The sequence below is a fragment of the Tachyglossus aculeatus genome, chromosome 22 (genome assembly GCF_015852505.1).
Source record: "Tachyglossus aculeatus isolate mTacAcu1 chromosome 22, mTacAcu1.pri, whole genome shotgun sequence".
NCBI classification, from domain to species: Eukaryota; Metazoa; Chordata; class Mammalia; order Monotremata; family Tachyglossidae; genus Tachyglossus; species Tachyglossus aculeatus.
In genome coordinates, this window is record NC_052087.1 from 50,016,896 (window position 1) to 50,138,791 (window position 121,896).

The 121,896-nt window shown below is 52.1% G+C and overlaps 5 protein-coding genes across 5 annotated transcripts in view; 2 read left to right on the top strand and 3 right to left on the bottom strand.

Moving 5' to 3' along the window:
• CD248 (CD248 molecule) overlaps window positions 1-6,437 on the top strand; it is a 15,736-nt gene extending 9,299 nt beyond the window's left edge. Inside the window, exons 2-3 of the mRNA XM_038765363.1 lie at window positions 4,001-5,640; window positions 5,689-6,437. Coding sequence (XP_038621291.1) covers window positions 4,001-5,640; window positions 5,689-5,991 — 1,943 coding nt within the window. The 3' untranslated portion in view covers window positions 5,992-6,437. The remainder of the gene's footprint in view (window positions 1-4,000; window positions 5,641-5,688) is intronic.
• Window positions 6,438-28,769: 22,332 nt separating this feature from the next.
• TMEM151A (transmembrane protein 151A) lies at window positions 28,770-38,431 on the bottom strand. The gene is given in 3 exon segments (XM_038764769.1): window positions 28,770-29,034; window positions 29,036-30,184; window positions 38,270-38,431. Coding segments are annotated over 3 exon segments (1,392 nt in total). The 5' UTR covers window positions 38,345-38,431; the 3' UTR covers window positions 28,770-28,866.
• An 8,362-nt stretch (window positions 38,432-46,793) lies between these two features.
• On the top strand, window positions 46,794-70,910 carry YIF1A (Yip1 interacting factor homolog A, membrane trafficking protein). Its single transcript, XM_038764559.1, has 8 exons — window positions 46,794-46,907; window positions 50,508-50,719; window positions 53,590-53,694; window positions 56,555-56,633; window positions 57,901-57,958; window positions 58,209-58,364; window positions 63,572-63,665; window positions 70,700-70,910. The coding sequence occupies exons 1-8, from the start codon at window positions 46,877-46,879 to the stop codon at window positions 70,844-70,846; spliced, it is 882 nt and encodes a 293-aa protein (XP_038620487.1). The 5' UTR covers window positions 46,794-46,876; the 3' UTR covers window positions 70,847-70,910.
• Window positions 70,911-74,312: 3,402 nt separating this feature from the next.
• CNIH2 (cornichon family AMPA receptor auxiliary protein 2) lies at window positions 74,313-87,701 on the bottom strand. The gene is made up of 6 exons (XM_038764712.1): window positions 87,520-87,701; window positions 78,916-78,984; window positions 77,468-77,515; window positions 76,797-76,909; window positions 75,068-75,211; window positions 74,313-74,970 (listed from the first exon to the last, which is right to left on the bottom strand). Exons 1-6 carry the CDS (start codon window positions 87,598-87,600, stop codon window positions 74,943-74,945), a joined length of 483 nt encoding a protein of 160 aa, XP_038620640.1. The 5' UTR covers window positions 87,601-87,701; the 3' UTR covers window positions 74,313-74,942.
• A 6,396-nt stretch (window positions 87,702-94,097) lies between these two features.
• RAB1B (RAB1B, member RAS oncogene family) lies at window positions 94,098-119,425 on the bottom strand. Its single transcript, XM_038764355.1, has 6 exons — window positions 119,112-119,425; window positions 99,240-99,312; window positions 98,119-98,214; window positions 97,922-98,017; window positions 94,398-94,529; window positions 94,098-94,296 (listed from the first exon to the last, which is right to left on the bottom strand). The coding sequence occupies exons 1-6, from the start codon at window positions 119,123-119,125 to the stop codon at window positions 94,102-94,104; spliced, it is 606 nt and encodes a 201-aa protein (XP_038620283.1). The 5' UTR covers window positions 119,126-119,425; the 3' UTR covers window positions 94,098-94,101.
• Between the last annotated feature and the right edge of the window lie 2,471 nt (window positions 119,426-121,896).

A 121,896-nucleotide genomic window follows, 5' to 3' on the forward strand; every position in this document is an offset into this window, starting at 1 on the left:
CTCCAGATGGGAATGGGAAGGGAAAGTGGAGGAAAAAAGATGAGACTGAGCATTTAGGTCCGTATCTGTCATTTGTTTATTTCTATTAATGTCTGTCTCCCCCTCTAGACTGTAGGTTCATTGTGCGCCGGGAACGTGTCTGTTTATTGCTTTTTCGTACTTTCCCAGGCACTTAGTACAGTGCTCCAGACACAGTAAGCGCTCAATAAACATGACTGAACGAATGAATTGGAAGGAGGAGGGAGGAAGTAGAGGAGGAGGAAGAGGGAGAGAAGGAGGAGGAAGAGGAGGTGATCTGTACCCAAAGAAATGTGCTAGCTCAGCTGTTTTCTGCTCCAGGCTAGATCTAGAAATTCATCAGCAGAAACCCCTTTCCCTGAGCCCCCCCTGCCCCTTCCCAAGAGAGCCCCCTTTCCAAGCCCCACCCAGAGCTCTCCCCTCTCCCAAGGTCAGGCCCCTGGCCTCACTCCCCTGCCAGTCAATAGGTCAATCCTATTTATTAAGCGCTTACTGTGCGCAGAGCTCTATCCTAAGACTTGGGAGAGGACAGTACAACAGTGTATCAGACACCTTCCCTTTGTGGGCACCTTCCAGTGGGCGAATCTCCCTGCGTCTGCCCCTCCCCGGGTGTGACGCTCTCTCTATGTGTGTGCTTCTCCCTGTCTGCATAACCCTGAACAAGAAGAAGAAGAAGACGAAGAAGAATGGCATTTGTTAAGCGCTTACTATGTGCAAAGCACTGTTCTAAGCTCTGGGGAGGATACAAGGTGATCAGGTTGTCCCACGTGGGGCTCACAATCTTCATCCCCATTTTACAGAGGAGGTAACTGAGGCCCAGAGAAGTGAAGTGACTTGCCCAAGGTCACACAGCTGACAAGTGGCGGAGCTGGGATTTGAACCCCCGACCTCTGATTCCCAAGCCCGTGCTCTTTCCACTGAGCCATGCTGCTTCTCTTAATAATAATAATAATGGTATTTGTTAAGCACTTACTATATGCCAGGCACTGTACTAGGCGCTGAACATATCTCCGCAGGAAGTCTGCCCATCTCTGGGTCTCTCTGGAGGTACCGGTGGGCTCCTGCATTCCTGGATGCATATCTGGGGGGGCCTGGAAGTGTTTCTGGGTGACCCCGATTGGGCATGGCTGCCATGGCTATTATTAAGCGCTTAGTACAGTGCTCTGCACACAGTAAGTGCTCAATAAATATGATTGATTGATTGATTGAAGGCAAAGCTCCCACTGGGAGCCCCCTTTCTCTCCTTCCCAGCTCCCCAGAGGTCCTGGGATAGTCTAGATAGTAGCCTAGCCATTGGGCCCTTTTGGGAGCTTGGGAAGCTCGACATAACAGTGCTTTGCACATAGTAAGTGCTTAATAAATGCCATCATTATTATTATTAGTGGGTAGACATGTTCCCTGCCCACGATGACCCTACAGTCTAGAGGGGTGGTCTTGAGCTCTCAGAATGTGGGCTGGGAGACCCTCTGTCCTAGGGTTTGCAGGGTGAGGGCAGGCAGTGGACGGTTTCTGGTTCTATCTCCAGGCTGGGCACCCCAACTCTCCCTCCCTGGCACAGTTGGCACGACCATGTATAATAATAATAATAATAATGGCATTTATTATGTGCAAAGCACTGTTCTAAGCGCTGGGGAGGTTACAAGGTGATCAGTTTGTACCATGTGGGGCTTACAGTCTTCATCCCCATTTTACAGATGAGGCCCAGATAAGTTAAGTGACTTGCCCAAAGTCACACAGCTGACAAGTGGCAGAGCCAGGATTTGAACCCATGACCTCTGACTCCAAAGCCCGGGCTCTTTCCACTGAGCCACGGGGGCGCATCTATGGGTCTGCACGCTATCCATTCGGGTCTCTGAGCATGGGTGTGTCTCGGTGTGGACACATCTGTCTTGTGAATGCACTCTTGGGTGCCTGTAGCTATGGTTGCGTGTTTGTTGCCGTGGGCCGTTGTAGACGTGTGTTCTGATGACTCCTTCTAGACTGTGAACCCCTTGTTGGGTAGGGACTGTCTCTGTTGCCGAATTGTACTTTCCAAGCGCTTAGTCCAGTGCTCTGCACACAGTAAGCACTCAGTAAATACGATTGAATGGATGAGTCTGTGAATCCCTGAGGGTGTCGGTCTGCGTGGACTCACTCACAGAGGCTTAAGGCGCTCTCTTCCCCTCTGCTTCCCCCTCTCGTTTTCTGCCTGTCCCTCTATCTCCCCTTCTTTATCTCTCCCCCGCCTCACTATCCCCCTCCCCACATCCCAGCCCCGTGCCCTAGTCAAGGAGCCACGAGCGGCATTTCCTGTTCGGGGGCTTTTCTCTCCCCCCTTCCCCTCTCTCTCTCTCCGAATCCAAGTTCCCCGGAGCCAGTTTGCACTGTGTCTAATCCAGGGCCCGGGAATGGGAGTGGGAGTGGGAGAGGGGGGTGGGGGCGGGGGCTCAGCCTCATTGTCGGTTGTTGTGTGTTGGTGCGTCCGTGTGAGCAATGTCTCCGAGACCCTCGTGTTCCGCCCCACCCTGGCCTGGGGGGGAAGCTTCTAACAAATTTTCCAGCCTCTCTCTCTCCTTCCTCCAGCCCCACCTCCGCCTTCCCTATTTCTCTCTTTCCGTCCCTTTCCCTATCCCCGCTCCCTCTCTCCTCTCCTCTCCTCTCTCTCTCTCTCTCTCTCTCTCTCTCTCTCTCTCTCTCTTTCCCTTGCCCTGATCCTCTTCTCTCCCTCTCTCTCTCCCACCTTTTCTTCCCTCTCCTACCAACATCTTCTTTCAGTGTGTGTATGTGTGTGTGTGTGTGTGTGTGTGTGTGCCTGCCTCTCTCTCCCTTCTCTCCTTCCCCTCTTCCCACCCACCCATTCTCTCTCCCGCCCCTCCACTCTCCCTCAAAACTCCCCTCTCTGTCACTGGCTTTCTCTCTCTCCCTTCTCTCCTTTCCCTCTTCCCACCCACTTATTCTCTCTCCCTTCCCTCCTCTCTCCCTCACGCCTCCCCCTCTGATTCTGTGTCTCTCCCTTCTCTCCTTCCCGTCTCCCCACCCACCCATTCCCTCTCGCCTCCCCTCTCTGTCTCTGCGCCTCTGTGTCTCTCTCCCTTCCCTTCTCCCCACCGTCCCATCCTCTCTCCCTTCCCTTCTCCCCACCACCCCATCCTCTCTCCCGCCTCTCCACTCTCCGCTCTCCTCTCTCCCTTCTCTCCTTTCCCTCTTCCCACCCACCCATCCCCTCTCCGGCTCTGTCTCTACTTCTCTGTGTCTCTCCCTTCTCCCCTTTCCCTCTCCCCACCCACCCACCCATCCTCTCTCCTGCCCCTCTCCTCTCCCTCTCCCCTCCCCTCTCTGTCTCTGCACCTCTGTGTCTCTCCCTTCTCCCCGTTCCCTCTCCCCACCCACCCATCCTCTCTCCCACCCCTCTCCCCCTCTGTCTCTGCCTCTCTGTGTCCCTTCTCTCCTTTCCCTCTCCTCACCCACCCATCCTCTCTCCCTCACCCCCGCCTCTGTCCCTGCACCTCTGTGTCCCTCCCTTCTCCCCTTTCCCCCTCCCCACCCACCCACCCATCCTCTCTCCCACCCCTCTCCCTCTCTGCCTCTGCATCTCTGTGTCCCTTCTCTCCTTTCCCTCTATCCCACCCACCCATCCTCTCTCCCACCCCTGGGCTCTCCCTGGCGTGTCTCCCCCTCCTCCCCTTCCCCCCTTCCCCCCTTCTCTCTCTCTCTCTCTCTCTCACACACACACACACACACACACAAACACACACAAAACACACACACACACACACACACACAAGCCGTCTCTCCGTCTCTCTCCCTGTCTCTGTCTCTCCCTCCCATCCCTCCCAGCCCGTTTCCTGCTCCTCGGTCCCCGGGGACCCCCGGGGAGGGGTGAGTTGGCGGGCCCCCCATCCTCGTCCTTACAAGGGTAGGACCCCCGGGCGGAGGGGGTGGGGGGAAAGAGCCCGGGCCCCGCCCCTCCTGGCGCCCCCCTCCCCTAGTCCCCTCCCCCCAGTGAAGAGCGGGCGGCGGGGCCCGGGCCCGGGCCAGAGGGGAGCAGGACCGGCGGCGGGAGGCCGGCGGCGGGAGCCGGGCCGGGGGATGGGGGCCGGCGCGGGAAGGGCCGGGCCGGGCTCGCGGCTGCAGCTGCTGCCCGCCCTGCTGGTCTGGGCGACCCTGGGCCCGTCCCTGGGCCAGCCCCCCGGCGAGGAGGCCCGGGCCTCCTGCGGGCCCGACAGCTGCTACGTGGCCTTCTTCCGACGCCGCGGCTTCCTGGACGCCTGGCTGGGCTGCCGGGACCTGGGGGGCAACCTGGCCACGCTGAAGACCCCCGAGGTGGCCCGGCGGGTGGCCCGGCTGCTGCTGTCCCCGCCAACGCCGCCTCGGGGGCCGGGGGGCCCGGACGAGGGGCCCCCGAGGCTGGTGTGGATCGGCCTCCAGCGCCAGCCGCGCCAGTGCCACCCGCAGCGGCCTCTCCGGGGCTTCACCTGGGCCACGGGCGACCAGGACACGGCCTTCACTAACTGGGCCGAGCCCCGGCCCGTGCCCGGGCCTTGTCCGGCCCCGCGCTGCGTGGCCATGGAGGCGACGGGCGAGGGCCACTGGCTGGAGGGCTCCTGCACCCTGCCCGTGGACGGCTACCTCTGCCAATTTGGCTTCAAAGGGGCCTGCCCAGCCCTGGCTCCCGAGCCCGGCCAGGGCGGCCCGGCCGTCTACACCACTCCCTTCGACCTGGTGACCTCTGACCTCGACTGGCTGCCTTTCGGCTCGGTGGCCGACGTGCCCTGCCTGGCGGGCGGCCGGGTGTCCCTCCTGTGCGCCCAGGGGCCCGAGGCCGTGGCCTGGTCCCGCCAGGGCCCCCTGTGCCCACCGGCCGGACCCCCAGGCGGCTGCGGCCTGGACAACGGGGGCTGCGAGCAGGACTGCCTGGAGGGGCCCCCCGGCCAACCACCCCGCTGCCGCTGCGCCGACGGCTACCGGCTGGACGTCGACGGCCGCAGCTGCCTGGACGCCTGCTCCGAGGCCCCCTGCGAGCAGCAGTGCGAGTCGGGCTCGGGCTCGGGGCCCGGCTACTCCTGCCACTGCCGCCTGGGCTTCCGGACGGCCGACGAGGACCCCCACCGCTGCCTGGACATCGACGAGTGCCGCATCGCGGGGGTCTGCCAGCAGATGTGCGTCAACTACGTGGGCGGCTTCGAGTGCTACTGCCGCGAAGGCCACGAGCTGGAGGCCGACGGGGTCAGCTGCAGGCCCTTGGGGCCCGCCGCCGGAGGAGCAGGAGGAGGCCCACCGGGAGGAGGAGAGGAAGGAGAGCATCCCGGAGAGGAAGGAGGGCATCCTGGAGGAGGAGCGAACCCAGACCACATCCGCCCCGATGACACCGGAGGCACGCTCTGGGACGCTTTCGCCCAGGCCTGGACCGACAGCCCCGGGCCTCTCTGGCTGGACCCCCCGACCCGACGGCCCCCTTGGCCCCCGCTCTTCGGGCCCCCCACGGTCCGGTGGGACCCTTGGGTCCCCTCTGTCCACCGCCCGCCGCCTCCCACCACCCACACCCCACCGGGGGTCACCTCCCAGCCCCCACGGCCTCAAACCTCCCTCCCGCCAGACCCCTCCCCGAGCGGCGGTGGCGGCGGCCCTGTCTCCCCCTACGGGCCCCCCGCCTCCCCCCAGGCCCACCCCCAGCTCCCCGCCCCTCCCCAGCCCCCCACCCGCATCCCGGACCCCTCACCGCCACCCCCCACCGCCCTGGGGGTGGACGGGCCACCGGGCCGGAGCCGCAGAGATGACCGCTGGCTGCTCGCGGCCCTGCTGGTGCCCGCCTGCGTCTTCCTGGTCATCCTGCTGGCCCTGGGCATCGTCTACTGCGCCCGCTGCGGCCCCCGCGCCCACAGCAAGAGCGTCACCGACTGTTACCACTGGATCACAAACTCGGGGGGCAAGGGGGACCCCGAACCCAAAGGGATCCGGCCCCCGGGAGGTGCCACCTGCAGAACCAGCGTGTGAGGGCGAGGTGTTGGGGGGGGGTCGCGGCCTCGGGCGGACACACAGACAGACAGAAAGACTGCCAGCCCTCGAAACTGCACCCCGGGACCCCCACCCCTGGCCAAGCCAAACCAAACCGCCGCATCCTGTCGGGAGCCCAGGTGTCCCGGACGGCTGGTCCCAGCTCTCCTCCTCCCGGGGCTCCGCTCCCCTCCCTGTCCCCAACCCCAGGTGGGGGGACACCCCCCCCCCCCGCCCTGCACTCTAACCACTAGACTTACTCTGCCGGGGATCAGGGGAGCAGAACCCGGGTGTCCCCTCCCCTCCCTCCAGCTCTCTTGCCCCCCACCCAAAAGGGCTTCCCCTCGAAGGGGCCTGCGCCCAGGACTGCAGCGGGGGTGGGATGGGGATGTTTTCTCTGGCTCTGTGCCTCAGGATTTTCTCCAATAAACGGGGTGATAGCCTCACCCAGAGCCCTGTGGGCCCACTCTGCTTCCAGGGGGAGGGGCTAGGAATATCCCCCCCCCCCCCACCAACACCTACACAAACACATACACACGCGCGAATGGGCGCTCTCAAGGCTCCTTGGAAGATTTCAGTGAATGACCCTTGACCCCGAGGGTGGGCACGGAGGTGGGGGAGACTCTGGAGGAGATGGACCCGGGGCGGATGGAATGTTTGGAAAAAGAAAATGAATTGGCCGGGCTCCTCGAAAGCACCAAGCCCCCGGGAAACCGGGTCTCTGCTTTTGGAAACCAGTCCGAGTTGAACTCATGGGTCCCCAAAGACCCCGGTAGAGAGGATGGAGGAGGAGGATCGAGGGTGACGGTGGTGATGGCTGGCGTAACCCCAATCTTCAGGGGGCCAGCTAGCTGGGGGCAGGGGGGAGGGGGTGTCGAGAAGGCTCAAATGGGGACGTAGAGGTTGGCGGCCTCAATCCGATGCCAGAGAGCCGGCTGGGCGGAACCGGTCCTGAAGGTTAATTCCCGCTAAGTGTGTGGATTCAATGCCAGCATGATTGCGATGGAGAGAGGGTCGCTCTGGGAGCAATAATAATAATAACGATGGTATTTGTTAAGCGCTTACTATGTGCCAAGCACCGTTCTAAGCACCGGGATAGACCCAGGGTAATCAGGTTGTCCCACGTGGGGCTCACAGGCTTAGTTCCCATTATATAAATGAGGTAACTCAGGCACAGAGAAGTTAAGTGACTTGCCGAAGGTCACACATCAGACAAGTGGCAGAGGCGGCATTCATTCATTCATTCATTCATTCATTCAATCCTATTTTATTGAGCGCTTACTGTGTGCAGAGCACTGGACCAATCGCTTGGGAAGTACAAGTTGGCAACATATAAGACGGTTGCTACCCAAAAACGGGCTCACAGGCTAGAAAGGGGAGACGGGCAACAAAACAAAACACGTCGATGGGTGTCAAAATCATCAGAACAAATAGAACTAAGGCTATATGCACATCATTAACAAAATAAATAGAATAGTAAATACGTACAAGTAAAATAAATAGAGTGATAAATCTGTACAGATATATGCAAGTGCTGTGGGGAGGGGAAGGAAGTAGAGCGGGGGGATGGGGAGGAGGAGAGGGAAAAGGGGGCTCATTCATTCAATCGTATTTGTTGAGGGCTTACTGTGTGCAGAGCACTGTACTAAGCGCCTGGGAAGTACAAGTTGATCCACATTGAACCCTCCCGCCCTTCAGGCCCCGGGGACCCAGAGACGGGGGCAGGCTGGGCCCCGGGGGGTCGCGGCGCTCAGGGGCGAGGGGCGAGCCTGAGGAGTGGGTATTTATGGAGCGCTTACTGGGTGCGCAGCACTGGACTAAGCGCTTGGAAAAGTACAATTCGGCAACAGATACAGTCCCTATCCAACAACGGGCTCACAGTTTAGAAGGGGAAGACAGATAACAAAACAATAACATTAACAGCAACAAAATAGATGGAATTATAGATATATAGACACAACACAGCGCTTAGAACGGTGCTTTGCACATAGTAAGCGCTTAATAAATGTCATCACCATTATTATTAAAATAAATAGAATAATCAATTTGTACAAATATACACAAGTGTTGGGCGGGGAAGGGGAAAGAGCAGAGGGAGGGAGTCGGGGCGATGGGGAGGGGAGGAGGAGCAGAGGAAAAAGGGGGCTCAGTCTGGGAAGGCTTCCTGGAGGAGGTGAGTTCTCAGTAGGGCTTTGAAGGGCTTGTACTTCCCAAGCGCTTAGTACAGTGCTCTGCATACAGTAAGCGCTCAATAAATACGGTTGATTGATTGATTTGAAGGGGGGAAGAGAGCTAGTTTGGCGGATGTGAGGAGGGAGGGTATTCCTGAGCCGGGTCCGGGGGGGCGGGGACCCCAAGACCGGGGCCTGTTTGGGGGCGGGGGGCTCTCCACTGCCGAGCCCTGTCCGTCCGGCGGGCAGGAGACAAAGGGGGAAACTGAGGCACCGAGCGGCGTCTGCCTTGGGAAAGGACCCGGAGGGGCAAAGCCGGGATGATAGCGCCCCGGGCCCTCCGTCTCCAGGTGCCCCGGGGTACAGTCCGTCTTCCTGAGGCTGGGGCCGGAGGAGGGGGCCGGGAGAGTAAAGAAGCAGCGTGGTTCAGTGGAAAGAGCCCGGGCTCGGGAGTCAGAGGTCGTGGGTTCTAATCCCACCTCCGTCACTTAGCTGTGTGAACTTGGGCAAGTCACTGAACTTCTCTGGGCCTCAGTGACCTCATCTGTAAAATGGGGATGAAGACTGTGAGCCCCACGTGGGGCTTCCTCTTTCTTTCTCCTCTTCCTCCTCCTCTTCTTCTTCCTCTTGTTCCTTTTTCTCTTCCTCCTCCTCTTCCTATTCCTTTTCCTCCTCCTTCTTCTCCTCCTCTTCTTCCTCCTCCTTCTCCTCCTCCTCCTCTTCCTTTTCCTCCTCCTTCCCAGCGCTTAGAACAGTGCTTGCAACATAGGAAGTGCTTAACAAATACCATAATTATTATTATTAGAGAGAAGGGGACGTAGGGAGAAAGACGACCTGGGTTCCCTCCGCCCCTGTCATTAAGCATTCATTCATTCAATAGTATTTATTGAGCACTTACCGCGTGCAGAACACTGTACTAAGCGCTTGGGAAGTACAGTTGGCAACATATAGAGACGGTCCCTACCCAACAGCAGGCTCACAGTCTAGCTCACAGCCCCCTGCCCCCTGCCCCCCTCCCACCAGGGCGGGCAAGAAGATTCACACCCGCAAAACACCCCCCTCGGACCTTAAGATTCGGGGTCCGAAATCCCCGTTAACCCACTTGCTCCCAATCGGGCCGGAAAGCCTTTCTCGTGGTGGGGGAGGGAGAAGGGGGAGGAGGAGGAGGAGGAGGAGGAGGAGGAGAAGAAGATTCATTCATTCATTCAATCGTATTTACTGAGCACTTACTGTGTGCAGAGCACTGTACTAAGGTTTTGGGCAGTACATGTTGGCAACATATAAAGACGGTCCCTACCCAAGATGAGAAGGAAGAGGAAGAGTAAAAGAAAGAGGAAGAGGGGAAGGAGGAGGAAAAGGAATAGGAAGAGCAGGAGGGAGAGAAAAAGGAGAAAGAGGAAGAAGAAGGAGAAAGAGGAAGAGGAGAAGGAAAAAAGAAGGAAGAGGAGGAGGAGAAGGAGGAGGAGGAGGAAGGGTGAAGGAGGAGGAGGAAGAGGGGAAGGAGGAGGAAAAGGAAGAGGAGGAAGAGGAGGAGGAGGAGGAGGAAGAGGAGGAGAAGGAGGAGGAAAAAGAATAAGAAGAGGAGGAGGAAGAGAAAAAGGAAAAAGAGGAAGGAGAAGAGGAGGAGGAAGAGGAGAAGGAAAGAGGAAGGAAGAGGAGGAAGAGAAGGAGGAGGAGGAAGAGGGGAAGAAGGAGGAGGAAAAGGAAGAGGAGGAGGTGAAGGAGGAAGAGGAGGAAGAAGAGGAGGAGGAGAAGGAGGAGGAAGAGGAGGAGGAGAAGAAGGAGGAGGAAGAAGAGGAGGAGAAGAAGGAGGAGGAAGAAGAGGAGGAGAAGAAGGAGGAGGAAAAGGAATAGGAAGAAGAGGAGGAGGAGAAGGAGGAGGAAGAAGAGGAGGAGAAGAAGGAGGAGGGAAAGGAATAGAAGAAGAGGAGGAGGAGAAGGAGGAGGAAGAAGAGGAAGAGAAGAAGGAGGAGGAAAAGGAATAGGAAGAGAGAGAAAAAGGAGAAAGAGGAAGAAGAAGAGGAGGAAGAGGAGAAAGAAAGAAGAAGGAACAGGAGGAGAAGGAGGAGCAGGAGGAGGAGGAGGAAGAGGGGAAGGAAAGAAGAAGGAAGAGGGGAAGGAAGAGGAGAAGGAAGAGGAGGAGGAGAAGGAGGGAGAAAGGGAGCTGGAAAGGCGGTGGAGGGGCCCCCAAGGAGAGGCAGCCCCCCTCCTGGGCCGTGTCCTCCCCCGCGCTCCCCGCCCCTTCGCCCGGCTCCTCGGTCGCCGTTCCCGGACTAACTCAAACCAGGCGGGCCGGGCAGACCCGGACCCAAACCCCCCGGGGGCCCCCCGGCGGACCCCCCCCCGCCCGGGGCCGAGGAGCTGGGGCTGAGGCCGGGAGGCCGAGAGGAGGGGACGCCCAGAGAGCGGGGGGCTCCGGGGGGCCCACGGGGGGATGGGGGGCCCACGGGGGGGGGGGACACGGCCCGGGGGAGGGGGGGGGGACCGCAGGGGACCGCAGGGGACGGGACGGGACCTCAGGGGAGGGGCCCGGCCGCCGGGGCGCGGGGAGGACGAGCCGAGCCGGCCCGAGGGAGGGAAGGGGTTAACGGGCTGCAGCCTGAGCCCGCGGGGGGGGGACGGGGGACGGGGGACGGGGGGAGGACAGGGGAGGAGGGGGGAGGGGGGCCGGGGGGGAGAAGAGGAGAGGATTCTAGACTGTAAGCCCACTGATGGGTAGGGGCCGTCTCTAGATGTTGCCAGCTTGGACTTCCCGAGCGCTTAGTCCAGTGCTCTGCGCACAGTGAGCGCTCAATAAATACGATTGAATGAATGAATGAATGGGGGAGGGGGTCCGGGGGGAGAAGAGGAGAGGGTGGGGGCGGGGGTCAGGGGGAAGGGGAGGGGAGGATGGGGGAGGGGGCCCGGGGGGGAGAAGAGGAGAGGATTCTAGACTGTAAGCCCACTGTTGGGTAGGGGCCGTCTCTAGATGTTGCCAACTTGGACTTCCCAAGCGCTTAGTCCAGTGCTCGGCACACAGTAAGCGCTCAATCAATACGCTTGAATGAATGAATGAATGAATGGGGGCGGGGGTCTGGGGGGGGGAGGGGAGGGTGGGGGCGGGGGTCCGGGGGAAGGGGAGGGGAGGATGGGGGAGCGGGTCTGGGGGGGAAGAGGGGAGGATGGGGGAGGGGGTCCGGGCGAGGAAAGGAGAGGCTGGGGGCGGGGGTCCGAGGAAAGGAGGATGGAGGCCCGGCGGGAGGGGAAGCGGGGGGTCCGGGGGGAGGGGATGCGGGGGCCGGGGGCCGGGGGCCGGGGCCGGCTCTTTGTCATGCCCTAATGAGCTCCAGATGGGGAGCTGCGTGCGGCCCGGGATGGCCCACTCCCCCCCGCCCGACCCCCGGGCCCCCGGGCCCACCCCCGGCCCACCCCCCGACCTCTAGGACGGCCCATTCCCAGACCCCCGGGGCCCCCGACCCCCGGCCCCTCCACCCGGGCCGCCCCACGGCTCCCTAAGCCCCCCGCCCCGGGATCCCCCGGCCGCTGGGACCCGGGACCCCCGGCTCCACAGCGAGCCCGGCGTCGTCGAATTCATTCAATCGGATTGATTGAGCGCTTACTGTGTGCAGAGCACTGGACTAAGCGCTTGGGAAGGACAAGTCGGCAACATCTAGAGACGGTCCCTACCCAGCAACGGGCTCACAGTCGAATCCCCCGGCACGCACACACACACACACGGGAATCTTTTCTTTTTTTAATGGTACTTGTTAAGCGCTTATTGTGTGTCAAACCCTGTAGATGCAAGGTAATCAGGTGGATCGCAATCCCTGCCCCACCTGGGGTTCACAGTCTAAACAAACAGGAGGGAGTGGGATTCAGTCATTCAATCGTATTTATTGAGCGCTTACTGTGTGCAGAGCACTGGACTAAGCGCTTGGGAAGGACAAGTGTGGTGCTACTGCCCGGATTATCTTTGTCCAGAAACGCTCTGGGCATATTACTCCCCTCCTCAAAAATCTCCAGTGGCTACCAATCTGCGCAACAGGCAGAAACTCCTCTCCCTGGGCCTGTATATATATACAGGTGCTGTGGGGAGGGGAAGGAGGTAAGGCGGGGGGATGGGGAGGAGGAGGGGGGAGAGGAAGGAGGGGGCTCAGCCTGGGAAGGCCTCCTGGAGGAGGTGAGCTCTCAGTAGGGCTTTGAAGGGAGAGACGTGATGGACTCAGGATTAGAACCCTGATCCTCTGATTCCCAGGGCCAGGGTCTTTCCAGTAAGCCCACGCTGCTCACCTTATCTTGCATCTTCACGCTTAGATCAGTGCTTCACATATAGTAAGCACTTAACTATCATTATTTGCAAAGCTCTGGGCCCACCATCTCTGAGATTCATTCAGTGTTCTCATTCCATCGAATTTATTGAGCGCTTACTATGTGCAGAGCACTTTTCAAAGCGCTTGGGAGAGTACAATACAGCAATACAACAGAGAAGCAGCATGGCTCAGTGGAAAGAGCCCGGGCTTTGGCGTCAGAGGTCATGGGTTCAAATCCCGGCTCCGCCAATTGTCAGCTGTGTGACTTCGGGCAAGCCACTTCACTTCTCTGTGCCTCTGTTACCTCATCTGTAAAATGGGGATGAAGACTGTGAGCCCCACGTGGGACAACCTGATCACCTTGTATCCTTCCCAGTGCTTAAAACAGTGCTTTGCACATAGTAAGCACTTTACAAATGCCAAAATTATTATTATTATTATTAACAAGCAGCGTGGCTCAGTGGAAAGAGCACGGGCTTTGGAGTCAGAGGTCATGGGTTCAAATCCCGGCTCTGCCAATTGTCAGCTGTGTGACTTTGGGCAAGTCACTTCACTTCTCTGTGCCTCAGTGACCTCATCTGTACAAAATGGGGATTAAGACTGTGAGCCCTCTCTTGGGACAACCTGATCACCTTGTATCCTCCCCAGCGCTTAAAACAGTGCTTTGCACATAGTAAGCGCTTAACAAATGCAATCATTATTATTATTATGAATAAACAGAGACATTCCCTGCTTACTGTTTGGAAGGGGAGACTAACATGAATATAAATTAACACATGACAGAAATGGACATAAGTGCTGAGGGGCTGGAGGGAGCGGTGAATGAAGGGAGCGAGTCAGGGCGATGCATAGAGGGAGAAGAGGAAAGGAGGGCTTAGTCAGGGAAGGCCTCTTGGAGGAGATGGGCCTTTAATAAGGCTTTGAAGGGAGAGAGAGTCATTGTTGAGTACGAGGAGGGGAGAGTGTTCCAGGCCAGCGATAGGAAGTGGGCGAGATAGACGATATCGAGGCACAGACAGAAGGTTGGCATTAATCAAGCAAAAACTCCTCACTCCTTCAAGACTCTCCATCACCTCGCCCCCTCCTACCTCACCTCCCTTCTGTTCTTCTCCAGCCCAGCCCGCACCCTCCGCTCCTCTGCCGCCGCTCACCTCCTCACTGGGGCCTCGTTCTCCCCTGTCCCACGGTCGATCCCCGGCTCACATCCTCCCCCTGGCCTGGAATGCCCTCCCTCCACACATCTGCCAAGCTAGCTCTCTTCCTCCCTTCAAAGCCCTACTGAGAGCTCACCTCCTCCAGGAGGCCTTCCCAGACTGAGCCAAGCGCTTAGTACAGTGCTCTGCACACAGTAAGCCCTCAATAAATACGATTGAATGAATGAGCCCCCTTTTTCCTCTCCTCCTCCCCATCCCCCCGCCCTACCTCCTTCCCCTCCCCACAGTACTTGCATATATTTGTACAGATTTATCACTCTATTTATTTTACTTGTACGTATTTACTATTCTATTTATTTTCTTAATGATGTGCCTATAGCTTTAATTCTATTTGTTCTGACGATTTTGACACCCGTCTACATGTTTTGTTTTGTTTCCATCTCCCCCTTCTAGACTGTGAGCCCATTGTTGGGTAGGGACTGTCTCTATATGTTGCCGACTTGTACTTCCCAAGCGCTTAGTCCAGTGCTCTGCACACAGTAAGTGCTCAATAAATACGATTGAATGAACAAACGAGGGGCAAAGTGTGCCAACTGGGTTGTAGTAGGAGAGTAGCAAGGCTCGGTAGGAGAGGGCAATGGTCTGGAGGGCTTTGAAGCCGATGGTAAGGAGTTTCTGTTTGATGCGGAGATGATTGGGCAAACCCCTGGAGATTCTTGAGGAGTGGGGAAACATGGACTGAACTCTTTTGTAGAAAAATGATCCAGGCAGCAGAGTGAAGTACGGACTGGAATGGGGGAGAGACAGAAGGCAGGAAGGTCAGCAAGGAGGCTGATCCGGTAACCAAGTTGGGATTCATTCATTCAATCGGATTTATTGAGTGCTTATTGTGTGCAGAGCACTGTACTAAGTGCTTGGGAAGTACAAGTTGGCAACATATAGAGACGGTCCCTACCCAACAATAGGCTCACAGTCTAGAAGGGGGAGACAGACAACAAAACAAAACATGTGGACAGGTGTCAAGTCGTCAGAACAAATAGAATTAAAGCTAGATGCACATCATTAACCAAATAAATAGAATGGTAAATATGTACAAGTAAAATAGAGTAATAAATCTGTACAAACATGGAATTGACAGCATATAGTGGTGGACTGAATATATGTGTCGAAGGAGATCCGCTAGGTCTGGGATTATCTGCCCCTCCTCCCTCACGCCCTCCCCCACCCATCCCAGAATGGACTTGAATTTTAGGGATTCCATTCATTCATTCAATTCGTTCATTCAATCGCATTTATTGAGCGCTTACTGTGTGCAGAGCACTGAGCGCTTGGGAGAGTACAATATAATAATAAACAGACACATTCCCTGCCCACAGTGAGCTTACAGTCTAGAGGCGGAGACAGACATGAATACAAATAAATGAATGACAGATCTGTACATAAGTGCTGTGGGGCTGGAAGTGGAGGGGGGGAATAAAGGGAACAAGTCAAAGTGATGCAGAAGGGAGTGGGAAAAGAGGAAAGGGTTGGGGGCTTTGTCAGGGAAGGCTTCTTGGAGGAGATGGGCCTTCATTAAGGCTCTGAAGGAGGGGAGAGTCATTGTCTGTGGGATATGAGGAGGAAGGGTATTTCAGACCAAAGGCAGGCTGTAGATGAGGGTTCAGCGGAGAGATGGATGAGATGGAGGCACAGTGAGAAGGTTGGCACTCGAGGAGCGAAGTGTGCACACTGGATTTGTAGTAGGAGAGTAGCGAGGTGAGATCATAATTTGGTGACGGCTTGGATGTGAGGGGTGAACGAGAGAGTGGAGTCGAGGATGGCACCAAGGTTGCGGGCTTGTGAGACGGGAAGGATGGTAGTGCCGTCAACAGAGATGTCCCCTCCCTGTTGTCTGCAACACCCTCATCATCATCAACGGCAGGATTTACTGAGCACCTACTCTGTGTAGAGCACTATACTGAGCCCTTGGGGTCGTATAATGCAGGTAGAATCAATCAATCAATCAAACGTATTTATTGAACGCTTACTGTGTGCAGAGCACTGTACTAAGCGCTTGGGAAGTACAAGTTGGCAACATATAGAGACGGTCCCTACTCAACAGTGGGCTCACAGTCTAAAAGGGGGAGACAGAGAACAAAACCAAACATACTAACAAAATAAAATAAATAGAATAGATATGTACAAGTAAGATAAATAAATAAATAAATAAATAGTGGAAAGAGCCCGTGTTTAGGAATCAGAGGTCGTGGGTTCAAATCCCGCATCCGCCACTTAAGAATAATAATAATAATAATAATAATAATAATAATAATAATAATAATAATAATAATAATGGCATTTATTAAGCACTTACTATGTGCAAAGCACCGCCCTAAGCACTGGGGTAGATACGAGATAATCAGGTTGTCCCACATGGGGCTCACAGTCTCAATCCCCATTTTCCAGGTGAGGTAACTGAGGCATAGAGAAGATAAGTGACTTGTCCAAAGTCACACAGCCGACAAGAGGCGGAGCCAGGATTAGAACCCACAACCTCCGACTCCCAAGCCCAGGCTCTTTCCACTGAGGCACGCTGCTTCTCATTTAATGGGGATCTCATTCCCATTTTACTGATGAGTAAATCGAGGGCCGGAGAAGTTGAGCAACTCTCCCAAGGTCCCACAGATGAGGTCACTGAAGCACAGAGAAGTGAAGTGGCTTGCTCAAGGTCACACAGCAGACTAGTGGCGGAGCCGGAATTAGAACCCACATCCTCCGACTCCCAGGCCTGTGCTCTTTCCACTAAGCCACACTGCTTCTCACAGCATATTGTACATATTTATTACTCTATTTATTTATTTATTCATTTATTTATTTTACTTGTAGAAGACACCGTTACTGCCTTTGGGTATCTTACAATTCAATAAGGTAGACAGGCAGATCCAGATAATGAGAATGAGGTTACCAATGAAGTCTCAAGCCCAAAAACCTGAAAAAATATTAATTATAATGATAATAGTTAGGTGGCATTATTCGCTCCTTTTCATCCTGTTCCTGCTGGGGCATGGAGTGCCGTGACAAAGTCAGCGGGCAGGGGCTCAGCATACTGCAAAGTGCACTGAGAGTTCACCTCATCCAGGAGGCCTTCCCAGACTGAGCCCCCTCCTTCCTCTCCCCCCCACCTTACCTCCTTCCCCTCCCCACAGCACCTGTATATATGTTTGTACAGATTTATTATTCTATTTATTTTACTTGTACATATTTACTATTCTATTTATTTTATTTTGTTAATATGTTTTGTTGTCTGTCTCCCCCTTCTAGACTGTGAGCCCGCTGTTGGGACCGTCTCTATATGTTGCCAACTTGTACTTCCCAAGCGCTTAGTACAGTGCTCTGCACACAGTAAGCACACAATAAATATGATTGAATGAATGAATGAATAATAATAATAATGATGGCATTTATAATAATAGCATTTATGAAGCGCTTACTATGTGCAAAGCACTGTTCTAAGCACTGGGGAGGATACAAAGCGATCAGGTTGTTCCACGGGGGGCTCACAATCTTAATCCCCATTTTACAGTTGAGATGAGGTAGGAGGAGGCAAAGCGATTGAGTGCTTTGAATCAATCAATCGTATTTATTGAGCGCTTACTATGTGCAGAGCACTGTACTAAGCGCTTGGGAAGTACAATTGGCAACATATAGAGACAGTCCCTACCCAACAGTGGGCTCACAGTCTAAAAGGGGGAGACAGAGAACAAAACCAAACATACTAACAAAATAAAATAGATATGTACAAGTAAAATAAATAGAGTAATAAATATGTACAAACATATATACATATATACAGGTGCTGTGGGGAAGGGAAGGAGGTAAGATGGGGGGATGGAGAGGGGGACGAGGGGGAGAGGAAGGGAGGGGCTCAGTCTGGGAAGGCCTCATGGAGGAGGTGAGCTCTCAGCAGGGCCTTGAAGTCGACGGCAAGGAGTTTCCGTTGGATGCGGAGATGACTGGGCAAACCCCTGGAGGTTCCTGAGTGGGGAAACATAGACTGAACTCTTTCATAGAAAAATGATCCAGGCAGCAGAGTGAAGTATGGACTGGAATGGGGGAGAGACAGGAGGCAGGGAGGTCAGCAAGGAGGCTGAATCAGTAATCAAGGCTGGGTAGAATAAGTGACCAGGAGGCTGAAACAGTGAGCCCGCTGTTGGGTAGGGACCGTCTCTCTATGTTGCCAACTTGTACTTCCCAAGCGCTTAGTACAGTGCTCTGCACACAGTAAGCGCTCAATAAATATGATTGATTGAATGAATGAATGAATAATCAAGGCGGAGGTAGGCTAAGTGATTGTATTAACGCGGTAGCCGTTTGGATGGAGAGGAAAGGACGGATTTTAGCCACGTGGTGAAGGTGGAATCGACAGGATTTAGTGATGAGTTGAATATGTGGGTGGACTGAGATCTGCTAGGTCTGGGATTAGCTACCCCTCTTTCCCCACCCGGGAAGGGCCTGGGGTTTTAGGGATCGGGAGGTGGTACACTGGCCCCCCCTCCCCCTGGGACCCTGCGTCCGAAAGAAAGAATCAATCAATCAATCAATCAATCAATCAATCGTATTTATTGAGCGCTTACTATGTGCAGAGCACTGTACTAAGCGCTTGGGAAGTACAAATTGGCATCACATAGAGACAGTCCCTACCCAACAGTGGGCTCACAGTCTAAAAGGGGGAGACAGAGAACAGAAGCAGCGTGCCTCAGTGGAAGGAGCCCGGGCTTTGGAGTCAGAGGTCATGGGCTCAAATCCCGGCTCCGCCAATTGTCAGCTGGGTGACTTTGGGCAAATCACTTCACTTCTCTGGGCCTCAGTTCCCTCATCTGTCAAATGGGGATTAAGACTGTGAGCCCCACCTGGGACAACCTGATCACCTTGTATCTCCCCCAGTGCTTGGCACGTAGTAAGTGCTTAACAAATACTATCTTGGCTCCACCAATTGTCAGCTGTGTGACTTTGGGCAAGTCACTTCACTTCTCTGTGCCTTTTACCTCATCTGTAAAATGGGGATGAAGACTGTGAGCTCCCCGTGGGACAACCTGATCACCCTGTAACCTCCTCAGAGCTTAGAACAGTGCTTTGCACATAGGAAGCGCTTAATAAATGCCATTATTTATTATTATTATTATCCACAGGGACAACGCGCACATTTTGTTAATATGTTTTGTTTTGTTCTCTGTCTCCCCCTTCTAGACTGTGAGCCCACTGTTGGGTAGGGACCATCTCTATATGTTGCCAACTTGTCCTTCCCAAGCGCTTAGTCCAGTGCTCTGCACACAGTAAGCGCTCAATAAATACGATTGATTGATTGATTGATGAATGAACATGCAGCTTCGTCGGGGCTTTGGGGAGGGGGGATTCATTAATTAATTCATTCATTCAATCGTATTTATTTATTGAGAAGCAGCGTGGCTCAATGGAAAGAGCCCGGGCTTTGGAGTCAGAGGTCATGGGTTCAAATCCCGGCTCTGCCACTTGTCAGCTGTGTGACTTTAGGGGGAGACAGACGTTAAGGAAAATTACAGATATATACACAAATGTTGTGTTCCAATAAGATTATAAATTTCTTGTGGGCAGGAACAGACTGAGCCCCCTCCTTCTTCTCCCCCTCCTCCCCCTCCCCTTCCCCACCCCGTCTTACCTCCTTCCCCTCCCCACAACACATATATATATGTTTGTACATATTTATTACTCTATTTTACTTCTACATATTTATTCTATTTATTTTATTCTGTTACTATGTTCTGTTTTGTTGTCCGTCTCCCCCTTCTAGACTGTGAGCCCGCTGTTGGGTCGGGACCATCTCTATATGTTGCCAACTAGGACTTCCCAAGCGCTTACTCTAGTGCTCTGCACATAGTAAGCGCTCAATAAATACGACTGAATGAATGACTGAAAGTCACTTCACTTCTCTGGGGCTTAGTTCCCTCATCTGGAAAATGGGGATGAAGACTGTGAGCCCCCCGTGGGGCAATCTGATCACCTTGTATCTCCCCCAGCGCTTAGAACAGTGCTTTGCACATAGTAAGCGCTTAATAAATATTATTATTATTATTATTATTATTGTTATTATTTATTGAGCGCTTACTGTGTGCAGAGCACTGGACTTGCCTCGGTCTCTGGCGCCACCTGCTGCCCACCGCCCCAACGTGCACCCAGCGCCTCGACCCCCCCCCCCACTTCAATCAATCAATCAATCAATCGTATTAATTGAGCGCTTACTGTGTGCAGAGCACTGTACTAAGCGCTTGGGAAGTAAAAGTTGGCGACATATAGTATCTCTCCCCCTCGTCCCCCTCTCCATCCCCCCATCTTACCTCCTTCCCTTCCCCACAGCACCTGTATATATGTATATATGTTTGTACAGATTTATTACTCTATTTATTTATTTATTTTACTTGTACCTATCTATTCTATTGATTTTATTTTGTTAGTATGTTGGGTTTTGTTCTCTGTCTCCCCCTTTTAGACTGTGAGCCCACTGTTGGGTAGGGACTGTCTTTATATGTTGCCAATTTGTACTTCCCAAGCGCTTAGTACAGTGCTCCGCACACAGTAAGCGCTCAATAAATACGATTGATTGATTGATTTATATGTTGCCAACTTGTACTTCCCAAGCGCTTAGTACAGTGCTCTGCACACAGTAAGTGCTCAATAAATACGATTGATTGATTGATTGATTATGTCTGACAGCAGACCCCAGCCTGGTCAGCTCAGGCCAAGGAAGTACCTGGAGGGACATCTGGGACTGGAGGGCCGGATATGGGTTTGAAATCAGTCCCCCTCTTAATTAATTATACTACTACTACTAATAATAATAATAATGGCATTTATTAAGCGCTTACTAGGTGCACAGCACTGTTCTAAGCGCTGGGGAGGTTACAAGGTGATGTGACCCCACCGTGGGACAACCTGATGACCTTGTAAGCTCCCCAGCGCTTAGAACAGTGCTCTGCAGTGCACAGTGCACAGGGGGAACAGTGCTTCCCCCTTCTAGACTGTGAGCCCACTGTTGGGTAGGGACCGTCTCTATATGTTGCCAACTTGTACTTCCCAGGCGCTTAGTACAGTGCTCTGCACACAGTAAGCGCTCAATAAATATGATTGATTGATTGATTGATTGATCTGCACATAGTAACTGCTTAATAAATGCTATCATTATTATTATTATCAGGTTGTCCCACGGGGGGCTCGCAGTCTTCATCCCCATTTTCCAGATGAGGGAACTGAGGCTACAGAGAAGTGAAGTGACTTGCCCAAAGTCACCCAGCTGACAATTGACAGAGAAAAAGCATGGCTCAGTGGAAAGAGCCCGGGCTTGGGAGTCAGAGGTCATGGGTTCAAATCCCGGTTCTGCCACTTGTCAGCTGGGTGACTTTGGGCAAGTCACTTTGCTTCTCTGGGCCTCAGTTCCCTCATCTGGAAAATGGGGATGAAGACTGTGAGGCCCCCGTGGGACAGCCTCATCACCTTGTAACCACCCCAGCGCTTAGAACATTGCTTTGCATATAGTAAGCGCTTAATAAATGCCACCATCATTATTATTATTATTAATAATTGGCAGAGGTGGGATTTGAACCCCTGACTTTTGACTCCAAAGCCCGTGCTCTTTCCACTGAGCCACGCTGCTTCTCTCAATACTAATAATAATACTGGTACTTATTGTCTGCTGTGTGACCTTGGGCAAGGCACTTAACTTCTCTGTGCCTGAGCTGCCTCATCTGTAAAGTGAGCCCCATGTGGGACAGGGACAGTGTCCAACCTGATTAGGTTGTATCCACCCCAGCGCCTAGAACAGTGCTTGACACATAGTAGGTGCTTAACAAATACAGCTATTATCATTATTATTATGCGCTTACTCTTTGCCTGACACTGTTCTAAGCGCCGTTGCAGATACAAGATATTCGGGCTGGACACAGTCCCCCTCCCACATGGCGCTCACAGTCTTAGTCCCCATTTTACAGACGTGGGAACTGAGGCACAGAGAAGGTAAGTGACTTGCCAAGGTCACCCAGCAGACGAGTGCTGAAGCCGGGGTTAGAAGCCAGGTCCTTCTGATTTCCACGCCATCGCTCTATTCATTCAATCGTATTTATTGAGCGCTTACTGTGTGCAGAGCACTGTACTAAGCGTTTGGGAAGTACAAGTTGGCAACATAATCTACTACTCTAGTAGGCCACGCTGCTTCAATCAATCAATCAATCAATCAGTGGTACTTATTGAGTGCCTATTGTGTGCAGAGCAATCAATCGATGGTAGTTATTGAGCGTTTATGTGCTCAGACCACTTTGGGACAGTCTCTACCCTGAAGGAGTTTATAGTCTAGCGAAGGAGAGGGACATTAAAAGGAATTACAGCTGGGGAAAGCAATCGAGTGAAATAATAATTCATTCATTCAATTGTATTTATTGAGCGCTTACTGTGTGCAGAGCACTGTAGTAAGCGCCTGGGAAGTACAAGTTGGCAACATATAGAGACGGTCCCTACCCAACAATGGGCTCACAGTCTAGAAGAAAAGGTGACCAGGTGATCCCACGGGGGGGCCCACAGTCTTAATCCCCATTTTGCAGATGAGGTAACTTGAGGCACAGAGAAGCGAAGTGACTTGCCCAAAGTCACACAGCTGACAATTGGCGGAGCCGGGATTTTAACGATGGTATTTGTTAAGCCCACTGTTGGGTAGGGACTGTCTCTATATGTTGCCAACTTGTACTTCCCAAGCACTTAGTACAGTGCTCTGCACTCAGTAAGTGCTCAATAAATACGATTGATTGATTGATGATTGATTGATTAAGCGCTTATTATGCATGTAAAGATATGTACATAAGTGCTTGGGAGGTTGGGTACCCACTCCCTCACTCAGTAGGATCTCTCCGACCTGTGGTCTCGTTGGAATCAGAGATCTCGGCAGCCACCAGCCCCTGGCAGAGACTGATTCATAATAATAATAATAATAGTAATAACGGCATTTATTAAACGCTTACTATGTGCAAAGCACTGTTCTAAATGCTGGAGAGGTTACAAGGTAATCAGGTTGTCCCATGAGGGGCTGACAGTCTTCATCCCCATTTTCCAGATGAGGGAACTGAGGCACAGAGAAGTGAAGTGACTTGCCCAAAGGAGGTTCCTCTCCCTCCTTCCCCAGGGACAATTGAAGCAGTGTGGCTCAGTGGAAAGAGCACGGGCTGTGGAGTTAGAGGTCATGGGTTCAAATTCTGGCTCCGCCATTTGTCAGCTGTGTGACTTTGGGCAAATCACTTCACTTCTCTGGGCCTCAGTTCCCTCATCTGTAAATTGGGGATTAATACTGTGAGCCCTACGTGGGACAACCTGATCACCTTGTAACCTCCCCAGTGCTTAGAACAGTGTCTAGCACATAGTAAGCGCTTAATAAATGCCATCATTATTATTATCCCAGGGGGAGTCCTACAGGACAAGGGCTGAGAAGCAGCGTGGCCTAGTGGCTAGAGCCCCGGCCTGGGCATCCGAAGGACCTGGGTTCTAATCCTGGCTCCTCCACTTGTCTGTTGGGTAACCTTGGCCTGGTCACTTTAAAAGAGCTCGGGCTTGGGAGTCAAAGGTCATGGGCTCTCTGCCACTTAGCTGTGTGACTTTGGGCAAGTCACTTAACTTCTCTGTGCCTCAGTTCCCTCATCTGGAAAATGGGGATTAAGACTGTGAGCCCCATGTGGGACACGCTGATTACCTTATATCCCCCCCAGTGCTTAGAACAGTGCTTGGCACATAGTAAGCACTTAATAAATCCCATCATTATTATTATTATCTGATTCTCAGTTCCCTCATGCATTCATTCATTCATTCAATCGTATTTACTGAGCGCTTACTGTGTGCAGAGCACTGTATTAAGCGCTTGGGAAGTACAAGGTGGCAACATATAGAGACAGTCATCTGTAGAATGGGGATTAAGGCTGTGGGACAGGGACTGGAGCCCACCGTTGGGTAGGGACCGTCTCTATATGTTGCCAACTTGTACTTCCCAAGCGCTTAGTACAGTGCTCTGCACACAGTAAGCGCTCAATAAATATGATCGATTGATTGATTGACTGGCTCCAACCTGATAGGCTTAGTACAGTGCGTGGCATATAGTAAGCACTTTAAAAATGCCTTAAAAAACCACCCCTCCCACCAGCATCCTCAATTTTTTCTTTTTTAATGTTATTTGTCACTTACTATGTATCAAACACTTTTCTAAACTCTGGGGTAGTTACAAATTAATTAGAATGGACAGATCGTCTCTCGTGCATGGAGTTTAGGGCTCGGAGTTCGGGACATGGAGTTCACAGGCTAAGCAGGAGGGAGAACAGGAGAACTAAGGCCCAGGGAAGTGAAGTGACTTGCCCAAGGGCACACAGAGAGCAATTGGCAGAGCAGGATTAGAACCCAGGTCCTCCAACTCCCAGGCCTGTGATCTTTCCATTAGGCCACACTGTTTCTCTGGAATTGGCTCCTTCCTAGGAGAGGGATGGTGACTCGAAGTAGGTCCCCATTTTCCTCCCCTCCCGGGCACCCCAGGCCACTTCCCATCCAGCGCTTAGACCAGTGCTTTGCACATAGTAAGCGCTTAACAAATGTTATTATTATTATTATTATGACTCAGGAGCAATGGGGTGGGGTCTCCAGGAGGCCTTCCCAGACTGAGCCCCTTCCTTCCTCTCCCCCTCATCCCCCCTCCATCCGCCCCATCTTGCCTCCTTCCCTTCCCCACAGCACCTGTATATATGTATATATGTTTGTACATATTTATTACTCTATTTATTTATTTATTTTACTTGTACATATCTATCCTATTTATTTTATTTTATTTTGTTAGTATGTTTGGTTTTATTCTCTGTCTCCCCCTTTTAGACTGTGAGCTCACTGTTGGGTAGGGACTGTCTCTATATGTTGCCAATTTGTACTTCCCAAGCACTTAGTACAGTGCTCTGCACATAGTAAGCGCTCAATAAATACGATTGATTGATTGATTGCTTGAGGGGGTGGGGCCCAAGCCTGATGTCCTGGAGAGATCGTCCAATCACCAGGCTCTGCTAATAATGCTAATTAATAATTGCAGTATCTGTGAAGCGCTTGCCGTGTGCCAGGCACTGTACTAAGCGCTGGGGTGGATACAAGCAAATTGGGTTGGACACAGTCCTTGTCCCACGTGGGGCTCATAGTGTTAGCCTTCATTTTACACTGAGGTCCAGAGAAGTGAAGCGATTTGCCCAAGGTCATACAGCAGAGAAGCGGTAGAGCCGGGATTAGAATCCGTGTCCTTCTGACACCCAGGCCTGGGCTCTATCCACGAAGCCATGCTGCTTCTCCCAGCAAACAGGATAATAATAATAATAATAATAATAATAATAATAATAATAATAATGGCGTTTGTTAAATAAATAATAATAATAATGGCATTTAGTAAGTGCTTACTATGTGCAAAGCACTGTTCTAAGCGCTGGGGAGGTTACAAAGTGATCAAGTTGTCCCACGTGGGGCTCAAAGTCTTTATCCCCATTTTACAGATGAGGTAACTGAGGCACAGAGAAGTGAAGTGACTTGCCCAAAGTCACACAGCTGACAATTGGCGGAGTCAGGATTTGAACCCATGACCTCTGACTCCAAAGCCCGGGCTCTTTCCACTGAGCCACGCTGCTTCTCTTAAGCGCTTACTATGTGCGAGGCACTGTTCTAAGCCCGGGGCGGGCGGGGGGGGGGGGGGGGTAAAAGGTGATCAGGATGTCCCACGTGGGGCTCCCAGTCTTAATCCCCATTTTACAGATGAGGGAACTGAGGCCCAGAGAAGTGAAGTGACTTGCCCAAAATCACACAGCTAAGCGGCAGAGTCATTCATTCAATCGTATTTATTGAGTGCTTACTGTGTGCAGAGCACTGTACTAAGCGCTTGGAAAGTACAAGCACTGGGGCAGAGCCAGGATTAGAACCCGTGACCTCTGGCTCCCAAGCCCGTGCTCTTTCCACTGAGCCACGCTGCTTCTCATGATGCTGGGGGTGCGGAGGAGGAGGGGTGGCCAAGAGCCTGGACCACTGATACCACCTTCCCTCCCGCCCAGCAGCGCCTTTCCTCTCCCCTCCCTCCTCCCAACGACTAGGGGTGCGGGAAGAACAGCTGTTCTGGAACCAAAGTTGACCCCTCTTCCCGCGGCCTTCCAGAATCCCGAATCCTGGAACTCCCGGCCCTGGCAGTGGGGAGAGGGGGAAGGGGCCTGTGGTCCTTATGGTGACAGCAGGCTCATCTTCCTCATCTTTCCCATGTTACATCACTCCTTTTGATGGATCTTGTTATTATTAATAATAATAGTAATAATGGTATTTGTTAAGCGCTTACTATGTGGTCGATAATAATAATGATAGTTGCATTTGTTAAGCGCTTACTATCAATCAATCAAATTTATTGAGCGCTTACTGTGTGCAGAGCACTGTACTAAGCGCTTGGGAAGTACAAGTTGGCAACATATAGAGACAGTCCCTACCCAACAGTGGGCTCACAAAGCACCATTCCAAGCACTGGGGGGGGATACAAGGCGATCAGGTTGTCCCACGTGGGGCTCACGGTCATCATCTCCATTTTACAGATGAGGGAACTGAGGCTCCGAGAAGTTAAGTGACTTGCCCAAGGTCACACAGCAGACGTGGCGGAGCCAGGATTCGAAAGCGCTTAGCATGTGTCAGGCACCGTACTAAGCACTGGGGTACGTACAAATGAATCAGGTTGGACACAGTCCCTGTCCCACTTAGGGCTCACGGTTTTAATCCCCATTTCTTTTTGCAGATGAGGCAACTGAAGCCCAGAGAAGTGAAGTGACTTGCCCAGGGTCACACAGCAGACAAATGGAAGAGCCGGGGTCAGAACCAGGTCCTTTTGGCTTCCTGGCCCAGTCTCTAGCCACCAAGCCAAGCCACTTCACTCCTCTCCCCTTCCCTGAGATGAGACCCCAACCAAGTCCCAGATCCTCCCGGTCACTGCCCTGGGGGGGCATCTCTGGAGTCCGAAGCTGCGGCCTCGTGTCTCCATTACTGGAAGCGTCTCTGGACCCCGCTTCTTAGATCAATCATTGATTCCAAATATCGATTCTTCCCTTTCAAGCCCTTCCCTGGCCGGCCTCTCAGGCTGCCCACAGAACCGTTCGTCCAAATGCAAGATCCCACCAGGGGCCGGTGGGAAGTCCTGCGAGGCCTAAACCTGGTCCTGGTTAATCCTCACCATCCTGGCCTCTCCCAGGGGTCCCCTCCAACCCGCTCCCGCCCCACTTGGATCCCACCTCCATCCTGCAGCCCCCCACCCCAACCCCCCTCCTTTTGAGCTCTGTCTTCTGCTGCCACCCACCAGCTTGAGTCGCAGCCAGCTCTGAGGCGGGGAGAGGTGGCAGCCAGATGGAACATACCAGCTGCCTTGGGAGCTGGGAAGAAATGGAGTGGGATTTCCGTTTCCTCGGAAGGGACGAACGGGATGGAGATGGCGCGGGAGACAGGAGGCAGGTCGCGGTTCACACTTTTTAATTTTGGTTATCTCTTTCCTGGGTCTCTCTTCCATTCCCAGCACGGCCCCCAAGTTGGGGGAGACTTCCCTGCCGCTGGATTCCTTCGGTCGGCCCCTCCACCTCCCCCGGGGGAGGCCAAAGTGAGGATCCAGGGACCCCTGAGTGGGAGGTTCTGGACCTAGGAGGGGAGCTAAGCCCAGACCGGTTGTTCTGTTGCCAAGTTGTCACTGGTCCCAGCAATCCCGTCCCCCCAGCTCCCTCCCAGGGATGCTAGGTCACATGCCCCAGAGGGCTGTGGGAAAGCCCCTATGGGGTCTTGGCTTCCTCTCAGGCTGACCTAGGGTAAGGGATACGGGGGGTGGGGAGCGGGGGTGAGGTGGGGAAGGGGTCCCTGAGTGAGGGGGAAGAGAAGGAACAGGGGGAGGTTGGGGTACGGAGCCGGAGGAGGCAGGCTGAGGTCCGGGAGTGGGTCTGCAGCCGCCAGGGAAGGAGAGGTGGAGGCGGAGTGCTTACTTGATGTGTATCCGGGCCCAGGGGAGGGGGTGGGAAGGGTGGGGAGGGGTCTCAGGGGCCAAGGCAGGGACAATTACGGGGAGTGGCTAGAGTTGGGGCGGGGGGGCTCCATGGGGCTGGGGCAGGGACAGATCCGGGGGGGTGGGGGGGTGTCCAGTAAATCCAATCGGAACAGGCCCCCATAACACTCCCTGTCCAAGGCCTCAGCCCGCCCGTGGCCCGAGGTCTGCATCTGCCTGTGGCCCAAGGTCTGCATCTGCCCGTGGCCCAAGGTCTCAGCCCATCGGTGGCCCAAGGTTTCAGACCGCCTGCGGCCCAAGGTCTAAGCCCGCCCGCGGCTCAAGGTCTAAGCCCGCCCACGGCCCAAGGTCTAAACTCTCCTGAGGCTCAAAGTCTGAGTCCGCCCACCGCCCAAGGTCTAAACTCTCCTGAGGCCCAAGGTCTGAGTCCACCTGCCGCCCAAGTTCTAAACTCTCCTGAGGCCCAAGGTCTGAGCCTGCCTGCCTCCCAAAGTCTAAACTCTCCTGAGGCCCAAGGTCTGAGCCCGACCACTGCCCAAGGCCTAAACTCTCCTGAGGCCCAAGGTCCGAGCCCGCTCGACGCCCAAGGTCAAAACTCTCCTGAGGCCCAAGGTCTGAGCCCGACCACCGCCCAAGGACTAAACTCTCCTGAGGCCCAAAGTCTGAGCCCGCCCGCGGCCCTAGGAGGGGGGATGTCACCTCGAGAACTGAGTGGGTCCGGCTCGAAGCTGGGGAATCCAGGCTGCCGGGCATTGGGGCAAGGGGGGCAGGAGGGCAGATTCTACAAGGCCTGGGAGGGGCGGGTGGCACCGAGTCAAGAGGTGCCTCTTCCGGGAGGCATCACGAGGAGCAAGCGGGACCCTCCCACCGCCCCCTCTTTTTGTGCTTCTCTAAAGATCTAAACCGAGGAAGGGGCTGCGCTTCAGTGGGGGGCGTCGGTGCTGAGACCCCCAAGGGGTGGGGGACCCCCGCCCATGGAGCGCCGAGGTGGAAGAGGACCCACTCCCGGGGTTGGTAGCCAGTCCTGGGGGCGGAGGAGGGGCTCTCATCCCCGATGGCAGGGTGGCACCGCTGTCCCCGCGGCTCAAGGGCGAGCCAGGCCCGTCCCGCCCCCAGCCCTTCGTCGTCCGCTCTCCCAGCCCTGTCCGGCTGGGGGAGGGTCTCTGGGGGGGGGGGGGTCCACCTCCTCGTCCTCCTCAGAAGGGTCCCTGGAGCCCCCCGTCCCCCCGGCACCCGGCGTCCCGGTGGACGATGAGCACCGGGAAGTCCAAGGCATCCTGGTAGGACGGGGGGCTCTCCAGGGGCCGGGCGTCCTCGGCCCTCCGGCCCAGGAGCCCCCCGCTCAGGCTGCGGAAGACCCGCGGGGGGGGCGGCGGCGACCCCGGCCGCGCCCAGGGAGAGGCGGCTGCGGCTGAAGGGCAGGCGGGAGCCCGGGGTCCGGGCGCGGGGCAGCGAGGTGCAGCTGGCGGAGCGACGGCAGCGACGGCAGCCCCTTAGGAAGGCGGCCGAGCCCGGGCCGCCCAGGAGCAGGGCCTCCGAGTAGCTGGGCACCAGCTGGCGGTTGGAGCGGATGTGCCACTCCAGCTCGGGGAAGTCCACCGTGGCCACCCGGGCCAGCGGCGGGTGGCCCGGGGGGCAGCCGGTCCCAAACAGCTTCTCCACGCGGTAGTGGACGTGAGCCGTGGCGCCGGCGGCCACGACGCGCAGCGGCCAGGACAGGGTGGCCGCCGAGGCCAGCCAGAAGACCCAGGCCCGGGCGTGCCAGGGTGGGTGGCGCGGGTCGGCGAAGACCAGGACGGACTCGCGGAAGTCCACGCCTTTCAGGTGCATCCCCTCGCGGGCCTCCAGGTAGTCGTCGAGGCCCTCGTGGGCACCGAAGAAGAGGGCCCGCTGGCCCAGGTAGGCCGCTTCGGCCTCGGCGCTGCCGAAGCTGAAGCCCTTGGTGAAGCGCAGACGGGTGGCCGGGTGGTCGGCCAGGCCGGCCAGCTCCTTGGACACGTCGCGGACCCCGTGGGCCGCGTAGTCGAACTCGGCCCGGGCCGTGCGGCTGTCGGCCCGCTCGTGGTAGACCTGGGTGGTGGTGTAAGCGTCGCCGTGGCGATAGCGGGTCACCTGGCGGGTCCGCCGCACGTAGTGGTAGCTTGTGGCCTGCCACCAGACGCACGGAGGGGCCCGCTGCAGCCGTCGGACGAGGGCCTCCACCGTGGCCGCGTCCGTACGCGGGGCCCGGGCCTGGCGCGCCTGGCAGTGCCAGCACTCGGCCAGGTACAGCAGGTACAGCAAGGAGGCGAAGGCCAGCGGGATGGACAGGTAGCCGTCCGAGCAGGGGCTGGCCGCGTAGGTGGGCGGCGGGCCCGCGGCCGGGGCCGGGGCCGGGGCCAGCCGGGGGACCCTGGCCAGCCGGCACCAGGCCACCACCGCCCCGCACGAGTGGATGAGCAGGGTGAGGAGGAGGCACTTCCAGTGGGACTCGCGGCACAGGGAAACGCCCAGCGACGGTTTCAGGGGTCGCTGCTGCGGGCGGGGAGGGGGCGAGGGGGGAGACGAGAGCCGGAGTCGGAAACAGAGACAGAGACAGAGAGACAGAGAGACAGAGAGAGAAGGGACCGGCCGTCAGGATGGACCAGACTGCGGGGCGGGGAGGCCTTTCCCCTTCTGGGCAGCGTGGCTCGGTGGAAAGAGCCCGGGCTTGGGAGTCAGAGGTCACGGCTCCGAATCCCGGCTCCACCAATTAATAATAATAATGATGGTATTTGTTAAGCGCCTAGACACTTAACTTCTCTGGGCCTCAGTGACCTCATCTGTAAAATGGAGATTGACTGTGAGCCCCCTGAGGGACAAGTTGATCACCTTGTAATAATAATAATAATAATGATGGCATTTATTAAGCGCTTACTATGTGCAAAGCACTGTTCTAAGCGCTGGGGAGGTTACAAGGTGATCAGGTTGTCCCACAGGGGGCTCACAGTCTTAATCCCCGTTTTACAGATGAGGGAACCGAGGCACAAAGAAGTTAAATGACTTGCCCAAAGTCACACAGCTGACAATTGGAAGAGCCGGGATTCAAACCCGTGACCTCTGACTCCAAAGCCTGTGCTCTTTCCACTGAGCCACGCTGCTTCTCGTAACCTCCCCAGTGCTTAGAACAGTGCTTTGCACATAGTAAGCACTTAATAAATGTCATCGTTATTATTATTATTAAAGCACTATTCTAAGCGCTGGGGAGTTTACAAGGTGATCAGGTTGTCCCACGGGGGGCTCACAGTTTTAATCCCCATTTGACAGATGAGGTCCTTGAGGCACAGAGAATAATAATAATAATAATAATAATGGCATTTACTAAGTGCTTACTATGTGCAAATCACTGTTCTAAGAGCCGGGGAGGTTGCAAGGTGACCAGGTTGTCCCATGGGGGGCTCACAGTCTTAATCCCCATTTTCCAGATGAGGGAACTGAGGCACAGAGAAGTTAAGTGACTTGCCCAAGGTCACACAGCAGACATGTGGGGGAACCGGGATTTGAACCCATGACCTCTGACTCCAAAGCCCGGGCTCTTTCCACTGAGCCACGCTGCAGTGAAGTGACTTGCCCAAAGTCACACGGCTGACAGTTGGCGGAGCCGGGATTTGAACCCATGACCTTTGACTCCAAAGCCCATGCTCATGCCAATTGTCAGGTGTGGGACTTTGGGCAAGTCACTTTGCTTCTCTTGGGCCTCAGTGACCTCACCTGTCAAATGGGGATGAAGACTGGGAGCCCCGCGTGGGACAACCTGATCACCTTGTATACCCCACCAGCGCTTAGAACAGTGCTTGGCACATAGTAAGCGCTTAACAAACACCATTGTTAGTATTATTATTCTCCAGCTCCAGAGTGGGGCCTGGGGGGAGGCCCAGGGGTCTTTCCTCCCCCTGCTCGCCTCAGGATTGGAGGCCCCCAGCCTCAAGGACGGAGGCTTAGGTGTACTAAGTGCCTAGTCCAGTGCTCTGCTCACGGTAAGCACCTGTATATATGTATATATGTTTGTACATATTTATTGCTCTATTTATTTATTTTATTTGTACATATTTATTCTATTTATTTTAGTTTGTTAATATATTTTGTTTTGTTCTCTGTCTCCCCCTTCTAGACTGTGAGCCCACTGTTGGGTAGAGACCGTCTCTATATGTTGCCAGGTTGTACTTCCCAAGTGCTTAGTCCAGTGCTCTGCACACAGTAAGCGCTTGATAAATACGACTGAATGAATGAATGAAAGTAAGCGCTCAGTCAATACGATTGAATGAATGGAGGAGACCAGGGAGAGGGGCGGATTCGGGAAGATGGGAAGAAGAGGCTGAGAGTTGGGGGTAGGGGGTGGCGGGGGAGAAGGGGCGCGTGGCGTTCCACCGTTTCACTCGGAAAACTGTGAGCCCGTTGTTGGATAGGGATTGTCTCTATCTGGTGCCCAATTGTGCTTTCCCAGCGCTTAGTCCAGTGCTCTGCACACTGTAGGCGCTCGATAAAGACGACTGAAGGAATGAATGGATGAAAAGATGGGGGGCTTGTCCCTTCCCCTGGCCTCCCTGCCCCTCCCGCCAGCCCAGGCCCGACCCGTCCATCCCTGGACCCCGTCACCCAGACCGGCTCCTCCTCCAGAGTCAAATGTGGTCCTGGGGAGACCCCCTACCCCGTCAAAATCCTCTTCTGGAGGATCCCCGACACTCGGAGTTGAGTCTGGTCGCCCTCTGCCCTCTGGCCTGGCCCCCCTCCACACGCACGTTGGCATCCGTTTATGCACTTACTCCGTGTCTAGCACTGCTCTAAATGCTGGGGTCGATTTGTAAATATTTATTACTCTATTTATTTTACTTGTACATATGTATTCTATTTATTTTATTTTGTTAACATGTTTTGTTTTGTTGTCTGTCTTCCCCCTCTCGACTGTGAGCCCGCTGTTGGGTAGGGACCGTCTCTATCTGTTGCCAACTTGTACTTCCCAAGCGCTTAGTCCAATGCTCTGCACACAGTAAGCGCTCAAGAGGTTTGATTAATGGGGAAGTTTCAGTCTGATCTTACCCTTACCCTTTTAGACTGTGAGCCCACTGTTGGGTAGGGACTGTCTCTATATGTTGCCAACTTGTACTTCCCAAGCGCTTAGTACAGTGCTCTGCACACAGTAAGCGCTCAATAAATACGATTGATGATGATTGATGATGATCTGCCAACCCCCTGCCCCTCCCCCTGGAGTGTTTGTTTGCTTGTTTGTTTTTTTACACTGGTATGTACAATTCATAGGATATTTGTTACTCATTGATTAGGTAGAGGTTATTTGTCTACAAAGACTTTCTCCAAACAATGAAATTCTCCAATGCCCTGCTATGGGACAAGGAAGATTCAGATGCTGGTGGTATCAAATATTTCTTTCTGCATCAGATATTTAAGAGACATCTATAAGACTGTGTTGAAAATACAATTGAGACTTTATCCTCTTGGCTGGGTCATCACAACACAATGTTAGGAAATATTTGGACAGTGTTAACAGCCATATAGTACATATTTACTATTCTTTTTATTTTGTTAATGATGTGCATATAGCTATAATTCTGGTTTCAACGATTTTGACACCTGTCTCCATGTTTTGTTTGGTTGTCCGTGTCCCCCTTCTAGACTGGGAGCCCGTTGTGGGGTAGGAACCGTCTCTCTATGTTGCCGGCTTGTACTTCCCAAGCGCTTAGTCCACTGTTCTGCACACAGTAAGCGCTCAATAAATACGATTGAATGAATGAATGAATGAATGAATGACAAGCCCTCTCCCCATCTCCCCCGACCCCTGCCTCCTGTGGGCTCTAGTTTTACTAATCAATCAATCAATCGTATTTATTGAGTGCTTACTGTGTGCAGAGCACTGTACTAAGCGCTTGAGAAGTACAAGTTGGCAACATATAGAGACGGCCCCTACCCAACAGTGGGCTCACAGTCTACTTCCAGCCCCTCCTTCCCCACCGATTGGCATCAATCAATCAATCAATCGTATTTATTGAGGGCTTACTGTGAGTGGGGAGGATGAGGCAGGGAAACGGCAGGGACCTGGAGGGATGGGAAAGGGGCTGGAAAAGGCAGAGAAGACCCCCTGGAAAGAGGGGATTCGGAGGGGACAGTGGAGGCCAGGGTTCAGAGAAGGAAGCAGGGGTCCGTGGGGGCTGCTAACTCCCACCTACTCCCATAGGAGAAGCAGCGTGCCTCAGTGGAAAGAGCCCAGGCTTGGCTCTGCCACTTAATAATAATAATAATGGTATTTGTTAAGCGCTTACTAGGTGCAAAGCACTGTTCTAAGCACTTAACTCAGCTGTGTGACTTTGGGCAAGTCACTTCGCTTCTCTGGGCCTCAGTTCCCTCATCTGTAAAATGGGGATTAAGGTCGTGAGCCCCACGGGGGACAACCTTGATTACCTTGTATCCCCCCAGCGCTTAGAACAGTGCTTGGCACATAGTAAGAGCTTAATACCAACATTATTATTGTAGCCCCAGATCAGACCCCAGGGCAGGAGCGAGAGGCAGTGAGAAGAGGGAGGGGGGAGATGCATCTGTTATACTGTTCTATTGGACTCCCCCGAGCGCTCAGTACAGTGCTCTGCACACAGTAAGCGCTCAAAGAATACGACGGAATGAATAAATGAATGAAAAACACCCTCTCCTCCATACACACCTCCCTACGGTCATCTGTTAAATGGGGATGAAGACTGTGAGCCCCGCTAATGATGTGCATATAGCTGTAATTCTATTTTTCCTGTTTTGACACCTGTCTCCATGTTTTGTTTTGTTGTCCATCTCCCCCTCCTAGACTGGGAGCCCGTTGTCGGGTAGGGACCGTCTCCGTATGTTGCCGACTTGTACTTCCCAAGCGCTTAGTACAGTGCTCTGCACACAGTAAGCGCTCAATAAATACGATTGAATGAGTGAATGACAACCTGATTACCTTGTCTTTACCCCAGGGCTTAGACTAGTGCTTGGCACACAATCAACCAATCAGTCGTATTTATAGAGCGCTTACTGTGTGCAGAGCACTGTACTAAGCGCTTGGAAAGTACAAGTTGGCAACATATGGAGACAGTCCCTACCCAACAGTGGGCTCACAGTCTAAAAGAACACAGTAAGTGCTTAACAAATGCTATAATAATAATAATTATTATTATTATCCCCTCACCCTCCCGAGCACGGACCTCTCCCACCCCCATTCATATTCCTACATAATAAACACCCCTCATACACATTCTCTGTGCCTCAGTTCCCTCATCTGTAAAATGGGGATGAAGACTGTGAGCCCCCCGTGGGGCAACCTGATCACCTTGTATCCTCCCCAGTGCTTAGAACAGTGTTTTGTACATAGTAAGCGCTTAATAAATGCCATAATTATTATTATTATCACCACCACAACCACACCTTAACTCCCTTCAACCACCCTCAATTCCTGGCAGGCTCCAGGCCGGGCGGGAGGGTGGGGAGGGTCCAGGGGGAGTGATCAATCCCCCCACCTCATTCCCCCCTGGGATCTGCTTCTCCCACCCTCCATCCCGCCTGGAAGGCCAGGTTAGGAGGGACCATCCCGGAGGAAGGACGTGGAGGAAATCTCCCTTCCTCGTCTTCCTGACAGCCAGGCCCAGGGTCTCTCTGCCAGCTTCAATCAATCAATCAATCAATCAATCAATCAATCGTATTTATTGAGCGCTCACTTTGTGCAGAGCACTGTACTAAGCGCTTGGGAAGTACAATTTGGCAACATATAGAGACGGTCCCTACAACAGTGGGCTCACAGTCTAGAAGGGGGAGACAGAGAACAAAACAAAACATATTAACAAAATAAAATAAATAGAATAGATATGTACAAGTAAAATAAAGAGAGTAATAAATACGTACAAACATATATACATGTATACAGTTATATATATAATATATATATATATATATATATATATATATATACATATGTATACAGTTCACTTCTCTGGGCCTCAGTTCCCTCGTATGTAAAATGGGGATGAAGACTGTGAGCCCCCCGTGGGACAACCTGATCACCTTGTAACCTCCCCAGCGCTTAGAACAGTGCTTTGCACATAGTAAGCGCTTAATAAATGCCATCATCATTATTATTATTATTATTATTTGAACCCATGACCTCTGACCCCAAAGCTCGAGCTCTTTCCACTACGCCACGCTGCTTCTCCTTTTACATCTTCTCCTCCCTCTTCCCTTCCTCCTCCTCCTCCTCCTCCTCCTCCTCCGCCTCCTTCTTCTTCTCAATCAATCAATCAATCAATCGTATTTATTGAGCGCTTACTGTGTGCAGAGCACTGTACTAAGCGCTCGGGGAGTACAAGTTGGCAACATATAGAGACGGTCCCTACAACAGTGGGCTCACAGTCTAGAAGGGGGAGACAGACAACAAAACAAAACATATTATCAAAATAAAATAAATAGAATAGATATGTACAAGTAAAATAAATAAATAAATAGAGTAATAAATACGTACAAACATATATACATGTATACAGTTATATATATATATATACATATATATACAGTTCACTTCTCTGGGCCTCAGTTCCCTCGTATGTAAAATGGGGATTAAGACTGTGAGCCCCTGTGGGACAAGCTGATCACCTTGTAACCTCCCCAGCGCTTAGAACAGTGCTTTGCACATAGTAAGCGCTTAATAAATGCCATCATCATCATTATTATTATTATTATTATTATTTGAACCCATGACCTCTGACCCCAAAGCTCGAGCTCTTTCCACTGCGCCACGCTGCTTCGCCTCCTCTTTTCCATCTCCTCCTCCCTCTTCCCTTCTTCCTCCTCCTCCTCCTCCTCCTCCTCCTCCTTCTTCTCCTCCTCCTCCTCCTCCTCCTCCTCCTCCTCCTCCTCCTCCTCTTCCTCCTCCTCCATCCCCCCAGCTCCTCCTCCGGCCCTCCCCTTGTGGGTTTTGCTCTGCCCTCAGTTCCCAGCTTCTGCATTGCAGACCCCAGTCCCTCGTGAGCTGCTCCCCGGACCAAAGGGGGGCACGGGGAGGGGAGGAGAAGGGGCTATGGTTGTGCCCCCCCCAGGGAAGCTCGGGACCCCTTGGACGCCCCTCTAGCCGGCCCTGCCCCCCTGCCCCCCTTTGCGGACGGGTCACCCCGAAGATAGGAGGGCGGGGGGCGGGCCCTGGCTTTGCCACCTCCTGGCTTGACATCATAGGGAAGCAGCGTGGCTCAGTGGAAAGAGCCCGGGCTTTGGAGTCAGGGGTCGTGGGTTCGAATCCCGGCTCCGCCACCTGTCTGCTGTGTCACCTTGGGCAAGTCACTTCACTGCTCGGAGCCTCAGTGACCTCATCTGGAAAATGGGGGTGATGACTGTGAGCACCACGCGGGACAACCTGATCACCTTGTATCCTCCCCCCGCCAGCGCTTAGAGCAGTGCTTCGCACATAGTAAGCGCTTAACAAATGCCAACATTATTATTATTATTATTATGACTGTGAGCCCCAAGCGGGACAACCTGATCACCTTGTATCCCCCCAGCGCTTAGAGCAGTGCTTTGCACATAGTAAGCGCTTAACAAATGCCAACATTATTATTATTATGATTGTGAGCCCCACGCGGGACAACCTGATCACCTTGTGTCCCCCCCAGCGCTTAGAGCAGTGCTTTGCACATAGTGAGCGCTTAACAAATGCCATCATTATTATTATTATTATTATCACTGGATGGGGACGAGGCTCTGAGGGCGCCTCTGCCCTCCGGCCTTTCCGCCCCCAACAATCTGGGCGAGGGGAGGTGACTTGGGGTCCCCAGCCCGCCCCCACCCCGGGTCCACATCTCCCAGCTCCCCGTTATTGGTGTCTAATAATAAAAATAATAATAATGATGGCATTTGTTAAGCGCTTACTATGTGCAAAGCACTGTTCTAAGCGCTGTTCATTTTATTTTGTTAGTATGTTTGGTTTTGTTCTCTGTCTCCCCCTTTTAGACTGTGAGCTCACTGTTGGGTAGGGACTGTCTCTAGATGCTGCCAATTTGTACTTCCCAAGCGCTTAGTCCAGTGCTCTGCACACAGTAAGCGCTCAATAAATACGATTGATGATGATGATGATGATGATGATGCCAACTGCCGCCCCAGGCCCGAACCGGGATTTGGGGGGAAACTGGGACCGGGCCCTCTCCCCTCCTCCTCCTCTCTGCCACCTTGGGGTCTCGCCCCCCTTGCCCCCCCATTTCTCCCCTCCTCATCTGGCCCGACTTGTGCTTCCCAAGCGCTTAGTCCAGTGCTCTGCACACAGGAAGCGCTCACTAAATAGGACTGAATGAATGAATGTGCAAAGCACTGTTCTAAGCGCTCTCTTATGTGATGCCAACCGCCTCCCCAGGCCCAAACCGGGATTTGGGGGGAAGCTGGGACCGGGCCCTCTCCCTTCCTCCTCCTCTCTGCCACCTTGGGGTCTCGCCCCCTTTGCCCCCCATTTCTCCCCTCCTCATCTGGCCCGACTTGTGCTTCCCAAGCGCTTAGTCCAGTGCTCTACACACAGGAAGCGCTCACTAAATAGGATTGAATGAATGAATGAATGAATGTCTGGTCCCCCGTTACCTCCTCCCGGAGATGCTCCCCATCAGGGGTCGGCGTGGGCAGCTGGTCCTCGCCCTCGCCTTCGCCGCCGGGCATGGTGTCGGCTCCTCCCCCGGGGCCCTGGGCATCCTAGGGGAGCCGGGACCGGTGGGCACCGGGGGTGGGGGGCACCGGAACCGGTGGGCACCGAGGGACCGGGCTCCACTCGGCTCGGAAGCCGGGGAGGGAGTGCGGAATCGCAGGGGCGGTGGGGATGGAGGCCGGGCCCATGCCCAGGCCCGCCCCGCCCCGCCTTCCTCCTCCTCCTCCTCCCCCGACCTTCATGCAGTCATTCCTTTAATAATAACCATGAGAGCATTTATTGAGCGCTTACTATGTGCAGAGCACTGCTCTAAGCGCTGGGGAGGTCACCAGGTGATCAGGTTGTCCCACGGGGGGCCCAGTCGCATCTACTGAGTGCTTACTGTGTGCAGAGCACTGGACTAAGCGCTTGGAAGGTACAGTACAGCAGATAGACAACCCTTGCCCACGACGGGGCAGAGGTGGGGGGAAAGCAGGCATCAATAAAAGTAAGCGGGCGTCAGTAGAAATCAATAGAATGACACACACACACACACACACACACACACACACACACATATATATATATACATGTACATATGTATATATACATATATATAATGATGGCATTTACATTTACCTTCATGCAGTCATTCCTTTAATAATAACCATGAGAGCATTTATTGAGCGCTTACTATGTGCAGAGCACTGCTCTAAGCGCTGGGGAGGTCACCAGGTGATCAGGTTGTCCCACGGGGGGCCCAGTCGCATCTACTGAGTGCTTACTGTGTGCAGAGCACTGGACTAAGCGCTTGTAAGGTACAGTACAGCAGATAGACAACCCTTGCCCACGACGGGGCAGAGGTGGGGGGAAAGCAGGCATCAATACAAGGAAACGGGCATCAGTAGAAATCAATAGAATGACACATATATATGTATAAGTAATGATGGCATTTATTGAGCACTTACTATGTGCAGAGCACTGCTCTAAGTGCTGGGGAGGTCACCAGGTGATCAGGTTGTCCCACGGGGGGCCCAGTCGCATCTACTGAGCGCTTACTGTGTGCAGAGCACTGGACTAAGCTCTTGGAAGGTACAGTACAGCAAATAGACAACCCTTGCCCACGACGGGGCAGAGGTGGGGGGAAAGAAGGCATCAATACAAGTAAACGGGCATCAGTAGAAATCAATAGAATGACACACACACACACACACATATATATATACCTACATATATATATACATACGCATATGTATATATACATATATATATATATAATGATGGCATTTACATTTACCTTCATGCAGTCATTCATTTAATAATAATCATGAGAGCATTTATTGAGCGCTTACTATGTGCAGAGCACTGCTCTAAGCGCTGGGGAGGTCACCAGGTGATCAGGTTGTCCCACGGGGGGCCCAGTCGCATCTACTGAGCGCTTACTGTGTGCAGAGCACTGGACTAAGCGCTCGGAAGGTACAGTACAGCAGATAGACAACCCTTGCCCACGACGGGGCAGAGGTGGGGGGAAAGAAGGCATCAATACAAGTAAGCGGGCATCAGTAGAAATCAATAGAATGACACACACACACACACACACACACACATATATATATACATATATATACATATACATATGTATATATACATATATATAATGATGGCATTTACATTTACCTTCATGCTGTCATTCATTTAATAATAATGATGAGAGCATTTATTGAGCGCTTACTATGTGCAGAGCACTGCTCTAAGCACTGGCAAGGTCACCAGGTGATCAGGTTGTCCCACGGGGGGCCCAGTCGCATCTACTGAGCGCTTACTGTGTGCAGAGCACTGGACTAAGCTCTTGGAAGGTACAGCACAGCAAATAGACAACCCTTGCCCACGACGGGGCAGAGGTGGGGGAAAAGCAGGCATCAATACAAGTAAACGGGCATCAGTAGAAATCAATAGAATGACACACACACACACACACACACATATACATATACCTACATATATATATACATACGCATATGTATATATACATATATATATAATGATGGCATTTACATTTACCTTCATGCAGTCATTCATTTAATAATAATCATGAGAGCATTTATTGAGCGCTTTCTATGTGCAGAGCACTGCTCTAAGCGCTGGGGAGGTCACAAGGTGATCAGGTTGTCCCACGGGGGGCCCAGTCGCATCTACTGAGTGCTTACTGTGTGCAGAGCACTGGACTAAGCACTCGGAAGGTACAGTACAGCAGATAGACAACCCTTGCCCACGACGGGGCAGAGGTAGGGGGAAAGCAGGCATCAATACAAGGAAACGGGCATCAGTAGAAATCAATAGAATGACACATATATATAATGATGGCATTTATTAAGCGCTTACTATGTGCAGAGCACTGCTCTAAGCGCTGGGGAGGTCACCAGGTGATCAGGTTGTCCCACGTGGGGCCCAGTCGTATCTACTGAGTGCTTACTGTGTGCAGAGCACTGGACTAAGCGCTCGGAAGGTACAATACAGCAAATAGACAACCCTTGCCCACGACGGGGCAGAGGTGGGGGGAAAGAAGGCATCAATACAAGTAAACGGGCATCAGTAGAAATCAATAGAATGACACATATATATGTATAAGTAATGATGGCATTTATTGAGCACTTACTATGTGCAGAGCACTGCTCTAAGCGCTGGCGAGGTCACAAGGTGATCAGGTTGTCCCACGTGGGGCTCAGTCGTATCTACTGAGTGCTTACTGTGTGCAGAGGACTGGACTAAGCGCTCGGAAGTTACAATACAGCAAATAGACAACCCTTGCCCACGACGGGGCAGAGGTGGGGGGAAAGCAGGCATCAATACAAGTAAACGGGCATCAGTAGAAATCAATAGAATGACACACACACACACATATATATATATATACATACATATATATACATATACATATGTATACATATACATATGTATATATACATATATATATAATGATGGCATTTACATTTACCTTCATGCAGTCATTCATTTAATAATAATCATGAGAGCATTTATTGAGCACTTACTATGTGCAGAGCACTGCTCTAAGTGCTGGGGAGGTCACAAGGTGATCAGGTTGTCCCACGGGGGGCTCAGTCACATCTACTGAGTGCTTACTGTGTGCAGAGCACTGGACTAAGCGCTTGGAAGGTACAGTACAGCAAATAGACAACCCCTGCCCACGACGGGGTCACCGTCCAGAGGTGGGGGGAAAGCAGGCATCAATACAAGTAAACGGGCATCAGTAGAAAGCAATAGAATCACACACACACATATAATGATGGCATTTACTACACGCTTACTATGTGCAGAGCACTGCTCTAAGCGCTAGGGAGGTCACACGGTGATCAGGTTGTCCCACTGGGGGCTCAGTCGCATCTACTGAGTGCTTACTGTGTGCAGAGCACTGGACTAAGCGCTTGGAAGGTACAGTACAGCAAATAGACAACCCCTGCCCACGACGGGGTCACCGTCCAGAGGTGGGGGGGGAAAGCAGGCATCAATACAAGTAAGCGGGCATCAGTAGAAATCCTTGCTCGTTCAAGCTCTCATCCTACCCCATCTGGACTACTGCATCAGCCTTCTCTCTGATCTCCCATCCTCGTGTCTCTCCCCTCTTCAATCCATACTTCATGCGGCTGCCCGGATCGTCTTTGTCCAGAAACTCTCTGGGCATGTTACTCCCCTCCTCAAAAATCTCCAGTGGCTACCAATCAATCTGCACATCAGGCAGAAACTCCTCACCCTGGACTTCAAGGCTGTCCATCCATCCATCCATCCATCCCCTGGCCCCCTCCTCCCTCACCTCCCTTCTGTCCTTCTCCAGCCCAGCCCGCACCCTCCGCTCCTCTCGCCGCTAATCTCCTCACCGTTAGGCCTCGTTCTCGCCTGTCCCACCATCGACCCCCGGCCCACGTCATCCCCCGGGCCTGGAATGCCCCCAATCCCTCTGCCCATCCGCCAAGCTCGCTCTCTTCCTCCCTTCAAGGCCCTACTGAGAGCTCACCTCCTCCAGGAGGCCTTCCCACACTCAGCCCCCTCCTTCCTCTCCCCCTCGTCCCCCTCGCCATCCCCCCCATCTTACCTCCTTCCCTTCCCCACAGCACCTGTATATATGTATATATGTTTGTACATATTTATTACTCTATTTATTTATTGATTTATTTTACTTGTACATATCTATTCTATTTACTTTATTTTGTTAGTATGTTTGGTCTTGTTCTCTGTCTCCCCCTTCTAGACTGTGAGCCTGCTGTTGGGTAGGGACTGTCTCTATATGTTGCCAACTTGGACTTCCCAAGCGCTTAGTACAGTGCTCTGCACACAGTAAGTGCTCAATAAATACGATTGATTGATTGATTGATTGATTGATTAAGTGACTTGCCCAAAATCACACAGCTGAAAAGTGGCGGTCGGGATTAGAACCAACGACCTGACTCACAGTCTTAATCCCGATTTTCCAGATGAGGTCACTGAGTCCCAGAGAAGTGAAATGACTTGCCCAAAGTCCCACAGCTGACAAGTGGCGGAGGCAGGATTAGAACCCATGACCTCTGACTCCCAAGCCCGTGTTCTTTGGTTAAGACTGTGAGCCCCACGGAGGACAACCTGATGACCTTGTATCTATCCCCGCACTTGGAACAGTACTTGGCACATAACAATAATAATAATAATGATGGCATTTAGTAAGTGCTTACTCTGTGCAAAGCACTGTTCTAAGCGCTGGGGAAGTTATAAAGTGATCAGGTTGTCCAACAGGGGGCTCACAGTCTTCATCCCCATTTTACAGATGAGGGAACTGAGGCCAGAGAAGTGAAGTGACTTGCCCAAAGTCACACAGCTGACAATTGGCAGTCAAGATTTGAACCCAAGACCTCTGACTCCAAAGCCTGTGCTCTTTCCATTGAGCCACACTGCTTCTCATTCATTCATTCATTCAATCGTATTTATTGAGCACTTACTGTGTGCAGAGCACTGTATTAAGCGCTTGGGAAGTACAAGTTGGCAACATATAGAGACGGTCCCTACCCAACAGCGGGCTCACAGTCTAGAAGGGGGAGACAGACAACAAAACGAAACATATCAACAAAATAAAATAAATAGAATAAATATGTACAAGTACAATAAATAAATAAATAGAGTAATTAATACATACAAACATATACATATATACAGGTGCTGTGGGGAGGGGAAAGAGGTAAGGCAGGGGATGGGGAAGGGGAGGAGAGGGAGAGGAAGGAGGGGCCTCAGTGTGGGAAGGCCTCCTGGAGGAGGTGAGCTCTCAGTAGGGCTTTGAAGGGAGGAAGAGAGCGAGCTTGGCGGATGTGAGGAGGGAGGGCATTTCAGGCCAGGGGGAGGACGTTGGCCAGGAGTCGATGGCGGGACAGGCAAGAACGAGGCCCATTGAGGAGGTTAGCGGCAGAGGAGCGGAGGGTGTGTGCTGGGCTGGAGAAGGAGAGAAGGGAGGTGAGGTAGGAGGGGGCAAGGGGATGGAGAGCCCTGAAGCCGAGGATGAGGAGTCTTTGCCTGATGCATAGGTTGTTTGGTAGCCACTGGAGATTTTTGAGGAGGGGAGTAACATGCTCAGAGCGTTTCTGCACCAAGACGATCCGGACAGTGGCGTGAAGTATAGATTGAAGTGGGGAGAGACAGGAGGATGGGAGATCAGAGAGGAGGCTGATGCAGTAATCCAGTCGGGATAGGATGAGAGATTGAATGTGCAGGGTAAGCAGTTTGGATGGAGAGGAAAGGGTGGATCTTGGCGATGTTGAGGAGCTGAGACCGGCAGGTTTTGGTGATGGGTTGGATGTGAGGGGTGAATGAGAGAGCGGAGTCGAGGATGACACCAAGGTTGCGGGCTCGTGAGACGGGAAGGACGGTAGTGCCGTCAACAGTGATGGGAAAGTCATGGAGAGGGCAGGGTTTGGGAGGGAAGATAAGGAGTTCAGTCTTGGACATGTTGAGTTTTAGATGGCGGGCAGACATCCAGAGGGAGATGTCCTGAAGGCAGGAGGAGATATGAACCTGGAGGGAGGGAGAGAGAGCAGGGGCAGAGATGTAGATTGGGGTGTCATCAGCATAGAGATGATAGTTGAAGCCGTGGGAGCGAATGAGTTCACCGAGGGAGTGCGTGTAGAGAACAGAAGGGGACTGAGAACTGACCCTTGAGGAACCCCCACAGTAAGGGGATGGGAGGGGGAGGAGGAGCCCGCAAAAGAGACTGAGAATGAATGGGCGGAGAGATAAGAGGAGAACCGTGAGAGGACAGAGTCTGTGAAGCCAAGGTTGGATAGTGTGTTGAGGAGAAGGGGGTGGGCCACAGTGTCGAAGGCAGCTGAGAGGTCGAGGAGGATTGGGACAGAGTAGGAGCCGTTGGATTTGGCAAGCAGGAGGTCATTGGTGACCTTTGAGAGGGCAGTTTCCGTAGAATGTAGGGGATGGAAGCCAGATTGGAGGGGGTCTAGGAGAGAGTTGACGTTGAGGAATTCGAGGCGGCGCATGTAGACGACTCGTTCAAGGAGTTTGGAAAGGAATGGTAGGAGGGAGATAGGGCAATAACTAGACGGTGAGGTGGGGTCAAGAGAGGGTTATTTTAGGATAGGAGAGACGTGGGCATGTTTGAAGGCGGAGGGGAAGGAACCAGTTGAGAGTGAGTGGTTGAAGATGGAAGTTAAGGAGGGGAGAAGGGATGGAGCGAGAGGTTTCATAAGATGAGAGGGAATGGGGTCAGAAGTTCAGGTGGCCGGAGTAGCACTAGAGAGGAGGGAGGAAATCTCATCTGAGGATACTGCTGGGAAGGATGGGAGAGTAGCGGAGAGGGTTGAGAGCAGGGGGGTTGGAGAAGGTGGGGGGGAGTGACTTTGGGGAGCTCAGACCTGATGGATTTAATTTTATTAATGAAGTAGGAGGCCAGATCGTTGGGGGTGAGGGAAGGAGGAGGGGGAGGAACAGGGGGCCTGAGAATAATAATAATAATGATGGTATTTATTAAGCACGTTCTCGCCTGTCCCGCCGTTGACCCCCGGCCCACGTCATCCCCCTGGCCCGGAATGCCCTCCCTCTGCACATCCGCCAAGCTAGCTCTCTTCCTCCCTTCAAGGCCTGACTGAGAGCTCACCTCCTCCAGGAGGCCTTCCAACACTCAGCCCCCTCCTTCCTCTTCCCCTCCTCCCCCTCTCCATCCCCCCCCCCGCCTTAACCTCCTTCCCTTCCCCACAGCACCTGTATATATGTATATATGTTTGTGCATATTTATTACTCTATTTATTTATTTTACTTGTACATATAATGGCATTTTATTAAGCGCTTACTATGTGAAAAGCATTGTTCTAAGCGCTGGGGAGGTTACAAGGTGATCAGGTTGTCCCACGGGGGGCTCACAGTCTTGATCCCCATTTTCCAGATGAGGTAACTGAGGCCCAGAGAAGTGAAGTGACTTGCCCAAAGTCACACAGCTGACAATTGGCAGAGCCGGGATTTGAACCCAGGAACTCTGACTCCAAAGCCCAGGCTCTTTCCACTGAGCCACGCTGCTTCTGTATTTTGTACATATCTATTCCATTTATTTTATTTTGTTAATATGTTTGGTTTTGTTCTCTGTCTCCCCCTTCTAGACTGTGAGCCCACTGCTGGGTAGGGACCGTCTCTAGATGTTGCCAACTTGGACTTCCCAAGCGCTTAGTCCAGTGCTCTGCACACAGTCAGCGCTCAATAAATACGATTGATTGATTGATGATTAAGCGCTTACTATGTGCAAAGCACTGAGGAGGGAGTTAAACGTATGGAAAGTGCTCATAGTAAGCGCTTAACAAAGACCAACATAATAATAACAACAATAATAATAATAATTTACTCTATTTATTTTACTTGTACATATCTATTCTATTTATTTTATTTTGTTAGTATGTTTGGTTTTGTTCTCTGTCTCCCCCTTTTAGACTGTGAGCCCACTGTTGGGTAGGGACCGTCTCTATATGTTGCCAACTTGTACTTCCCAAGCGCTTAGTACAGTGTTCTGCACTCAGTCAGCGCTCAATAAATGTGATTGATTGATTGATTAATTGATTGATTAATAATAAATAGAGCCCTTCCCTCCCCGCGCCGTGGCCGCCCCGCCTCCATCCCCACCCGGCCCGGGTGCCGTCGTGGCACAGCGAACTTCACCCGCCCCACTGCGCATGCGCCGGGCTAGAACCCGCCCCCTCTGTTTCATTGGACGGCCTCGTCTCCGACGGGCGGGCGGCGTCGTCCAATGAACGAGCCTTCTCGGCCCTGCCTTTCCCACCCGGAAACGACCGAAACTGTTTCTAGCCAATCCGAGGGCTGCTTGAGAGCGCCGACCAATAGGAGGGGAGGGGGGCGTGGCGGGAGCGAGGCGGGGGGACCAATGGGGTGCGAGGAGGGTGACGCTCCGGCTGGGGCGGGGGCGGGGGCGGTGACCGGTCCTGTGGTCCTTCGTCCTTCCCCCGCCATTCATTCAATCGTATTTATTGGGCGCTTACTATGTTCAGAGCACTGTACTAAGCGCTTCGATTTACTAAGCCATGGCTTATCACTCCGGCTACGGCGTCCAAGGTGAGAGCGGGGAGGCCCGGGCCTCCTGATTTTATTTATTTATGTATTTATTTATTTATTTATTTATTGTTTTATTTGTGTTTTATGTTTTATTTATTTATTATTTATTTGTTTATTTATTTGTTATTTATTTATTTATTTTGCTTGTACATATCTATTCTATTTATTTTATTTTGTTAGTGTGTTTGGTTTTGTTCTCTGTCTCCCCCTTTTAAACCGTGAGCCCACTGTTGAGTAGGGACTGTCTCTATATGTTGCCAATTTGTACTTCCCAAGCGCTTAGTCCAGTGCTCTGCACACAGTAAGCGCTCAATAAATACGATTGATGATGATTTATTTTATTTTGTTAGTAGGTTTGGTTTTGTTCTCTGTCTCCCCCTTTTAGACTGGGAGCCCACTGTTGGGTAGGGACTGTCTCTAGATGTTGCCAACTTGGACTGCCCAAGCGCTTAGTCCAGTGCTCTGCACACAGTAAGCGCTCAATAAATACGATTGATGATGATTTATTTTATTAGTATGTTTGGTTTTCTTCTCTGTCTCCCCCTTTTAGACTGCGAGCCCACTGTTGGGTAGGGACTGCGCTTAGTTCAAGCGCTTAGTACAGTGCTCTGCACACAGTAAGCGCTCAATATATACGATTGATGATTGATGGTGACTGTCTGTAGATGTTGCCAACTTGTACTTCCCAAGCGCTCAGTCCAGTGCTCTGCACACAGTAAGCGTTCAATAAATACGATTGATTGATTGAGCCCCTTTCCGGCCGGGTGAGGGAGGGGAAAAGGGGGGAAGGGGCCCCGGGGGTGCGGCCCACCCGTCCACCTAATCATCATCACCGGGGTATTTGTGGTATTCGGGGCTCAGTGGAAAGAGCCCGGGCTTGGGAGTCAGAGGTCATGGGTTCTAATCCCGGCTCTGCCAATTGTCAGCTGTTTGTACATATTTGTTACTCTATTTATTTATTTATTTTACTTGTCCATATCTATTCTATTCTATTTTGTTAGTATGTTTGGTTTTGTTCTCTGTCTCCCCCTTTTAGACTGTGAGCCCACTGTGGGTAGGGACTGTCTCTATATGTTGCCAACTTGGACTTCCCAAGTGCTTAGTACAGTGCTCTGCACACAGTAAGCGCTCAGTAAATACGATTGATGATGATGAAGTCGCTTCAGTTCTCTGGGCCTCAGTGACCTCATCTGGAAAATGGGGATGAAGGCTGGGAGCCCCATCTGGGACAACCGGATTACCTTGTAGAGAAGCAGCGTGGCTCAGTGGGAAAGAGCCCGGGCTTTGGAGTCAGAGGCCATGGGTTCAAGTGCTGACTCTGCCAATTATCAACTGGGTGACTTTGGGCAAGTCACTTCATTTCCCAGCGCTTAGAACAGTGCTTTGCACATAGAAAGCACCTAATAAATACCATCATTATTGTTATTCTCTGGGCCTCAGTTACCTCATCTGGAAAATGGGGATGAAGACTGTGAGCCCCCCGTGGGACAACCTGATCACCTTGTAACCTCCCCAGTGCTTGGCACATAGTAAGTGCTTAATAAATGCTATCATTATTATTATAATTATTATTGTGTCTCCCCCAGCTCTTAGAACAGTGCTTGGCATATAGTAAGCACTTAACAAATACCAAAATTGTTATTATTATTATGAGTTCAAATCCCAGCTCTGCCACTTGTCTGCTGTGTGACTTTGGGCAAGTCACTTCACTTCTCTGGGCCTCAGTTCCCTCATCTGGAAAATGGGGATTTGAAACTGTGAGCCCCAAGAGGGACAACCTGGTCACCTTGTATCCTCCCCAGCGCTTAGAACAGTGCTTTCCATGTAGTAAGCGCCTAACAAATGCCATTATTATTCCAATGCTTAGAACAGTGCTTGGCACATAGGGCTTAACAAATGCCATTATTATTCCAACGCTTAGAACAGTGCTTGGCACATAGCGCTTAACAAATACCATCATCATTATTATTATTATTAAATGCGATCATTATTAGATGCTTACTATGTGCCAGGCACTGTACTAAGTGCTGGGATGGAACAAGGCAAATCGGGTTGGACTCAGACCCTGTCCCACACGGGGTTCACAGTCTTCGCCCACGGTGGGGTAGGGACCGTCTCTATATGGTGGCAACTTGTACTTCCCGAGCGCTTAGTATCAATCAATCAATCAATCAATCGTATTTATTGAGCGCTTACTGTGTGCAGAGCACTGTACTAAGCGCTTGGGAAGTACAAGTTGGCAACACATAGAGACAGTCCCTACCCAACAGCGGGCTCACAGTCTAGAAGGGGGAGACAGAGAACAAAATCAAACATACTAACAAAATAAAATAAATAGAATAGATATGTACAAGTAAGATAAATAGAGTAATAAATATGTACAAACATATATACATATATACAGGTGCTGTGGGGAAGGGAAGGAGGTAAGATGGGGGGAGAAGGAGGTAAGATGGGGGTACAGTGCTTTGCACACTGTAAGCACTCAATAAATACGATTGAATGAATCCCCATTTGACAGACGAGGGAACTGAGGCCCAGAGAAGTGAAGTGACTCACCCAAGGTCACACAGCAGACAAGTAGCAATCAATCAATCAATCGTATTTATTGAGTGCTTACTGTGTGCAGAGCACTGTACTAAGTGCTTGGGATGTACAAGCTGGCAACATATAGAGACAGTCCCTACCCAACAGTGGGCTCACAGTCTAGAAGGGGGAGACAGAGAACAAAACCAAACATACTAGCAAAATAAATAGAATAGATATGTACAAGTAAGATAAATAGAGTAATAAATATGTACAAACATACATATATACAGGTGCTGTGGGGAAGGGAAGGAGGTAAGATGGGGGAGAAGGAGGTAAGATGGGGGAAGGAGGTAAGATGGGGATACAGTGTTCTGCACACCGTAAGCACTCAATAAATACGATTGAATGAATCCCCATTTGACAGACGAGGGAACTGAGGCCCAGAGAAGTGAAGTGACTCACCCAAGGTCACACAGCAGACAAGTAGCAATCAATCAATCAATCGTATTTATTGAGCGCTTACTGTGTGCAGAGCACTGTACTAAGTGCTTGGGATGTACAAGCTGGCAACATATAGAGACAGTCCCTACCCAACAGTGGGCTCACAGTCTAGAAGGGGGAGACAGAGAACAAAACCAAACATACTAACAAAATAAAATAAATAGAATAGTATGTACAAGTAAGATAAATAGAGTAATAAATATGTACTAACATACATACATATATACAGGTGCTGTGGGGAAGGGAAGGAGGTAAGATGGGGGGAGAAGGAGGTAAGATGGGGGGTACAGTGTTCTGCACACCGTAAGCACTCAATAAATACGGTTGAATGAATCCCCATTTGACAGATGAGGGAACTGAGGCCCAGAGAAGTGAAGTGACTCACCCAAGGTCACACAGCAGACAAGTAGCAGAGCCGGGATGAGAACCCAGGGCCTTCCGACTCGCGGGCCCAGGGTCCGGCTACCGAGCCACGATTGGGGTCAGGCCCATGCTGAGCCCAGGCTTTGGAGGGGATGCCTGGGGGTGGGCTTTCTAAACTTGGGGCGCCCCTTCCCCACCCTCCTGCAGGCTCCAAGCACCGGGCCCGGGCCGCCCCCGACCCAACTCCTCTGTTCGATGACACCAGTGGGGGCTACCCAGCCCAGCCGGGAGGTTACCCGCCCCAGGGCGCAGATGTGGCTTTCAATGTCAACCACCTCCTCGGGGACCCCGTGGCTAACGTGGCCATGGCCTACGGCAGCTCCATCGCCTCTCAGGGCAAGGACATCGTGCACAAGGAGGTGAGGGGACGGGGAAAGCCGCGGTTGGGGCGGCGGGAGGGGCCCCCTCCCCGTTTGAATCCAGAATCCGGATCTGTTTGTCCGAATCTGTGACCCGCGAAAGGGAATTGGGAGGGGCGGCTGGCAACCCGGAATGATTGGGGAAGGGGCTGAGAGAGTCCTGGGGGATGATCCTCTAGGCCGTAAGCTCAGTAATAATAATAATAATAATGGCATTTGTTAAGCGCTTACTATGTGCAAAGCACTGTTCTAAGCGCCGGGGAGGATACAAGGTGATCAGGTTGTCCCACATGGGGCTCACAGTCCCAATCCCCATTTACAGATGAAGGAACTGAGGCCCAGAGAATAATAACACTGTTGGGTAGGGACCGTCTCTATATGTTGACAACTTGTACTTCCCAAGCGCTTAGTACAGTGCTCTGCACACAGTAAGCGCTCAATAAATACAATTGATTGATTGATTGATAATAATGGCATTTGTTAAGCACTTACTATGTGCAAAGCACTGTTCTAAGCGCTGGGGAGGATAAAAGGTGATCAGGTTGTCCCATATGGGGCTCACAGTCCCAATCCCCACTTACAGATGAGGGAACTGAGGCCCAGAGAATAATAATAATGGCATTTGTTAAGCGCTTATTATGTGCAAAGCACTGTGCTAAGCACTAGGGAGGATACAAGGTGATCAGGTTGTTCCATGTGGGGCTCAGAGTCTTAACCCCTATTTTACAGATGAGGTAACTGAGGCCCAGAGAAGTGAAGTGACTTGCCCTAAATCACACATCTGACAAGTGGCAGAGCTGGGATTTGAACCCATGACCTCTGACTCCCAATGTGGGCAAGGGTCGTGTTTGCCAACTTTGTTGCATTGTATTCTGTCTCCCGCTTCTAGACTGCGAGCCCACTGTTGGGTAGGGACCGTCTCTAAATGTTGCCAACTCGTACTTCCCAAGTGCTTAATCCAGTGCTCTGCACACAGTAAGCGCTCAATAAATACGATTGAATGAATGAATGAATTCCCCCAAGTGCTTAGTACAGCACATGGCAAGCGCTCAATATTCATTCATTCATTCATTGTTGTATTTATTGAGCGCTGTGTGCAGAGCACTGTACTAAGCGCTTGGGAGGTACGAGTTGGCAACCTATAGAGACGGTCCCTACCCAACAGTGGGCTCACAGTCTGGAAGGGGGAGACAGAGAACAAAACAAAACATATTAACAAAATAAAATAAATAGAATAAATATGTATAAATAAAATAAATAGAGTAATAAATACGTACAAACATCTGTACATATATACAGGTGCTGTGGGGAGGGGAAGGAGGTAAGGTGAGGGGGAGAGGAAGGAGGGGGCTCAGTCTGGGAAGGCCTAAATAATAAATACCGTCGATCGATTGACGGTATACCAGAAGACAAGGGCTTGACAGAAGGCGCTCGTTATGGGCAGGGGAGCCAGAGGTCATGGGTTCTAATCCCGGCTCCACCACTTGTCTGCTGTGTGACCTTGGGCAAGTCACTTCACTTCTCTGGGCCTCAGTTCCCTCATCTGGAAAATGGGGATTAAGGCTGTGAGCCCCACGTGGGACAACCTGATTACCTTGTATCTACCCCAGCGCTTAGGACAGTGCTTGGCACATAGTAAGCGCTTAACATTATTGTTATTATTTCTGCTAATTCTGTTGTTATCGTAGACAGCCGTGTGCAGAGCACTGTACCAAGAGCTTGGAGGAGCCCGGGCTTTGGAGTCAGAGGTCATGGGTTCAAATTCCGGCTTCGCCAATTGTCAGCTGTGTGACTTTGGGCAAGTCACTTCACTTCTCTGGGCCTCAGTTCCCTCATCTGGAAAATGGGGATGAAGACTGGGACCCCCCCCGAGGGACAACCTGATCACCTTGTAACCTCCCCAGCACTTAGAAGGGGGAGAACAGTGCTTTAGAACAGTGCCTTGCACATAGAAGTGCTTAATAAGCGCTTAGTACAGTGCTCTGCACACAGTAAGCGCTCAAAAAATACGATTGATTAATAAATGCCATAATTATTATTATTCTCTGTGCCTCAGTTACCTCATCTGTAAAACGGGGATTAAGACTGTGAGCCTTGTCAAGTTTGTTTGTTTTTGGGTTTTTTTTGTCTGTCTCCCCCTTCTAGACTGTGAGCCCGTTGCTGGGTAGGGACCGTCTGTACATGTTGCCGATTTGTACTTCCCAAGCGCTTAGTACAGTGCTCTGCACACAGTAACCGCTCAATAAATACGAATGAATGAATGAATGAATGAATGAATTCCAGGCCCACGTCATCCCCCGGGCCTGGAATGGCCTCCCTCTGCCCATCCGCCAAGCTCGCTCTCTTCCTCCCTTCAAGGCCCTGCTGAGAGCTCACCTCCTCCAGGAGGCCTTCCCAGACTGAGCCCCTTCCTTCCTCTCCCCCTCATCCCCCTCTCCATCCCCCCCATCTTACCTCCTTCCCTTCCCCACAGCACCTGGATATATGTTTGTACATATTTATTACTCTATTTATTTTACTTGTACATATCTATTCTATTTATTTGATTTTGTTAGTATGTTTGGTTTTGTTCTCTGTCTCCCCCTTTTAGACTGTGAGCCCACTGGTGGGTAGGGACTGTCTCTAGATGTTGCCAATCTGTACTTCCCAAGCACTTAGTACAGTGCTCTGCACATAGTAAGCGCTCAATAAATACGATTGATGATGATGATGATGATGAAGAGTACAATGTGATAATGAACATATTCCCTGCTCTCCCAATCCCGTAGTTCAGTGCTCCACACAGAGTAAGAGCTCAGCAAATACGATTGATTGATGGAGCTGGGTTGACCCCCCCTGCAAGCTTGACTCATTTGCGCCTGCTCTTCCAGCTCCATCGCTTTGTCTCCGTGAACAAGCTCAAGTATTTCTTCGCTGTGGACACCACCTACGTAGCCAAGAAGTTGGGACTGCTGCTCTTCCCCTACACACACCAGGTAGCTCCTCTTCCCTTCCCTCCTCCAATCCCTCCCTAAACTTCCTCCTCTTATCTTCCCGTAGACAAAAATCATCATCATCATCACTGTGGTATTTGATAAGTGCTTGTGAGCCCACTGTTGGGTAGGGATCGTCTCTATATGTTGCCAACTTGTACTTCCCAAGCGCTTAGTACAGTGCTCTGCACACAGCGCTCAATAAATGCGATTGATTGATTAATCCCCATTTTCCAGATGAGGTAACTGAGGCCCAGAGAAGTGAAGTGACTTGCCCAAAGTCACCCAGCTGACAGTTGGCGGAGCCGGGATCCAAACCCATGACCTCTGACTCCAAAGCCCGGGCTCTTTCGTCTCTTTCATTTCAGCGCTCAATGAATGAATGAATAGTAGCTGAGAAGCAGCGTGGCTCAATCAATCAATCAATTGTATTTATTGAGCGCTTACTGTGTGCAGAGCACTGTACTAAGCGCTTGGGAAGTACAAGTTGGCAACATATCGAGACAGTCCCTACCCAACAGTGGGCTCACAGTCTAGAAGGGGGAGACAGAGAACAAAACCAAACATATTAATAATCAATCAATCATATTAATTGAGCGCTTACTGTGTGCAGAGCACTGTACTAAGTGCTTGGGAGACTCAATGGAAAGAGCACGGGCTTGGAGTCAGACGTCATGGGTTCAAATCCCGGCTCCGCCACATGTCAGCTGTGTGACCTTGGGCAAGTCACTTCACTGCTCTGTGCCTCAGTGACCTCATCTGTAAAATGGGGATGAAGACTTGTGAGCCCCCCGTGGGACAACCTGATCACCTTGTATCCTCCCTAGCGCTTAGAACAGTGCTTTGCACATAGTAAGCGCTTAACAAATGCCGTCATTATTGTTATTAGTATGTGCCAGGCACTGTACTAAGCGCTGGGTGGATCCAAGCAAATCGGGTTGGACACAGCCCCTCTTCCACACGGGGTTCCCAGTCTTAATCCCCATACTCCAGATGAGGTAACTGAGGCACAAAGAAGTGAAGTGACTTGCCCAAAGTCACACAGCAGACAAGCGGCAGAGCCGGGATTCGAACCTATGACTTTCTGAGTCCCAGGCCTGGGCTCTGGCCACTGTGCCATCTACCTGCTGCCTTCTGGCAGAGAAGCAGCGTGGCTCAGTGGAAAGAGCCCGGGCTTTGGAGTCAGAGGTCATGGGTTCAAATCCCGGCTCCGCCAATTGTCAGCTGTGTGACTTTGGGCAAGTCGCTTCACTTCTCTGGGCCTCAGTTCCCTCATCTGGAAAATGGGGATTAAGACTGTGAGCCCCCCGTGGGACCACCTGATCACCTTGTAACCCCCCAAGCACTTAGAACAGTGCTTTGCACATAGTAAGCACTTAAAAAATGCCATTATTATTATTATTATTATTATTCTGGGCTGGAAGTCCCTGCCTTGTTGCCCCGCCAGTTTTCAGGATCACCTTGTAACCTCCCCAGCGCTTAGAACAGTGCTTTGCACATAGTAAGCGCTTAATAAATGCCACTACTATTATTATAAAGAGGAGACAATACAAACGTCGCGTGGCAACCGTACGATTCCCAGACTCTGTTGGAAAAGCGCACACTGGAGATGATTTTTGAAAACGGAGTTGGGGGAGAGTGGAGGTGTGGGAGGAGCAGAACTGAAAATCTGGGAGTTCGGGGACTCAAACAGCTCAGATCAATCAATCAATCGTATTTATTGAGCGCTTACTGTGTGCAGAGCACTGTACTAAGCGCTTGGGAAGCACAAGTTGGCAACATATAGAGACAGTCCCTACCCAACAGTGGGCTCACAGTCTAAAAGTCTTACACCTCAGATGTAAGGTGGTTGTAGTAGTGGTAGTAGCAGTAGTATTTGTTGGGAGCCCACTTAATGCAGTGCACTGTACTAGCCGTCTGGGAAGTGCAGATTTAAGAAGGGACTCCTTCCCTGCCCTTAAGGAGCTTACACTCTAATCGGGAGGCGAACATAAAAAATAAAAGTTAATGATTAGTCAGAATAAGCGATTGAATATTCAAGGACGTATTCAGTGGCCTATTTTGACTAATCGTTAATTTTTTTTATGTTCACCTCCCGATTAGAGTGTAAGCTCCTTGAATAGCCATGGTAGTTGTGAGTAGGGAACGTATCTACCAAGTCTTCTATATCGGACTCTCCCAATAATAATAATAATGATGGCACTTATTAAGCGCTTACTATGTGCAAAGCACCGTTCTAAGCGCTGGGAAGGTTACAAGGTGATCAGGTTGTCCCACGGGGGGCTCACAGTTTTTATCCCCATTTTCCAGATAAGATAACTGAGGCCCAGAGAAGTGAAGTGACTTGCCCAAAGTCACACAGCTGACAAGTGGCGGAGCCGGGATTTGAACCTCTGAGTCCATAGCCCTGGCTCCTTCCACTGAGCCACGCTGCTTCCCAAGCGCTCAGTCCAGTGCTCCGCACCCAATAAGTGCTCAGTAAATACCATTGATTGATTGGTACATCCAGATGCGGAGGGCCAAAATATAAATAAGCTCGTAGATATTCCGAGAAGCAGCGTAGCTCAGGGGAAAGAGCACGGGCTTTGGAGTCAGAGGTCATGGGTTCGTAGCCCAGCTCCGCCACGTCTGCTGTGTGACCCCGGGCAAGTCACTTAACATCTCGGAGCCTCAGTTACCTCGTCTGGAAAATGGGGATGAAGACTGCGAGCTCCACGTGGGACAACTTGATCACCTTGTATCCCCCCCCCCAGCGCGTAGAACAGTGCTTTGCACATAGTAAGCGCTTAACAAATGCCGTTATTATATTCCGTGTTGCCGACTCTGCGCTTCTCTCTTTGTCCCTTTCGCCGTTGCTGGTGAGAACTGGGAAGTCCAATACAGTCGGGATGTTCCCCTCCCGCCGCGGCAGGACGTCAACGCCCCTGACCTGTACATCCCCAGTAAGTAGCTCGCCCTCGGCGGAGGCTCGAGGGCCCGGGGTTGCAGCGGGACGGGGGCAACCGGGGTCGGTGGCGGGCAGACGGGAGGGCGAGGGGAGCCGGGGGAACGGAGGCCTGCTGGAGGGTTGAGGCTGGAGCGGTCTGCTGGCCAAACAGAGGGAGAATCAATCAATAATAATAATAATAATGGCATTTATTAAGCGCTTACTATGTGCAAAGCACTGTTCTAAGCGCTGGGGAGGATGCAAGCTGATCAGGTTGTCCCACGTGGGGCTCACAGTCTTCATCCCCATTTGACAGATGAGGGAACCGAGGCCCAGTGAAGCGACTTGCCCAAAGTCACCCAGCTGACAAGTGGCGGAGCCGGGATTTGAACCCTTGACCCCTGACTCCAAAGCCCGGGCTCTTTCCACTGAGCCACGCTGCTTCTCTAATCGATCAATTGTATTTATTGAGCGCTCGCTGTGTGCAGAGCACTGTACTGAGCGCTTGGGAAGTCCAAGTTGGCAACATATAGAGACAGTCCCTACCCAACAGTGGGCTCACAGTCTAGGAGAAAGGAAGAAGAAAGAAAGGGAGAATCAATTGTATTGAGCGCTTACTGTGTGCAGAGCACTGTACTAAGCGCTTGGGAAGTACAAGTTGGCAATATATAGAGACAGTCCCTACCCAACAGTGGGCTCACAGTCAAAGGAAGAAGAAAGAAAGGGAGAATCAATCAATCGTATTTATTGAGCGCTTACTGTGTGCAGAGCACTGTACTAAGCGCTTGGGAAGTCCAAGTTGGCAACATATATATACAGTCCCTACCCAACAGTGGGCTCACAGTCTAAAAGGGGGAGACACAGAACAAAACCAAACATACTAACAAAATAAAATAAATAGAATAGATAGGTACAAGTAAGATAAATAGAGTAATAAATATGCACAAACACATATACATATATACAGGTGCTGTGGGGAAGGGAAGGAGGCAAGATGGGGGGGATGGAGAGGGGGACGAGGGGGAGAGGAAGGAAGGGGCTCAGTCTGGGAAGGCCTCCCGGAGGAGGCGAGCTCTCAGTAGGGCCTCGAAGGGAGGAAGAGAGCTAGCCTGGTGGATGGGCAGAGGGATTGGGGGCATTCCAGGCCCGGGGGATGACGTGGGCCGGGGGTCGACGGCGGGACGGGCGAGAACGAGGCCCGGTGAGGAGATCAGCGGCAGAGGAGCGGAGGGTGCGAGAAGAAAGAGAGGTTGGCTGATGGGGGCCCCCCCTTCTTTTTACAGCTATGGCCTTCATCACCTACATTCTCCTGGCTGGGATGGCCCTGGGAATTCAGAAGAGGTCGGTCCCCCACTCCCCGCCCCCCCCGAAATTCCCCTGATCTGTCCACTGAGGCTCCCCCAAGGCCGAGGCCCGGCTGGGAGCGCGCCAGGAGCGACTTTTCCCCTCTTCCCACGACGCACGGTTCCTGCCGGCTCCTCCCGGGAGCTAGCTGCCGGTGGCTCGCCCGCTCCCCTCCCTCAGCCATCGCCCCCCTCGCCCCCCGTCCCGGTCCCCCCCCCGGGGTTGACGCAGCGGACCGGGTCCCCAGGTTCTCCCCGGAGGTGCTCGGCCTCTGTGCCAGCTCGGCGCTGGTCTGGGTGGTGATCGAGGTGCTTGCTCTGCTCCTGGGGCTCTACCTGGCCACCGTGCGGAGCGACCTCAGCACTTTCCACCTGCTCGCCTACAGCGGCTACAAATACGTGGGGTGAGTCCGGAGTAGCCCAGGGAGGATCGGGGTGGCCTTGGCGGCCGGGGCGGGGGGCCGGGAACGGCGGCCGGAGGCAGAGGTCAATTGAGGGAGAGGTCATCGTCATCCTCAATCGTATTTATTGAGCACTTACTACGTGCAGAGCACCATACTAAGCGCTTGGGAAGTACAGATTGGCAACATAAGGTCGGAGTTTGGTGATGGGGGGTGGGGGAAAGGCAAGAACCCGGGACTGGGAATCAGGAGACCCTGGTTCGTTCATTCATTCAGTGGCATTTAGTGAGCACTTACTGTGTGCAGAGCACTGTAGTAAGTGCTTGGGAGAGTACAGTAGAGTAATAATAGGCAGCGTGGCTCAGTGGAAAGAGCCCGGGCTTTGGAGTCGGGGGTCATGGGTTCAAATCCCAGCTCCGCCAGTTGTCAGCTCGGTGACTTTTATTTTTAAAAAAGGACCTGGGTTCTAATCCCGGCTCCGCCACTTGTCTGTGCTTGTTACCATTAAATCAATCAATCAATCGTATTTATTGAGCACTTACTGTGTGCAGAGCACTGTAGTAAGCGCTTGGGAAGTACAAATTGGCAACATAAGGCCGGAGTTTGGTGATGGGGGGTGGGGGAAAGGCAAGAACCCGGGACTGGGAATCAGGAGACCCTGGTTCGTTCATTCATTCAGTGGCATTTAGTGAGCACTTACTGTGTGCAGAGCACTGTAGTAACTGCTTGGGAGAGTACAGTAGAGTAATAATAGGCAGCGTGGCTCAGTGGAAAGAGCCCGGGCTTTGGAGTCGGGGGTCATGGGTTCAAATCCCAGCTCCGCCAGCTGTCAGCTCGGTGACTTTTATTTTAAAAAAAGGACCTGGGTTCTAATCCCGGCTCTGCCACTTGTCTGTGCTTGTTACCATTAAATCAATCGATCAGTCGTATTTATTGAGCACTTACTGTGTGCAGAGCACCGTACTAAGTGCTTGGGAAGTACAAATTGGCAACATAAGGTCGGAGTTTGGTGATGGGGGGTGGGGGAAAGGCAAGAACCCAGGACTGGGAATCAGGAGACAGTGGTTCGTTCATTCATTCAGTGGCATTTAGTGAGCACTTACTGTGTGCAGAGCACTGTAGTAACTGCTTGGGAGAGTACAGTAGAGTAATAATAGGCAGCGTGGCTCAGTGGAAAGAGCCCGGGCTTTGGAGTCGGGGGTCATGGGTTCAAATCCCAGCTCCACCAGCTGTCAGCTCGGTGACTTTTATTTTAAAAAAAGGACCTGGGTTCTAATCCCGGCTCTGCCACTTGTCTGTGCTTGTTACCATTAAATCAATCGATCAGTCGTATTTATTGAGCACTTACTGTGTGCAGAGCACCGTACTAAGCGCTTGGGAAGTACAAATTGGCAACATAAGGTCGGAGTTTGGTGATGGGGGGTGGGGGAAAGGCAAGAACCCGGGACTGGGAATCAGGAGACCCTGGTTCGTTCATTCATTCAGTGGCATTTAGTGAGCACTTACTGTGTGCAGAGCACTGTAGTAAGTGCTTGGGAGAGTACAGTAGAGTAATAATAGGCAGCGTGGCTCAGTGGAAAGAGCCCGGGCTTTGGAGTCGGGGGTCATGGGTTCAAATCCCAGCTCCGCCAGTTGTCAGCTCGGTGACTTTTATTTTTAAAAAAGGACCTGGGTTCTAATCCCGGCTCTGCCACTTGTCTGTGCTTGTTACCATTAAATCAATCAATCAATCGTATTTATTGAGCACTTACTGTGTGCAGAGCACTGTAGTAAGCGCTTGGGAAGTACAAATTGGCAACATAAGGCCGGAGTTTGGTGATGGGGGGGTGGGGGAAAGGCAAGAACCCGGGACTGGGAATCAGGAGACCCTGGTTCGTTCATTCATTCAGTGGCATTTAGTGAGCACTTACTGTGTGCAGAGCACTGTAGTAACTGCTTGGGAGAGTACAGTAGAGTAATAATAGGCAGCGTGGCTCAGTGGAAAGAGCCCGGGCTTTGGAGTCGGGGGTCATGGGTTCAAATCCCAGCTCCACCAGCTGTCAGCTCGGTGACTTTTATTTTAAAAAAAGGACCTGGGTTCTAATCCCGGCTCTGCCACTTGTCTGTGCTTGTTACCATTAAATCAATCGATCAGTCGTATTTATTGAGCACTTACTGTGTGCAGAGCACCGTACTAAGCGCTTGGGAAGTACAAATTGGCAACATAAGGTCGGAGTTTGGTGATGGGGGGTGGGGGAAAGGCAAGAACCCGGGACTGGGAATCAGGAGACAGTGGTTCGTTCATTCATTCAGTGGCATTTAGTGAGCACTTACTGTGTGCAGAGCACTGTAGTAAGTGCTTGGGAGAGTACAGTAGAGTAATAATAGGCAGCGTGGCTCAGTGGAAAGAGCCCGGGCTTTGGAGTCGGGGGTCATGGGTTCAAATCCCAGCTCCGCCAGTTGTCAGCTGGGTGACTTTTTTTAAAAAAAGGACCTGGATTCTAATCCTGACTCTGCCACTTGTCTGTGCTTGTTACCATTAAATCAATCAATCAATCGTATTTATTGAGCACTTACTGTGTGCAGAGCACTGTAATAAGTGCTTGGGAGAGTACAGTAGAGTAATAATAGAGGGGCAGTGTGGCTCAGTGGAAAGAGCCCGGGCTTTGGAGTCAGAGGTCATGGGTTCAAATCCCAGCTCCGCCAGTTGTCAGCGGGGTGACTTTTTTTAAAAAAAAGGACCTGGATTCTAATCCCGGCTCCGCCACTTGTCTGTGCTTGTTACCATTAAATCAATCAATCAATCGTATTTATTGAGCACTTACTGTGTGCAGAGCACTGTAGTAAGTGCTTGGGAGAGTACAGTAGAGTAATAATAGAGGGCCAATGTGGCTCAGTGGAAAGAGCCCAGGCTTTGGAGTCAGAGGTCATGGGTTCAAATCCCAACTCCGCCAGTTGTCAGCTGGGTGACTTTTTTTTAAAAAAGGACCCGGATTCTAATCCTGGCTCCGCCACTTGTCTGTGCTTGTTACCATTAAATCAATCAATCAATCGTATTTATTGAGCGCTTACTGTGTGCAGAGCACTGTACTAAGTGCTTGGGAAGTACAAGTTGGCAACATAGAGAGACAGTCCCTTCCCAACAGTGGGCTTACAGTCTAAAAGGGGGAGACAGAGAACAAAACAAAACATAATAACAAAATAAAATAAATAGAATAGATATGTACAAGTAAAATAAATACATACATAGAGTAATAAATATGTACAAACATATATACAGGTGCTGTGGGGAAGGGAAGGAGGTAAGATGAGAGGGGGACGAGGGTGAGAGGAAGGAAGGGGCTCAGTCTGGGAAGGCCTCCTGGCCTTATTTTCATTTAAAAATAAATAAGGGTTAGGAGCCCCAATCAATCAATCAATCGTATTTATTGAGCGCTTACTGTGTGCAGAGCACTGGACTAAGCGCTTGGGAAGTCCAAGTTGGCAACATACAAAGACAGTCCCTTCCCAACAGTGGGCTCACAGTCTAAAAGGGAGAGACAGAGAACAAAACCAAACATACTAACAAAATAAAATAAATAGAATAGATATGTGCAAGTAAAATAAATAAATAAATACATAGAGTAATAAATATGTACAAACATATACATATATACAGGTGCTGTGGGGAAGGGAAGGAGGTAAGATGAGGGGGATGGAGAGGGGGAGAGGAAGGAAGGGGCTCAGTCTGGGAAGGCCTCCTGGCTTTATTTTTATTTAAAACTAAATAAATAAGGGTTAGGAGCCCCAATCAATCAATCAGTCATATTTATTGAGCGCTTACTATGTGCAGAGCACTGTACTAAGCGCTTGGGAAGTACAAGTTGGCAACATTCACCCCATCGAGGTGAATGGAAACCAGTTACTGCCCTGGCTTAATCTGTCCTGAGTTTTGTGATTGGGGTGGGGGGCCCTGAAGCCTGAGGAGGCGTTGGACGGAATCCGGGAAGTCCGGAGAGGCTGGAACAATCCTCCCAACTCAGCCGGGATCCCAGCATCTGGCTCCATTTTATCCTGATGTCCCAGAGTTGGGGGAAAGGCGTGACGAGGGGTAGGATGCCCAGAATGCCGTGGAGTGAGGGGCTTAGCGGGAGTTGGGGGGCGGAGAAAGGCAAGCCATCGATCAGTGGTATTTAATAATGGCATTTATTAAGTGCTTACTATGTGCAAAGCACTGTTCTAAGCCCTGGGGAGGTTACATGGTGATCAGGTTGTCCCACGGGGGGCTCACATTAATCCCCAGAAAATAAAATTAATCCCCATATTACAGATGAGGTAACTGAGGCCCAGAGAAGTGAAGTGCCTTGCCCAAAGTCACACAGCTGATAGTTGGCGGAGCCAGGATTTGAACCCATGAACCCTGACTCCAATGCCCGGGCTCTTTCCACTGAGCCACGCTGCTTTCAATCATATTTATTGAGCGCTGACTATGTGCAGAGCACTGTACTAAGCGCTTGGGAAGTACAAATTGGCAACATATAGAGACAGTCCCTACCCAACATTGGGCTCACAGTCTAAAAGTAATAACAGTAATGCTTTAATAGTAATAATAATAATTGTGGTATTTGTTAAGCGCTTACTATGTTCTAGGCACTGTACTGAGCGCTGGGCGGGGGGGGAATACAAGCTTGGACAAAGTCCCTGTCCCACGTCGGGCTCCCAGTCGGAATCCCCATTTAACAGATGAGGTCACTGAGGGCCCCATCCCCCCCATCTTACCTCCTTCCCTTCCCCACAGCACCTGTATATATGTATATATGTTTGTACATATTTTTTTTTACTCCATTTATTTTATTTGTACATATCTATTCTACTTATTTTTTGTTAGTGTGTTTGGTTTTGTTCTCTGTCTCCCCCTTTTAGACTGCGAGCCCACTGTTGGGTAGGGACCGTCTCTAGATGTTGCCAACTTGTACTTCCCAAGCGCTTAGTACAGTGCTCTGCACACAGTAAGCGCTCGATAAATACGATTGATGATGATGATGATGAAGTGACTTGCCCAGGGTGACACAGCAGACAAGTGGCAGAGCCGGGACTAGAACCCAAGACCCCGCGACACCGAGGCCCGGGCTCCGCTCACTGGGCCACGCCGCTTCCCGTTCGCTCCGCGCGGAGCACTGGGTTCGGGAGAGAGGGGCAGGAAGCCGTGGGAGGCGGGTGGGGAGGGTCTCTAACGGTCTTCTGGCCCACAGGATGATCCTGAGCATCATCACGGGCCTGCTCTTTGGCAGCGATGGCTACTACATCGCCCTGGCCTGGACCTCTTCGGCCCTCATGTACTTCATCGTGAGTCAAGGGGGGAGCCGGCTGGAGGGGTCTCCCCAAGCCCCCCGCTGCCCTCATCTTCCCGTCTCGCGTTCATTCAGTCAGTAGTAATAATAATAATAACGATGGTATTAAGCGCTTACTATGTGCACAGCACTGTTCTAAGCACTGGGGAGGTTACAGGGTGATCAGTTTGCCCCATGGGGGGCTCACGGTCTTAATCCCCATTTTTACAGGTGAGATAACTGAGGCACGGAGAATAATAATAATAATGATGATATTAAGCGCTTACTATGTGCAAAGCACTGTTCTAAGCGCTGGAGAGGTTACAAGGTGATCGGTTTGCCCCACAGGGGGTTCACAGTCTTAATCCCCATTTTTACAGGTGAGGTAACTGAGGCACAGAGAATAACAATAATAATAATAATGATGGTATTTATTAAGCGCTTACTATGTGCAAAGCACTGTTCTAAGCACTGGGGAGGTTACAAGGTGATCGGGTTGTCCCACATGGGGCTCAGCGTCTTAATCCCCATTTTACAGATGAGGTAACTGAGGCACAGAATAATAATAATAATAATGATATTTATTAAGCGCTTACTATATGCAAAGCACTGTTCTAAGCGCTGGGGAGGTTACAGGGTGATCAGTTGGTCCCATGGGGGGCTCACAGTCTTAATCCCCATTTTTACAGGTGAGGTAACTGAGGCACAGAGAATAATAATAATAATAATAATGATGGTATTTATTAAGCACTTACTATGTGCAAAGCACTGTTCTAAGCGCTGGGGAGGTTACAGGGTGATCAGTTTGCCCCACAGGGGGCTCACAGTCTTAATCCCCATTTTTACAGGTGAGGTAACTGAGGCACAGAGAATAATAATAATAATAATAATGATGGTATTTATTAAGCGCTTACTATGTGCAAAGCACTGTTCTAAGCACTGGGGAGGTTACAAGGTGATCGGGTTGTCCCACATGGGGCTCAGCGTCTTAATCCCCATTTTACAGATGAGGTAACTGAGGCACAGAGAATAATAATAATAATAATGATATTTATTAAGCGCTTACTATATGCAAAGCACTGTTCTAAGCGCTGGGGAGGTTACAGGGTGATCAGTTGGTCCCATGGGGGGCTCACAGTCTTAATCCCCATTTTACAGATGAGGTAACTGAGGCACAGAGAATAATAATAATAATAATAATGATGGTATTTATTAAGCACTTACTATGTGCAAAGCACTGTTCTAAGCGCTGGGGAGGTTACAGGGTGATCAGTTTGCCCCACAGGGGGCTCACAGTCTTAATCCCCATTTTTACAGGTGAGGTAACTGAGGCACAGAGAATAATAATAATAATAATGATGGCATTTATTAAGTGCTTACCATGTGCAAAGCACTGTTCTAAGCACTGGAGAGGTTACAAGGTGATCAGTTTGCCCCACGGGGGGCTCACAGTCTTAATCCCCATTTTTACAGGTGAGAACTGAGGCACAGAGAATAATAATAATAATGATGGTATTTATTAAGCGCTTACTATGTGCAAATCACTGTTCTAAGCACTGGAGAGGTTACAAGGTGATCAGTTTGCCCCACAGGGGGCTCACAGTCTTAATCCCCATTTTTACAGGTGAGGTAACTGAGGCACAGAGGAGAATAATAATAATAATAATAATGATGGTATTAAGCGCTTACTATGTGCAAAGCACTGTTCTAAGCGCTGGGGAGGTTACAAGGTGATCAGTTTGCCCCACAGGGGGCTCACAGTCTTAATCCCCATTTTTACAGGTTAGGTAACTGAGGCACAGAGAATAATAATAATAATGGTATTTATTAAGCGCTTACTCTGTGCAAAGCACTGTTCTAAGCGCTGGGGAGGTTACAAGGTGATCAGGTTGTCCCACATGGGGCTCAGAGTCTTAATCCCCATTTTCCAGATGAGGTAACTGAGGCACAGAGAAGTGAAGTTACTTGCCCAAGTCACACAGCTGACAATTGGCAGAGCTGGGATTGATGGACGCAGCGTGGCACAGTTGAAAGAGCCCGGGCTTTGGAGTCAGAGGTCACGGGTTCAAATCCCGGCTCCTCCAGTTGTCCGCTGTGTGACTTTGGGCAAGTCCCTTCACTTCTCTGTGCCTCAGTTACTTCATCTGCAAAATGGGGATTAAGACTGTGAGCCTCCTGTGGGACAACCTGATCACCTTGTAACCTCCCCAGTGTTTAGAACGGTGTTTTAAGCGCTTAGTACAGTGCTCTGCACATAGTAAGCGCTCAATAAATACGATTGATGATTGAGCGGGCACTGTGTGCAAAGCACTGTACTAAGCGCTCTCCACCATTCATTCAATCGTATTTAAAGAGACAGGGACTGTCTCTATATGTTGCCAATTTGTACTTCCCAAGCGCTTAGTACAGTGCTCTGCACATAGTAAGTGCTCAATAAATACGATTGATGATGATTTACTGTGTGCAGAGCATACTAAGCTCCACCCCACTGCCCTCCTTCAGCTGCCCCCCACCAGTTCCACTCTCTTATAAGGAACCCCCTGGATGACCTCCCTAACCCGGGCAGGGTAGACCGCCTCCTTTCTTCCCTCCCTGCGGAGTTACATGGTATAATCCAGTCTCTAGTTCGAGAAGCAGCGTGGCTCAGTGGAAAGAGCCCGGGCTTTGGAGTCAGAGGTCATGGGTTCCAATCCCGGCTCCGCCAGCTGTCAGCTGGGTGACTTGGGGCAAGTCACTTCACTTCTCTGGGCCTCAGTTCCCTCATCTGGAAAATGGGGATGAAGACTGTGAGCCCCATTGGGCTCATTAATGCCCATTTTACAGATGGGTTAACTGAGGCCCAGAGAAATGAAGTGACTTGCCCAAAGTCACACAGCCGATAAGTGGCGGAGCCGGGATTTGAACCCGTGACCTCTGACTCCAAAGCCTGGGCTGTTTCCACTGAGCCACGCTGGGATCAGATTGTCCCTCGTGGGGCTCCCGGTCTTCATCCCCATTTTACAGATGAGGTTACTGAGGCCCAGAGAAGTGAAGTGACTTGCCCAAAGTCACCCAGCCGACAATTGGCAGAGCAGGGATTTGAACCCATGACCCCTGCCTCCAAAGCCCGGGCTCTTTCCACTGAGCCACGCTGTTTCTTGTTATTCTAGACCGTGAGCCCGCTGTTGGGTAGGGACTGTCTCTATATGTTGCCAACCTGTACTTCCCAAGTCCTTAGTCCAGTGCTCTGCACACAGTAAGCGCTCAATAAATACGATTGAATGAATTCTCCCCCCACCCCCGTAGGCATTACACGGTATAATCCAGTGTCTATTTATTCCCCCCCTTTAGGAGTTACATGGTATAATCCAGTCTCTAGTTATTCTCCCCCTCCCTCCCTCCTCCCCCCCCCCCCCCCGTAGGGCCTCCCTGTGGTCTCGTCTGCCCCTTTCTCCGGTGCAACATAATAATAATAATAATAGTGATAGCATTTATTAAGCACTTACTATGTGCAAAGCACTGTTCTAAGCGCTGGGGAGGTTACAAGGTGATCAGGTGGTCCCTCGGGGGGCCTCACAGTCTTCATCCCCATTTTACAGATAAGGTAACTGAGGCGCAGAGCATAATAATAATGATGGCATTTATTAAGCGCTTACTATGTGCAAGGCACTGTTCTAAGCGCTGGGGAGATTACAGGGTGATCAAGTTGTCCCTCGGGGGGGGGCTCACAGTCTTAATCCCCATTTTACAGATGAGTTAACTGAGGCACAGAGAATAATAATAATGATGATGATGGCATTTATTAAGCGCTTACTATGTGCACAGCACTGTTCTAAGCGCTGAGGAGGTTACACGGTGATCAGGTTGTCCCACTGGGGGCTCCCAGTCTTAATCCCCATTTTACAGATGAGGTAACAGGCACAGATAATAATAATAATGATGGCATTTATTAAGCACTTACTATGTGCAAGGCACTGTTCTAAGCGCTGGGGAGATTACAGGGTGATCAGGTTGGCCCTCGGGGGGTAACTGAGGCACAGAGAATAATAATAATGATGATGGTATTAAGCACTTACTATGTGCGAGGCACTGTTCTAAGCGCTGGGGAGGTTACAAGGTGATCAGATTGTCCCTCGTGGCGGGGGGGGGGGGGGGGGCGGTCCCAGTCTTCATCCCCATTTTCCAGATGAGGAAACTGAGGCCCAGAGAAGTGAAGTGACTTGCCCAAAGTCACACAGCTGACAATTGGTGGAGACGGGATTGGAACCCATGACCTCTGACTCCAAAGCCCGGGCTCTTTCCACTGAGCCACGCTGCTTCTCTATCTAGAGACTGGATTATACCATGTAACTCCGCAGGGAGGGAAGAAAGGAGGCAGTCACCCAGAGGGCCTTCCCCCCACCCGTAGGAGTTAACGGTATAATCCAGTCTCTATTTATCCCCCCTTTCGGAGTTACATGGTATAATCCAGTCTCTAGTTATTTCTCTCCCCCCGGTAGGGCTTCCCTGTGGTCTCGCCTGCCCCTTTCCCCGGTGCAACATCAATCAGTCAGTCGTATTTATTGAGCGCTTACTGTGTGCAGAGCACTGGACTAAGCGCTTGGGAAGTCCAAGTTGGCAACATATAGAGACGGGTCCCTACCCAACAGTGGGCTCATGGACTCGTGTATAATCCAGTCTCTATTTTCCCCCCCTTTTGGGGTTACATGGTATAATCCAGTCTTTAGTTATTTCTCCCGCCCCGGTAGGGCTTCCCTGTGGTCTCGCCTTCCCCTTTTCCCGGTGAAGCATAGTCTCGCGTATAATCCAGTTTCTATTTAATCCCCCCTTTCGGAGTTACATGGTATAATCCAGTCTCTGGTTATTCCCACCCCAACCCCCCCGGTAGGGCTTCCCAGTAGTCTCGCCTGCCCCGTTCCCCGGTGCAGCATGGACTCGCGTATAATCCAGTCTCTATTTATTCCCCCCTGTGGGAGTTACATGGTACAATCCAGTCTCTGGTTATTCCCCCCCCCCCCCCCCCCCAGTAGGGCTTCCCTGTGGTCTCGCCTGCCCCTTTCTCTGGTGCAACATCAATCAATCAATCGATCGTATTTATTGAGCAATTACCGTGTGCAGAGCACTGTACTAAGCGCTTGGGAAGTACAAGTTGGCAACATATAGAGACGGGTCCCTACCCAACAGTGGGCTCATGGACTCGCGTATAATCCAGTCTCTATCTCCCCCCCTTTCGGAGTTACATGGTATAATCCAGTCTCTAATTGTTTCTCCCCCCCCCCCCGCCCCGATAGGTCTTCCCTGTGGTCTCGCCTGCCCCTTTCCCCGGTGCAGCGTGGTCTCGCGTATAATCCAGTCTCTAATTATTCCCCCCCTTTCGGAGTTACATGGTATAATCCAGTCTCTGGTTATTTCTCCCCCCTCACCCCAGTAGGGCTTCCCTGTGGTCTCGCCTGCCCCTTTCCCCGGTGCAGCATAGACTCGTGTATAATCCAGTCTCTATTTATTCCCCCCTTTCGGAGTTACATGGTATAGTCCAGTCTCTGGTTATTTCTCCCCCCCCCCCCCCCAGTAGGGCTTCCCTGTGGTCTCGCCTGCCCCTTTCCCCGGTGCAACATCAATCAGTCGTATTTGTTGAGCAATTACTGTGTGCAGAGCTCTGTACTAAGCGCTTGGGAAGTACGAGTTGGCAACATATAGAGACGGGTCCCTACCCAACAGTGGGCTCATGGACTCGCGTATAATCCAGTCTCTCTTCCCCCCCCCCCTTTCGGAGTTACATGGTATAATCCAGTCTTTAGTTATTTCTCCCGCCCCCCGGTAGGGCTTCCCTGTGGTCTCGCCTGCCCCTTTCCCCGGTGCAGCATGGACTCGCGAATAATCCAGTCTCTATTTATCCCCCCCCCCTTTGGGAGTTACATGGTATGATCCAGTCTCTAGTTATTTCTCTCCCCCCATAGGGCTTCCCTGTGGTCTCGCCTGCCCCTTTCCCCGGTGCAGCATGGACTCGTGTATAATCCAGTCTCTATTTTTCCCCCCTTTCGGAGTTACATGGTATAATCCAGTCTCTGGTTATTTCTCCCCCCCCCCCCCTGTAGGGCTTCCCCGTAGTCTCGCCTGCCCCTCTCCCCGGTGCAACATCAATCAATCGTATTTATTGAGCACTTACCGTGTGCAGAGCACTGTACTAAGCGCTTGGGAAGTACAAGTTGGCAACATATAGAGACGGGTCCCTACCCAACAGTGGGCTCATGGACTCGCATATAATCCAGTCTCTATCCCCCCCCTTTCGAAGTTACATGGTGTAATCCAGTCTCTAGTTATTTCTCTCCCCCCGGTAGGGCTTCCCTATGGTCTAGCCTGCCCCTTTCTCCAGTGCTACATGGACTCGTGTATAATCCAGTCTCTATTTATTCCCCTCCCCCTTTGGGAGTTACATGGTATAATCCAGTCTCTAGTTATTTCCCCCCCCCCCCCCCCCCCCGGTAGGGCTTCCCCGTGGTCTCGCCTGCCCCTTTCCCCGGTGCGACATCAATCAATCGTATTTATTGAGCAATTACTGTGTGCAGAGCACTGTACTAAGCGCTTGGGAAGGACAAATTGGCAACATATAGAGACGGGTCCCTACCCAACAGTGGGCTCATAGACTCGCGTATAATCCAGTCTCTATTTATTCCCCCCCCCTTTGGGAGTTACATGGTATAATCCAGTCTCTGGTTATCTCCCCCCCCCCCCCCCGGGAGGGCCTCTCTGTGGTCTCGCCCGGGCCCCCCCTCTTTATTGCGGGTCACGTGGACTCGCCCTCCCCCCCTTGTGACAACCTGAGCATCATCATCAATCGTATTGATGGAGCGCTTACTCTGTGCAGAGCACTGTACTAAGCGCTTGGGAAGTACAAATTGGCAAACGTCTAGAGACAGTCCCTACCTCCCCAGCGCTTAGAACAGTGCTCTGCACAGAGTAAGCGCTTAATAGATGCCATCATTATTAAGCGCTTAGTCCAGCGCTCTGCGCAGAGTAAGCGCTCAATCGATACGATTGATGATGATGATGATGAGATGGTTGCTCCCGCAGGTGCGCTCGCTGAGGATGAAGTCACTGGGCCCGGAGCACCTGGGCGGCCCGGACCCTCGCCGGCGGCTGCAGCTGTACCTGCCCCTCGGAGCGGCCTCCTTCCAGCCGCTCATCATCTACTGGCTGACCTTCCACCTGGTCCGGTGACCTGGACCCCCTCGGCCCCGGCCTGACTGTTGTTCTCCGCCTATTGAAGCTTTTATTTCCTCCACCCGCTTTCCTGACCCTGCATTATTGAGGCAGGACCCCCGGGGGGGTCCCCAAAAGCAGCATGGACACTGGTGGATTGCGGGTGGGGGGAGCGTTTGACCTTATTAATAATAATAGTGGTATTTGCCAAGCGCTTACTTAGCGAAGCAGCGTGGCTCGGTGGAGAGAGCCCGGGCTTTGGAGTCAGGCGTCATGGGTTCAAATCATCATCATCAATCGTATTTATTGAGCGCTTACTGTGTGCAGAGCACTGTACTAAGCGCTTGGGAAGTGCAAATTGGCAACATCTAGAGACAGTCCCTACCCAACAGTGGGCTCACAGTCTAATATCCCGGCCCCGCCGCTTGTCAGCTGTTGGGCAAGTCACTTCACTGGGCCTCAGTTCCCTCATCTGTCAAATGAGGATGAAGATGGGACAACCTGATCACCTTGTAACCACCTCAGCGCCTAGAACAGTGCTTTGCACATAGTAAGCGCTTAATAAATGCCATCATTATTATTATTAGGTACAAAGCACTGTTCTAAGCGCTGGTGGGGGATATAATAATAATAATGATAGCATTTATTAAGCGCTTACTATAATAATAATGATGGCATTTATTAAGTGCTTACTATGTGCAAAGCACTGTTCCAAGCACTGGGGAGTTTACGAAGTGATCAGCTTGTCCCACGTGGGGCTCACAGTCTTACTCCCCATTTTACAGATAAGGGAACTGGGGCACAGAGAAGTGAAGTGATGTGCACAAAGTCACACAGCTGACAATTGGCAGAGCCGGGATTTGAACTGATGACCTCTGACTCCAAAGCCCGGGCTCTTTCCACTGAGCCACGCTGCTTCCCTAAGCATGCTATGTGCAAAGCACTGTTATAAGCGCCGGAGGGGGATACAGGGTGATCAGGTTGTCCCACGGGCGGCTCACAGTCTTCATCCCCATTTTGCAGATGAGGGAACTGAGGCGCAGAGAAGTGACTTGACTGTGAGCCCACTGTTGGGTAGGGTCCGTCTCTATATGTTGCCAACTTGTACTTCCCAAGTGCTTAGTGCAGTGCTCTGCACACAGCGCTCAATAAATACAATTGAATGAATGAATGACTTGCCCAAAGTCACACAGCTGACAATTGGCGGAGCTGGGATTTGATCTCATGACCTCTGACTCTAAAGCCCAGGCTTTTTCCACTGAGCCACGCTGCTTCCCTAATGATGGTGTTTGGTAAGCACTTACTATGTACAAAGCACTGTTCTAAGCGCCGGAGGGGGATACAGGGTGATCAGGTTGTCCCACGGGGGGGTCACAGTCTTCATCCCCATTTTCCAGATGAGGGAACTGAGGCCCAGAGAAGTGAAGTGACTTGCCCAAAGTCACACAGCTGACAACTGGCGGAGCTGGGATTTGATCCCATGACTTCTGACTCCAAAGCCCGGGCTCTGTCCACTGAGCCACGCTGCTTCCCTATTGATGGCATTTGTTAAGTGCTTATTATGTGCAAAGTGCTGTTCTGCGTGCTGGAAGGGGATGCAAGGTGAGCAGGTTGTCCCTCGTGGGGCTCACAGTCTTCATCCCCATTTGACAGATGAAGGAACTGAGGCACAGAAAAGTTGTGACTTGCCCAAGGTCATACAGCTGACAATTGGTGGGGCTGGGATTTGAACCCATGACCTCTGACTCCAAAGCCCGGGCTCTTTCTATTGAGCCACACCTGCCTCCACTTCTGTAGTAATAATAATAATAATTAAGGTATTTGTTAAGCTCTTACTACGTACCAAGCACTGCTTTAATAATAATGGTGGTATTTGTTAAGCACTTATGTGCAAAGCACTGTTCTAATCGCCGGGATAGATACAAGGTAATCAGGTTGTCCCACATGGGGCTCACAGGCTTCATCCCCATTTTCCAGATGAGGGAACTGAGGCCCAGAGAGGTGAAGTGACTTGCCCAAAGTCACACAGCTGACAAGCGGCGGGATTAGAACCCACGACCTCTGACTCCCAAGCCCGGGCTCTTTCCACTGAGCCACACTGCTACTCTAAGCGTTGGGGTAGATACAAGTTAAGCAGGTTGTCCAACGTGGGGCTCACCGTCTTCCCGTTTGACAGATGAGGGAACTGAGGCACAGAGAAGTGAAGTAGGTTGCCCAAGGTCACACAGCAGACAGGTGGTGGAGTCAGGATTAGAACCCACGACCTCTGGCTCCTAAGGCCACGCCACTAGGCTATACTGCTTCTCTTCCATCCCCCTGCCCCCCCATTTTCCTCCCATTTTCGATTCCTGGGGCTGACACGGGCCGGGAGCCCCATTGGAGGCGGCGAGCCAAGCGGGACGTCCAGTGCAGCACCGGCACCCGCCTCGCCTACCTCATTCCTTGGGGCAGAACCAGGACACCCTGGGGCAAGGAGCATGGCACCGGATGGTGTGGCTCAGTGGAAAGCGCCCGGGCTTGGGAGCCGGAGGTCGCGGGTTCTAATCCCGGCTCCGCCACTTAATAATAATAATAGTGGCATTTATTAAGCGCTTACTATGTGCAAAGCACTGTTCTAAGCGCTGGGGAGGTTACAAGGGGATCAGGTTGTCCCTTGGGGGGCTCACAATCTTCTAGACTGTGAGCCCACTGTTGGGTAAGGACCGTCTCTATATGTTGCCAACTTGTACTTCCCAAGCGCTTAGTACAGTGCTCAATAAATGCGATTGATTGATTGATTAATCCCCATTTTCCAGATGAGGTAACTGAGGCCCAGAGAAGTTAAGTGACTTGCCCAAGGTCACACAGCAGCCGTGGCGGAGCTGGGATTCGAACCCATGACCTCTGACTCCAAAGCCCAGGCTCTTTCCACTGAGCCACGCTGCTTCTCATAATAATGGTATTTCTTAAGCGCTTACTATGTGCAAAGCACTGTTCTAAGTGCTGGGGCGATACAAGGTCATGAGGTTGTCCCACGTGGGGCTCACAGTCTTCATCCCCATTTTCCAGATGAGGGAACCGAGGCCCAGAGAAGTGAAGTGACTTGCCCAAAGTCACCCACCTGACAAGTGGCGGAGCTGGGACTTGAACCCATGACCACTGACTCCAAAGCCCGGGCTCTTTTCCACTGAGCCACGCTGCTTCTCCATTAATAAGCACTTAATAAATACCATCGTCGTTATTATTAAGGCGGAGGCGCCGCCTTCTTAATTGCGCTTGCGGGCCTGGCGGTGTTTGGTTCTTGCCATTACAGGGAAGCAGCTGCACCACTAGCCCGGGCTCCCGATTGATTGATGATCGATTGATTGTGCTCCCCGTCACCCGGTCCGTCATCAATCGTATTTATGGTATCAATCCAGACCCGCTCCCCTCGGCCGGGCGAACTCACCCGAGGCCTTTGGGAGCCGCCTCTCTCCCCGCCGCCCCCGTGGACACAGGCCCCAGCCACGTTTGCAGTTATTTATTCAGTCACAAATGGCCGGGAGTAGGGCCGAGAGATCCTTTACACACCGAGTTCTCCGGAGACCCCGGAGTAGAGCTGGAGAAACCCCCAGCGACATAGAAAACGGGGGGGCCGGGAAGCGGGAGAGCGGGAATGCCAGAAGGGGCCCGGGAAGGAGAGGGGAACGGGGAAATAGGGGAGCTTCACAGTCACATCTTTAAATCCAGTCATTCCCAGGGGCTTCCTCCCGTCCACCCCAGCCCTGGGGCTGCACTAGGGGTGGGGGGAGGTCCTCTCCCCCCTGCCTTTAGTCCCCCCCCGGGAAGGGATAAGGACCACAGGACCCCACTCCCCTGCTTCAGTCTTAGCAGCTGCAGGGGAGGGATGCTCAGGTAGTGAGAACAGAGCCGCCCCCCGCAGCAGCAGCAGAAGAGAGGATTTGGGGGGTGGGCCGGGGCAGGGGGCTGCCTCCTTCCACCCCTTAGGGTCAGAAGTGTCCCAGTGGTCCAGGTGGGGTGGGGGTGGGGGAAGGATGGTGCTCTCTGCTGCCCGAAACGGGGGTGAAGGGACCAGGGGTACACAGGCGTCCGGTCTGTTCTTGGGGTTCGCTCACTCCCCGGCCGGCTTCCCCCTTTAGAAACTCACCAACGTATAAACCATACTGTGGGGAAGAGAGGGAGGCGTGAGGGTGGGACAGGAGGAAGAGGATGGCCAGGCTGCGTAGGCCTGGGGGAGCGGCGGGGCGGGGTGGGCCTCACCTGTACAGGTAATAGAAGAAGGAGAGCAGGTAGAAGGCAAGTTTGCACCAGGACTCCTTCTGGCAGTAGTTGAGGATGTCGGCGTTCATGATGGACACGGCGTCGTACATGACCTCGGAGCCGTCGGCCGGCCGGTGGAAGTACCTGGGCGGAAAGCGGGGGCCGGGACCCCGGGCGTGACTCGGCTGTCCTGCCGCTGACCCCGGCCGTCGTGCCCTCCGACCCTCAACCGGGGTCGCTCGGGCCTGGGGTTGCTCCCCGTCTCAGCCCCGGCCTCGCTCCCCCCATCCTCTCCCAAACGCACATACAGTCCTTTGTGGGGCACACTCGATGTCCAACCCGATTAGCTTTTCATTCATTCATTCAATCGTATCTGTTGAGCGCTTACTGCGTGCAGAGCACCGTGCTAAGCGCTTGGGAAGTACAAGTTGGCAACATACATCCCTCTTTTAGACTGTGAGCCCACTGTTGGGTAGGGACTGTCTCTATATGTTGCCATCTTGTACTTCCCAAGCGCTTGGTACGGTGCTCTGCACACAGTAAGCACTCAATAAATACAATTGATTGATTGATATAGAGACTGTCCCTACCCAACAGCAGGCTCACAAGCACTTAACAAACACCACAATGATGATGACGATGATTTTTGTCTAAGGGAAGATAAGAGGAGGAGGTTGAGGGAGGGTTTTTATTGAGCGCTGACTGTGTGCCGAGCACTGTACTAAATGCTTGGGAAGTCCAAGTTGGCAGCATATAGAGATGGTCCCTACCCAACAGCGGGCTCACAGTCTAGAAGGGGGAGACAGACAACAAAACATTAACAAAATAAAATAGAATAAATATGGACAAGTAAAATAGAGTAATATGTACAAACATATACATTCATTCAGTCGTATTTATTGAGTACTTACTGTGTGCAGAGCACTGTACTATGTACTGTACTATATTCATTCAATCGTATTTATTGAGCGCTTACTGTGTGCAGAGCACTGTACTACATACTGTACTACATTCATTCAATCGTATTTATTGAGCGCTTACTGTGTGCAGAGCACTGTACTATGTACTGTACTGCAGTCATTCATTCAATCGTATTTATTGAGCGCTTACTGTGTGCAGAGCACTGTACTATGCACTGTACTGTATTCATTCATTCAATCGTATTCATTGAGCGCTTACTGTGTGCAGAGCACTGTACAAAGCACTTGGGAAGTACAGGTTGGCAACATATATATAACAGTACAGTACATGTATATGTACTGTACATATATACAGGTGATTAGCTTGTATCTACCCCGCGTCTGGCACATAGTAAGCACTTAATCGTATAAATCGTATTTATTTACCGCACACAGTAAGCGCTCAATAAATACGATTGAATGAATAAATACCACAGGGATGATGATACACATCTCAGGCCGCACTTAATCATATAAATCGTATTTATTTACCGCACACAGTAAGCGCTCAATAAATACGACTGAATGAATAAATACCACAGGGATGATGATACACATCTCAGGCCTGGGACAGCGTCTGGCACATAGTAAGCACTTAATAAATACCACAGTGACGATGATACACATCTCGGGCCTGGGACTGCTCCCCGTCCCCACCTGTCCCCCACCAACCCCCTCGGTCTCGGGGTGTCTCCCCCATCCTCACACACACATGTACACCCCACCACCCACCCCGGGGTCGATCCCTCCGCCCCCCGACCCCGAATCACCTCCAGAGGTGGTAGAAGAGGAGGGGGATGTTGAGGCCCAACGTGACCCACTCGGCCGCGCACAGGAACATCAGGCAGAAGAGGCCGTGGATGGAGTACTCGGGGACAACCAGCTGATGGGGGTGGGCACCGGTTAGGGTCAAGCCCCCTCCCCAACCGAGACCCCCGCCACCACCCGGAGCGGCCCGGCCTCCGATCCCGCTGGGAAAAAGGACATCATCCGCGCGATGAACATTTCTAGACTGTGAGCCCACTGTCGGGTAGGGACTGTCTCTATATGTTGCCAATTTGTACTTCCCAAGCGCTTAGTCCAGTGCTCTGCACACAGTAAGCGCTCAATAAATACGATTGATGATGATCTGTGCAATGAGCATTTCTAGACTGTGAGCCCGCCGTCGGGTAGGGCCCGCCTCTATATGTTGCCAACTTGGACTTCCCGAGCGCTTTTAGTCCAGTGCTCTGCACACAGTAAGCGCTCAATAAATAGGATTGATTGATTGATTTCATTATTCCCACCCAGCGCATCCGCCTTTGAGGGAACCGGAGTGGGAAATGGGGGAGCCGGGCACAGGTGTCGGGGTCCCGAGGCCGTGGGAGGGGGCCGAATCTCTCTCCCTCGTTCCTCCTCCGGAGTTGGCCTGTCGGGCACCCGGGATCCCCCCGAAACTGACCTTCCTTAAGAGGCAGCAGATCCGCTCGATGTTTTTCAATCGCTCTCGCTGTGGGAAGAAGAGTAATGATAATAATGATGGCATTTGTTCATTCATCAATCATATTTATTGAGCACTTACTGTGTGCAGAGCACTGGACTAAGCGCTTGGGAAGTACAAGTTGGCAACATATAGAGACGGTCCCTACCCAACAGTGGGCTCACCATCTAGAAGGGGGAGCGCTTACTATGTTCTAAGCGCTGGGGAGGCTTTGTTAAGCGCTTACTATGTTCTAAGCGCTGGGGAGGTTACAAGGTGATCAGGTTGTACCAAGAGGGGGGCGCACAGCCTTAATCCCCATTTTCCAGATGAGGTCACTGAGGCCCGGAGAAGTGAAGTGACTTTCCCAAAGTCACACAGCTGACAATTGGCGGAGCCGGGGTTTGAACCCACGACCTCAGACTCCAAAACCCGGATTCTTTCCATTGAGCCACTCTGAGTGGCTCAGGGGTCAGGGAGACGAGGAGGACTCAGAAAGGGCAGTCAAGGCCCTACTGAGAGCTCACCTCCTCCAGGAGGCCTTCCCAGACTGAGCCCCCTCCTTCCTCTCCCCCTCCTCCCCCTCTCCATCCCCCCCGCCTTACCTCCTTCCCTTCTCCACAGCACCTGTATAGATGTATATATGTTTGTACGCATTTATTACTCTATTTATTTATTTTACTTGTACATATTTATTCTATTAATTTTATTCTGTTAATATGTCCTGTTTTGTTCTCTGTCTCCCCCTTCTAGACTGTGAACCCGCTGTTGGGTAGGGACCGTCTCTAGATGTTGCCAACTTGGACTTCCCAAGCGCTCAGTCCAGTGCTCTGCACACAGTAAGCGCTCAATAAATACGATTGAATGAATGAATGTGGGCTGAGGGGCCGGGCCGGGGCGGTGGGGCCCGGCCGGGCAGAAAGTGGCGGCAGGAACGGTCTGGGTTGATGGGGAAGGTGGGAAGGGAGAAGTCGAAGGCCTAACATGCAACCCCCCTTCCCTGCCCTTTCCCCCCACCCCTTGGCGATCGGCCCCGTTTCCATGGGGATGTCACTGAGGAGGGGAAGCCACCTGCTCCCATCTCCATGGCAACAGTCACTGGGAAGGGAACTTCACCCTCATCTCCAAGGCAATGGAGCGGGATTCCATCACAGTTGTCGAGAGACAGACTGGGGGATCCCTGCCCCGGGTTTAGAGGGCTGGCGGGGGTGCGGGGGGACGGGAAGAAGATGAAAAGGAGTGTAAAGAGGGTATTGGAGACTTTCTTCTAGTCTGAGGCCGGGGCACTAGGGCCTTCTTCCCCTCCCAGAACCCGCGCCCTTCCTCCCAACCCCCATGTCCCTTTGGGAAGTCCCCAGGTCCCCCTCACACCCAGAGACGGACGGACGGACGGACGAACACACCTCTGCACATCACATGTATTGACTTACGGCCCTGGCGGGGTTGCCTTGATCGATTGGGTTCTTGAAGTCTGTCCTCAGCTCATCGAAGGCAATGATCTGGGGAGGGATCGGAGTTGGGGGGCGTTAGAGAGATGCCCCCCCCTGCCCCCATCACCCTCCTTGGTATCAGATAATAATAATAATGATGGCATTTGTTAAGCACTTACTATGTGCGAAGCACTGTTCTAAGCGCTGGGGGGATACAAGGTGATCAGGTTGTCCCACGAGGGGCTCACAGTCTCAATCCCCATTTTACAGATGAGGTAACTGAGGCACAGAGAAGTAAAGTGACTTGCCCAAAGTCACACAGCTGACAAGGGGAACTCAGGCATCCCCACCCCCTAACTCTTTCCCCCGGCCCGTGAGCACTGGTATTTTTTTTAAGAATCCGTTAAGCACCTACTAGGTGCCAGGCACTGTACTAAGTGCTGGGATAGGTACAGGCTAATCAGATTGGACACAGTCCTTGTCCCATGTTAGGCTCCCAGTCTTCATCCTCTTCTTACAGATAGGAGGGAATGAGGCCCAGAGAAGTGAAATGACTGGTCCACGGTCACCCAGCAGACAAGTTCCCCCCCCCCCTCACCGCTTTTAGACTGTGAGCCCACTGTTGGGTAGGGACTGTCTCTATGTGTTGCCAATTTGTACATCCCAAGCGCTTAGTACAGTGCTCTGCACACAGTAAGCGCTCAATAAATACGATTGATGATGTTGATGATGAAGTGCAGGAGCTGGGATTAGAACCAGCTAGACTGTGAGCCCACTGTTGGGTAGGGACCGTCTCTGTATGTTGCCAACTTGTACTTCCCAAGCGCTTAGTACAGTGCTCTGCACATAGTAAGCGCTCAATAAATACGATTGATGATGATGATGACTGTCTCTGTGTTTTGCCGACTTGTACTTCCCAAGCGCTTAGTACAGTGCTCTGCACACAGTAAGCGCTCAATAAGTACAATTGATTGATTGATTGATAACCAGGTCCTTCTGACTCCTGGGCCTGTGCTCTTTCTTCTAGGACATACTGCTTCAGAAGGAAGAGACCAGATCCACCCCCACCCCACCCCCGGCCCTAGAAATGCTTCCCACCCCCTTCTAGGTCTGGAATTAGACGTAATGGAGGCATACGAAGAGGTCGTGGGTTCTAATCCTGACTCCACCATTAGTCTGCTGCGTGACCCTAGGCAAGGCCCTTCACTTCTCTGGGCCTCAGTGACCTCATCTGGAAAATGGGGATTGAGACTGTGAGCCCCACGTGGGACAGGGACTGTGTCCATCCTGATTTCCCGATATCCACCCCAGCTTAGTACAGTGCTCTGCACACAGTAAGCGCTCAATAAATACGACCGAACGAATGCCTGGCACACCATGAGCACTTAAAAAATACCACAGTTATTATTATGAGGTCCATGTGATGGGGGAAGAAGGGGCCGGCGGTCATCGCCCCTAGGGTCCAGCTTCTTATCTCAGGGCCAGGAGGTCTGGTGCCTGGGGCAGAGGGGGAAAGCAAGACCACGGGAAGGAAGACTCCTTAGGGTGTTTAAGTTAAGCGCTGTTCTAAACACTGGGCAACTGGAGCGGCCTTGGGTTTCTCCCCATCGTCTCACCGTGCGCTTTCAGGGCCCGAGTGTTCGGACCCCAAGGCCCGGGCTCTGCCGTCGCTCCCTTCTCTCCCCGACCACACTCCGGCCTTCCTCGGGCCCAGGTTTTTCCGCCCGCAGCCCGCGGCCCTGCCCGCCCGGGACCCAGGCGATCCAGCCTCCACCGGGCTCTCCTCCCCGCTCAGCCCTCGTGGCTCCAGAGTCTTCTCTTTTGGAGCTCGGCGCCAGGCCCGCGTGTGAGAACATCGTGCTTCCCGTGTTCCCGGCGCCTGGCTCTGCCATCTGGAGCCCGCCAGAGCCCGAGCCACCCGGGCCCCGCTGCTCCGGGGGCCCCCAGCCTGGCTCCCGGCCGGGCCCGGCGCCCAACTCCTCGTGCCCGCTTCTGGAGGGCCACGGGGTCGCGGACGACGGCGGCGGGGCCCGGGAGGCGGAAAGGAAGTGGCCGTGCCCCCTCGCAACAGGCGGGAACCAACGTCCAGGCTGGCAGTGACTCAGTCCCACGGGAATAAACAGGCTTCTCCCCCCACGGCGACAGCCGACAGGCGTCACTCACCCGACGGCACCTGTCAGGAATGGTGGCTCCCGGGTTGCCTGGCAACCAACAGATGGCACCTCATCCCCCCCAGCACAAGGGCTGAAGGGTTGGGGGAGACTTGGGGGGGGTGGGTTGGTGGGGGGGAGATTGCTTGGGGGGGCTCTGGGGGCTGGAGGGCGTCCAAGGCGGGTGGGAAGGCGGGGGCTCTCTCCAACCTGATGGAGGGGACCCTGAGACGGAGGCCCAGGTGGGAAGAGGGGGGCACTTTCCTTGTCTCTGGGTGAGAGAGAGCCTTTTCCTCCGCAGCTCCCTCAGCCAAAACCGAGGGGCTCCCCTTCCACTCGACAAACTCCCTCCCAGCGCCAAGTGCATCTCAGGAGTTGAAAATCTCCCACTCACAGTGATCCAGGTCCCGTAACAGCTCACCTCCTCCAGGAGGCCTTCCCAGACTGAGCCCCTTCCTTCCTCTCCCCCTCGTCCCCCTCTCCATCCCCCCATCCTACCTCCTTCCCTTCCCCACAGCACCTGTATATATGTATAAATGTTTGTACATATTTATTACTCTATTTATTTTACCTGTACATATCTATTCTATTTATTTTATTTTGTTAGGATGTTTGGTTTTGCTCTCTGTCTCCCCCTTTTAGACTGTGAGCCCACTGTTGGGTAGGGACCGTCTCTATATGTTGCCAACTTGTACTTCCCAAGCGCTTAGTCCAGTGCTCTGCACACAGTAAGCGCTCAATAAATACGATTGATTGATTGATAACAATAATAACGATTGTGGTATTTGTTACTAAGTGCCAACCTTACGCAAGTCACTTCACTTCTCTGTGCCTCAGTTCCCTCGTCTGTAAAAAAAGGGGATAATAATAATCTTGGTATTTGTTAAGCGTTTACTATGTGCCAAGCACAGTTCTAAGTCCTGGGGCAGATACAAGGTAATCAGGTTGTCCCACCTGGGGCTCACAGTCTACCGTGGCTCAGTAGAAACAGCAAGGGTTTTGGAGTTAGAGGTCATGGGTTCGAATCCCGACTCATCCACATGTCTGCTGTGTGACCTTGGGCAAGTCACAGCACTTCTCTGTGCCTCAGCTACCTCCTCTGCAAAATGGGGATTAAGATTGTGAGCCCCATGCGGGGCAACTTGATCACCTTGTATCCTCCCCAGCGCTTAGAACGGTGCTCTGCACATAGTAAGCGCTTAACAAATGCCATCATTATTATTATTATTATTCAACCCCATTTTACAGATGAGGGAACTGAGGCAGTTGACGAGTGGCAGAGCCGGATTAGAACCCTCTGACTCCCAACCTGTACTTTCCACTAAGCCACACTGTTTCTCGATTGTGGGATTGAGACAGTGAGTCCCACATGGGACATGGACTGTGTCCAAACTGATTTGCTTGTATCCACCCCAGCACTTAGTAATAATAACAATAATGGCATTTGTTAAGCGCTTACTATGTGCAAAGCACTGTTCTAAGTGCTGGGGAGGATACAAGGTGATCAGGTTGTTCCACATGGGGCTCGCAGTCTTAATCCTCATCATCATCAATCGCATTTATTGAGCGCTTACTGTGTGCAGAGCACTGTACTAAGCGCTCGGGAAATACAAATTGGCAACATATAGAGACAGTCCCTACCCAACAGTGGGCTCACAGTCTAAAAGGGGGAGACAGAGAACAAAACCAAACATACTAACAAAATAAAATAAATAGAATCCTCATTTTACAGATGAGGGAACTGAGGCACAGAGAAGTTAAGTGATTTGCCCAAAGTCACACAGCTGACAAGTGGCGGAGCCAAGATCTGAACTCATGATCTCTGACTCCCAAAACCGTGCTCTTTCCATTGAACCACGCTGGTACAGTGCCTGGCACATAGTAAGCGCTTAACAAATACCACTATTATTATTATTAATAATAATAAGCACTGTTCTAAGTGCTGGGGTAGATACAAGATCATCAGGTTGGACATAGTCCCTGTCCCACAGGGGGCTCACAGTCTTAATCCCCATTTTACAGATGAGGTAACTGAGTGACAGAGAATCAATCAATCAATCAATCAATCATATTTATTGAGCGCTTACTATGTGCAGAGCACTGTACTAAGCGCTTGGGAAGTACAAATTGGCAACATATAGAGACAGTCCCTACCCAACATTGGGCTCACAGTCTAAAAGGGGAGTGACAGAGAAATTAAGTGACTTACCCAAGGTCACATAACAGACAACTTGTACTTCCCAAGTGCTTAGTACAGGGCTCTGCACACAGTAAGCGCTCAGTAAATATGATTGACTGACTGACTGACACGAGGCAGAGCTGGGATTAGAACCCACATCCCTTCCCAGGGCTAGGCCCAATATCCCTTCAGAAGCAGCTTCCCCCAGGACCCCCGGAGTCTCCTAGTGTCCAGATGCTCCCCCCTCTCCCCCAGAGCAGCAGCACTGAAGCTGAACAAAACACCCCCACACACAAATCCGTTCCTTCCTCGTGGGGACACCCAATGTTTCAGCTCCAAGGGCAGGCAGGCTCCTGGGGCATGGAAGGGTCGAGGGATTGACGGGATGCCTGAGTCCGGGAGAAAGAGGGGGCAGGGAACCTGAGGGAAAGGTAGAGGGAAGAAGAGGAGGAAGAAGAGGAGGGGGGGAAGAGAAAAGAGCAAGAAAGAGAAACAGGAGAGGGCTTCCTTGCTATTACTTCTTTCCACTCTGCTCCAGCTCCTCTCCCTGCTCTGCTTTCCTTTCCATTCATTCATTCATTCAATCGTATTTATTGAGCGCTTACTGTGTGCAGAGCACCGTGCTAAGCGCTTGGGAAGTCCAAGTTGGCGACATATAGAGACGGTCCCAACCCAACAGCGGGCTCACGGTCTCCTCCTGCCCCAACTCTGCTCCCTCTCCCCAGCTCCAGCCTGCCCTGGCTCTGCTCTCGCTGTTCTCCCTGTTCTCTCTCTTGTACATATTTATTAATCTATTTATTTTACTTGTACATATCTATTCTATTTCTTTTATTTTGTTAGTATGTTTGGTTTTGTTCTCTGTCTCCCCCTTTTAGACTGTGAGCCCACTGTTGGGTAGGGACCGGCTCTAGATGTTCCCAACTTGGACTTCCCAAGAGCTTAGTCCAGTGCTCTGCACACAGTAAGCGCTCAATAAATACGATTGATTGATTGATTGATTCTCCCTCTCCCAGCTCTGCTCTCCCTCTCCCAGCTCTGCTTTCCTTCCTCCTGCCCCAACTCTGCTCCCTTTCCCCTTTCCCCAGCTCTGATTCCCCCCTCCAGCTGCCTCAGTTCTGCTCCCCCATCCCTGCCCCAGCTCTGCTCCCCTCAAACCCCAGCCCTAGCTCTTCTCCCGTGCTCTGCACATAGTAAGTGCTCAATAAATACGATTGATGATGATGATGATGATCCCTGACCCAGATGTGCTCCTTCTCTACACCAGCTGTGCTCCTCCAACTCCTGCCCCAGTTCTTCTCCCTCCCCCGCCTCAGCTCTGCTTCCCTGACCCCTTCTCTATAGTGCTTTGCACATAGTAAGCGCTTAATAAATGCCATTATTATTATTATTATTAATTATTATTATTATTCTCTAGCTCTGCGCCCTCCCTCTCCCTGCCCCAACTCCGCTCCCCCTCCTCCCCTGCCCCAGCTCTGCTCCTCCTTCACCCCTGCCCTAGCTCGGAAGCAGCGTGGCTCAGTGGAAAGAGCCCGGGCTTGGGAGTCGGAGGTCATGGGTTCTAATTCCGCCTCTGCCACTTGTCTGCTGTGTGACTTTGGGCAAGTCACTTAGTGCTTTGCGCATGGTAAGCGCTTAATAAATGCCATTAAAAAAAAACCTCTCTGTGCCTCAGTTATCTCATCTGTAAAATGGGGATGAAGACTGTGAGCCCAACGTGAGACAACCTAATCACCTTGTATCCCCCCCAGCGCATAGAACTGTGCTTCACACATAGTAAGCACTTAACAAATGCCATTATTATTATTATTATTATTATTACTATTATGCTCCCCCTCTGACCTTCCAGGGCCCCGGGGAGACCACGGGGAGGAGAATCTATAGCACAGGAGCTGCACTGGGGGGTGGCCGTAGGGGAGAGCGGGTGGGGGCGTCTGAGACCCCGGCTGACAGACGGAGGGACGGAGAGACGGAGGGAGGGAGAGACGGAGGGAGGGAGAGACGGAGGGAGGGAAAGAGAGGGAGGGAGAGACAGAGGGAGGGAGAGACGGGGGGAGGGGAGAGGCGGAGGGAGGGAGAGAGGGAGGGAGAGAGGGAGGGAGGGAGGGAGGGAGAGGCGGAGGGAGGGAGAGACGGAGGGAGAGACAGAGAGAGGGAGAGACAGAGGGAGGAACAGAGGGAGGGAGAGAGAGGAAGGGGGAGACGGAGGGAGGGAGAGACAGAAAGAGGGAAAGACAGAGGGAGGGAGAGAAGGAGGGAGACGGAGGGAGGGAGGGAGAGACAGAGGGAGGGGAGAGACGGAGGGAGGGAGAGACGGAGGGAGGGAGAGACGGAGGGAGAGACGGAGGGAGAGAGAGGGAGGGGGAGACGGAGGGAGGGAGAGACAGAGGGAGGGACAGAGGGAGGGAGAGACGGAGGGAGGGAAAGACAGAGGGAGGGACAGAGAGAGGGAGGGAGAGACAGAGGGAGGGAGGGAGGGGAGAGACGGAGGGAGGGAGAGATGGAGGGAGGGAGAGAGGGAGGGAGAGACGGAGGGAGAGACGGAGGGAGAGACGGAGGGAGGGAAAGACAGAGGGAGGGAAAGACAGAGGGAGGGACAGAGAGAGGGAGAGAGAGGGAGGGGGAGACGGAGGGAGGGGGAGACAGAGAGAGGGAAAGAGAGGGAGGGGGAGACGGAGGGAGGGAGAGACAGAGAGAGGGAAAGAGAGGGAAGGAGAGAAAGAGAGAGGGAAAGACAGGGAGGGAGAGACGGAGGGAAAGACAGCGGGAGGGAGAGACAGAGGGAGGGAAAGACAGAGGGAGGGAGAGACGGAGGGAGGGAGAGACAGAGGGAGGGAGGGGAGAGACGGAGGGAGGGACAGATGGAGGGAGGGAGAGAGGGACGGAGAGAGGGAGGGAGAGACGGAGGGAGAGACGGAGGGAGGGAGAGATAGGGAGGGGGAGACGGAGGGAGGGAGAGAAGGAGGGAGGGAGACAGAGGGAGGGAGGGAGAGAGAGGGAGGGAAAGACAGAGGGAGGGAAAGACAGAGGGAGGGAAAGACAGAGGGAAGGAGAGACAGAGGGAGGGAGGGAGGGGAGAGACGGAGGGAGGGAGAGAGGGAGGGAGGGGGAGAGGGAGGGAGAGAGAGAGGGAGGGAGAGAGGGAGGGAGAGACGGAGGGAGGGAAAGACAGAGGGAGGGAGAGACAGAGGGAGGGAGAGACAGAGGAAGGGAAAGACAGAGGGAGGGAGAGACGGAGGAAGGGAAGGACAGAGGGAAGGAGAGACAGACGGGTCCGACATGGAGAAAGAGAGGGGAGAGAGACATGGAGGGATGAGAAAGAGGAGAGAGAAGGTGGGAGGGGGAGAAAGGGGAGGCAGGGGTGGGGTGGGGAGTCGGGCACGGGAAGAGGAGGCCTGGGAGGAAGGAGAGAAGGACCAGGCGAGGCGGTGATGTCGGGGAGGAAGGAACTGAAGTAGAAGCGGGAGACCTACATTGGGAGACGGGCACGGAGAGAGGGCCGGGAGCTCCAGTCACAGAGAGGAAGACACAGGGAGGGAGGGAGGGAGAGGGAGTCGGATGGGAAATAGCTCAGAAGAGGAATGGGGAGAAGCAAAAGGAGGACACCAGAGAAGCAGAGAGACACTCAGGAGGGAGAAGAGGGTTGGGAAGAAGGCGAAGGCCCGGGGGGGGGGATGGGAGGAAGGGGTTTGGGCTGAGGGATGAAAGATGAAGGATCCTTCATCCTGCCAGCCGAGGTGTGGCTTGGGGGGTAGGGGGTCGGCCCGGGGACGGAGGGAGACGGACGGAGGGGGGAGGGGGCCGGGGACACGGGGCTGGGGCCGGGGGTGGGGGCCGTCCCAGGGAAAGGGTTAACGGGGAGCCTGGAGATGCGGGTCCCTGTAAACAGATGCAGTTGCCATGGTGACCGGGCTCCATCATTCCGGCTGGAAAAACCCACAATGGAGAAAACGGGGAAAGAGAGGGGCCGGCCCGAGGGGCGCGGGGGCCGGGGGCATCCGAAAGGGGCCGGCCCGCGGGGGGCACCAAGGGAGGGGCTGCCAGGACAGCCGGGCACCGAACAAGCGGACAAAGGGGAGAGGCCGGGGGCAGGGGAGGAGAAAGGGAAATGGGAAACGGGGAGGGGGAGGACGGGGGAAAGCGGCGGGCGGAGCCCAGGCAGGGAGCGGGGCAGGGGCACCAAGTTCGTCCGCATCTCCCGGGGCATCGAGTCCCCCCCCCCTCCGTCCCCCCCGTCCGTCCCCCCCTTGGGGGCCCTCCCCGCTCCCCGGGCCTTACGTGCCAGATGACAAAGAAGATGAGGGAGGCGCAGAGCACGAGGGTGAGCATGTAGCAGAAAGCGGCGAAGGTGAAGGCCATGGCTCCGGAGCCCAGCGCCGGGCCGGGGGGCGCCAGCGCGGGGAGGCGGGGGGCGGCCCCGGCCTGGGCCGGCGGCAAGGCAAGGGACGGGACTGGGGGGTCGGGGGGGTCGGGGGGCGCCCCCCGGGATGGGGCCTTCGGGGTGTCCCCGCGGGGGTCAGACCCGGGCTGGCATCGCGGGGCGGGGCCGGGGTCCCCGGGCGGGCGGAGGGCTGGGCCCGGGCCCCGGGGACGGGGGCTCGGGGCTGGCGGGGCGGCCCGGGCCCCTCTGGCTCATCCTGCGCGGTCCCGGCGGGGAGGATGGATGGGAGGATGGGAGGATGGGAGGATGGGAGGATGGGAGGATGGGAGGATGGGGACCGTGGGTACCAGACCGGCGGGACCCGCCCCCAGGCACGCCCACCAGGGGGCGCGGGGAGCTGCGAGGCCACGCCCCCGCACTGCGCGTGCGCGACGGCCGGGGGAGGCGGGCGACCCCTGCAGGCCGCGGCGGGGACGGGAGCGGAGCGAGGGAAGGGGAAGAGGGGCAGGTGCGCCCTCTGCGGGCCGTGGCGGGAACAAGAGCGGAGCGAGGGCAGGGGAAGAAGAAGAGGGGCAGGGTCCCCCGTGGGGCTCCCAGTCTTCATCCCCATTTTACAGAGGAGGGAACTGAGGCCCACAGAATAATAATGACGATGGCATTTATTAAGCGCTTGCTATGTGCAAAGCACTGCTCTAAGCGCTGGGGGGGATGCAAGGTGATCAGGTTGTCCCCCGTGGGGCTCCCAGTCTTTATCCCCATTTTACAGAGGAGGGAACTGAGGCCCAGAGAATAATAATAATGATGGCATTTATTAAGCGCTTGCTATGTGCAAAGCACTGCTCTAAGCGCTGGGGGGGATGCAAGGTGATCAGGTTGTCCCCCATGGGGCTCCCAGTCTTTATCCCCATTTTACAGAGGAGGGAACTGAGGCCCAGAGAATAATAATCATGATGATGGCATTTGTTAAGCGCTTGCTATGTGCAAAGCACTGCTCTAAGCGCTGGGGGGATGCCAGGTGATCAGGTTGTCCCCCGTGGAGCTCCCAGTCTTCATCCCCATTTTACAGAGGAGGGAACTGAGGCCCAGAGAATAAGAATCATAATAATGATGGCATTTGTTAAGCGCTTGCTATGTGCAAAGCACTGCTCTAAGCGCTAGGGGAGGCAAGGTGATCAGGTTGTCCCCCGTGGGGCTCCCAGTCTTCACCCCCATTCTACAGAGGAGGGAACTGACGCCCAGAAAATAATAATCATAATGATGATGGCATTTGTTAAGCGCTTGCTATGTGCAAAGCACTGCTCTAAGCGCTGGGGGGGATGCAAGGTGATCAGGTTGTCCCCCGTGGGGCTCCCAGTCTTTATCCCCATTTTACAGAGGAGGGAACTGGGGCCCAGAGAATAATAATGATGACATTTATTAAGCGCTTGCTATGTGCAAAGCACTGCTCTAAGCGCTGGGGGGAGGCAAGGGGATCAGGTTGTCCCCCGTGGGGCTCCCAGTCTTCATCCCCATTTTACAGAGGAGGGAACTGAGGCCCAGAGAATAATAATAATAATGATGGCACTTATTAAGCGCTTGCTATGTGCAAAGCACTGCTCTAAGCGCTGGGGAGGAGGCAAGGTGATCAGGTTGTCCCCCGTGGGGCTCCCAGTCTCCATCCCCATTCTACAGAGGAGGGAACTGAGGCCCAGAAAATAATAATCATAATGATGATGGCATTTGTTAAGCGCTTGCTATGTGCCAAGCACTGCTCTAAGCGCTGGGGGGGATACAAGGTGATCAGGTTGTCCCCCGTGGGGCTCCCAGTCTTCATCCCCATTCTACAGAGGAGGGAACTGAGGCCCAGAGAATAATAATCATAATGATGATGGCATTTGTTAAGTGCTTGCTATGTGCAAAGCACTGCTCTAAGCGCTGGGGGGGTTGCAAGGTGATCAGGTTGTCCCCCGTGGGGCTCCCAGTCTTCATTCCCATTTTACAGATGAGGTTACTGAGGCCCAGAGAAGTGAAGTGACTTGCCCAAAGTCACCCACCTGACAATTGGCGGAGCTGGGATTTGAACCCATGACCTCTGCCTCCAAAGCCCGGGCTCTTTCCACTGAGCCACGCTGCCTCTCCTTCATTCAAATAATAATAATGATGATGGCATTTGTTAAGCGCTTGCTATGTGCCAAGCACTGCTCTAAGCGCTGGGGGGGATACAAGGTGATCAGGTTGTCCCCCGTGGGGCTCCCAGTCTTCATCCCCATTCTACAGAGGAGGGAACTGAGGCCCAGAGAATAATAATCATAATGATGATGGCATTTGTTAAGCGCTTGCTATGTGCAAAGCACTGCTCTAAGCGCTGGGGGGGTTGCAAGGTGATCAGGTTGTCCCCCGTGGGGCTCCCAGTCTTCATTCCCATTTTACAGATGAGGTTACTGAGGCCCAGAGAAGTGAAGTGACTTGCCCAAAGTCACCCACCTGACAATTGGCGGAGCTGGGATTTGAACCCATGACCTCTGCCTCCAAAGCCCGGGCTCTTTCCACTGAGCCACGCTGCCTCTCCTTCATTCAAATAATAATAATAATAATGGCATTTGTTAAGCACTTACTAAGTGCAAAGCACTGCTCTAAGTGCTGGGGGGTGGGATACAAGGTGATCAGGTTGCCCCCAGTGGGGCTCCCAGTCATTTTTCATTCATTCATTCAATCGTATTTATTGAGCGCTTACTGTGTGCAGAACACTGTACTAAGCGCTTGGGAAGCCCAAGTTGGCAACATCTAGAGACGGTCCCTACCCAACAGTGGGCTCACAGTCTAGAAGGGGTAGACAGAGAAGAAAACAAAACATATTAACAAAATAAAATAAATAGAATAAATATGTACAAATAAAATAAGTAGAGTCATAAATACATACAAACACATATACATATATACAGGTGCTGTGGGGAAGGGAAGGAGGTAAGGTAGTGGGGAGTCTTCATCCCCATTTTACAGATGAGGTTACTGAGGCCCAGAAAAGTGAAGTGACTTGTCCAAAGTCACCCAGCTGACAATTGGCGGGGCTGGGATTTGAACCCATGACCTCTGCCTCCAAAGCCCGGGCTCTTTCCACTGCGCCGTGCTGTTTCTCATTATTCTAGACTGCGAGCCCACTGTTGGGTAGGGACCGTCTCTATATGTTGCCAACTTGTACTTCCCAAGCGCTTAGTACAGTGCTCTGCACACAGTAAGCGCTCAATAAATACGATTGAATGAATGAATGAATACAAGGTGATCAGGTTGTCCCCCGTGGGGCTCCCAGTCTTCATCCCCATTTTACAGAGGAGGGAACTGAGGCCCAGAGAATAATAATAAATGATGGCATTTATTAAGCGCTTACTATCTTCTAGACTCTGAGCCTGCTGTTGGGGAGAGACCATCTCTATATGTTGCAAACTTGTACTTCCCAAGTGCTTAGTACAGTGCTCTGCACACAGTAAGTGCTCAATAAATACGATTGAATGAATGAATGAATGTGCAAAGCACTGTTCTAAGCGCTGGAGGGGGATACAAGGTGATCGGGTAGTCCCCTGGGGGGCTCCGAGTCTTCATCCCCATTTTACAGATAAGGGAACTGAGGCCCAGAGAAGTGAAGTGACTCGCCCAAAGTCACCCAGCTGACAATTGGCGGAGCCGGGATTTGTGCATTTAGCTTTAGTTCTATTTGTTCTGAAGTCTTGACCTTTCCACATGTTTTGTTTTGTTGTCTAAGCAGCGTGACTCAGTGGAAACAGCAGAGGCTTTGGAGTCAGAGGTCATGGGTTCGAATCCCGGCTCCACCACGTCTGCTGTGTGACCTTGGGCGAGTCACTGAACTTCTCTGAGCCTCAGTTACCTCACCTGTAAAAGGGGGATTAAGACTGTGAGCCCCACATGGGACAACCTGATCACTTTGTATCCCCCCGCCCAGTGCTTAGAACAGTGCTTTGCACATAGTAAGCGCTTAACAAATGCCAACATTATTATTATTCTATCAATCAATAGTATTTATTGAATGCTGTGTGCAGAGCACTGTACTAAGCGCTTGGAAAGTCCAAGTTGGCAACATACAGAGACAGTCCCTACCCAACAGTGGGTTCACAGTCTAGAAGGGGGAGACAGACAACAAAATATATTAATAAAACAAAATAGATATGTACCCATTGTTGGGTAGGGACCGTCTCTAAATGTTGCCAACTTGGACTTCCCAAGTGCTTAGTACAGTGCCCTGCACACAGTAAGCGCTCAATAAATGATTGATGAACCCATGACCTCTGACCCCAAAGCCCATGCTCTTTCCACCGAGCCATGCTATTTATTGAGCACTTACTGTGTGCCCAGCACTGGACTAAGCGCTTGGGGAACTACAATTTGGCCACAGATGGAGACGGTCCCTACCCCACAACGGACTCACAGTCTAGCAGGGGGAAGACACACCTCATTTCCCTCTCCCTCCGGCCCTCTCCCCCGCCGGGACACACTGTGCTGGAAGTTGCACAGCTACACAAAAGACACAGGCCGAGCCCCTGCGGTCCTCACACCCGCACATCCGAACACGCACAATCTTTCTCCCACACGAGCCCCCTCCCACGCCCGCCCCGGTGGGAGGGCATTGCTTTCAGGAACCAGGCACACAGGCAGGGGAAAGGGTCACAAGGCCGGTGGTCTCCCTGTCTCTCTCCAGACCTCCGGGCCTCGGCCGATCCAAGGATGGAGGGGTCACGGCGGCTTGGGAAAACGCAGGGGTGGTGGGGGGCTTGAGGATTTAGCTTTCTCTTTTCCCTGAACAGAGAAGAGTGAGGTTTGGGTGTGGGTTGGGGGGCTTAGGGGTCAGCGGCTGACAAAGACGGCGGCGGCGGGCAAGGCGGTCAGGCCCAGTTGGGGATTAAAGGGGGTGGAGGCTGCTGGGCCTCCAAAGCGAGTCAGGGGCTCGCACTGGAGGCCGGATTTGGCCCGGAACCCCCCCCCCCCTCCACCGCCCCCCAGCAGTAGGGATCGGCCCGGTCCGCAACCCACAAAACCACACCGGCCACCCGCCAGCTTCCTTGCAAAACCCCTCGGCTCTCCCGAGGGCCGTGGAGATTTATTGACGATTTTTTTGTCCTTTTCCAAGTGGCTTTTCCTTGCAAAACGCCCGTGACACAGGGGGGGAGGTGGGGGGGAACACGGGTGCACCACGCGGGGCTGCCCTGGGCCCCCACCAGAGTACTTAAATATATTGGGGGGCGGGGGGGGGGGAGAGAAAAAATGACAAAGACAGAGGGAGAGGCAACAGATGAGGCTCATGGCTTTTTAGAAGAGACAGAGAGATTTCCATTGCCTCTGACCAAGCACTGGGCTCTGTCAGCTTCAGAAAAGGCGGCGGAGGGGAGGCCCCAAGACGAGATCCCACTGCCCCGGGGTGGGGGGGAGACACCCCCAGATTCCTATAGAGCTGAGGGTGCCATCTGGGGCGAGGGTGGAGGGGGGTGCGGCAGACTGGGGGGGACCCCACCCCGCGGGCCTGGACTTTTGCCCCAGCCAGGAAGGGGAACGAGGTGGGCAGGTGGTTTGGGGGGGGAGGCAGGGGGCTGCAGTTGGGTGGGGGCCCCTCCCTGGGCCAAGGCCGGAGCCAGAGGGGAGGGCTGGATGGGGCCGCAGCCTGGAGCCGAGGGGGTTAAGGGTCCGTGCCCGCCTCCCCCTTCCTTCCACCCCCGCGGCCCGGCGGGGACGGAAGGTGAGGCTGGCAGGGAAGTGGGCTCCTGCGGGCCAGAAGGCGGTGATTTGGGGGGGGGGGGGGGTGCGGGGAACGGGAAAGGGGGACCCCCCTCCCCCACCGGGCGCCATTTCCGATGGGGAACTGCTACCGCCCACACCCGTTTGGCTTTTGTGCTCAGACCCCAGAGGGCCTGAACCTGGACGGATTTCCGAAGCCCCACCGGGCTGGCGGCAAAGTGCGGGATGGGGGGCCGGAGGGAGGGAGGGCCCCAGGCCCCTTCATCTTCCCACGTGGGCAGCACCAACTCCTGCCGGTTCCAGCCACCCCCTCCTCTCCCCCAGGGACCCCGGAGACAGGAGGACAGCAGGGCAGAGTGGCGGGGGGGGGGGAAGATGTGGGGTAGGGGGAAAGGGGCTAAATAAAGGGAGAAGAGAGGCGGAGACCTTCCCACCCGCGGCAGAAGGAGGGGGGCGGGGGGGGGGGGACCTTAAAGTGACTTGGGGGGGGCGGCGGCCCCGAGCGCATCCCTACTTTCCCACTGGGAGCCCCCCACTGAGGCAGCTCCGGGAGCCCAGCCCCGACTGGGCGCGGGGGTCAGGGGGCGCGGCGGGAGTCACCCCCGAAGCTGCAGAATCACACACCCTGTGGGGGTGAGGTGGAGGGGCCGGGCAGGTCCCCTCCCTCCCTTCCTCAAGGGCATCATCCGAGGGGAGGCGGGGGCGGTGGTCGGCCCCGCCCCCGGCCCCCGCCCCCCCCCCAAGAGGCAGCCCCCCACCCCCTAGCAGCAGCCCCCGCCGGCGGGCTTCACGGGGGTGCTGTCGATCTTGAGGTTGGGCCGCTCGCCCCCCGAGGCGGCCCCGGGGCCCATCCGCTTCTTGATCTCGGCCGCCATGGTCATGAAGGCCTGCTCCACGTTGGTGGCGTTCTTGGCGCTGGTCTCCAGGAACGGGATGCCCAGGGAATCGGCGAACTCCTGCGCGGGACGACGCGGGCGGGTGGGCGACCGCGGGGAGGGGAGGCCCGGGCCCCGGTCGGTCCCCCCCCCCCACCGGCCCCCAGCCCCCCGCCCCTCACCTTGGCGGTGGTGTTGTCCACCACTTTCTTGGTGGTCAGATCGCTCTTGTTCCCCACCAGCAGCTTGTTCACGTTCTCGCTGGCGTAGCGGTCAATCTCCTGCAGCCACTGCTTCACGTTGCCGTAGGACTCCTGGCGGGGAGGGGACGGAGAGGGGGAAGGGAGAGAGAGAGAGACAGAGAGAGAAAGAGACAGACACACACACACAGAGTGCGAGGACACCAGAGTGTGTGTGTGAGACAGCAGAGTGAGTGAGTGGGAGTATGTGCGTGTGCTTTACGGAGTGGGGGGGAAGAAAAGCCCGGGCCTGGGTTCTAATCCCAGCTCTGCCACGCGTTGGCTGTGTGACCTTGGGCAAATCACTTCTCTTCCCCCGTTGGTTTTTTCTGGCACCTGTTAAGTACTTCCTATGTGCCAGGCACTGTGTTAAGCAGTGGGGTAGATATAAGGCTGGTACAATCACTCGTCCTATCCTGCCAGGATGACTGCATCAGCCTCCTTTCTGACCTCTCAACCTCCTGCCTCTCCCCACTTCAGTCCATACTTCACTTATGTTGCCAATTTGTACTTCCCAAGCGCTTGGTACAGTGCTCTGCACACAGTAAGCACTCAATAAATATGATTGATTGATTGATTGATTCACTCTGCTGCCCGGATTTTCTTTGTGCAGAAACGCTCTGGGCATGTTACCCCCCTCCTCAAAAATCTCCAGTGGCTGCCTGTCAACCGACGAATCAAGCAAAAACTTCTCACTCTCGGCTTCGAGGCTGTCCATCCCCTCGCCCCCTCCTACCTCACCTCCCTTCTCCTCCAGCCCAACCCGTACACTCCGCTCCTCTGCCGTCGCTGACCTTCTCACTGGGCCTCGTTTTCACCTGTCCCGCCGACGACCCCTGGCCCCCGTCCTACCTCTGGCCCGGAACGCCCTCCCTCCCTCAAATCCGTCAGACAATGACTCTGCCCTGCTTCAAAGCCTTACTGAAGGCCCATCTCCTCCAAGAGGCCTTCCCAGACTAAGCCCCACTTTTCCTCATCTCCTGCGTCACCCTGATTTGCTCCCTTCGCTCTTCCTCCCCTCTCCCCACCCCACAGCACGTATGTACGTATATCTGTCATTTTATTTATTTGTATTGATGCCCGTCTCCCCCACTTCTAGACTGTGAGCTCATTATGGGCAGGAATTGTCTCCATTGCTGTATCGTACTTTCCCAAATGCTTAATAAATACGATTGAATGAATGGGCCCCACCACTTGGGGAGGGGGCTGGTTGCTTTGCTCCCGGGCCAGGGAGGGGAATCGGCTACGGGTTGCCCAAGGGGTGCCAGTCACCTGTAATGGGCACGGACTGGGCACCGAGGATGCTGTCCCCTCACGAGGCATCTGTGTCGACGGGGTGGAACTCGTCACGAGAACGACGGCATTTATCAAGTGCCCGATCTGATCATCTTCTATCTACCCTAGCGCCTGGCCCTTAGTAGGCGCTTAACAAATACCATTATTATTATTACTACTATTATCATTAAGCCCCCTGGTCTGGATGGGAGGGCAGCAGGTACCAGAAACAAGCCCTGGGGGTTCCCAGGAAGGTCCCCATACTGTTCGACATTGCCCAAAACACAACTCCTTACCTTCCCACCTGAACCCTGTCCTTCCCATCACTGCAGACGGCACCACCGTCTTTAAGTCCGTTACCTTGGTGTTATCCTTGACCCATCTCTCTCGTTCAACCCACATATTCATTCATTCATTCAATCGTATTTTTTGAGCGCTTACTGTGGGCAGAGCACTGTACTAAGCGCTTGGGAAGTACAAGTTGGCAACATATAGAGATGGTCCCTACAGTGGGCAACCCCTCACTAATTCCTGTCGGTTCAACCTTCACGATATCGCTAAAATCCGCCCTTTCCTTTCCACCCAAACAACTACCACATTAATACTATCGCTTATTCTACTCCACCTTGATTATTGTATAATAATAATAATAATAATAATGGCATTTATTAAGTGCTTACTAGGTGCACTGTTCTAAGCGCTGGGAAGGTTACAGGGAGATCAGGTTGTCCCATGGGGGGCTCACAGTCTTAATCCCCATTTTCCAGATGAGGGAACTGAGGCACAGAGAAGTTAAGTGACTTGCCCAGAATCACACAGCTGACAATTGGCAGAGCCAGGATTTGAACCGCTGAGCCCTGACTCCAAAGCCCGTGCTCTTTCCACTGAGCCACGCTGCTTCTCTGTATCAGCCTGTGCGCCCACTGTTGGGTAGGGACTGTCTCTATATGCTGCCAACTTGTACTTCCCAAGCGCTTAGTACGGTGCTCTGCACACAGTAAGCCCTCAATAAATACGATTGATTGATTGATTGATCAGCCTCCTCGCTGACCTCCCCGCCTCACGTCTCTCCCCACTCCAGTCCGTACTTCGCTCTGCTGCCCGGATCACTTTTCTACAAAAACACTCGGTCCACACTTTCCCGCTCAAGAACTTCCAGTGGCTGCCCACCCACCCACCCACCTCAACAAACAGAAACTCTTCACCGTCGGCTTTAACGCACTCAATCACCCTGCCCCCTCTTACCTCACCTTGCCACTCTACTAGAACCCAGCCCACAAACTTCACTCGTCTAACGCCAACCGACTCGCTGCACTTTGATCTCGTCTATCTCGTCGCCGACCTCTCTCCCACATCCTGCCTCTGGCCCGGAACGCCCTACCTCCTCATATCCGACAGACAAAGACTCTCCCCCCACCTTCGAAGCCTCATTGAAGGCCCATCTCCTCCGAGAGGCCTTCCCTGCCTAAGCCCTCCTTTCCTCTTCTCCCACTCCCTTCTGCGATCCCGACTTGCTCCCTTTATTCATTCCCTCTCCCAGCCTCATGGCACTTATGTCCATAACCGTCATTTATTGATTTCTGTTAACGTCCGTCTCCCTTCTAAACTGTAACTGTAAACTCCTCCCCCCTCCATCCCCCCACCCTACCTCCTTCCCTTCCCCACAGCACCTGTATATATGTACATATGTTTGTACGTATTTATTTATTTTACTTGTACATATCTATTTTATTTTGTTAATATGTTTTGTTTTGTTCTCTGTCTCCCCCTTCTAGACTGTGAGCCCACTGCTGAGTAGGGACCGTCTCTATATGTTACCAACTTGTACTTCCCAAGCGCTTATTACAGTGCTCTGCACACAGTAAGCGCTCAATAAATACGACTGATTGATTGGGCAGGAAATGTGTCTGTTATATTGTTCTATTATACCCTCCCAGCGTTCAGGACAGTGCTCTGCACCCCGAAGCGCTCAATAAATATGATTAATCGATTGATTCTATTCCCCGCCTTCCTTGGAACATTGGCAGCAGCCTGGGCCAACCCTGCCTGGGGTCCCGGTGGGCTCGGGTGGAAGAGCCCAGTTCGAGGAGTGAGAGTCAGAGCAGGCCCAAGGGTCAAATGTCCAGCCCCCTCCTCACACCGGGTGTGTGTGGCTGTGATGGGAGGGGGAGAAGAGGGTGGCGAGGCCTCACCTGGTCAGTGACATCGTACACCACGATGATGCCGTGGGCCCCGCGGTAATAGCTGGAGGTGATGGTCCGGAACCGCTCCTGCCCCGCCGTGTCCCACTGTGCCGGACATCGGGGCCGTCAGGGGGGAGCCCGCCCCGACCCCGGGGGCCCCTCCCTCCCCTCCCGTCCCGACTGGCGGAGACCACGGGGCCACTCACGATCTGCAGCTTGATGGTTTTGCCGTCCAGCTCGATGGTTCGGATTTTGAAGTCCACCCCGATGGTGCTGATGTAGCTCTCCGTGTACGTGTCATCCTGGGGGGGGGGGGGAGGGGGTGGCGGGGAGCCAGGCTGAGGTCCCTGGCCAGAGCCGGGCACCGCCCCCCGTGACTCTTTCCCCTGACAGACCCCTCCTGTCCCCGACCCCGCCGCCACCATGGCACACCCTTCTCCCGTCTTCCTGTTTCTCAGACGCAGCTCGCTACTTTTCTCCATTCGAAACCCAGCTCCCGCCTCTGCCCCCCTCGGAGCCCACCACCATCCGTCATACCTTTGCTCCCTGCAGAGCCCAGCCAGCCGGCCCCACCTCCGGGCCCGACGGACCCCAGCAATCCCACCTAATCCTGGCCCCTGGGACCCCAGCTGTCCCAGCCCACCTTGTCCAACGCCCCCCGACCATCCTGTCTGCCCCCGGCCTGCGGACCCCTGGCACCCCAGCTGCCCCTTGACCCTCGGCCACCCTGCCCGTGGAACTCATCACACGGAACGACGAGGCCCCGGTGGGTCAGAGGCCTGGGTCCAATCCCTAATCCAGGATCAAACTGCCAAGCGTTTCCTCATCCATGTAGCCACGGACCCTCTCCTCTCACCAACCAAACAGGGGCATTTACTGAACGCTTGCTTACTGGATGAAGAGCCCTTGGAAGAGTGTCTGATATTTATTCTAAGCGCCCCCCCTCCCCAGCTAGACTGCAAACTCGCTGAGGACAGGGATCGCGCCTACTGATTTGACTCTGCTCTCCCAAGCACGCGGTACAGTGCTTGTACGTGTCGGCCTGCAACCAACAGGAGTGTTTATTTTGCGCGGGGTGCTGTGCTAAGCGCTGGGGAGAGTCCAATACAACCGAATTGGTAGGCACGTTCCCGCCCCACAGGGAGTTCACCGCCTAGACGGGGAGAAGCAAGCGCCCAAAGTTCAGGCTCTGGGATGGCGGGGATTGTGCCTACTGACTCTCTGGCCTCTCCCAGGCGCTCAGTACAGTGCCCTGCCCACGGTGGGCGCTCAGTAGATGCGACTGACTAAAGAAAGCCCGAAGTCCAAAGGGAGGAAGGGGACTCACGGCGAATCGTAGCAGCAGGCAAGACTTCCCAACACCCGAGTCGCCAATCAACAGCAGCTTGAACAGGTAGTCACTGGAGGAGAGGGGGGATTGGGAAGTAAGATGGGAAGCAGGGGAGCTCCCTGTGCTTTTCCGCTTACGAGGAGAATTCCTCTGCGATAACATCTGTTGTGCAAGTATTTTAAAAATTACTCACACACACACACTTCTCGTTGCCCACGAGCACCTCCCTGCCACCTGGAGATGTCCGACCAGTAGCCCCCCTTTTCTTAATGGAATTTGTTGAGCACTTACTATGTGCCAGGCACTGTCCTGAGCACCGAGGCAGGTACAAGCTAATCAGGTTGGACACAGTCTCGGTCCCACATAAAAATAATAATAATAATAATGATGATAATAATGGCATTTCTTCAGCGCTTACTATGTGCAAAGCACTGTTCTAAGCGCTGGGGTGGGGATACAAGGTGATCGGGTTGTCCCATGTGGGGCTCACAGTCTTAATCCCCATTTTACAGATGAGGTAACTGAGGCCCAGAGAAGTTAAGTGACTTGCCCAAAGTCTCACAGCTGACAAGTGGCGGAGCAAGGATTAGAACCCATGACCTCTAGCTCCCAAGCCCGGGCTCTTGACACTGAGCCATGCTGCTTCTCTAATAATAATTGCATTTATTAAGCGCTTACTATGTGCAAAGCACTGTTCTAAGTGCTGGGGAGGTTACAAGGTGATCAGGTTGTCCCACGGGGGGCTCACAGTCTCAATCCCCATTTTACAGATGAGGTCACTGAGGCCCAGAGAAGTTAAGTGACTCGCCCAAAGTCACACAGCTGACAAGTGGCGGAGCCAGGATTCGAACACATGACCTCCGACTCCCAAGCCCGGGCTCTTTCCACTGAGCCACGCTGCTTCTCTTTGTACAATGCAAAAGAATTAGCAGACAACAAGCTGGGCCTCAGTTCCCTCATCTGGAAAATGGGGATGAAGACTGTGAACCCCCATAACCAGCTCGTGACCTAGTAGATAGAAACTGGGCCTAGGAGTCAGAAGGACCTGAGTTCTAATCCCGGCTCTGCCACTTGTCTGCCGTGTGGCCTTGGGCAAGTCACTTCACTTCTCTGGGCCTCAGTTCCTTCACCTGTAAAATGGGGACTAAGAGGCAGAATTAGAACCCATGACTTCCGGCTCCCAAGCCCGGGTTCTTTCCACTGAGCCACGCTGCTTCTCTCATAATAATGGCATTTTTTTAAGCGCTTACTATGTGCAAAGCACTGTTCTAAGCGCTGGGGAAAGTTACAAGGTGATCAGGTTGTCCCACGGGGGGCTCGCAGTCTTAATCCCCATTTTACAGATGAGGCAACTGAGGCCCAGAGGAGTGACGTGACTTGGCCAAGGTCACACAGCAGACTAGTGTGACTAGAGAAGCCGCGTGGCTTAGTGGAAAGAGCCCGGGCTTGGGAGCCAGAGGTCGTGGGTTCTAATCCCGGCTCCGCCGCTTGTCAGCTGTGTGACCTTGGGCAAGTCACTTAATCAATCAATCAATCAGTCGTATTTATTGAGCGCTTACTGTGTGCAGAGCACTGTACTAAGCGCTTGGGAAGTACAAGTTGGCAACATATAGAGACAGTCCCTACCCAACAGTGGGCTCACAGTCTAAAAGGGGGAGACAGAGAACAAAACTTAACTTCCCTGTGCCTCAGTGACCTCATCTGTAAAATGGGGATTAAGACTGTGAGCCCCAAGTGGAACAACCTGATTACCTTGTATCTCCCCCAGCGCTTAGAACAGTGCCTGGCACATAGTAAGCTCTTAATAATAATGATGGCATTTATTAAGCGTTTACTATGTGCAAAGTGCTGGGGAGGTTACAAGGTGATGAGGTTGTCCCACAGGGGGCTCACAGTCTTCATCCCCATTTTCCAGATGAGGGAAACAAGGCCCAGAGAAGTGAAGTGACTTGCCCAAAGTCACCCAGCTGACAGTTGGAGGAGCCGGGGTTTGAACCCATGACCTCTGGCTCCAAAGCCCGGGCTCTTTCCACTGAGCCACGCTAGCAGATCTGGGAAGCAGCGTGGCTCGGTGGAAAGAGCCCGGGCTTTGGAGTCGGAGGTCATGGGTTCAAATCCCGGCTCCGCCAGTTGTCAGCTGGGTGACTTTGGGCAAGTCACTTCACTTCTCTGTGCCTGTTCCCTCATCTGTAAAATGGGGATTAAGACTGTGAGCCCCCAGTGGGACAACCCGATCACCTTGTGACCTCCCCAGCGCTTAGAACAGCGCTTTGCACATAGTAAGCGCTTAATAAATGCCATTATTATTATTATTATCATTATTATTATTATTATTATTATTAATCAGAGCCCGGGCTCTTGACTTCCAGGCCGTGATCTGCAGTCGGAAAGGATCCAGGGGGAACGAGCTCAACTCCAGGAAGAGGGCATTCAGTCAGACCTGCGGAAGGACTTCCTCCAGCCACGCTGTTACCCAGAAAGCGGCCCACCTCTGCAAGCTGGGGTCCCTCCAGCTCTGTTAGCCTAAAAAATACTACTAAATGCAGCGAGAAGCAGCGCGTTTCAGTGGAAAGAACAAGGTTTTGGAGTCAGAGGTCATGGGTTCAAATCCCGGCTCCGCCAACTGCCAGCTGGGTGACTCTGGGCAAGTCGCTTCACCGAGCCTCAGTGACCTCATCTGTAAAATGGGGATTAAGACTGTGAGCCCCGCGTGGGACAACCTGATCACCTTGCAACCTCCCCGGCGCTTAGAACAGTGCTTTGCACATAGTATGCGCTTAATAAATGCCATCATTATTACTACTGAAAAGAAATCCCTGCAGGAGATGGTGAAGTCATTCATTCAGCTGGACTGCCCGGCTTCTGACTGCCCTTCCTCACTCTAAACTTCTCTATAATCAATCAGGGGTATTTACTGAGCACTTGGGAGCGTGCAATGACAATAATAATAATAATAATGGCATTTGTTCGGCGCTTACTATGTGTTGCGCAGTGTATTAAGCGCTGGGGTGGATACAAATCCCGCTTCTGCCAATTATCAGCCGTGATACTTTGGGCAAGTCACTTAACTTCTCTGTGCCTCAGTTACCTCATCTGTAAAATGGGGGTGAAGACTGTGAGCCCCCCCATGGGACAACCCGATCACCTTGTAATCTCCCCAGTGCTTAAAACAGTGCTATGCACATAGTAAGCACTTAATAAATGCCATTATTATTATTATTACAAGCAAATCGGGTGGGACACAGTCCCCGTCCCACGTGGGATTCCCAATCTCCATCCCCATTGGACAGATGAGGGAACTGAGGCCCAGGGAAGTGAGGTGACCTGCCCAAGGTCACACAGCAGGCGAGTGGCGCTGCCAGGATTAGAACCCAGGACCTTCTGACTCCAGGGCCTGGGCTCTATTCAGTCTGCCAAGCTGAAGAATTAGCAGACAGATGTGTTCCCTGCCTATCATGAGCTTAGACTCCTCAGGGGGAGGGGTCCTTTTTTTAACAATGGGAAAGGTGGTATGCTGGACCCTCTAGACTGTCAGCTCATTGTGGGCAGGGAATGTGCCTGTTCTATTGTACTCACCCAGGGGCTTAGTTTTCATTCATTCATTCATTCAATCGTATTTATTGAGCACTTCCTGTGTGCAGAGCACTGTACTAAGCGCTAGGAAAGTACAAGTCGGCAACATACAGGGACGGTCCCTCCCCGACAACAGGCTCACAGTCTAGAACGGGGAGAGAGACAACGAAACAAACCCGCTGTTGGGTAGGGACCGTCTCTATATGTTGCCGACTTGTACTTCCCAAGCGCTTCATCATCATCATCATCATCAATCGTATTTATTGAGCGCTTACTGTGTGCAGAGCGCTGTACTAGGCGCTTGGGAAGTACAAGTTGGCAACATATAGAGACGGTCCCTACCCAACAGTGGGCTCACAGTCTAAAAGGGGGGGGACAGAGAACAAAACCAAACATACTAACAAAATAAAATAGAATAGAATAGATATGCACAAGTAAAATAGAGTAATAAATATGAACAAGCATATATACATATATACAGCGCTTAAGTCCAGTGCTCTGCACACAATAAGCGCTCAATAAATACGACTGAATGAAGTCGTCAGACCAAAAAGAATTAAAGCTATAGGTACATCATTAACAAAATTAATATAATAGCAAATATTCTATGTAGTAGAATAGAATAGTAAGTATGTACAAGTAAAATAAATAGAGTAATAAATCTGTACAAACATATATACAGGTGCTGTGGGGAGGGGAAGGAGTATACTACTCTGCACTATACTGTCTCTATATGTTGCCAATTTGTACTTCCCAAGCGCTTAGTACAGTGCTCTGCATATAGTAAGCGCTCAATAAATACGATTGATGATGATGATGATGATGCACAGAGTAAGTGCTTAACAAATACGATTGATTGACTGAGAAGGAAAGGGAACCCGATGAGTATCCAGATGAAGGGGATGAGATGCAAGAGGGAAACTCCTAGGAAAGGAAAGGCAATCACCCCCCCTTTATCTAAATAATAATAATGGTATTTGTTAAATGCTTACTATATGCCAAGCACTTTCTCACTGGGCCTCTTTCTCGCCTGTCCCGCGGCCGTCGACCCCTGGCCCATGTCCTTCCTTTGGCCTGGAATGCCCTCCCTCCTCAAATGCAATCACCCCCCCTTTATCTAAATAATAATAATGGTATTTGTTAAATGCTTACTATATGCCAAGCACTTTCTCACTGGGCCTCTTTCTCACCTGTCCCGCCATCGTCGACCCCTGGCCCATGTCCTTCCTCTTGCCTAGAATGCCCTCCCGCCTCAAATCTGCCAAACAATCACACTTCCCCCTTTCAAATCCCTACTGAAGGCGCACCTCCTCCAAGAGGCCTTCCCAGACTAAGCCCCCCTTTTCCTCAGCTCCCCCTTCCCCTGCATCGCCTCAACTTGCTCCCTTTACCCCCGTCCCCCCACCCCACAGCACTTCATTCATTCAATCGTATTTATTGAGCGCTTACTGTGTGCAGAGTGCTGTACTAAGCGCTTGGGAAGTACAATTCGGCAACAGAGACAATCCCTACCCAAATGGGCTCACAGTCCAGAAGTGGGGAGACAGGCAACATATCAAAACAAAGCAAGTGCACAGTCATCAACTGCATCGATGCAAATAAGTGGAATTATAGATATATACACTTATTAATATAATAAATAGAATAATATGTACCTATATACACAAGTGCTGTGGGGCAGGGATGGGGGTAGGTCAGAGAGAGGGAGTCGGGGCAATGGGAGGGAAAAAAGGAGCAGAGGAAAAGGGGGACTCGGTCTGGGAAGGCCTCCTGGAGGAGGTGAACTTTCAGTAGGGCTTTGAAGGTCCATATCTATAATTCTGTTTATTTATATTAATGCCTGTTTACTTGTTTTGATGTGTACCTATCTATAATTCTATTTATTTATATTGATGCTACGGATGCCTGTTTACTTGTTTTGAGGCCTGTCTCCCCCCTTCTAGCCTGTAAGCCCGTAGTGGGCAGGGATTGTCTCTATTGCTGAATTGTATTCATTCATTCATTCAATCGCATTATTCGTTCATTCAATCAATCGTATTTATTGAGTGCTTAGAGCACTGGACTAAGCGCTTGGGAAGTACAAGTGGGCAACATCTAGAGACGGTCCCTAACCAACAGCGGGCTCACAGTCTAGAAGGGGGAGACAGAGAACAAAATAAAGCATATTAACGAAATCAAATAAATAGAATATGTACAAATAAAATAAATGCACTTACTGTGCGCACAGCACTGTACTAAGCGCTTGGGAAGTACAAGCTGGCAACATATAGAGACGGTCCCTACCCAACAACAGGCTCACAGTCCAGGCGCTTAGTCCAGTTCTCTGCACACAGTAAGCGCTCAATAAATACGACTGAATGAATGTATGAAGCACTGTTCTAAGCACTTGGTCAGATCCAGGTTAATCAGGTTGGACACAGTCCCTGTCCCCCATGGGGCTCACACTCTCGATCGCCATTTTACAGATGAGGCCCAGACAAGTGAAGTGACTTGCCTAAGGTCACATCATCACCATCATCAATCGTATTTATTGAGCGCTTACTATGTGCAGAGCACTGTACTAAGCGCTTGGGAAGTACAAATTGGCAACATATAGAGACAGTCCCTACCCAACAGTGGGCTCACAGTCTAAAAGACAGTCACAGAGCAGACAAGCGTGGGAAGCAGCCGTGGCTCAGTGGAAAGAGCCCGGGCTTTGGAGTCAGAGGTCATGGGTTCAAATCCCGGCTCCGCCAACTGTGAGCCGTGTGACTTTGGGCAAGTCACTTCACTTCTCTGGGCCTCAGTTCCCTCATCTGTCAAATGGGGATGGAGACTGTGAGCCTCTCGTGGGACAACCTGATCACCTTGTAAACTCCCCAGCACTTAGAACAGTGCTTTACACATAGTAAGCGCTTAATAAATGCCATTATTATTATTATTAAGTGGCAGCGCCGGGATTAGAACCCAGGTCCGTCTGACCCGGGGCCTGTGCTCTAGCCGCTAAGCCACACTGCTTCTCTGCTCCTACTCGGGGAAGCCCGACCCCAAAGAATCCAAAACAAGGGAGCTTGTGTGGGCCCTGTAAAGTTCTCGGTCTGGAGCAGGGGTTGGGGCGGTGAGGGTTACAGACTACGGAGAGGAGGCTTAACAATAATAATAATAATAATAATAATAATAATGATGGCATTTATTAAGTGCTTACTATGTGCAAAGTACTGTTCTAAGCACTGGGGAAGTTACAAGGTGATCAGGTTGTCCCACGTGGGGCTCACAGTCTTTATCCCCATTTTACAGATGAGGTAACTGAGGCACAGAGAAGTGAAGTGACTTGCCCGAAGTCACACAGCTGACAAGTGGCGGAGCTGGGATTAAGGCCTGCAACCGCTCAATCCATCAACAGCTGACCGTACGCCCTGGAGATGAGGATGATGATGACAATAACAATGGTCTTTATTAAGTGCCTTCTATGTGCCAAAGCATCATCATCATCATCATCATCATCAATCCTATTTATTGAGCGCTTACTATGTGCAGAGCACTGTACTAAGCGCTTGGAAAGTACAAATTGGCAACATATAGAGACAGTCCCTACCCAACAGGGGGCTCACAGTCTAAAAGGGGGAGACAGAGAACAAAACCAAACATACTAACAAAATAAAATAAATAGAATAGATATGTACAAGTAAAATAACTAGAGTAATAAATATGTACAAACATATATCCATATATACAGGTGCTGTGGGGAAGGGAAGGAGGTAAGATGGGGGGATGGAGAGGGGGACCAGGGGGAGAGGAAGGAAGGGGCTCAGTCTGGGAAGGCCTCCTGGAGGAGGTGAGCTCTCAGCAGGGCCTTGCTAAGCTCTGGGAAGTGATACAAGGTAATCAATCCACACAGGGTTCAACCCTACAGGCAGGGAGATAATAATGATAATAATAATGGCATTTATTAAGCGCTTACTACGTGCAAAGCACTGTTCTAAGCGCTGGGGAGGTTACAAGGTGAGATGAGAGGGAATGAAATAGAGAATAGAAATAGAGAATGAAATTGGAGAAGCGGCGTGGCTTAGAAAGAGCCTGGGCTTGGGAGTCAGAGGACGTGGGTTCTAATCCTGGCTCCGCCACTTGTCTGCTGTGTGGCCTTGGGCAAGTCACTTAACTTCTCTGTGACCCAGTTGCCTCGTCTGTAAAATGGGGATTAAGACCATGAGCCCCACGTGAGACACCCTGATTGCTTTGTATCTACCTCAGTGCTTAGAACAGTGCTTGGCACATAGTAAGCGCTTAACAAATACCATAATTATTTAATACTTGTGTTGGCGGGGGGACGGACAGACAAGAGGCAAAGCCCAGTGGTTCTGGCCACGTAGCAAAAACGTCCAGGACTCTGCCACCGAGGGGAAAGGGGAGGCCTCGGGATCTCTGCCAAGGAAGGGGGAGGTAACCCCGACGGACGCACTGGGAATGCCACGGCCAATCCAGGCTGGAAGTGACATACGTCATCGAGTCCAATCCCCTGCCTCCCAGCATTCATTCATTCAATCGTATTTATTGAGCGCTTACTGTGTGCAGAGCACTGTACTAAGCGCTTGGGAAGTACCAGTTGGCAGCACAACTACACTGAGGCCTAGTGGAAAGAGCACGGGCCCGGGATCCGGAGGACCTGGGTTCCAATCCCAGCTCTGCCACGTGCCTGCTGGGTGACCCTGGGCAAGTCACTTCACTTCTCTGTGCCTCAGTTCCCCCATCTGCAAAATCCATTCAATCATATTTACTGAGCGCTTACTACTACTTTCTAAGTACTAAGTAAAATGGGGATTAGGACTGTGAGCTCCACGTAGGACGTGGACTGTGTCCAACCTGATTAGCTTGTCTCTTTCACAGCACTTACTACAGCACTTGGCATGTAGTAAATGCTTAACAGATAACATCAAAAAAAAAAATAAACCCTGGTGAATGAGCAAGAAAGCAGCATAACCGGGTGGAAAGAGCCCAGGCACTGGGAGTCAGGAGGCCTGAATTAATAATGATAATAATAATAATAATAATAATAATGGTATTTGTTAAGCCGAGCACTGTTCTAAATGCTGGGGTAGATACAAGGTAATTAGGGTGCCCCACGTGGGGCTCACAGTCTAAATCCTCTTTTCATTCACTCATTCATTCATTCAATCATATTTATTGAGCGTTTAACTGTGTGCAGAGCACTGTACTAAGCGCTTGGGAAGTACAAGTTTGCGACATCTAGAGACGGTCCCTACCCAACAGCGGGCTCACAGTCTAGAAGGGGGAGACAGACAACAAAACATATAAACCAAATAAAATAAATAGAATAAATATGCACAAGCAAAACAGAGTAATATGTACAAACATATATACATATATACAGGTGCTGGGGGGAGGGGAAGGAGGTAAGGAAGGGGGATGGGGAGGAGGAGAGGAAGGAGGGGGCTCAGTCTGGGAGGCAACTGAGGCACAGAGAAGTAAAGTGGTTTGCCCAAGGACACGCAGCCAAGTGGCGGAGCCGGGATTGGAGCCCACTTCCTCTCACTCCCAAACCCGTGCGCTTTCCACTAAGCCACGCTGCTTCTCTAATTCTGAATTCTAACTCTGGCTCTACTACTTTCATTCATTCAATCGTATTTATTGAGCGCTTCCCGTGTGCAGAGCACTGTACTAAGCACCTGGGAAGTACAAGTTGGCAACATACAGAGGGTTAACCTTGGATAAGTCACTTCCCCTCTCTGGGCCACAGTTTCCTCATCTGCAAAATGGGGATTTTCCCGTTCTCCCTCCCCCTTAAACTGGGGAGCCCCATGTGGGAAAAGGGCTGTGCCTCATCGGGATAGTACTGAACCTAACCCAACGTCGAATACGGAGTTTGGCCCACAGTGCTTAACAACTATTATTATTATTATTATGATTACTAAAGCTTCAATGGAGGCTTCACCATCCAACAAGCCTCCCCGGTGGGAAATTCTTGCCCAAGCCAATGATATGCTGCCAACTTGTACTTCCCAAGCGCTTAGTACAGTGCTCTGCACACAGTAAGCGCTCAATAAATACAACTGAATAAATGAATGAATGCTCATGTTTATTATTATTATTATTATTATTAATAATAATAATAATAATAATAATAATGATGGTATTTGTTAAGCACTTACTATGTGTGAAGCACTGTTCTAAGCACTGGGGGGATACAAGGTGAACAGGTTGTCCCATGTGGGGCTCACAGTCTTCATCCCCATTTTTCAGATGAGGTAACTGAGGCACTGAGAAGTTAAGTGACTTGCCCAAAGTCACACAGCCGACAGCACCTGTATATGTGTATATATGTTTGTACGTATTTATTACTCTATTTATTTATTTATTTTACTTGTACATATTTATTCTATTTATTTTGTTTTGTTTTGTTGTCTGGCTCCCCCTTCTAGACTGCGAGCCCGCTGTTGGGCAGGGACCGTCTCTAGATGTTGCCAACTTGTACTTCCCAAGCGCTTAGTACAGTGCTCTGCACACAGTAAGCGCTCAATAAATACGACTGAATGAATGAATGAATGAAAAGTGGTGGAGCCCGGGATTAGAACCCACGATCTCCGACTCCCAAACCCGCGCTCTTTCCACTGAGCCACACTGTGCACCCCAACTCTGCGGGGAATAGGATGACTGCACGAGAAGCAGCGTGGCTCAGTGGAAAGAGCCCGGGCTTGGGAGTCGGAGGTCACGGGTTCTAATCCCGCCTCCGCCTCTTGTCGGCCGTGTGACTTTGGGCAAGTCACTTCACTTCTCTGGGCCTCAGCCGTAAAATGGGGATGAAGGCTGTGAGCCCCACGTGGGACAACCTGATGACTTTGTACCCTCCTGGCGCTTAGCACGTAGGAAGCGCTTAACAAAGGCCGTCATCCGTTACATGCGAAACTGGGGTGACGAAAAGCGTCTCAATCGGCCGCTCCCGCCCATCCCTCACCCTGCCGGGGTGGAGAGACGTCCCGGAGCCGGAGGGTTGTGCGGAGGGTGTGCGCAGGGAGGGGAGCTGGGCCTGCGAAGAGAATGCGATCCTTGCCATGGGGCAGGTTGGCTGGACCCCACCAACCCCCACGATGGAGGGAAGTTGTGGGCGAGCCGTGCACCCCGCAATGGAGAAGCATATATGTGTATATGTATACATGCATATATGTTTGTGCATATTTATTACTCTATTTATTTATTTATTTTATTTGTACATATCTATTCTATTTATTTTATTTGGTTAGTATGTTTGGTTTTGTTCTCTGTCACCCCCTTTTAGACTGTGAGCCCACTGGTGGGTAGGGACTGTCTCTATGTGTTGCCAATTTGTACTTCCCAAGCGCTTAGTACAGTGCTCTGCACATAGTAAGCGCTCAATAAATACGGTTGATGATGAAGCAGCTTGGCCCAGTGGCTAGAGCCCGGGTGTCAGGCGGTCATGGGTTCTAATCCTGACTCAGCCACTTTCATTCATTCAATGGTATTTATTCAGCGCTTACTGTGTGCAAGGCACTGCACTAAGCACTTGTCTGCTGTGCGACCTTGGGACAGTCACCTTCTTTTAAAAATGGCATTTATTCATTCATTCAATGGTATTTATTGAGCGCTTACTGTGTGCGGAGCACTGTACTAGGCACTTGTCTGCTGTGCGACCTGGGGACAGTCACTTCTTTTTTTAATGGCATTCATTTGGGACAGTCACTTTTTAAAAAAATGGCATTTATTCATTCATTCATTCATTCAATGGTATTTATTGAGCTCTTACTGTGATGCAGAGCACTGTACTAAGCACTTGTCTGTTGTGCGACCATGGGACAGTCACTTTTTTAAAAAAATGGCATTCATTCATTTGGGACACTTTTTTGAAAAAAATGGCATTTATTCATTCATTCATTCAATCATATTTATTGAGCGCTTACTATGTGCAGAGCGCTGTACTAAGCACTTGTCTGCTGTGTGACCTTGGGACAGTCACTTTTTTAAAAAATGGCATTCATTCATTCATTCGGGACAGTCACTTTTTTAAAAAATGGCATTTATTCATTCATTCATTCAATCATATTTATTGAGCACTTACTGTGTGCAGAGCACTGTACTAAGCACTTGTCTGCTGTGTGACCTTGGGACAGTCACTTTTTAAAAAAATGGCATTTATTCATTCACTCGGGACAGTCACTTTTTTGTAAAATGGCATTTATTCAGTCATTCATTCAATCATATTTATTGAGCTCTTACTGTGTGCAGAGCACTGTACTAAACACTTGTCTGTTGTGCGACCTTGGGACAGTCACTTTTTTTTATGGCATTCATTCATTCATTCATTCGGGACAGTCACTTTTTTTTAATGGCATTTATTCATTCATTTAATCGTATTTATTGAGCGCTTACTGTGCGCAGAGCACTATACTAAGCGCTTGGGAGGTACAAGTTGGCAACATATAGAGACGGTCCCTACCCAACAGCGGGTTCACAGTCTAGAAGGGGGAGACAGAGAACCAAACCAAACATATTAACAAAATAAGTAGAATAAATATGTACAAATAAAATAAATAAATAGAGTAATAAATACGTACAAACATAAATACATATATACAGGTGCTGTGGGGACTAAGTGCTTGGGAAGTACAATTTATAATAATAATAATAATGGCATTTATTAAGCGCTTACTATGTGCAAAGCACTGTTCTAAGCACTGGGGGAGGTTAAAATAATAATAATAATAATAACAATGATGGCATTTATTAAGTGCTTACTATGTGCAAAGCACTGTACTAAGCATTGGGGAGGTTACAAGGTGATCAGGTTGTCCCGTGGTGGTGGTGGGGGGACTCACAGTCTTAATCCCCATTTTACAGATGCGGTAACTGAGGCCCAGAGAAGTGAAGTGACTTGCCCAAAGTCACCCAGCTGACAATTGGTGGAGCCGGGATTTGAACCCATGACCTCTGACTCTAAAGCCCGAGCTCTTTCCACTGTGCCACCCTGCTTCTCTTACAAGGTGGTGAGGTTGTCCCACGGGGGGCTCACAGTCTTCAGCCCCATTTTCCAGATGAGGTCACTGAGGCCCAGAGAAGTGAAGTGACTTGCCCAAAGTCACCCAGCTGACAGTTGGCGGAGCCGGGATTTGAACCCCTGACCGCTGACTCCAAAGCCCGGGCTCTTTCCACTGAGCCACGCTGCTTCTCCTGCTTCACCACTTCACTTCTCTGGGCCTCAGTTCCCTCCTCTGTAAAATGGGGATTGAGACCGTGAACCCCACAGGGGGCTGGGACTGTGTCCAACCTGATTTGCTGGGATCCACCCCAGCGCTTAGCACAGTGGTTGGCGCCTAGTGAGCGCTTCACAAACCCCCTGATCATTATTGTTACACCCGTCTACATATTTTGTTGTCTGTCTCCCCCTTCTAGACTGTAAGCCCATTGTTGGGTAGAGACCGTCTCAATACGTTCAGTGGAAAGAGCCCGGGCTTTGGAGTCAGAGGTCCTGGGTTCAAATCCCAGCTCCGCCAATTGTCAGCTGTGTGACTTTGGGCAAGTCACTTCACTGCTCTGGGCCTCAGTTACCTCATCTGGAAAATGGGGATTACGACTGTAAGCCCCCTTCACGGAACAACCTGATCACCTGGCAACCTCCCCAGCGCTTAGTACAGTGCTTTGCACATAGTAAGCGCTTAATAAATGCCATAATTATTATTATTATAAATTGTACTTCCCTAGCGCTTAGTCCAGTGCTCTGCACAGTCAGGGCTCAATAAATACGACCGAATGAATGAATATTATTGTTGATAATAATGAAGGGAGGATGGCCAGGGGAGACTGGCGACCGGAGATGTGTTGTCGCCGCTACCCCTTGTGGGACATGGTTAGGGTCACGTTATTCATTCATTCAGTGCTATTTATTGAGCGCTTCCTGTGTGCAGCACACTGGACTGAGCGCTTGGAAAGTCCAATTTGGCCACAGAAGCAGCATAGCCTAGTGGCAAGAACACGGGCTTGGGAGTCAGGTCGTGGGTTCTAATCCCATCTTCCCCACTTGTCAGCTGGGCGACTTTGGCTAAGTCACTTCACTTCTCTGGGCCTCGGTGACCTCACCTGTAAAATGGGGGTGAAGACTGTGAGCTCCACGTGGGACAACCTGATCACCTTGTAACCTCCCCAGCGCTTAAAACAGTGCTTTGCATAGTAAGTGCTTAATAAATGCCGTCATTATTATTATTATTAATGAGAAGCAGCGTGGCTTAGTGGAAAGAACCCGGGCTTAGGTTCTAATCCCAGCTCCGCCACTTGTCAGCTGTGTGACTTTGCGCAAGTCACTTCACTTCTCTGGGCCTCAGTTCCCTCATCTGGAAAATGGGGATTGAGACTATGAGCCCCATGTGGGACAACCTCATCACCTTCTATGTACCTTCTATCTAACGAGACCTCACCGGGCCTCGTTCTCGCCCGTCCCACCATCGACCCCCGGCCCACATCATCCCCCTGGCCCGGAATGCCCTCCCTCCCTAGCTCTCTTCCTCCCTTCAAGGCCCTACTGAGCGCTCACCTCCTCCAGGAGGCCTTCCCACACTCAGCCCCCTCCTTCCTCTCCCCCTCGTCCCCCTCTCCATCCCCCCATCTTACCTCCTTCCCTTCCCCACAGCACCTGTATATATGTTTGTACATATTTATTACTCTATTTATTTTACTTGTACGTATCTATTCTATTTATTTTATTTTGTTAATATGTTTGGTTTTGTTCTCTGCCTCCCCCTTCTAGACTGTGAGCCCACTGTTGGGTAGGGACTGTCTCTATACGTTGCCAACTTGTACTTCCCAAGCGCTTAGTACAGTGCTCTGCACACAGTAAGCACTCAATAAATACGACTGGTTGATACCCCAGTACTTAGAACAGTGCTTGGCACAAAGAAAGCGCTTAACAAATACCAGCATTATTATTTCCCCCTTCTAGACTGTGAGCCCATTGCTGGGTAGGGACCGTATCATCTGCTGCCAACTTGTCCTTCCCAAGCGCTTAGTACAGTGCTCTGCACACAGTAAGCACTCAATAAATATGATTGAATGAATGAATTAATTAATTAATCTCAGCTCCGCCACTTGTCAGCTGTGTGACTTTGGGCTTGTCACTTCACTTCTCTGGGCCCCAGTTCCCTCATCTGGAAAATGGGGATGAAGACTGTGAGCCCATGGGACAACCTGATCACCTTGTAAACTCCCCAGTGCTTAGAACAGTGCTTTGCACATAGCAAGCGCTTAATAAATGCCATTATTATTATTATTATTAATCCTGGCTCTGTCACTTGTCAGCTGGATGACTTTGGGCAAGTCACTTCAATTCTCCGGGCCTCAGTTCCCTCATCTGGAAAATGGGGATGAAGCCTGTGAGCCCCACATGGGACAACCTGATCACCCTGTATCCCTCCCAGTGCTTAGAACAGTGCTTTGTACATAGCAAGCGCTTAATAAATGCCATCACTATTATTATTATTATTAATCCCGGCTCCGTCACTTGTCAGCTGGATGACTTTGGGCAAGTCACTTCACTTCTCCAGGCCTCAGTTCCCTCATCTGGAAAATGGGGATGAGGCCTGTGAGCCCCACCTGGGACAACCTGATTACCTTGTATAATAATAATAATGATGGCATTTATGAAGCGCTTACTATGTGCCAAGCACTGTTCTAAGCGCTGGGGAGGTTACAAGGGGATCAAGTTGTCCCACGGGAGGCTCACAGTCTTCGTCCCCATTTTCCAGATGAGGGAACTGAGGCCCAGGGGAGTGAAGGGACTTGCCCAAAGGCACACAGGTGACAACTGGCGGAGCCAAGATTTGAACCGATGACCTCTGACTCCAAAGCCCAGGCTCTTGCCACTGAACCACGCTGCTTCCCTACCAGCGCTTAGCACAGTGCTTGGCACATAGTAAGAGCTTAAGAAATACCATTATTATAACATAATTATATATTATAATATATTTTAATTATACACAATATATAATTATAATAATTTTTATTAATAATAGCAATGGTATTTGTTAAGTGCCTACTATGTGCCAAGCACTGTGCTAAGCGCTGGGGAGGTTATAAGAGGATCAGGTTGTCCCCCCTGGAGCTGCCAGTCTTCATCCCCATTTTCCAGATGAGGTCACTGAGGCCCAGAGAAGTGAAGTGACTTGCCCAGTCACACAGCTGACAATTGGATTAGAACCCATGACCTCTGCCTCCAAAGCCCGGGTTCTTTCCACTGAGCCACGCTGCTTCTCTACTAGCGCTTAGCACAGTGCTTGGCACATAGTAAGCGCTTTGTTGGGTCGGGCCCGTCTCTAGATGTTGCCGACTTGTCCTTCCCAAGCGCTTAGTCCAGTGCTCTGCACACAGTAAGCGCTCAATCAATACGACTGAACGAATGCATGAGTGAATAAATGAACAAATACCATTATTATATTATTGTTATTATTAGGTAGAGGCAGGTTAGCCAATGGGTGGGAGTCTCAGATGAGGGGGCTCAGTGGAAAGCGCCCGGGCTTTGGAGTCAGAGGTCATGGGTTCGAATCCCGACTGTCACTTGTCAGTGGGGTGACTTTGGGCAAGTCACTTCACTGCTCTGGGCCTCAGTGACCTCATCTGGAAAATGGGAATGAAGACTGTGAGCCCCCGGGGGACAACCTGATCACCTTGTAACCTCCCCAGCTCTTAGAACAGTGCTTGGCACATAATAAGTGCTTAAAAATGCCATTATTATTATTATTATTATTATTACTAATTAACTCCTCTGGGCCTCAGTTCCCTCACCTGTAAAATGGGGATGAAGACTGTGAGCCCCCCGTGGGACAACCTGATCACCTTGTAACCTCCCCAGCTCTTAGAACAGTGCTTGGCACATAGTAAGTGCTTAAAAATGCCATTATTATTATTATTAATTAACTCCTCTGGGCCTCAGTTCCCTCACCTGTAAAATGGGGATGAAGACTGTGAGCCCCCCGTGGGACAACCTGATCACTTTGTAACCTCCCCAGTGCTTAGAACAGTGCTTGGTGCATAGTAAGCGCTTAAAAAATGCCATCATTATTATTATTATTGCTTTACTCCTCTGTGCCTCCGTTACCTCATCTGCAAAACAGGGATTAAGATTGTGAGCCTCACATGGGACAACCTGATCACCTTGTAACCTCCCCAGTGCTTACAACAGTACTTGACACATAGTAAGCGCTTAAAAAAATGCCATTATTATTAGTATTATTATAAGTTAACTCCTCTGGGCCTCAGTTCCCTCACCTGTAAAATGGGGGTGAAGACTGTGAGGCCCCCGGGGGACAATCTCATCACCTGGTAACCTCCCCAGTGCTTAAAACAGTGCTTGGCACACATGGTAAGTGCTTAAAAAGATGCCATTATTATTATTATTATTATTATTATTATTTAACTCTTCTGAACCTCAGTTCCCTCACCTGTAAAAAGGGGATGAAGACTGTGAGCCCCCCGGGGGACAACCTGATCACCTTGTAACCGCCCCAGCGTTTAGAACAGTGTTTGGCACATAATAAGCGTTTAATACATGCCTTTATTATTATTACTGCTATTTAACTCCCACCATAATTATTCTTACTTAACTCCTCTGGGCCTCAGTTGCCCCATCTGTAAAATGGGGATGAAGACTGTGAGCCCCCCGGGGGGCAACCTCATCACCTTGTAACCACCCCAGCGCTTAGAACAGTGCTTGGCACATAGTAAGCGCTTAATACATGCCATCATTATTATTATTACTGTTATTTAACTCCCACCATTATTATTCTTAACTCCTCTGGGCCTCAGCTGCCTCATCTGTAAAATGGGGATGAAGACTGTGAGCCCCCCGGGGGACAACCTCATCACCGTGTAACCGCCCCAGTGCTTAGAACAGTGCTTGGCACATAGTAAGCGCTCAATACATGCCATCATTATCATTATTATTATTACTGTTATTGAACTCCCATCATTATTATTATTATTATTACTTAACTCCTCTGGGCCCTCAGTTGCCTCATCTGTAAAAATGCCATCATTATCATTATTACTGTTATTTAACTCCCACCATTATTATTCTTACTTAACTCCTCTGGGCCTCAGCTGCCTCACCTGTAAAATGGGGATGAAGACTGTGAGCCCCCCGGGGGACAACCTCATCACCTTGTAACTGCCACAGCGCTTAGAACAGTGCTTGGCACGTAATAAGCGCTTAATACATGTCATCATTATTATTATTATTACTGTTATTTAACTCCCATCATTATTATTATTATTACTTAACTTCTCTGGGCCTCAGCTGCCTCATCTGTCAAATGGGGATGAAGACGGTGAGCCCCCCGGGGGGCAACCTCATCACCTTGTAACTGCCCCAGTGCTTAGAACAGTGCTTGGCACATAATAAGCGCTTAATACATGCCATCATTATTATTATTATTATTACTGTTATTTAACTCCCATCATTATTATTATTATTATTATTACTTAACTCCTCTGGGCCCTCTGTTGCCTCATCTGTAAAATGGGGGTGAAGACTGTGTGCCCCCTGGGGGACAACCCGATCACCTTGTAACCTCCCCAGAGTTTAGAACAGTGCTTGGCACGCAATAAGCGCTTAATACATGCCATCATTATTATTATTATTACTGTTAACTCCCATCATTATTATTATTACTATTACTTAACTCCTCTGGGCCCTCAGTTGCCTCATCTGTAAAACGGGGATGAAGACCGTGAGCCCCCCGGGGGGCAACCTCATCACCTTGTAACCGCCCCAGCGCTTAGAACAGTGCTTGGCACATAATAAGAGCTTAATACATGCCATCATCATCATTATTATTATTACTGTTATTTAACTCCCATCATTATTACTATTATTACTTAACTCCTCTGGGCCCTCAGCTGCCTCATCTGTAAAATGGGGATGCAGACTGTGAGCCCCCCGGGGGACAACCTCATCACCTTGTAACCTCCCCAGAGTTTAGAACAGTGCTTGGCACGTAATAAACACTTAATACATGCCATCATTATTATTATTATTACTGTTATTTAGCTCCATTATTAATATTATTACTTAACTCCTCTGGGCCCTCAGCGGCCTCATCTGTCAAATGGGGATGCAGACTGTGAGCCCCCCGGGGGCCAACCTCATCACCTTGTACTTCCCAAGCGCTTAGTCCAGTGCTCTGCACACAGTAAGCGCTCAATAAATACGACTGATTGATTGATTGTAACCTCCCCAGCGCTTAGGACAGTGCTTGGCACATAGCAAGCGCTTCATAAATAAACCCCTTCCTTCCTCTCCCCCTCATCCCCCTCTCCATCCCCCCCATCTTACCTCCTTCCCTTCCCCACAGCACCTGTATAGCTGTATATATGTTTGTACATATTTATTACTCTATTTATTTTCCTTGTACATATCTATTCTATTTATTTTACTCTGTTAATATGTTTTGTTTTGTTCTCTGTCTCCCCCTTTTAGACTGTGAGCCCGCTGTTGGGTAGGGACCGTCGCTAGATGTTGCCAACTTGGACTTCCCAAGCGCTTAGTCCAGTGCTCTGCACACAGTAAGCGCTCAATAAATACGATTGATGATGATGATTGATTGTAACGTCCCCAGCGCTTAGGACAGTGCTTGGCACATAGTAAGCGCTCCATAAATGTCATGATGATGATGATGATGAGGTGAGCCCACTGTTGGGTAGGGACTGTCTCTAGATGTTGCCAACTTATACTTCCCAAGCGCTTAGCACAGTGCTCTGCACACAGTAAGCGCTCAATAAATCATCATCATCATCATCAATCGTATTTATTGAGCGCTTACTATGTGCAGAGCACTGTACTAAGCGCTTGGGAAGTACAATTGGCAACATATAGAGACAGTCCCTACCCACCAGTGGGCTCACAGTCTAAAAGGGGGAGACGGAGAACAAAACCAAACATACTAACAAAATAAAATAAATAGAATAGATATAAATAGAGTAATAAATCTGTACAGACATATATCCATCTATACAGGTGCTGTGGGGAAGGGAAGGAGGTAGATGGGGGGGGATTGATTGATTGATTGATTGGGGTGAGGGTCCCCTCAGGCTGAGGCGGCGGGGTGACAGGAGGCGCTCCAGGACCCGGATGTGGCGGGTCAACGGGGGAGGAACCCGGATGTGGAGGGGGGGGCAGGGCAGAGGGGGCCTCGGGGAAGGAGAGCCCTCCGCCGCCGGAAGCGGGGAGGTGAGGGAGGGGGCGGGCGCCCTCGCGGGAAACGGGCCCCGGGACCGGGGGGTGCGGGGGGGGGGGGGGTCACTCACTACTCGGGGTTCATGGCGGCGACAGCGGCCCACTCGCTCCCCGTCGGCTCCGCTCCGCCTCCCGCTCCAAGATGGTGGCGGCTCCACCCCACAGGCCCCGCCCCCCAGCGCGCAGGCGCGGCTTCGCCCGGCTGCCGCGGTGCTTCCTGGGAAACGGAGTCCTCGCGACTCTTAGCTCCGGCGCGCAGGCGCGGCTTCGCCCGGCTGCCGCGGTGCTTCCTGGGAAACGGAGTCCTCGCGCCTCTTAGCTCCGGCGCGCAGGCGCGGCTTCTCCCGGCTGCCGCGGTGCCTCTTGGGAAATGGAGTCCTCGCGACTCTTATCCCCGGAGCGCAGGCGCGGCTACGCCCGGATGCCGCGGTGCTTCCTGGGAAACGGAGTCCTCGCGACTCTTAGCTCCGGCGCGCAGGCGCGGCTTCGCCCGGCTGCCGCGGTGCCTCTTGGGAAACGGAGTCCTCGCGACTCTTATCCCCGGAGCGCAGGCGCGGCTACGCCCGGATGCCGCGGTGCCTCCTGGGAAGCGGAGTCCTCGCGACTCAGCTCCGGCGCGCAGGCACGGCTCCGCCCGGCTGCCGCGGCGCCTCTTGGGAAACGGAGTCCTCGCGACTCTTATCCCCAGCGCGCAGGCGCGGCTCCGCCCGGGTGCCGCGGTGCTTCCTGGGAAACGGAGGCTTCGCGACGGTTAGCTCCGGCGCGCAGGCGCGGCTCCGCCCGGCTGCCGCGGTGCCTCCTGGGAAGCGGAGTCCTCGCGACTCTTAGCTCCGGCGCGCAGGCGCGGCTCCGCCCGGGTGCCGCGGTGCCTCCTGGGAAACGGAGTCCTCGCGACGGTTAGCTCCAGCGCGCAAGCGCGGCTCCGCCCGGGTGCCGCGGTGCCTCCTGGGAAGCGGACTCCTCGCGGCTTCGCCCGGCTGCCCCGGTGCCTCTTGAGAAATGGAGTCCTCGCGGCGTAGTGCGGCTGCCGCGGTGCCTCCTGGGAAACAGAGTCCTCGCGGCTTCGCCCGGCTGCAGCGGTGCCTCTTGGGAAACGGAGTCCTCGCGGCAGTTAGCTCCGGCGCGCAGGTGTGGCTTCGCCCGGCTGCCGCGGTGCCTCTTGGGAAATGGAGTCCTCGCCGCTTCGCCCGGCTGCCGCGGTGCCTCCTGGGAAACGGAGGCCTCGCGGCTTCGCCCGGCTACCGCGGTGCCTCCTGGGAAACGGAGTCCTCTCGGCTTCGCCCGGCTGCCGCGGTGCCTCTTGGGAAATGGAGTCCTCGCCGCTTCGCCCGGCTGCCGCGGTGCCTCCTGGGAAACGGAGGCCTCGCGACTCTTGGCCCCGGCGCGCAGGCGCGGCTTCGCCCGGCTGCCGCGGTGCCTCTTGGGAAACGGAGTCCTCGCGGCGGTTAGCTCCGGCGCGCAGGCGCGGCTTCGCCCGGCTGGCGCGGTGCCTCCTGGGAAACGTAGTCCTCGCGACGGTTAGCTCCGGTGCGCAGGCGCCGAGTAATTGACCTCGTTCCCTATCTGATCGGACTGGTAGTGCGTCCTCCTTGTGCGCAGGCGCAGAGACTCCACTTTTTTTTCATCCCCGCCCCGGCCGCTCTGTGCTTCGGGCATTCATTCATTCATTCATTCATTCATTCTTTCTTTCTTTCTTTCTTTCTTTCTTTCTTTCTTTCTTTCGTATTTATTGAGAGCTTACTGTGTGAAGAGCACTGTACTAAGCTCTTGGGAAGTACAATCATTATTATCATTCTTATCCCAATCTTCCCGCGGCCAGTCAATCAATCAATAGTATTTATTGAGCACTTATTATGTGCAGAGAACTGTACCAAGCGCTTGGAAGAAGCGTGAGAAGCAGCGTGGCTCAGTGGAAAGAGCCCGGGCTTTGGAGTCCTCTGTATGTTGCCAACTTGTACTTCCCAAGCGCTTAGTACAGTGCTTTGCACACAGTAAGTGCTCAATAAATACGACTGATTGATTTGGAGTCAGAGGTCATGGGTTCAAATCCCGGCCTAGCCAATTGTCAGCTGTGTGACTTTGGGCAAGTCACTTCACTTCTCTGGGCCTCAGTTACCTCATCTGTAAAATGGGGATGAAGACTGTGAGCCCCCTGTGGGACAACCTGATCACCTTGTAACCTCCCTAACGTTTAGAACAGTGCTTTGCACATAGTAAGCACTTGATAAATACCATCATTATTGAGCAACTAATAATGATAATGATGATGGCATTTGTTCAGCGCTTACTATGTGCAAAGCACTGTTCTAAGCGCTGGGGAGGTTACAAAGTGATTAGGTTGTCCCATGTGGGGCTCCCAGTCTTCATCCCCATTTTCCAGATGAGGGAACTGAGGCCCAGAGAAGTGAAGTGACTTGCCCAAAGTCACACAGCTGACAAGTGGTGGGGCTGGGATTTGAACCCATGACCCCTGACTCCCAAGCCTGGGCTCTTTCCACTGAGCCACGCTGCTTCTCTTTGTACAATGCAAAAGAATTAGCAGACAAGCTGGGCCTCAGTTCCCTCATCTGGAAAATGGGGATGAAGACTGTGAACCCCCCATAAAAAGCTAGTGACCTAATGGATTGAAACTGGGCCTAGGAGTCAGAAGGACCTGGGTTCTAATCCCGGCTCTGCTACGTGTCTGCTGCGTGACCTTGGACAAGTCCCTTCACTTCTCTGGACGTCAGCTCCTTCACCTGTAAAATGGGGATTAAGACTGGGAGCTCAATGTGGGACATAAGTCTAGAAGTTCCTCTTCTAGACTGTAACCCCTTCTAGACTGGGAGCCCATTGTTGCATAGGGACTGTCTCTTG

Bases quoted from the DNA above. Each gene is read 5' to 3' on its own strand.
- YIF1A (XM_038764559.1), top strand. From the start codon at position 46,877: ATGGCTTATCACTCCGGCTACGGCGTCCAAG. The intron at 53,695-56,554 runs GTAGCTCCTCTT...GTTGCTGGTGAG, and splicing joins TCTTCCCCTACACACACCAG to AACTGGGAAGTCCAATACAG. The intron at 58,365-63,571 runs GTGAGTCCGGAG...TCTGGCCCACAG, and splicing joins AGCGGCTACAAATACGTGGG to GATGATCCTGAGCATCATCA.
- RAB1B (XM_038764355.1), bottom strand. The intron at 98,018-98,118 runs GTGAGTGGCCCC...TGTCCGGCACAG, and splicing joins AAACCATCAAGCTGCAGATC to TGGGACACGGCGGGGCAGGA. The intron at 94,297-94,397 runs GTGAGGGGCGGG...CGTCCCGCGCAG, and splicing joins TGGACAACACCACCGCCAAG to GAGTTCGCCGATTCCCTGGG.
- CNIH2 (XM_038764712.1), bottom strand. From the start codon at position 87,600: ATGGCCTTCACCTTCGCCGCTTTCTGCTACATGCTCACCCTCGTGCTC. The intron at 75,212-76,796 runs GTGATTCGGGGT...CTTTCCGCCCAG, and splicing joins CTCTTCTACCACCTCTGGAG to GTACTTCCACCGGCCGGCCG. The intron at 74,971-75,067 runs GTGAGGCCCACC...TCTTCCCCACAG, and splicing joins TTCTTCTATTACCTGTACAG to TATGGTTTATACGTTGGTGA.